Genomic DNA, 144,179 nt, shown 5'->3' with positions numbered 1-144,179 from the left:
CTGCTTTGGCTGCCTGGCAAGACTTTTGAACTTAAAACTGACCTGTTAAGCTGATCCATCTCTCAACCCTCCTCCCCATCTTCTCCTTCTCACCTGGTGCTAACTCCACCTCTCCCAGTTGCTCAGGAGAAGAGTCTTATGAGTCATTCGGAACTCCACCTTTTCTCTCCCAGTCCACATCAGCTGATTCAGTCCATTCTACTTCAGATACACCCAGCACTGTGTCTGACAGCACCTCACTACCTCCCTCCCTGGTCTGAGCGGCCACCATCAAGTCACTCACTAGGACTAAGGGCACCATCTCTGTAGCGGGTCTCCCTGCATCCACAATTCCCTCCTTAGAGTCTAGTCTTCCCAAAGCCCCAGACTGAAGTAAGGCTACCTACATCAGCCCTGGTCACTTCCATGGGCCACAAGATCCTAGAAAGTTTGGTTGTCCATTAGTCCCCTAAAGTACCCTCCTAGACTCCTAGTCACCCCAATGCCCTCCTTGAGCTCATAAAGCACAATAAGCATACTGCCATCCACAGTCCTCGTCCCTCACTCCCTGTGCCTGTAGCAGTGTCCCCCACAACATCCTCATCGCCTTTACTTTTTGCTTCAGGGCCATTTCTAAGGAGCTTCTACTAGTGTCAAATTCCAAACACATTCCTCTTGCCTGCTCACCGTTCTCCCTGACCTTGCTCTATGGTCACTTTGTTTTCCATAGCACACACCAACTTCTAACATACAATACTTTTTTCTATTCACTGTCAGTTTCCCACCACCATGCTGAAAACTTCACAGAAGCAAACATCTCCTTTTTCTGTGCTGTGGTAGTCTCCACACCCAGAAAAGTGGTTGATTCAAAGAAGGAGCTCAGCAAACACTTATTTGAGTAGATGAAGATTCAAAATTCTAATTTGCCAAATGTCCTCAAAAGATGAAAGACCTCTCCTAAAGGTGGTAAAAGGAATTCTTTCCATCTGAATGCAAATACAGAATACACAGGAAAACCAGCGCTGACTTGGGAATGGAAATCCTGCACTTGAGCTTAGATGCTGTTCTAATGGTGAACTCACGAGGAATTTCTTCAATTGCCCTGGTAATCAGACCTTTCTCCATAAAATCAGGATAATATTTCACTAAGTTTTTTGTTGTTGCTGTTTTTAAAACTAACATGATGATACATGTACAACTCTACATTCAAAAGGGCAAGAGAGCATGATAAGAAAGCCTACTTTTCCCTTCTGAACTGGGCCATTTATGATGTTGTCATTTTTCATAAAGTAAGTGATAAAAATACACCATAATTGTAATGTGCAGCTGCACTCAAAGACCTAAATAAATCTGATTAAGACACAGTTCCTTAAAGAGTGATGGTTCTTTGGGTTTTCCCATTCAAGCATAAAAATCTAACGATGCCCAGAGGGCAGCCCTAAACCAGGGATTACCTGGAGATGCCAAAAGAATCTGTGGAAAAAGCTTCAACCCACAGGTTGAAACAAGGACAAGAGCAGCTTGTCTTACAAAGAGAGATACCAGGGGGAGTGGTGAGCCGCACAGGCCCCCCATCTGACTTCCCAGGTTCACATTCTGGGTCACTCCCCTTTCCTGTAACTATCACCTTTGAAAAATGAGCATCTCCTCATCAATAAACAGAAACAGTCTAAGAAATTATTGTGAGAATTAAATTAATTGTCATCTATAAAGTGCTCAGAACATGGGTGTTCGACAGTATGTACTTAGAGCACCCAAGGGTGTGGAATTAGACAAAAGAAAGGCTTAGTGAGGCACCCAGTAGGTTCAAGTATCTTTCCTTCCAATTACATAAAGGCTCTGGAGGAAGGACAGTCCTTGAGCAAATTCTTGGTTCTTCTTGCTGAAGTGTCATTTCTATCTAAGACACTACAAAGTTTAGGTAGAGAAGCAAAGTGTCAAGGTAAGGAGAAGAGGAAACATTCATGACTCAAGGGCATTTTAAATTTTCTCTAAGGTCATGCACAGAGAGAGTGCTCTCTGACTCAGCAACTTCAGGACCCATTGACTCCTGCTCACCCCAAAATAAGGTCCCTTAACTGGGGTTCCAGCATGGCAGCATGCATGTCACCTGGCATCAGATTAGACACACATATTCTTTAGCCTCAGTCCAGACCTACTGAATTAAAAACCCTGGGCCTCAGGCCCAGCAACTTGAGTTTAAGCAAGCCCTCCATATCAGGAGAACATGCACCAAAGTCTGAGAACCACTGCCCCAAGCATCAATGCCCAAGAGATAGTAAAAGACACTGATGGAGAACTGAACTTGAGTTTTCATGGCTTTACCAAAGTTACGAGTTTATAAGGCTTGGCTGCAATAATATGTCTTTAGAAAACATTGAGTAAATTCAATATTCCTCAATATTCCTTAAGATACCCTATTGGTTTGGCTGGATATGAAATCTTCAGCTCAGCAATATCTATTCAGCATTAACCACACATAAGCCTCTCTGCTGGCACAGATAGAAAAAAATAAAAATGAAAAACCTGGATCTTACTCATGTTCTCTGAGAGTTTATAATATGATAAGGGCTCAGACCCAGGAAGAATGAGCAAAACCACAAAGCCAAATAAATCACCTGTTGTAACAATGAAGAAACTTGTCCATGTTCTGGAAAAGGGACCATGCAGAACAGTCAATAGCAGCTTGGCTGTTGTGGAGGGAGGAAGGGGGGTGACAGGGACACTGTGGGCATGGCATCTGGGTCTGTCCTGGGACCCGAGTGCCATTCCAAGAAGTGTGGCCTCCAGTGCAGAGTCATGCATGGTTTCAGAGAAAGGCTGGGTCTGTATCCAACAAACTCAGCCTAGGTAACAGTTTAGAAGCAGTAATATGAAACTAGAAGGCAGGCAAAGGTCCAGAAACGAGGGGTGATGGGAGGAAATGAGGTAACCGTAGGTAAACTGACGTACCCAAAGGGGCAGCAAGGGCGGGTTCTGCTGAATGAATGAATGAGAACATCAGATACGATCCCAGGACGGACATTAAAGAACGACAACAAAACTAAGCATCTCCCTTCAACAGGTGGTAGGTGATGCAATGCTACTGACTACTTGGCTGAATCTGAATGACATTTTAAAAATGTTCCCTTGGGCTGGAATGCACTTGAGTTTTACAGGTATGAGGAATAAAACCCACTTCACAGACACTTAGAACATCACAACCATAGGGAAACATGATTATGGAAATCCCTTTCATGGTAAATGATTGTTTATTCTCAAGTTTAATAAATTCTCCCCAGAACTTGTTGGAATGTTGTTCAAAGATGAATCAATGCTCAATATGTTGATTGTGAATGCACATTCTAAACTTTCCTCCATATTAGATATCAATGCTTGAAAACCATTACTATGCTACTGATATTAGATATAGATTCCTAAGTTTAAAAGATTATTCTAAATATTAAGGACATTGGTTTTCACACTGCGACTTTCTGTATTGTCAAATGATTAAGTCATATGTAAGAATACAGCTTTAACCATAGGCTTTTCTCATGGAGGAAATCCTCAGATAGAGCTTGGGATACCAAGAATGAGCCTCCAAATCAAGGTATGAAGTCCTCTCAAAGATATCTGCAGATTCATAGGCACTGGGGCACTGGTTTGTTGAGCAAGAGGAATCTGGCAATGTAGCAAGGGCACAGCAGTCAAGTGGGGCTGTGTCCTTGTAATCCATGGTAAATATGCTCTTCCCTGTGCACATGAGAGCCAGAGAGGTTGTGAGCAGGAGGCTAATATGATCTGATTACCCTGTGCCAATGAGTGTATACTTGTGTTCTAATGAGACATTCGAATCTTGTAGTCTGGACGCAGAATAATGTGATGCTCTCGACTCATAAGGGTTTCTGTGATCTTTGGGGTCAATAAGCAGAAGAGCTAATATACATTAAGTATGGGTTAACCTACTTAGTGTCATGTTTAATAAATCTGAGCTGAGCTACGAATGTGCATATTTGATCAGGGACTCCCTATGCTATTAAAGAAAAAATACCATCTCTCTGTAAGGGAAATTACGGCTGTCTGCTCTGTGATGTGCTTTAAGATAGTAGACGTGCATTTAGGAAAAGGGAGGATATTCAATGGAATGCATGGTATACGGTGATTTTAACACAGTCCTTCCAGCCAGGGTCCACCAGTGGCCGACAAGGTCCGTTCCTGGTCAGCACAATCCTGAGAGGATGGAGGGGACTTTTCAGATGGGAAATCTGTAAGTTGCTGGTCCCGTAGTAATATTTGCTTTAGGGGCTGGCAGCAAGTCTGAGCCTCCTTATGGCATGATTTGGGGTGTCTGGATTTATTCCCTCACAGTGACTGCGACAGAACAGAATTAAAGACAGCGTGGCTTCTACCCAGCTGCATGCTGCTTTGTAAAGTGACTTCATCGGGCATCTCTTGTGCAAGTTCTTCACTCTCCTTTTCCTCCAGTTTTAATTTGATCCTCCTTGTTACCGAGGCCTCTCTGGACCACAACACAAGACTCTGCGCAATTCACAACAAGCATAGGTGTCATGGTCGGTGCTGTTTCCTACCTCCACACAACAATGTCGATATACATGCACACAGAGAAATCCCCGGGATGTCAAAGATAAATTTCTAGTAGGAAGACATGGGGTGAAGTGAGGGAACCCAGGGTACAAAGCACCTCATGATCAATAAAATAATCCTATTTTCCTATTCTTCATAATCTTACCTAGAATGTGGCTCCACATGAAAACTGCAGCCAGTCTATATTGATCTGAAATCTTAGCATGGATGCACAGTCTTAGCACCAAAGCCCATCCACTCTTTTTATTTCTAGCTTAATCATAACATAACAAAAGTATGGAGAGCAAAAGTGAGAAGAATATTTACCATTTCAGAAGGTTTCTATATGCTTTCCCTAGGTTAAATGCTTTGTATGCATTATCTCATTGATTGGAAAAAACTCAGTGATGTAAGGTTGATGAAGCTCCAGTCACAAGGGTGTTGGGATCCTGCCTGACCCTAGGTTAATCCTCCAAACTGCTGCAATAGCTCTCCTCCAGGCCTGTGGCTCCATTCCTGTATGGAAGGAGTCTCCTCTTTCATTCAACAATGATGTCTCTTTCCCATGAGTGACCTAGGCAGTTCACTCCTGTGCCTATGTATCATACTTAACATGTGGTGCCTTACACTGCAATTGACATCATCTCTGAAGGAATCAAGTTCCATATGTAGACCTTCCTTCCTATGGTACAAGGTACAGAAAAACAACAACAACAAATACACTTAACACCACAACAGTAGTAATCAAACCGTCTTTCCATCAGTCACCAGATCAAATGATCACAAAATTATCATAGGAAGGATCAACACCTGGTATTATAAGAAAATAAGATCTTGCACGGTTTTGGTCTCCCTACACCTCCATACAGACCTGAGGGTTCCAGCAGTCTCCATCATACAGCCCAAGGGCCTTCTTTCAACAGAGCAAAGAGTCCATGCTTTTTCTAGCCACAGAGTTTCTGCACAAGCTTTCTCAGAACCTGCTCCTACTCTTAACTATGGTGACTGTGTCCCTCCATTAACCCTGCTTACGTACCTGTCAAGTATTCACCTCCCATCCAGCTCTCTCTCCCAACAACCTGCCTCTTCACACTTAGTTCTCAGCTGCAAACATTCATTTATTAATGTGCTACAATCTGTCTTTCCACAAAACTCTGAGCACCACAAGGGCCGACACCCCATCTATTTTGTATTCAGTACTCTACCCTTAATGCCTGCACTAACCACAGTCTAAGCACAGCATAGACCTACCAGAAATGAGTGGCTGATTTTCTTCCAATCTCTTATTTGTCATTTGTACAAGGAACCATCACCATACGAAAAAGATACGTAGTTTGAATTACTGGCATATCTTTATTCAACTGTCAATCACATTTGGATTTATCATATGAATCACAAGCAATCATATTAGAACTCAAGTACTTAAGGTTCAATTGCATTGTGTTATACTAAAAAATGTGAAAACTTGACAAATTTGCTGGGAAGTAAATTTGAAGAACAAAGTTACTAAGAAACTGGAATGTTCTTTGTAAGTTGTGGATTTCTAACCTACCAACAAATTCACTCTCCAAGAGGGAGAGGGAATCTGTCAGTAGTTCAGCACTTCCATTTCAATTTCCCATGAGAATAGAAATTACAGAAGTAGCAAGAATAAACAATTGCTAGATCTTGCAACCAGTTATTGTTTTAAAACATATTTTCTTAAGCAGGGTTCTCACTCCATTATACTTGCTCAGTCACACTAAAATTAACTAGAAAGTGATTTATGAAGTATTAAATATTATTATAATGTCTTTGAATCCTTACAGAATACAAATGCATAAGTGGTATTTATGATAAAACACAATGAAGTTTTAAAATAGGGATGTTTCACAACCAAGACTTATAGGCATATAATATTTTAAAGTCATATTCATTTCTTCTATTGGGGCATATTAAATATCCTAAATAAAACAGCATACACTGTCCTAAATACAATTGCTTTTTTTGTAGATTTATAGTTGTTCCAACTTCTAGGTAGTTGTATAATCACAATTGTTGGACATCCCCCTTCTTAGTAAACTTTAGAGTTCAGGTGTAAATGTTGTTGTTTTAATAATATTGTATTTTAGAACATTTCAATAGATCTATAATTTTTAACGGATCTGTAACCATTTCAGCAATTTCTTTTAATTGGGTTTCTTATAATTATAGCTGAAATCCTGTAATGTCCATATGAAGTGTTCCAATTACAAACTAGGAGGAAGTAGAAATAACTCACACGGACAGCTTCACTAGTTGCATCCTATGGAAATCAGAGGTCAACTGGTTGGTTGTTTTATACAAGTGCTATAATTTACCTACTAGATGTGTATAAACACACAAAACCAGGCAATTTAGATAGTAATTAGAACCCTTAATTTACTTTTATTCAAGCAATGACCTCAACTATAATTTAAGTACAATAGTTCCTAAAGATGACTGGCAAATTCCCATTACTCCAAGATCTCCTATAAAGTGCTCCAACCCCACAAGTATAATATAGAGAATCACAGAAAGTCTGATATCAACACAGTCCTACTTCAGTAGAATTTTTCTCTCAATAAAACACAATTTCTTCTTGTGTTGTGAAATGGTAAATAAAAATCATGTTTTTAGAAATTTACTACAAATCATTATTTCAAGTTTTTTAGATGATAGTGTTTTAAAAGGTATTAGGCTAGGGTGATGGCACATACTGAAATCTCAGCTATTTTGGGAGGCTAGGACAGGAGGATCACAAGTTCAAGATCAGCAATTTACAGAATCCATGTCTTAATATTAAATTAAATTAAATTAAAAAACAAGGTTGGGGATGGAGCTTAGTGCATGAGGCCCTTGGTTCAATGATCAGTACAACAGATAGATGGATATATGATAGACAGATACACACATACTTACATACATATATACGTAAGAGATGTATAGAGTCATATGTAGATAGAGGTCTATATTTATAATATATATATACGTATGTATATGAATAGTCTTCCTGTACTGATCTCTAAATTGCAAACTGTAGAAAATGACTTGAACAGAAATTAATACCCCACACACATGTTCTCACCAAGAGTCCACTTCTATTTCCATACAATGTGATAACCCAGTACATGTGTTCATGTTTTAGAGTTTCTCTGGCCCTGCATGCCTAGCTCCAGGTGTATACTCTGCTGCCTGCCGAGACATCTGATCAACCCCTGCAAAACAGCACAGCACAGTACAGTATGACAGAATGCCAGTAATATGAAAGTGGTCCACAGAACTCCCCAACTTCACAGGCTCCTCTATTCACGGATGGCAACTCTAGCCTTCCCTTTGCTGTGCCAAAAACTTGGAGTCATCTTTTATCCCTCCAGTCCTTGCACCCAATCCAATTTGTCAGCAAATCCTCTGCCCTTCAGAGCCTATCCAGCACCTGGTCACTTCCACCTTACCAACCTACACCATCTCTTGTTTGGATTCCTGCAAGAGCCTCCTAGCTGAGCTCTCTGACCCTCTCACCCCCTCTGACTTTAGAAGAGAAATCTGCAAAGTGCTTCTAAGTTGTGAACTGGGATTACTGAAATTAGAAGGATGCGGAGAAGTCTGCAAGGATGACATGCAGATTCAGGAAGAGTTTCATGTTTTAAAATTGTAAAGGTCAGTAGAGAGAAGGGAACAAGGAGAAGGAAAGGGGAAGTTCTTGGAAGTGATTTAGAACAAATTATATTTCATCCTTTATGATTATGTCAAAACAAATCCTGATGTTACCTTTAACTAAAAGGAACCAAGATAAAGTGTGAGCTGGATGATGTATGTCACTGCTCACAGCTTGGGCTCTGTGACTGAGGTCATGGCCAGGCTTCCTGCTACCTGCCTGACTCCTGGGCTACAGCCACAACCAGCACTTCAGGGACCCATGCTGCTGTTTCTCTGCTCTTCACAGTTAGCCACAAGGCTACTGTCCCCACCTTCCGCAAACTCTGTCTCCAAGGACACCTCTTCAGGGCAGCTTCCCTCACTACCAGGTTTAGAACTTCAAACACCACATCCTATCTCTGTGTAACTGTCCCGCTAGGGTTTTCCATCACAATTACCCTCCTCTAAAATACTCTACTCTCAAATTAGGGGAAGTGGAATTCAATGAAAACTAAAAGTCGGTATCTTCTTTCAGTTGCTGATTTAACCATATTTCCACAGTGGGATCATATGACCACGTACCGACTGTCATAAAACTTTCCTCAAAGTCTGACTACCCTGTTTTTTCCAATATAATCCTCATAATTTTTCACTGAGAATATGAAGGTATTTTCTAGAGTTACTGGTGTTTATTATCATAATTTCATGACACCAGGGTTCCCTTTAAAATCCTGGAAACTGTTCATGTATGCATGAACAACATGACCTTTTCCTATTTCAAATGTTCCATGGTTCAGGGGAAAAACAAAACAAAACAAAACAAACAAACAAATACAAAAAAAAAAACCTTTATATTCCATCTCTTCAAAGAGGTTACCCCCAAAAGGACACTTGGGAGTAAAGTATTAGGTAACAGAAAGATCTAACTCACTTCCTATTGGCAGTACCAAAGCAGATGTTTTAGTGCTTTACCTTATAATCCTAAAGTTGACATTTTGAAGAGTGACTCAAAAAAAAAAAAAAAAAAACACCCTGACACCATGGCCACGGTGCCTTCCTTCTCTCTTGCCAGCCCTCCCTTCCAAGGGGTCTTCTTTTCCTCCTCGGTATCCAAGCACTGCTTCTGGGTTAGACTCCAGCCTATTTCCTTTGACACATGAGCCAACTCTGCCATTCTTAGCCTCTCAAACTGCTTTACAGTTCTTGTAAATTCGTTTTGAATACATTTAAGGTGATATAAAAAAGAGCAATATTGAATTGAACATGAATGTACCAGTGTACATCATTTGAAGACATGAGTTAAAAATAAAAAGTCTTCTATTCTCCATTCAATAGGAAAATTAGGACTAATATAAGATACACTCAAGTTACACAGATCGGAATCAGATCAGAGGCGCTGTATCTCTTTCAGCTTTGTCCTTGTTAGTTTAGCAGTGAAGACTGGTCCCATCTATTTTCTCATATCCCATTTACCCCTTAAACTTATATGAACCTGTTCATAGGTTAAAATTAGGTCTTCCTAATGAAGCTGAAAGCTTTCACTTTAAGAAAATAAATCATATATGGTTATCATCTGCACTCTCCATAGCACCCAACACATTGTTATGCAAAAGATGCTCAATACTAAAACTATTGATTGCCAAACAATTGCTGTTTCCTATCATAAATGACATATCCTGGAAATTCTCTTTTCGAAGATGAGGGTTGTGAGTCTCAAAGGATTTCACTCAATGGGAATAAATCAAATTACAGGGCCAGAAATATCACACCAGGATCCCTTGCACAATAGCTTCCCTAGCTTAGGAGCCAAGTATTTCTGATTGGTGTAAGTATTACATGGACAGATGCTATGAGGACAATAAAATTATTAATAATTTCCTTCAGTAAATTCAATTACTAAGATAATAGGTCCTTCTATTTGTGCTACATGGGCAAAGCAAGAAGACAAAGGAGTTCTTCCTTTTTAAAGCTGATTTTTATGAAAATAATCAAATCTGAGCCCTGGAAGCCCAGCTTAACAATCGCTACACAGATATCAATGTATCCCAAGCACATAATCAGCATAACATTGCAATCACCATCCACGCTCTGCTCTTTCTACCAAAGCAACATTTCTGCCCAAGCTAAATTTAAGAATAACATAATCACATATTTTAAGCCAAAATCATAAATAGAAGATCATACATAATTAAGGATAGTATAAAACAGGGATTTCTGAGACTAAAGGATGGTTTCACATCCTCAAATTCTAGAATTCTCTTCAACATTGTCAGCGAAAGTGGGGTAGTGGCATTTGACACAGAAGAAGGACTTCTATGCTTACATCCTCTAAGTCCAACTTTATTTAGGGTCCACCTAGAAAAGAGCTCAGTTCTTTGGCCAGCTTAGGGCCTGTTCCACTCACCTACTGAAACCAGCTTATCAATGAACCAGGATCACAAACTGGATCACAAACATGATTTTTCACTGCATGCCCATGTCAGTATCCCACTTCCTAATTGTTCCTTGATGTGATTTGTCTCTACCACTTCCAGGAATACTCTCCCCTTAAAGGCAAGATTCCAAGAGCCAATCCAAGGGATGCCACCAGCAAGGGTGTTTATGAACTTTTCATTTCCAGAAAAGAAAAAAAAAGACTTTATTCACGGACAGTCAATTAAATTTGTCTGAAAAATGATGTTACTTTTCTTAGAAATTTCTATTGAAGTTATTTAGCAGAAATAATTATTCTATTACCAAGAAATAGGGAAGCCACATCAATTAGAAGAAAACATTTCATTCTATATATTTACAAATACTCAAAGCATGATTCATAAAAAGTAGATGCAATAATCTTATAACCAAGAAGAGGTGAGACTTTATCTCAAAGTTTCATCTCTCCTGTCTGGAAATACAGCTCAAGCTTACTGGTCTCAGCCCCCATGTGGCTGTGTGCAGATGTGGGGTTGGTATTCAGGTTGACTTTCAGGGATCGAGCACCTGGCTGCACAGTCCATCTCAGGGGACTACTAACATTGCAGGTGAGACCAGTCTTTGCTCTGGGGGCTTTGCACTGTCACCAGTGCCCCTGGACTCTACAACCCAAGGCCAGGAGCACTGCCACCTCTTCTCCCCCAGCTGTGATAAGCACAGTGCCTTGGTCAGGGCCAAGAGTCCCTGGGCCTCCCCAGTTCAGAATCACAGGTCTGCGGTCAATTACCAAACCTGCCCAGTCTTGGTTGTTTTTGTTGTTGTTCAAACTATAAAACAGGCTAATATAACATAAAAGAAGATATCTAGAAGCATCTGTGTAATAGTTCCCTTCGGGATGACTACTGTATTGTTCTAAAGCTCCTTTTTCAATTTTTGATAGCTCCTCTGTTTCTGAAAGGAAGAGATTTCTTCCCAAGACTGAGATGGGAGCCGGGCACAGTGGTGCCGACCTGTGATCCCAGCTGCTGTGGAGATGTAGGAAGGAGGATGGCAAGCCCAAGGCCAGCCTCAGTAACTTAGTGGGACCCTATGTCAAAATAAAATGAGCTGGTGAAGCGGCTCAGCTGTAGAGCACTTCCATCCTCAGTACTGCATAAGTAAGGAAATCAGAGAAAAGGGAAGAATTCATCAAAAATGGAAAAGTAAGAAAGAAGAGTAGGAAGGACTAATTGTCAACTTTTCCAGGCTTCAATAAATTCAGTAAACTTCTGATATAATCAAGATAAAAGGCCTTATTAATAGAAGTCATCAAAGGAGCATGCCTTTTCACTTCCAGGTTGCATAGATGCAGGAAGAAAAATGATGCCACCCAATTATGTCCACACTGTAATCCCTGACACTTGTGAACATGTGCAGCACACGCAAAAGGGAATGAAGGTCACAGAGAGCACCAAAGTGCTCATCCGCCGAGCTCAACATTAGGATGGCCAGGTGTCGTCACAAGCAGGCTGAGGAGTATACAGGGAGGCAGAAGAGTAGTTGAGAGGAAAATGGAATACAAGGTCCCAAACTGCAGTTCTGGGTTTGAAGAAGAGAAAGGACCAGGAGTCCCAGAAAGTGGCTGAAAAAGGAAAGAAATGGATCTCCCCTGGGGCTTCCAGAGGGAGCACAGCCCTGCTGACACCTCAGTTTTAGACAAGACAAGTCAAGTAATTCCAGAGAAGCATGAGCTTGCTCCAGGCTGCAGTGCTAATTTTATATCATGTTAATTCTAACCCAAATTGGGTTGCTAACCTACAGGGTTTAAGACAAGCAATTTTTTCAATGTATTGTTGGAAGCTGCTACATTTATGGTGACTTGTTACAGCAGCAACAGAAAACTAATACAGCCAGGGATGCCCCATGCAGCATGTGAGTATACAGGGCCTGGCAAGAGGGAAGTCTGAGCAAGGAACCATCAGGAATCAATAGAACCTGCCCAAATCTCATTGCTCAAATCTATGCAAGTATGGGTCAGTGTTACCAACAATGAAAATCAGGAAGTCCTTGCTGACACCTGTGATGTAAGAAATAAAAAGGAATCAATATCAGAGACCCACTGAGAGAATCTAAAGAGCTTCTGTTTGCAACGTGTGCAGCACTGCATCTGGCACATCCCAAGAGCTAAATAAAGGTTTATTGTGGATATCCTACTGCATTTTGCCTAGACAAACAGGAAAGGTTCTGCCCACTCCAACAGTCTTTCCTGGGATGGTCTAATCCCAAGCTACACTACTACTCATACAAAATGCAGAGCACAAAATCCTGTGCCATTAGGGCTCCCTCAGAATTCTCAGAATGATCAATAAAGACATGCTATTCTGTGTGGTCTCGATCAATACCTGATTCCAGTCATCATAGACTCACTGCGGGTTGCTGCCTTTCTGACACCTTATTGGGAGCCACAGATAAGCTGTAACCATTTTTTCTAGGTATCTATCATCATGAAAAATGAAAAATGCATGACTTGGCATTATACATTCTCCTCGCAGCCTGACTTTAACACCACCAGTCCATACATAATACGACATGACTCCGATCCAAGCTTGTGTTTGAACTCCCTCTGCATTGCCAAGGCATCATGACCTTGCCTGCAATGTCCAGCTGGTTGGCTGATGCAAAATGTGCTGAAGCCAGGGATGGTTTCAACAAGTTGAGTTACTCCAGAGAAGCATGAGCTTGCTCCAGGCTGCAGTGCTAATTCATGTTAATTCTAGGCAGGAAAATTACGCTTTGCTCAGACTTTGGACTGATTTCAGAAGAGAAAAGTCCAATAATTATTTGAAGCAAGAAATAATCGCTGTTTTTGTTTTTATTTGGGGTAAGAAAATACAAAATCACAGAAAATATTTTAAGCAAAGAAGAACATCTTAGATTATTATAATCAGTCGATCAGAACTTTAATGAGTGGCTTGAGATTCTCTCCCTTCCTTCCGTGGGGAGATGATGTTCTGTCTTTTTAGTAGGGTACTCAGTCACACAGGCAGTGTCATGTGAGGGGGTGTGGGGAAGGCACACACAGTATTTTTAAATTACTAATTCCTCAGTTAAGGAAAATGAAAATCATTAGCTTAAAATTGTCATTCTGTAAATCAGAGATGGTAGCATGTCAGGACTTCACATGGTCCTACATAATATTTTCAACAGCAACATGGTGAAGTGAGCCTGGGTGTATATTTTTCAAATTGGAAGAATGACAAATAAATGTCTTTTCAAGGCATGCAAAACACTTGTTGAACAAGTGAGGGAGGGTCTTCTTTCCAGTTCTCTCTAAAACTCAAAACACAAAAGCTAAAATAATTAAACACCATGAGAAATGTCAATAGTGCCACCAGAGAGGGTGAGGAGGGGCAAGGATGCCAACTTCCATCAAACCCCGAGGTGGCCATCCATTAGCACAAGCACCAATGGCACATACTCCCTGACCCCAAACTCCTCTCTAAGACCATGCTTCAAGAACTGATTGATTCAAAAGCTCCGATGTACAAATATGCAGTCAGTAAAGTGTTCCAAGAAAGAAACAGTTTAAATTACTGAGTGGACAGCCACAGTTGAAATACCAAAGGGAACCACCTTAAAACACACTTATGAAGTAAGAGGGATGTCCCCGATCTAATGACATATTTAATAACTTCATTCATTTTCAATGTGCAGGTTTTATATTTCAAATAAAATTCACTAAAGGCATAGTTAATTTAAATAAAACAGAGAATTCTGTAACAGTGGAGTCCAAACAAGAGAAATTAAATTTATAAAAGCAAATACCTCATATTATATTAACTTTGAGTTACAGACATTTTCTGTATAAGATGAAATAAAATAAACATAAAATTACTAAATTTCACTCTTGAAGTCACATAACTAGGTTCTGACATTTAATTATGTTGTAGTTACAAAAACAAACACAAAAAACCTGTATATCCCAAAACATTGACACTTAGTTTTTATAAAAGATATCCCAATGTTTTTAACATATATACATCAAGGCTTATCTAAAAATTTGGATATAATTTGGATAATTCTGTAGTTTTTTAAAAATAATTTACTTTCCTTTCAATTGACAATATTCCAAATCATACATGGTATCTTCAATTTCAATACCATGGGAAATATGTATTCAGATAGAAATTAAAACTAGTTTTGATAATTATGTATGCTAATTACTTGAAATTATGCCATTTTTCATCTATGTTTTCTTTTAAGTCTTGAAAAAATAGACTGAAAATTCTTATCTAAATCAATATTTCCATGTTTCATAGTCCACTACTTTTCTTTGAGATGATGGTTATCGAACCATGAAAATATAAACTTGGCACAGTTTTGTTCTTTGATCCTAAAAGTATGTTTAATATCATCCAGCAGCAAAATACCAGCAAATTTGTATTGCATTTACCTGAGATAATCTGTCTTTGAGAAACAGCTACTGAACGTGAGGATGGCAGGAAATGCATGGCAGCTAACTTACCAGGCAAAAGCACTCTGTTAGATCTGCAATGTGGAAATGCAGCAGCTCTGGCTAACTAATCATCATATTGATCTCTCATATCCATTGGATGATAGATTATCTGTCTTCTACCTTGTCTTCCCATTCCAACATACATCTCTGACAGCATTCAATGATGATCATATATTAAAAATGTATCCTCCATCAGGCATCTTCCTCCAAGTCAGGCATGCATATTCATGACCAAGAGTTCCTTCCTATTTGCACTATCTCAGTACAGAATCCACTTAAGTCATTTTAATGACCAGCCCTCAAGGAGGTTGCATTTCAAGGTAGAACACATGAAAACAACCTTGCAAACCAACTGACAATGACATGACTTTTAGTCCACAGACATGTTATGAAAGAGCTACAACCTCATTTTTCAGGACAGAAACAACTGTTTCAGCAGGATGATCAGGAGAGCCAAAAAGACAGTCAAGGAAGTGTCAGCTTAATAAATCAAGGTGATAGAAAAGGGAGATGATATCAAAGAGGAAGGGTTTGGACCTTTTTCTGTGGGTCACTGCTAGGGTCATAAGTAAAGGCAAGATGTAAGTGGATTGGAAGAAAGCTTCTGGCAGCTGAGCAAATGGTGAGCTGTGTGCAGAGTAAAGGCAGGTGCCCATCAAGAGCCTGCAAAAGTAATTCTGGTGAAACATGAGGCAAATGGATCAGCACCTTTAGAGTGAAGATAATAAGAAGTAGGTATCAGCCAAGATGAAAACCAGCCATGCAATTTTGAAAAATACATGCAAAAAATAACTTAGAGACCATAATAGAATAAAGACAAATGTGTACTTAGGTGTTCTATACAGCACATTGTTTGGCATCATCTTCTGTATTTAATCAATCAAACCGAAACATTTATAGTGAACTGAAGAATGATTCAAAATAGTTCAAAGAATGACCCACATTACTCACTGGAAATTCTCATTCATTGAAGAATAATTAAATAGTGAAATCTAAATCCACCATAGAGATTGGCTTTTCTTACAATTGGAGAATCTTCTCAGTTTTGTTCTGTGATCTCTGTTATGGACTACATGTCCCACACCCCCCCCCAAAAAAAAAAACAAATTCACATGATGAAGCCCTAACTTTTGGTATGGTGGCATTTGCAGATGGACCTTTTGATAAGTAATTATGGCTAGATGGATCTTGAAAGTTAGGCCATAATGGGATGAGTGGCCTTATAAGAAGGAGGACAGACAGAAATCTTTGAGAGGCCATGTGAGAATAATCTAGAAGGCAGCCATCTGCAAGCCAGGAAGATAGCCCTAAACAGTAACATAATCTGCCTACAATTTGACCTTAGACAGTCCAGATTCCAGAACCATGGAACACAAATGTGTTGGTTAAGCCACCCCTTCTGTGGCATCTTGTTACAGCAGCCTGAGCTGACTATCTTACACTGCTTTGATTTAGTGAAGCCCTCCCACATCCAGGTTCTACTATTACAACAGAGGTATATTTGACATGTTTTGCCTAACTTCTTGATATGGGGATAACCTACAGATAGGTTATCAAAATGTTCTACAATCTTCTGGAAATACTTGAAGAGCTTCACAAATTTTTCTGACATCATGGTTTTCTCTATAACATCACACATGTACATTGTAACACCTGCAATGTTTATTGTATCTATATACTTTGAAATTAGAAGGCATGCACAGCTTCACTTGTTGATAGGATGATGGTAAAGTTTTCCAAATGCCCACAGCAAAGTGTGTCATGGCACATATCTACCCCAAAATGACCTGCCTACCCCTAGTGTCCTCCTCAATGCCTCATAATGGATATAGAAGATGTCCTACCTATTGCCAAATGACCAGCAGCTTCTATCTTCAAAGATATGTCAACAGTAAATATATAAGTAATGGTGCTCTATTTCTGTGAAAACTACTCAGAAGGAAAAAATAAAATCTCTCCCACAGCATGTAGTCAACTATTTAGCATAAATCATGAGTCTTGATGACCAATAAACTACAGAAAATCATTAAAGTTTTCCCTCATTATCCATAGAGCAATTTACTTTAAAAACAAAGAAGGAAAGGTAATGAGCAACAAACATAACTGTTCAAACCTAAAGGACACAGAGAAACTGTGGAAACAGATTTCAGCACTAGACTATTTTCTTTGGGCCAGAGCTAAAAAAAACAAATAGAGCCACTCAATCCGGGACCACCCATCTCAATTAGTTACAATGATAAATAACTGCAAGAAACCGCATGCTGCTTGCAATCAGATGGATAGTCCCTCAGGGTATTCTGAGATTCACTGAATGCAACAAAAATTTATTGGTCCCAAAACTGGTTATTCTCACATTCAAGAGATAAAATATGAGCAAACACATGTAAAAGCTAATATGCTATAAAACTCAAAGAAAAAACTTTGCTTCCAGTTTCTTCCACATCCTATTCAACTCATGACAGTTCTTCTTGGGCTCAGTCACCTGTGTACCCACTTCCCACTTCACACCACCTGTCATTCTGCAGGAACAACTGAGCAGTTACAAAATACACAGTGTCTCAAGCCCTGAGTAAGCCACATAAACTCACCTCATTACATCAGGTATGAATAAGGATGGATGTTCAGGACTGAAAAATCTGGAGTCTGGGTAGCAGTGCACACAAGTCAAGAGGAGTGGCACACAGGGAAAGGAAGGATTTCAGAGAGGCCATGGGAGATACAGCTCAAGAGCCACCTGCACTTAAAATCTGAGTCTGAATAGGAGAGAAGTCACTCTGATTCAACTAGAAGAAAAAAATAAACTATTCAGAAGCGGGTAGTTGATCTGGTTCTGAAGAAACACAGTCAGAGCGTGCTGCATGCTCTTCTGTATAACTTCTTGCCTCCTCAGAACTTATGTTTTGCCCAGTTTGTGGGAGGAAGAGTGAAGCAATGAATTATCGAAAAACTCATCATAAAAATATACGTTGCCCAAAGTGACCCTCCCCACTACTTGAATTTCCTATACCTTTTGGAGGGTATTACCAAGCTCCAAGCCCCAGTTCAGAACTCACCAGGAAACACTGTCTTGTGTGCCACAGAAGTGTACAGAGGAAGAAGGGATGTCACCTGAGTGTTAATTCTCCCTCTCCCCCCCCCCCGCTATCTTATTGTCCCTTTCCTCTTATACTCTTTCTTGGGTCCACCAGGAAAACCGAAACATACCCCCCAAGAATTCCCCAAATTGTTCAAGCAGGAAGAAGGACATTGCTGTAAAAGTACCCCAGAGGTTGCTCTCGCCTGCAGACAGACTTCATTCTTTGATGATCAATTGATCAATTTGATCAATTGCTATAAACATTAAACCATGATTAGCATCATTTCTCAGATACTTGAAATCTTGCTATTCACTAAGTTACATCCTCAATGGAGAATTTTAACTACTCTTCAGTTCATCCTTCAAAGGTCGGAGAACAGGGAACGATTACATTTTTGTAATTTACACATGATTTTTTCCTATTGGTAGGCTATGATTGGAGCGATAAGAATTCTCAGCAATTTTGTCAAATTATTTAAGAAAATGTGTTCAAAAAATGGAAGCCAACTATGCTTCACACTTCTAAAACTGTTCTGATAAAGTCTCATAGGTGCCAGACTCAGCAGCCCACCAGAGGAGAAAATAATATTCTGAAGACAGCTCTACAGACTTCACTCTTGATGAACAAAAGGGCTTCAAGCTATGCCCTTCTTTAAAGTAGCAAATATCTATGCCAGAAGCAAAAGTTACAGGAAAATTTCTTGAGTCAATTTGGAATAACTTGTAAGTTTTGAAGTGCTTTAAAGAAATGACAAGAAGTACTTCCACTGTTGGGTAAAGGAGACAGGTGGGTTCCTTTGGAAATGACCAATGGGAAGGAATTCACAATGTCTTACAACCATCAGGAAACTGGACACTTTGTAACCATATTGGTAATGGAGTTTACAGATTCACTTTATAGGCAAGAAAATCTTTTGACTCCAACTCACACAAAAGGGGAAAAAAAAAACTATTTTTGAAGAACTTCAAAAGCTCCAATGAATATATTTTATACTTAAGTGTTTATTATGACTGTGTTTCCCATGGCATTTCCACATGAGTTATCTTACAGAATTCACAAAATCCCTGTGAATGTTGATTTAAGTGAGCAAATGACAAAAGAGGCATAGGTCAAAATTTGCAAGGAAAATCAAATGTCAAGGACAACTGAGATGTCAGAGTCTAGATTCCTAATTTGGTGCCTTCTAGAGGGCTCCAGGGTCCAGCACCCAAAATGAACCCAAAGCAAACAAATTGTGTTCATCAGATTTTTGTTACTGTGACCAAAATGTGTGACAAGAACGTCTTAGAGAAGGAAGTTGGTTTGGGCTCATGGACCATGGTTAGCTGAATCTACTGCCCTGGGCCCAAGGTGAGCATGCACAAGAAGAGTATGCTAGAGGAGTGCTGCTTCATTCCTGGAGGCCAGAAAACACAGAGAGAGGAAGGGCCACAGGAAAGGGGAATCATTCCAGGGCATGCTCCCAGGGAGCCACCTCTTCCAGCCACATCCCACCTGCCTCATGTTACAACCCAGTCAGTCCATCCAAAGTAGGATGGACTAATTAGGTCACAACTCTCATAATCTATCCAGGGACAGATCACATCTAAACCGTAACACAAGCAAACCTTGGTTTGTGATTCATTTTGACAATAAAAAAATAGTGTACCTACACCCCAAAATGGTCAATTCACCATTTACTGTATCAATTACTATGCTCAGATTACAGGCCAAATGATAAAAGATTATCAATATGGGGCAAGACTCGGGGGAAGCATAGTCCTATGTGATACAAAAGAAAGGGACATGTCTCTGGAAACAGGGCAGAATATTGAAAATAATGTATTTATCTGACTACTAAACAGGTTCCTTACTTACTCTTCCCAACACACTAAAATGTAAGCCACAGGACACCATGGAGAACACACGGAGAGTGTCTGTACCAGATGTGAAGCATTCACCTGTAAGCTCAGACTGCCACAAGCGCCTGGCCTTTTCACACAGAGGTCCCCTGAATCTGTACGGATGTCTAATTATACTTCATGTGAGAAAAGCAGAGGTAGATTCTGGAGGAATGATCTAACATGTTTTCACAGTCGCTAGTAACGTTTAAGTTCTTGTAACCAAGACACCAATACTCTGCTAAGTATTTTAAGTACACAGTCTTAATTTACAATCACAACCTGAACACCCAATAATTATTATTTCCCCTGTATCAACAATGACATTCAGTAGTAATCTACTCATTGGCTAAAAACACAGTACAGGAAGTAGGAGACCAACTCTTAAGCTGTCCCCCTACTGTCTATTCCACTGTCATATTTACTACTAAGACACAAAATCAGTGAGCAAAATAATGTTTCCTTAAAGAAAAATCCTTCCAGGAAAAGTGCATGAATTTAAGCTTGAACCTTAGAACTATGCTTCCTCCATGAAAAAAAAAAATTAAAATGAAATGAAATATCTACAGTTAAGACATGAAAAAGAATGAAGGAATTACTCTAGACAAACAACATAAATCAAAAGAAGGATCTAGATTAACTCAGAAAAATGCATTAGATATGAAAAGACAATTCTCAGAAGAAATAAAAGTGGACAACAAACTTGTGAAATATTTAAGCTTAGCACAGGTTAAATAGCAAATGAAATCACAGGAAAACATGATTTTTCCCTGGGTACCTGGAAAGTTTGGGCTTTTCTGCTTTCCTAATTATAATATCCAATGTTGTAAAAATCATGAGAAATTGGCATACTCCTGCCTTGCTGAGAGATACAGATTACATAACCTTTCTCCAGGATGCCTAGAAAAAGCTATCAACAATTGTGACAACATCCAGTCCTAGGGTACTTCTGAAGCAAATAAACCCACAGAAGAATCTAGCTATCAAAAATGTAATCCAAGCATCAAATATACTTCAAAAAAATGAAAACTCCATCAATCTTCAAAATTAGAGAGTTATTTATGTAAAAAAAATGTTACATAAAGGCATGGGAAACAGACACTAAAAATGAATACTAATTCTATGAGAGAAGCTGTCTTACATGCTAAAAGTTAACAAAATGAAATATGAGCAAGCTTATTTCAAAGTTAAAAAAGTATATGTGTTACCAAATCTGCCACAGTTAGGGCTATCCTTGTGGCTTGAAATCAGGTGTAAACTCTATTTTTAACACATATATTTAAAAATATTTACTGCACATGATCTATTTTTTAAAAATTAATGTCATTTGATAAGCAGAATAAAACATTTTACTAACTTGCTGTAGATTTCTGAAGGAGACACAAAATTGCTAAATCTACTCAATACATCTCAAATTTAAAATAGAATTAACAAAAGTATGACTGATTAGAGTAAGTGCAATATGAAGCTCATGAAGAATAAACCTTGTTAACTTAAGTCGTCTAATCTGCTAAATAAAGAAACATATCAGAGGAAATATGACTTTAAAAATATAAAAGCATGTTTTGCATAGAAATGTAATATATAATAAACCATATTTAGTAGTAAAGTAGTATATAAAGCAACACTCAAAACCATGCCATACACGCTGTGTTCTTGAATTTGTGTGGGTATGTGATTGGCTAGATGGGCTGGGTATCATATCAGCATAGGCTTTTTTTTCTTTTAGGGGTAGGAGGGTTGCCTTGATGAATATTCCCAATGTTTCTATTCTTTGAAAATGTAATTCATACCTACATGATATTTCTTTAGCTAGAGTGGCATCATATATTGATGTACCTACTATGAATTTTATGGCATTACTCTTTTCAAACCAACTCAATTCTCACAAACAACCTGGTCCATTTATTACCAGTGAAGCCTTTCTGCACAACCTGCCATGTCCTCTGTAAAAGTGATACGATTTGTTCTGCCTCTGAGCCTTTTTTGCATTTCTCCCTTATGCCTCATCCTCACCCAGTATCCGCATGACTCCAAGAACCATGCTCTCCACCAGTGAGAACTGTGTTAAAAATGGAGTCTGGATTTTGGCTCTTATATTTGGATAACTAAGTTTGCTGACAAGAAAATTGCTTTTCCTGAAAATTAAATTATTCTGTATTGCTTAAGGTAATGACTGCTATGTTACTCTAATATTTGAAAGTCCAAATAAAATATTTGATGGAGAAGAATAAAATGTATTTTAAGAAGTGGGCATTTTTAGGTTGAGTAGTCATGCTTAGAGTCAAATAAAGCATCATATCTATTTGGAAATACATTTTTTGTTTTTCTTAACTGTGTCTGTGATTGCTCCTATTAATACTGAAACATGAAATACCTACACTAATTATCTACACTGAGGTAGAATTCTAATTATCTACACTGAGGTAGAATATGCTATGGATAATAGCTAGCCTGGGTAATCATTTATAAATGGTCTAAGAAGTCAGATTCTGACACTGTCCTTTTTGTGCTCAATGCTCACCACTTACAAGGCAGTTAAAAAGTAACTTGGGAAGGAGGAAAAAACACTAAGGATAAGTTATTTTAAAGTTAGCTATACATAAATCAACTGAATTTCATGGATCATCCTTGCTATAAATCAGTCAGGGCATTAGATGCTTTCCTGATAATTCCTGATATAGTGTCAAAATATCATGAAATATTTAAAGAGCTCAAGTACTAAGTGAAGTCATGTTGAAGCTACTTTATCCAGAATTCTATCAACCAGAATTCTTTATAGACCCTGTCAATGGGGAACACTTCTTCCCTATTTCTGTTATTTCCTTTCAGGTAAAGGGAACTTAATTAATGAAACACTTCTGGCCTTTATCCAACCCATTACTTTCTCTGCCTCTGAAGAGTAACACAGCAGCTTGCCTTGCTTCTCCATTCTTCCTCCGGAGATCTCCTTGCCTGCAGAGAGAAAGGCTGGCCTCTACCAGCTCAGAGGGAGCTCTGTCCCTGTGGGGAAGGAGGAGGGGAAGAAGGCTAAGAACCTGGGATGCCATTCAGCAGCCACACCAAGTTATGTGTAATGAATGGTAACCATTCTGCTATCTTTTTTTCCTTCCAATAACTCAATTTTCTCAGAACCTGGGGCAGGGGTTGGAGGGTTGATATTTATCTGATTCCTTGAAGATATCAACAATTTATATTTCTGCACGTTTTATAATTTTTAAAGTAAATACATACATTTCTGTGGTTTATGTTGTTTAAATGAGAAGAGATATTACAATAAGTATTGCAAGATTACAAAGAGGGGAGGCTGGGGTTGTGGCTCAGTGGTAGAGCACTTACCTAGCATGTATGAAGCACTGGGTTCCATTTTCAGCACCACATATAAATAAATAAAATGAAGATCTATCAACAAATAAAAAACATTTTTAAAAAGAGTATAAAGAAGCTCCTAAAAAAAAGGATGAATTATATGTAACATGGACAAAATATATTTTAAGATTAATACATACCTTTTAAATCAAATTTCCAATGACAGTTGTGATATTCACATTAATAAACAACAACAACAAAAATGACTAATGAAAAACTTCCAGCCCTCACTTATGGGGAGTAAATGCATTTACTAATTTCAATAATAAAATTAATTGTTCTTCATTATCTAATGCTAAAATCTAACCACCCCTTTCAGTAACCATCATATTCATGTCATTCAAAACTTGTAGAATTTTTGATGCTTATATGTATTTAATCAAACATAATTGACTCACCTGCTTACTTTTATTAAAAAAAAAATTATTATTATAACATGTGTTTTACTCTGGTAACATAACCGGCAGTTCCCACAACAAAACATAAATTTGAATATAAATAACCACATTTATTGTCAAAATGTTTTTCTTATTGAAGATAAATTAGTCACCTGTTACACAGGTCATACTCTAAAACAAATTCTAAGATACATCAAAGTGTGATTAAACCAAAAATTATGTTGCTAAAGATCTATGTTTATATCCAATTCCTCTAAGCTTGAGAAGGACAGAGGACTAGGACATCTTTAACCTGGAGGAATCTGGCACCATTGTGTCTTCACTGCAGATTCAGAGGGTAAAGGACAAATAAAAACTCATAATTCATTTTTTTAAGAGTACCAATGTGAGAACTTGGTTCATTTTTTCCAAGGACTTGATTTTAATGGGGGGGGGGTGTCTTCTTTCAATGCACTAATTCTTTTTTCTGCACAAGTTTTCTTTTTACCCTGTTTCAATGATATTATGTTGGGATCTTTATTCTGTGATTCTAAACTGAGCAGATGTTTAACATTTGGCCTCACAGAGTGATGCTTATTAAACTATCTATAATATTCATTGTACAACATAAATCTTTGTAGAAAATTTGATCTTAATCAGATGAAAAATAGAACACTAACAAATAATATTATTAAAGTTTTGCAATCTTTTTTTAAATAATGGTGCTGGGAGATATAATTTACTTCTTGTCTAGCCTAACTATTATATATTTCAATATGTAAAGGAATCATATATTTTAGAGTAGAAAATGTGGTGTTTTATATGCAAATCTAGACAGTAAAACAATGTTAGAACAAACTAAGGAGACAACCTTCTTAACAACACAGATATGAAACAGTTATCTGTCCTAATATGTAGACATATGTCTTATGTTTACATAAATGTTTATCATTTACAAGAACTTATTCATGAACACTTGCTTTGTCATGATACCAATATTTTGAGATATTCTCTTTCTGTACCCTTTTACAACTGAAAAACTGAATTAAAAACTGAGAATGAAAAAAATAGTCAAGAAAACACAGTTAAAGAGAAAGAGCTGGGATCACTCAAAGTCAGTATTTACTCCACATCTTCTTACACACTGGAAGCAGAATCCAAAAGAGTATTGCACTACTGAAACTTATTTTTCTAATATTTGTCATTTCTGATCAGAAATATACTTTTAAAGAAAAAGCAGGGCTATGCCCCAAAACCTCTGTGCATGTTTATATTTATAAGAACTACTGAAGTATTTTAGAATATGTAATATCTGGGAACATGATATAAGTATCATTTTGCAGATAGCTTCAAGTCACATAGATGAATATGGAAAGCTTCTAGGGAGCATTGTTTCACTTATTTAGTCATGATTTCCAATTTGTCAAAAACTAATTGATACAAAGTATAACTTCAATATCCTAATATAGCTAAGACGTTTCCTACAAATCAATTAACCATGATATAAGGCTTGAAATTACACTGAGCTGTTATGTTATCAAAAGATAAACAACTGGAGGTGTCATAACTACACATTTTTTATGAGTCTCAATATTTAATGGACTAAAATGACAGTATGATAAAATATTTCTGTGAGTTTCCTGTGTTGGAGCTACTGTTTGTGAATATAATTGGATTCATTAAACCCAACCAGGCAGTTTATTAATCAGTAGGTTGGACTGGCAGACAATGTGAAAGAAACTATTTATCTATGACATGTTTAATATTTTATAGTACTATAAAAAGCTGTTGTTTTGGCATATAATCTGATAAACTTGAAGTGAGCAACAAGTATCATTAACTGTCCCCATTCAATTAACTTTCCACACATGACCACATAAGCCATTGCAAAGCTATCAAAGGACTGCATCCCTGGGAACACCTCTGGAATATGGCTGATGAAAACCTTCTGAGAAGCAAATGGAAGAATTGGACTTGAAAGTAGATTTCTGAATTCATAAACAAGACAGCAGAGACTCACTGTACCACACCTTCAATCAAAATACTGGACTTTAAAATATGGGCAGTCAATGGTTGGTTTTTGTTTATTACCTGTATTATGGCACCTGAGTTTATGTATTCATAACTATGTGGGAATCTTTAAAACTAAGACTCTGTTAGGAATAGTGATACTAGCATCACTGATCCTCTCTAAAGAAGTGAAAATAATGTGTATACAGAGAAACAATCAAAAAGGGATGTTTCCATCACCTGTGGATAATTAGGAGAGGAAAAGAAACAACTTTTGAAGTTCAAAATGTTCCAGTTTCCATTGACTTGTTACAACTTGATATTTTGATGCAGACATAATATATCATCTACCTTATAAACAAATTACATAAATTATTTCGAATGTAAATTTAATGCTTTCTTACAGAAGGATAACTGGACAAAATTTCTCTGTGAATCTTTTCAATAATTCCATGTAAATTAATGCCACATAAGAGAGAACTTTCATAAAGCACAACAGAAAATAATAAATTCTATAAGGTTTTCAGTAAGGGCACTATATATTTAACCATATGCCAAAAGTATAAATATAATGTTTAATATATAAAAATGAATCAAATAACTTCATTTTTAATTTTAGAGTCCATTTTGAAAGGAATGTCATATTTAGAAATTATTTGACAAAACTATGAATGGCACTTTCCAAGTAATATCATTTGAATTCATTTTTTTTCCTCCCTGATAAACCATTTCACTGGAAGAAAAAAAAAATTGGCTTCTCTTTATTGTGAAAGATGTGAAGTGGATAGAGATACTGTAATTTGACAGTGCTTGACTTTTATTACAAACAATGAAAACATTAGTGACATCTATGATGACTGGGTTATACAACTACACAACATACACCAAATTAAATAACTCCTTTCATAAGACTGCAACAATTTCATTAGAGCAACAACCTCCTGTACTTATTACAATTGCCATTCAATCAGGTACTATCATTTTCAACCCATAATATAACAAAAACATCATATAGACAATACATGGAGTTTTCCTCAAGCCCATCAGCAGCTCTCCGGATGCACACACAGGCACAGAGTAATACTGACTAGTCCTTTAAGGATCATCTTTTAAAACTGTAACACTAGACTCAAAAGAAAAAGGAAGGAGAAATGTATATCCACCTCATCTAATGCTTCTTTTGAAAGAAATTTGATATTAAAAAAATAAAGAGGGCATAATAGTGTGTCCAAAGTGCTCTTGGAAAGTTCTCTGGATGTTAATAATGTCAAACTAATGCAATATTAATAAAACTAATCACAGTGTTCAGTTAATATGAGCCATGGAGACCCTGCTAGTTCTTCGGCCTCACTGACTTGTTATTAGTATAATTACAGGCCTCCCAAATTTCGACATCTAACTCCAAACATAATCATCTTCATTCAAGCCCTGAAACCTTTTAACCCACAACCAGTAAGGATACCACTTAACATTTTTCCCAGCAACATTAACAATGGATCATGCATGTGGCAGAAAGAAGTCTCCAGGCTTAAAACATCCAGTCTATATGTGAGAATACTCGCTCCTATTTGTCATAGTTCTAATGGAGCAAACCTCCCCAAATCATGCACAGGTTCATCTCTGCAATTTGATACATGTCATATCAAACACTTCTCCATGGGCTTTTAGAAGCAGTGGGGCTCTGAAGCCATTTCATTATGTAGGTGAATGCCCACCAGCAGCGATCAACTCAACTGTCATCTGAAGAAGGATGCACAATGAGATAACTCCTGGGTAGTTTCAGCACCTCCCCATTTTCATGGAAGTCATTTCAGAAAATTCCCAGCCTCTTATATACTGGCACACAGTTCCTAAAAGTAAAAGTCTATGCCTGTCAGGTCTGATATTATGTTTATAACAAATCTCTGATCTAAGCCTGCACATTTGCTTGAGAACACTCAGCATACATGTTCATGATACCTTTCAGAGCTAAAGCACATCCGATCAGCTCAAATGAGGGAAACACAAACACCTTGAAAAGAACAACTGCCCCTCTTATTCTCATCTTATACACCCTTCATTAACCTGCATTTACTACAAAACACAACTTTGGGCATTTTAGAAGTAACTGTTCTTTGTGGAACCACACTCACGCACACCCCCCAAATCCAGAAATCTGTTATCTTACTACCCAAACCAAGGAGGCTACACCACCTTTCTAGTGACTTAATTCTGAGCACAGTGGCTCAAACCTGCTGAGTAGCAATCGATGAACACATTACACACCAGAAGAAGAGGAAGGTCGGGGATAAAGAGAAGCAGCTTTGCTTTCAGCTATTAATTACAAATCTCCCATGCCCATGCACAGCTTTCCAAACCTGTGTTTCAGGCGGCGCTTTCCAGAGCCTCGCTATCTATTGTCAGGACGCAGAAGCCCCCGAAACCTGTGAAAGGAACTGAAAATGCTTCCTCGGAAACCGCTAAATATAGACCAAAGGGTCCCTGGGTCTGGCAAGCAGCCGTAGACTGAAGAAACGGCCATGGACGCATATGACTAAGTCTTTCCATTTTGTTCTAGCCAAACATCGTAATGACATTGAACATAAGGGCAAAAGACTGGAGGGAAGTCCTCCCCACCCCCACCCCGTCTTCTCCCATATATTAGGGATGTCATAAACGCAATGGGTATGTTCTTGAGGGTGGTGGGTAGCAGCATTGTCGGTGTTGCCCTATATACGCCTCCTCCGGGGGAGATGGGTGGCGGGGAGGGGGAGCACGCAGAGAAGCCACTTGGTAACCGCTCCAAGAAAGGCACTAACCCTGGACCCCATTCTAGGCAGAGCGGTTTTCCAAGAGGGGACGTGGAGCAATCTCGATCCTCCCCCGGGCAGGCAGGACCACGCAGCACCCGCCGCCACCGCCAGGCGGCTGGGAGCCTAGGACCAACCCCCACCTGCGGCGAGGAGGAGGAGGGCGACCCCGAGGAGGAGGATGCGCCCAGCCCCAGCAGCCCAGCAAAAGCAACTCACCTAACGGCGCGGCGCCCGACTGCTTCCTGGCGAACAAGCACCCGCCACCAGCTACAGCTCCTCAGTCTGGGAAAAGGCGTGTGCGCCGCCGCCCGGCTTCAGGGCAAGGACCTTGCCCAACTGCAGCATCTTCCGCTTTTGTTGTCTGAGCGCGGCCGCCGGACGAGTGATGCTAGCCGGGAGCAGGGGCGAGCGCCGAGGGCGAGAGGCGGCTCCCGACGCGAGTGCTCAGCGCCCCGCACTGCGGCCCCTCCGAGCGCAACGATCGCAGCGCCCCCTGCCCGGATCCGCGGGCTCTGCGGGCTTCTCAGGGCTCTGGGCACCGCCACTGTCACCTCCACCGCCACTGAGGGCCGGCCTAGAAGAGCAGCAGCCGCGCCCGTGGCTCCACTCGGCTGGCTGCCTCGGCGCCCAGCGCCGAGCGCTCCCATGCTGCGCCCCGCGCGCGGCCCGCGCCACCTGTGTCGCCGCAGCAGCCGCCGCCGCCGCCGCCGCCGAGGGCGAGGCTCCTCCCGCGGCGCGCGGCAGCCTCAGCCTCCACCTATGCCTTGGCTGCCGGCTCTGGCGCCCGGCTAGTGAGGAAGCGACCGCCCCACCACAGAAACCTGCTTTGGGTGCCGAGCATGCCCAGTGCTGCCCTGAAAGCGAGGCGCTTCGCCAAGCGCATTCCACTTCTGGTTTTCGCGGCGGCAGCAGCAGCAGAGAGGGGAGGAGGCCGCGGGTTGGGAGAGGGCCAGGCATACTTGGGAATTGCACACCCTGGACCAGAGATGGGAGGATGCTGGGAAGCCAAGTGAAAGCTGGAAAAGATGAGGGAAGGATGGCACCCAGGGATGGAACGGTTCTCAAAGGGTCGGGTCCTTCATTCACGTGCAAGCTACTGACAGTGGATTCTGGAGGGGCAGATATCAGTCTGCAAAAGGCTGAGGGTGGAGGGGCGTCTAGAACAGCTTGTGAGTTGGGGGAGGGGTACCAGGATCGCTATTCATGCTGGTGGACTGAGGTGGATGCTCTTGTAGATCCTGTGGTTCTAGAGCAAAGAAGACGTGACATCAGTGAGATGTGTTTTTCACAGTGCCCGCCCGCCCCATCTTACCATCACCTCCAGTGTTCTGATTACGTGATTTTCATAGGTGGAGAGACTTTCTTTTTCTGCAACAAAGACACTTGTCTGGTCTGAAATTGATTACAGGTGATGAGTTCTCCTCCTCTCTTCTTGTGTCATCTTTTTTAGTCGTTTTCTTCTGCATTTTTGCCACCTTCCTTCCTCCTCTTCTTCCCCCTATTCAAACTAAAATGGAAAAGCTCAACTCTTCCTTCCCCCAGTCTTCCTATACAGGTTGCATTACATTCTTCATTTTTTTAGATGGGTTTTCCAAATCTCCTCATGGTCATACAGCTGATTAACCCCAGTGAGATTTCTCAGTGTGTCTCTTGCTGTGAAATTTAGCAAGTAGAGTCACCCTATTGAAAATCTTGCTGGCAAACAAGAGCCTTGTCATATGCCAATGAAGTCCTCAGCGCCTTAACCTGTGACCCTCTATTTCAGGAGTCATGTGGGGAGCATCCCTACCGCATTTTGAAGACATGACTACAGCAGACCAAGGTTGCACAGGAGCCAGGACAAATGCTGCCACCCTGCTATGGCTCAGCATCCCTGATACTGCAGATGGCAGACTGTGTGGAGTTGTGATCTTCTCCACTCCATCCCTCCCCAGAGCTGGTTCTGAAACACTGGTAAGCATGACAGAATACTGGAAATCATAATAAGAGGGATTTGGGGCTTATGAATCTCAATGTGCTTCTATTTTGTATTAGAAAAGATTATCCAACAAAGTTAAATAACTTGAATATATAATCAGTGTTAATCTCTAAATACTTGGGAGTAAGTCAGAATATAAGTTGAAGTAAGAGTAAAGTAGAAAATGTTTTAAACAGGTTAAATAGGTAAACATAAATTAATGGAGCAGCACATTATTGAAGGACTACTGACAACAGCACAAATACATTCTTATTACCTGTGTCTTGGGATGCACAAGCTTAAGTTGGCTTGTCTCACCTACAAAAAATAGTTATCCAGTGTGGCTCTAAGCTGTAAAGCTGGTCTGATATTAAAATAGTCTGATTCCTGTAAGGGAAGACATGCAAGGTCACATGTTTACCTCTATAATATTTTTATTTTTGCTCTGAGATAGGCAGGTTAATTACATTGAGTTCTTGGTACAAGAAAAATTAGCAGCATCTTTTGTATTAGACCAGATTATATTTTAAAAGATGCTCTTTATTTCCAACCTTAGTCTTGTCAATTTGTATTTATTTTTGTTTGTCTATTTGTTTGTTTTTCTCTTTACATCGTTTTTTAACTCAGGAAGTTGTGGGGAAGGAGGGAGAATGATGAGGGGAAATCAGGTTATTCTTTGGGTTAAAATTGAGGTAGCTGCATAAGTAATTTCCATAGAAAAGTTTGTGTGTATTTTATGCCCATAGAGATACAAGATGAGAAAATAATGTTCCAAACCATTTTTAGGGTTACTTTTACAATGAGCAATGATGAAAATCCTATTCACTAATTATGCACCTTGACAATGACCCATAGGCAGTCCCTAGATTTCACTGGGGATGGGTGAGAGGTACTTGAACAGAGTAGTGATACCCAGGATTACATTGACTTAATTTGCTCTGTGCCCCATTTTCATTGAAACATTTATGATTTCTATACTTCTAGAATAATTTATTACTCTAGATATTATTAAATTTTCAAGTAGATAATTTTGAAAAATAAAGTAAAATGATCATGTGTAGTGTTCGATCTTGGAATGACTCACTGCTGCCATCTTTTGCCTCCTGCTTCTGATAGTTCCTATAAAAAGGAACATTCTGAATTAACTAACTCACTATAATACCAGAAAAATTATCATTTTATTGTTTTCAAATGATAGTAATTATTAATAAGTGAAAATCTTTATTGTATTTTGTTCTGCAAATGCATTATTAGAGTTATGTAATATACAAATCACATCTAAATAAAAGTTTTACTTAATTTTTAGAAATAAGATCTAATGAAGTTTATGTGTTATATTTTGTAATTTAAAGTATGTCACTTTTGGGAAAATAACATCCTTTTGTGAGTAAAAGTTGTTTGATATAGTATTATACTTTGCTATTTAGGCTCAAATAGAAGATACTATTTATATAATTTTCAATGTATATTACCCATTGATAATCACACAGAAAGTTTGAAAATTGGAAAATAATATCATGAGAGTAGTTATTGTTGCTGCCCTGAATATAAGTAGAGTAAAAATACTTCTTTAAAATTCACAATCTAAACTTTAAATAATTTTTTTAGGAATAGTAACCAGTAGTGTAATCACAATGATACATATATATGTTTAGGAGCCTAATAAACACCACTATGTGTTGATCATTAAAGATGTGGCATTTGATACTTAAGCATATCACTGTTGTATTTAAAGACTTGAAAAGTGATTAAATATTTGCGTTGACCATTTTACTTAATATCAACCTGTGGACCACTTAGTGTTTGATTCAAAACTTCACACTTCATGCACACTGCCTTTCATTTTGGTTAAAGGCATTTGATGTATTTTCAGCAATGTTGACTAAGCATGTAGTGTGGTTCAGTCCTAGGCAAATTTGAAGAATTGATAGCAAATAATAGATTAAATAATTAATTCTCTATATTTATAGAATTTAACAGTAATATTGGACTTACTGAGTAAAAGAAAAAGACAGAACCCCAAGAAAGTAACCACAAAAGCCTAATATACTGAAATATCCTCATTTCTTTCTTTTCTTTTTTAAAATAATGAATTAGCATTTATTGATGGCCTTCTATCTACCACATTCTATCCTAACCCCTTTCAACCATTATTTCATTTCCTCTTTTAAAAAAAATTTAATTTATTCTAATTAGGTATATATAACAGCAGAATGCATTTTGATTTATTGTACACAATTGCAGCACAACTGTTCACTCCTCTAAGTGTACATGATGTAGTGTTGCACGATATGTGCATTCATACATGTATGTGGGATAATAATGTCCATCCCGTCCACCATCTTTCCTGTCCCTATTGCCCACCGCTCTCCTCACACCCCTGAGTCCAAAGTTCCTCCATTTTTTCCCATGCCCCCCATTATGGATCAGCATCCACTTATTAGAGAGATTCAGCCTTTGGGTTTGGGGGATTGGCTTACTTCACTTAGCATAATATTGTCCAACACCAGCCATTTACATGCAAATTGCATAATTTTATTCTCTTTTAATGCTGAGTAATATTAATTTGTGTATGTGTACCACAGTTTCTTTATCCATTCATCCTTTGAAGGACATCTAGGTTGTTTCCACAGATTAGCTATTGTGAATTGAGCTGCAATAAACATTGATATGGCTTTGTTAATATAGTATGCTGATTTTAAGTCCCTTGGTTATAAACCAAGGAGTGGGATAGCTGAGTCAAATGGTAATTCCAAGTATTCTAAGGAAATTCCACACTGCTTTCCAGATTGGTTGCACCACTTTGCAGTCCCACCAGCAATGTATGAGTATGCCTTTTCTCCCACATGCTTGCAAATACTTATTGTTGTTTTTGTATTCTTCATAACTGCCATTCTGACTGGCGTGAGATGAAATCTTAGAGTAGTTTTGATTTGCATTTCTCTAATTACTAGAGATGTTGAATATTTTTTCATATATTCATTGACTGATGGTTGGGACTTCAATTGAAATCACATTTGAATCTGTATAGTGCTTTGGGTAGTATGGCCATTTTGACAATATTAATTCCACCTATCCAAGAGCATGGGATATCTTCCTATTTGCCAAGGTCTTCTTCAATTTCCTTATTTAGTGTTCTGTAGCTTTCATTGTAGAGGTCTTTCACCTCTTTTGTTGATTCCAAAGTATTTTACTTTTCTTTTTTGAGGCTATGTTGAATGGGGTAGTTTTCCTAATTTCTCTTTCAGAGAATTCATCACTGGTGTATAGAAACACATTTGACTTATGGGTATTGATTTTATATTCTGCTACTTTGCTGAATTTATTGATTAACTCTAGAAGTTTTCTGGTGGAGGTTTATGGATCCTCTAAGTATAACATCATGTCATCAGCTAATAATGGTAGTTTTAGCTTTTTATTTCCTATTCATAGCCCTTTAATTTCTTTCTTCTGTCTAATTGCTCTGGCTAGAATTTCAAGCACTATGTTGAACATAAATGGTAAAAGAGGACAGCCCTGTCTTGTTCCAGTTTTTAGAGGGAATGCTTCCAATTTTTCTCCATTTAGAATGATGTTAGCCTTGGTTTTAGCATAGATAGCTTTTGCAATATTAAGTTATGATCTTACTATCCCTAGTTTTTATAGTGTTTTGATCATAAAAGGGTGTTGAACTTTGTCAAATGCTTTCTCTGCATCAATTGATATAATCATATGTTCTTATATTTAAGTTTATTAATGTGATGAATTATATTTATTGATTTTTATATGTTGAACCATCCTTGCATCCCTGGGATGAATCCCACTTGATCATGGTGCACTATGTTTTTAAATGTGATTTTGTATTTGATTTGCCAAAATTTTATTAAGAATTTTTGCATCAATGTTCACCAAGGATATTGATCTAAAATTTTCTTTCCTTGATGTGTCTCTGCCTGGTTTTGGTATCAGGATGATATTAGCTTCATAGAATGAGTTTGGAAGTCTTCCCTCCTTTTCTATGTCATAGAATACTTTGAGTATTGGTATTAATTCTTCTTTGTAGGTCTTGCAGAACCCAACTGTGAAGCCATCTGATCCTGGGCTTTTCTTGGTTGGTAGGCTTTTGATTCCATCTTCTATTTCCTTGCTTGAAATTGATCTGTTAAAATTGTGTGTGTCCTCTTGATTCAGTTTGGGTTGATCATATGCCTCTAGAAATTTGTCAGTATCTTCGAGGTTTTCTATTTTAGTAGAGTATAGATTTTCAAAATAGTTTCTAACTATCTTCTGAATTCCATTTTTTTTTTCTAACTGTGTGTGTGTGCTTTTGGGAGTTGGTTTACTTATTAAATTCCATTTCTTACAATGTTTTCTCACTATTTTTGCTTCTTCAAGAAATTTTGGTTTTTGTGTCAGGGCATAGGCATCAGCGTAGGGAAATAGGTTCTAAAGTTCTCAAGTAACAGCAGAAGAGGGTACATTTGGAAAGAGCTGTGTTTCCTGAAGGCACGAAGAAGCCAGAAGATTTGCTTTAGTGGAGGACTCAGAGATGTGAGGGGCTCCTGAAATCCCTACAGTTATCACAACCTGTACTAAAAACTCAGAATTCCATGTAGGCTAGTCAGACATAGTGAAGGAAAGTACTGTTCATCAGAAGTCTAGATAAACAGGATTTGATGAGTTACACATGCAGAAAGATCTCAGATACAGTGTGAGGCTGGGCCAAGAATCTCCATGACAGGAGAAAAAAACTTCATGCTGTGATTTATCTAATCAGCAGAACAGTGAAGATCTACTGTAGTGGGCACCTAGTGGATGAGGGAATGGACTCCCCACAGTGGCTGACTTGAAGAACACAGACAGGGAAAGGAAGGAGGAACTGCATAGAAGGGGACCCAAGGAATGGAAGAGGGAAGTTCTTTTTAAAGTTCATCCAGATGTTTTAGACACATTTCAAGGCAGAGTTGATCTAGTCTAAAAATTTCATCATCAAAATTTCCATTTTTCATGCCAAACTTCTAAGTTGATGATGGTCAGTGGTTTATTACTGCCCTCCAGGAGGTATTTTGGAACGTGTGAGAATGAATTTTCTGATTGTCCCTCACCTCCGTCACAAACTACAGTGCTGAGTATTTGTGACAACTCAAGAAAGGACTGCTCACATCCTTCCTGATTTTTGCAGTTCTGCTCACAAGTACCTAAGTCATTTTATTACATTTTTTTTGTACCAACAAGAAGCATTTTGCATCATTTTAATATATATTGAATTTAACAGGAATGTAATTAATGGGACGTTTTAATGTTATATTTTTAAGATATTGACCAAAGTTATTCCTATGTTTAAGAACTAATAGTACATACTTCAGAAAAAAATTCCTGTATCACTTTGTTTTTATAGCATTACATTTATATTGATGCTAATAGAGGTAAGAATCAGAATATTTGGTTAACTCTTTTAAGAATGTTGTAACCACATACTTATACAAAGAAAGACCTAATATTTTCTTTAAAATAACGTGGCTTTTATTTTCAATATTGCTGTTAGTATATTATGCCAATATTCAAAATCAGTTAATATCTAAGAATTCATTTTTAAGAAAAGTAGTGTGAAAATTATACAATATTTATTATAAATACATACAGGTTAGTTTCAATAGGTAATTGAATGAAATGCCCAAATATTTTTCTTAAGAAAATCAAGAATATATATTATGATCATACTCCTGTGGCTCCAGGAAGGAAAACTGGATTCATTGACAAAAATTTGAATCTCATCAATTTTTTCAATAAGGTAGTTTGTAATAATTGTGTTGAATGGTTAATCAAATATGCAACCATCAAAATCACTATACATGCAGAGGAAGAATCTTCAAATCAATGTTGATTTTTTTCAGCCTTACAACTTCAATATCAGCTTCTTCCCTTAGTTCTAAACAGTTCTCTACTTCACCATCTTATTGTGTCATTTTGTTGTAGAACTTTTGACTGATCTTTTCTCTTTTATCCTCTACTTTCTTGGTTGATTCTTCTGACCAAGCTCAAACCCAGTAATCACTGCTGCCTCTCTCCCCAATATCTGCCCTCCCTTCTGCCTTTCTAACAGGACCTAATTTTTTTTCAGTGTGCTGTGTGACCAGATACAAAGTGATACTTAATTTTAAACTTAAATTCAAATATTGATTCCAAAAGCAATAGAAAACCCCCAAAGGCTTACTTATATTCAATAAACTGAATCCAATATTTAAACTTCTCTGCAAAGAAATTCAGGCCAAGATGGCTTCAGTAGTGAATTCATCTTTCAAATAATTAGAGAAAAAAAATTTTCTTTCCTTATGCAAATTTTCCAGGGAAAAGAAAAAAGAGGGAGCATTTTTGAAACTTATTGGATGAGGCTACCATTAACTTCACATAAAGATCTAAGAACTTCACAGGAAAGTAAAAATATAAGTTTTATCTCATAATTATAAATGTAAATTCCTAAAAAATGCCTTCAAATTGAATTAACTAATAAAAAGTATAATACCTCATGACAATTGTATCTCCAGAAGGCAAGAACATTTTTTAACATTGGAATATGAGCTAACATAATTTATCACATTGACAGAATAAAAGAGAAAAAGCACAATATAATTTCATAAAGTCAGAGAAAAAGGCTTATTGAATTCCAGTACCTATTTAAAATAAAGAAAAAAATAGTGAATTAGGGGATTAGAAGAAAACTTCCTTAATCTGATAAAGGTTAAAAGAAACATGACCCAGAGCTTTTCCACCAAGATTTGGAAAATAGAATTATTCTACTTATCACCACTTCTGCTCAACAATTTGTTTGTGCTATGGGGCAGGGGTGGTGTTGCTGGGACTGAACCCAGGCGCACTTTGCAACTGAGCTACATCACCAGCCGCTTTGATTTTTTTTTTTTTTTAATTTTGAGACAGTCCCACTAAGTTGCTAAAGCTGGCCTCAAACCTGTTCTCCTCCTGTCTCAGACTCCTGAGTCCCTGGGATTACAGGCATGTGCCACTGTGTCCTGTCTGTTCAACATGCTACTCTAAATGTTAGTCAATGGAAGAAAGAACAGTCACAAAAAAAAAGAAAGTACATTGAGAATAATAATGGCCACCTAAGAATTTCCACATATTGACCGCTGCAACTTGTAAATATGCTTCTAAATGGCAAAATGGGTTTTACCTGTGTGATTGAATTTAAGGAACTGAGATCGATCAGGGAGATTCTCATGGTCTATACAAGTGGACTCAGCATAACTACAAGAGTCCTTGTTAGTGAAAGACGGAGGCTGGATGGTCAGAGTGAGAAGGAGATTTGCAGATGCTGTGCTGTGGACATTGGTGGTAGAGGAAGTGGCCATGAGCCAAGGAGAGAAAGTGGCCTCTGGAGGCTGGAAAGGCAGGACAGTGGATGCTTCCAGGTTATCTCCACAGTGAACGTCTTCCTGCCAACAGCATGGTTTTAGGCCAGTTGAAGCTGACCTCCAAAACTGTAAGCTAATGAACACTTGTTACTTGAAGCTCCAGAATTAGTGGTAATTTATTATGGCCGCAAGAGGACACTAATCCAGGGAGCATTGTTCACATACGTAATTAAGAGTGCAAAGATTCAATGTATCATTTTAGCAAGAATAGTGGGTTGAGTAGGGATGAATCAATTGTATTTCTATAAATTTGCAATAAACAATTGAAAAATAAACATATTTCTAAAGTACCCTCGTTTCTTCACTAGTTATATTCTTCTTTATGTATTTGAATTCATTGATTTAATTTTAAAATTGAATTCAAATATTGATTTTGGATTAGAAAGTTCAGTACTGTTTGGATATCAATTCTCTTCAAATTTATCTATATATTCAGTGAAAAAGCAACAAAAATCCTGGAATTTTAGAAATTGACATGTTGACTCTCTTATCTTTATGTAAGTAAAAATAATCAAGTCAATCTCGAATTTGAAGAATGAAGTTCCAGTATATTTACAACCAGATACAATATTTACTATAAATGTTTAGTAATTAATATTGTGATGTTTGCACATGGATAGATAAAAGGACAAAGGAATGAGACAGAATTCAGAAAGTCGTATATAGGGGTGGTCTCCTAACTCAGGCCAAAGGTATCATGGGTCCTCAGAGAATGATCACAGAGGCAGGATTTGGACCCAGTAAGTGAAGCAACAGTCCTTTGTGAAATTTGAGAAGGGGGACATTTCAAAACCTAGCAGGGAAGGATGCTTTTCCACCTTTGTCACAGATGTTATTGCCCATACAAATTTGAGGGAAAAAGCATACAGATGCCCTTTGACTTAGCGTAGGGTTATGTCCTGATAAATTCACCATAAATTGAAAATAGCATGTTGAAAATGCACGTAATGCACCTAAGCTATCAAACATCACGACTTGGCCACCTAGCACAGGTGATGCCCCTCACAGACTTGGAACTGCAGCTCACGGCTGATCCAGCTAATTGCTTCTTCCCAGAGCGGGAGGGAATATCCTTCCCCTGACCTGGGAAAGATCAAAACTCCAACATGGAAGAACAGATTGATTTATCATTTTTATGCCATCATAAAAGTTTTAAAAAACTCCAAAACTCAAACTGGTAGTGTATGCCTGTAATCCCAGTGACTTGATAGATTGAGGCAGGAAGATTGCAAGTTTAAGACCCTCAGTAACTTAGACCCTGTCTCAAAATAAAAACTAAAAAATAAAAAATTACTTTTAAGTTTATTGACCATACATGAAGCATACAATATTTGCAATTCATAAATAGAAATATATAAAACAAAAATAAAAATATGAAGCATATAATCATAGAGATAAATTATACTTATGGATATTAATCAAAGTGCTTTATGATGCCAATATACCCCTATTAGTTTTGCAAAATCTTCTTCACTTATGATAATCAATTCAGGTTAGAAGGGAGAAATACTGGTGAAATGCTCTTTATCTCTCTATTTCACAGCTGGTTTGTAATACATGTCAACATTCTGAATAGCATCCCAAAATTAGACTACTTTACGGAAAATTATTTTGAAGGACTCATTTTGTTTCTATTAAGGAGAGCATGAGAAAGACAGATCTTTTATTGGTAACTAAGAGCAGTAACATAGATGTTAATTTGCCATGCCACATTGTCCCAGGTGTCTTTATGATGCCTCTTGCCCCATACTAAATTACCCCAGTTGCTGACATTTAGCTGTCACCAAGCAAGAGCTTATCAATATAGGTTAAGTGGGTGTCTCTGTTTGCAGGCTACACACACACACACACACACACACACACTCACTCACACATGCACACCATTCCTATCTCCTACAGTAACAGAGGTCTTGTACTAGAAGAGATGGAAAGAGTTTCTTAAGAATTTTCTAGTTTTATTTTTGCAGGACATATTACAAAATATTTTGTAAAACAGACAAATAAGAATGAAAAAATACTAAGATACCATGCTGGGCATGTAAGAAAAGTCAAAGAATTGAATGATGACGTGAAGTCTCAAAGCATGTCAGGAAATGAGTGCAGTTGTCTAAAATTAAGAAAGTGAATTCACTGGAGAGAAATACAATACAAAATTTATCACTTAGGTCAAAATAAGGGCATGAGTAAGTTCAGGTGAGGATTCTGAACTGTGGTCCCACCTACCACAGCTAATCTGGCCACTTCCACTCCTACCAGTTCTGTTCAATCTGATCAGGGAGATTTCCCTTTAAACCCTTCAAAGAAAGATTAAATTTCCTAACTATGGCATGCTCCTGCTAATTCTATGCAGAGGTGAACATCATTGACACCAGTTAATGTAATTTTTCACTTGCCAGGAAAGCTGTTTTCATTCTAATGCTATTGGAAATGAAATTGAAGGCTTTCAGTCTACTGTGCCTCCCAGAAACCTGACTCCATGTAGAACCTCCTTTGCTTTTTACTAATTGTAAATTAGTAAAAATTCTGGCTTAAATATAAATTTAAGAAACCCTGAATTATTTCTTTATTGGTTTCAATTTTAATATTAAAATTTCATTTATTTGTGCAAATTACTGAGACTTTTCTTCAGGTAAAAATCTCTGTGTCAAATCTATGTTTCATAATTCTCACTCTTTACATATGATTTACCATCTTTCATTATTAAGCATAAATCACTCCTATTTACCTACATTGTTCAGTATATGAAAGTCTTGAGAAGGCATTGAGTATCAACTTTAATAGATAATTTACAGTAGTTGTTATTTTACATCAAGAATAGTCAACCAAATTGTGTTTAATTCAGTTCACTTTAACTAAAACGTAAGTCCATTCTTTGCTCTAGTTTCCACATATGAGAGAAAATATTCAACCTCTGACCTTCTGAGTCTGGTTTATTTCACTTAGCAAGATGTTCTCCAATTCTACCCATTTACCGACAAATGTCATAATTTCATTCTTCTTTATGGCTGAGTAAATCTTCATTTTGCATATATGTTATATTTTCTTCATCCAATCATCTACTGAGAGATATCTAGGGTAGTTCCATAACTTGGCTACTGGTGAATCCTGCTGCTATAAATATTGGTATGAATGTATAACTATAGGATGCTAATTTTAGTTCTTTTGAATAAATATCAAGGAATGGTATAGCTCGGTCATATGGTGGGCCCACTCCTAGTCTTTTGAGGGATCTCCATACATTTAAAAATTGGCATTACCAATCTGTAGTCCCACCAATGATGTTCAAGTGTACCTTTCCTCTCATATATTCACCAGCAATCATTTGTATCTGTAATGATTGCCATTCTATCTACAGTGAGATAGCTTTAATTTGTATTTCTCTGATTGCTAAGATGTTAACTTTTTTTTCATGTATTTGTTGGTTACTTGTATTTCTTCTTTTGAGAATTGTCTGTTCAGATTATTTTCCTGTTTATTGATTGAGTTATTTGCTTTGTTGGTGTTAAGTTTTTTGAGTTCTTTATAAATTTTGGTTATAAATAATCTGTCAAAAGAATAATGGGCTAATATTTTTCTCCCATTCTGAATATTCTTTCTTCATACACTTAATGACTTCCTTTGTTGTGCAAAAGCTTTTTAATTTGAGTCCATCCCACTTTCTAATTCTTGGTTTTGTTTCCTGATCTTAATGGATCTTACTAAGAAAGTTGGGGCTTGTGCCAATATATTGGAGTGTTGACTCTGTGTTTTCTTCTAGAAGTTGCAGTTTTTCTGATTTAATTCTTATATTTTTTGCTTCTTTGTGTTGATTTCTGTGCAGGTTGAGAATAAGATATCTAGTTTCATTTTTCTATATATGGATATCTAGTTTTCTAAGTAAAACTTGTTTAAAAGGCTATCTTTTCTTCAACATTTTTTTTAGCTTTTGTACAAAATTTTATTTATTATATTTTTATTTGTTCTTTTTAAATATACATGAAAGTAGAATGTATTTTGACATATTGTAGCTATATTGAATGCAAATTATTCTAATTAGAATAGCATTCTTGTGATTGTATACAATGTGGAGTTTCACGGGTCATGTATTCACATATAAACATAGGAAAGTTATGTCTGATTCATTTGTCTGTCTTTCCAAATCCCATCTCCCCTCTCTTCCCTTTATTCCCCTTTGTCTAATCCAATGAAATTCTACTCTTCTCTTCCCACCCCTTTATTATATGTTATCATCCATATATCAAAGAGACCATTTTTCCTTCTGTTTTTTGAGACTGGCTTATTTCACTTAACATGATAGTCTCTAGTTCCATCCATTTACCTGCAAATGTCACAATTTCATTCTTCTTTATGGTTGAGTTTTTTTTTAAAAAAATGTATATATATATATATATATATATATATATATATATATATATATATATGTATATGTGTGTGTGTGTGTGTGTGTGTGTGTGTGTTTTCACATTTTCTTTATCCACTCATTTGTTGAAGGCACCTAGGTTAGTTCCATAGCTTTGCTATTGTGAATTGAGCTGCCATAAACATTGATTTGACTGTCAATGTATTATGCTGATTTTAAGTCCTTTGTCCAATCTATGTTTTTGTCACTTTTTTTGAGTACTAGATGACTATGTCTTCTATGTGATTCCATTGGTCGCCATTTCTGATCATATGCCATTTCATGTTGTTTTTGTTACTACAGCTCTAGAATCATTGGAAATCAGGTATTCTGATGCTTCCAACATTGGGCTTATTGCTCCGTATTGTTTTGGTATTCTGGGTCTTTCATTCTTCCATAGAATTTTAGGACTTTTTATTCCCAGTTCAGTAAACAGGATCAACTCAATAGATGCATAAAAAAGCTTTTAGCAAAACCCAGCACTCATTTATGCTAAAAGCACTAAAAAAATAGGAATATAAGAAATGTTTCTCAACATCATAAATATATTTACAAGACAAACCCAAAGCCAATATCACACAGAATGGAGAAAATCTAAAAGCATTTCTTCTAAAATGTGAAACAAGGAAAAAAAATACGCCATCTTATGACTCCTATTCATTATAGTTCTTGAAACTCTAATCAGAGCAATCAAACAAGAAAAAAATTAAAGATTTGGTGAAGGCGATCCCCCACTCACTGTCTTGACAGGGTCACAGTGAGAAAAAGTGTTGGCAAAGCCGCTCTCCCACTGTCTTGACAGGGTCACAGTGAGGATGAATGCTGGCAAAGCCATGCTGGTTGTTGGGTAACCGAAACCATGAGACCCTTTTTTATGTAATTGGGACTTTGCATTTTCATGCTTATGTTTCTCACAGGAGGCATGAGTATGTTAAATGCCAAACAAATTAAATTTCAGATGGCTAGAACAGAACAGGTAGTTCATGCCTTGGAGGCCGTTCTACCCACCCCTCAGCATATCAAGGACAAAGTAAAAGGCTATTCTTCTATCTTAGTACATTGTGGACAAACCTAATAATGGACAACAATCATCCTCTGAAAAACAAATTCTTTGAGAACTAGTGCACCTTGACTGAGAAACAAACTCTTTGAGAACTAGTGTACCTTGACTGAGAAACAAAGAAACTCTTCGAGAAAGCAGCTCAACCAGTTTTATGAGAATAAATGTAGGAATCAATTAAAATAGGTTTATAAGACACAGTTTTAGAATAATGTTAAAAATATTATTTTATTTAGATTCTTAAGTTTAGAAATTCTTAAGTCTTTAAGTTGTATAGGTTTCTGATATGTTTTAAGGATGATTCACAAACTTTAAGATATTTTAAATATAAGATTTAAAGGGACTTTTTTAGATGGGAATTTTGAATTAGAAATAAAGTACAAGTGTACTTTAGGTTAATGATTGATTAGGAGACTTTGAGTCTGGTTACGTAGTTTGGCATTAGTTAATAAGGAAATAACATATCTTGGGAAAAATAGTAAATCTTGGGAAAATCTGAAGGATGTAAATTGGTGACATGTTTTATTGATGATTCTGTACTTTGATGATTGTATGGCTGGGGGTCATATCCTGGAAGAATGTAGATCGGTGTGCTCTCAATCATGGTTAAAGAAATGTCATGTCTTGGCAAAGTTTTAAATTATATAATCAATGACGTATTGTGAATCTATAATGATGAGAAAAATTGTAATAAAAAGGGGACCCAGAGAAAGCTGCTTTAGCTCTCTCTCTGGAGATTGCTCAAACGGAACGACTCCTGTCTCATCATTTCGCCGACGCCACTCCTCCTTCAGGACTCCCTGGACCCCACTGGGGCTGGACCCCGGCAAAGATTTACAAATAGAAAAACATGAAGTCAAATTATCCTTGTTTGTGGATGACATGAACCTATCATTGGAGATCCTAAAAAACTCTACCAGAAGATGTCTAGAGCTGGAAAACAAATTCAACAAAGTAAGATATAAGACATAAGAACAGCATGTAAAAATCAATTACTTTTCCATACTACAAAAACAATTCTGCTGAGGAAGAAATCAGGAAAACAATCCCATTCACAATAGTTTAATAAAGAATAAAAAAGACACTTGAGAATAAATCTAACAAAGAACATAAAAGACCTCTACAATGAAAATTATTGAACCCTGAAGGAAGAAATTTAAGAAGACCTTAGAAAATGGAAAGACCTTCCATGTTTTTGGGTCAGTCAAAATTAATATTTTTAAAATGTGCATATTACCAAAAGTAATCTTCAGATTCAATGCAATACTCATCAAAATAATAAAGTGTGCTATTTTCATGAAGTGTTCAGAAGACACATCTCTTAAGTAATTGGCAGATATAGATTTGAATCAGTGGGAGAGGAAGTTTAGGAATATCTAGGAGATGCAAATTCAGGCAGAAGTCACAGTGATGGCAAAAGTCTAGGTGGGACAGTTCTTTGCAAATACAAAGGATGGAAGAAAGCCAACCAGCACTCAGGCACCAGATGATGCTGAGTACTTGAGTCATGGGAAAACCTCTGCCTTGTATTAAGAGTGGTGTGAAGCTCATGGAAAGTTTCATTCAGGTGCATGGTAAGACCTGATTTAGGACTTATGTGGGGAGTTTCAGTTGCTGAAAAGTATGTGGTAGGATGCTCTAGGACACACCAGATAAAGATGAGACTGCTACTTGTAGACATAAGATTAGAAAGAGCTGTGAGATTCAGAATTTTCCAGTAAAAGCAAGCTCCATTTGGTGGCTTCTTTGCTCTTGTGGTGTAGCAATAAACTGGAATGTAAAACTCTTTCTTCTGCCAGGTAATAGCATAAACTGAACTGGCCCAATGGGGACAAAGGTAGCCAAATGTGGCAAGGAAGATGGGCCTTTGTTGGGTACCAGATGACTATATCTATTTTTCTGATTCCATTGGTCTCCATATCTGTCCCACAAAGGGATGCTACTTCAGCATCTTGTAGTGTTTCCAATCCCTTTCTCCTGCTGGTGGTAACATAGGGAGGTGTTGTTGCTGGGAAGCCATTCTCCATGAATCTTTACAGGTTTCTGCACAATTAGAGCTTTGTAAGAGAACATTACTGATAACTTGGGTTACAGAATAATTGAGTGCAAAACATGCCTTGGAGATAAGAAACAATGCATGCCCTGGGGCTTGTTTGCTTACTTTCTATCACAGAAAACTCTGTTACTAACTCCCCTGGGGCTATTGACTTGTATTAAAGGGTAGAGACCATCTCTTCCTCTCCTATGGGCCATCCCTGTCCAATATAACTGGTATCTTCATAGGGAGATATTAGAACACAGCCACACACAGAGAAATACTTCAGAAGAAACTGATCCTTGACCTAAGACTCTCAACTTCTAGGATTGTGAGAAAAATAAATATTGCTTAAAGCATCCAGTCTCTGATACTTAGATGTGACAACCCCAGCTAACTAATACAATGTGTATGAGAATACTTTGTACACAAGTCTGATCATATCATCTCTACTGTTGGTAACTAAACTGTGAAGAAGAGACAAGATCTCTGACCCTCATGAGCAGAGAATTTTTTGGAACTCTTGAAACAAGGTATGATATTGGTCTGAAGATGAAGTTTGTGATTTTCTTATTTGAGAAAGTTCTCAATGTGGACTATTCCCAAGCATTCTTATAATCTCATGTAATTAGGGTTTCTGTATGGAGTGGCATGGATGCTGCTTGGGTTCTGTCAAGTAGAATCCTGTTGTGGAGTGTTGGCTTCCCCCTGTGAATTGCAGTATTGGTAGAACAATGGTCCATAGTGAGAATATCGTTTGAACTGCTATTTGGGGCAAGAGACAGGGTAGAAACTGTTGAGAAGATTCAGTGAATGGCACACATAATTTTATAACTTAGGTAATGATTATTTCACTTTTACTTCAGAGAAAATGGCCTCATAGAATACACAAATGTTTACCTGACATACACAAAGTCAAAGTAATGGTGCAATTCAAAAGGAAATCTACATAGGAAAATGGAGGTTTGCCTACTAGATTATGTGTATAGGAGGAAAAGTAGAGAACTGAGAAAGGATTAGAATTAGAAAAACAAATATGACCAACAACCATGAATAAAATAAAATCCTTGCCAAATTCTCTCATAATTTAGAAGAGTTGATTGTAAGAATGTGTTTGAATCTTCTCAGTAGACAATGAAATAAACAACTCTACTATTAACACACAAAATAGACAAGTGCTGCCACAATTTGAAATCTTGTGCATTCTGTCTATTATTGTTAGTTTTAAAAATCTTATTGCTCTGGTTGTGAATTCCAGTTCAAAGTTTGAAAGAAGTGTTAATAGCAGACAGTATACACTGTGCCAGATCATAAGATTTCTAAAATTTTACCATAAGTTATGATGGTTGGTATGAAATTTTTTCTATGAGATTTCACATTACGGGGATCACAATTTTGGGTGTCCCTTTCCATGATTTTTTACTTTGTATAATGCTCCTTCCCAACTCACTCTCTCTTCTACCTGATTTGATTACTTGGGGCAACACAGTTTCTTTCAGATCTAGGCCAAATTTGTTGTTCTTTCTTTTTTTTTTCTTTTTTATTTTCCATTTGGCAATGTGTTTCTTTCTTTCTTTTTTTTTTTTTTTTTGGTGGTGCTGGGGATTGAACCCAGGGCTTTGTGCATGCAAGGCAAGCACTCTACCAACTGAGCTATATCCCTACCCCGGCAATGTGTTTCTTAATGTCTTTTAAAAAGTCCTTCACGTTGACACTTGCCAATCCTTGTGTGCCTTTCAATAGCTCAGGGTTTCTGTTATAAGCCCCATGGACTTATTACATTCATGATCCCTGTGTCTTGAAAAGTCCCAGAGTACAACAAACTGCTCACCTTCATTGTTGAGTGAGCAGTAAGGAATGTGTGCACAGCATTGCCCATCAGGAGTGAGAAATGGCAATGCATCGACTAACTAGGCTTGTGCTGAGTAGGCTTTCAACTTCTTGAGAGTAAAACTTAGAAACTTGAACTAGTGTTTTCTTTTGCATGGCTTCCTCCTTTGGACTTGGAAAATGAAATTCTGGATTTGTTGTAGTGGAAAAAGCAAAAGTCAGTCTGTGCATTCTCCAAAGACCACTAACTCATGTCATATTCTTTTCTATAAAATTGTTTAATGAATCCTCTTTTTCAATCACAGTCACATCCTGCCCCTATGAACACTTGTTGGGTAAGGTAATACTGCTGTGGAGTAGGATCAGACATTTGTGAGACCAACTGCTCAGAAGTCTACCGTGTAGACACATGGGTTCCATATTTTGTGGTGAGAAGGTTGGTTTGAAGGCCACCTCGGGAAGGGAAGCAATTCCTGTGAAGTCTTTGAACGCATCCCTAATATACCCTGTGACTGAGTTTTCTCACATTATTTTGAAGCTAGTTTCCGTGAATGAACATTGACAAAGCTACTGTTCCTAAGCAAAGGGGAGTATATTGATTACATCCAAATGCAGAGTTGTGCTAATACATGAGGAGGAAGTTGTAAGCCTCTTCTTTATCTTTGTAGAATTATTATTGGGATGCCTGACCTCACGTGTGGATGAAGTTTTTAACATCAGTTCTCTGTAATTTGCAGTATGACTTTTGCAGGTTTCATCAATATGAAATATGAGCACCCTGCCTTGAAAAAGGGTGCATCATACAGTAAACATCATATGGGTTACCAGGATGATTTAGAGGTACGAAGTCACGTTCCTCTTAAATCATCCTGCAAGTTACATTTTTCTTTTAGTTCACAAAATTCCCCAGTAAATTTGTCAAAACTGATAGTCCTAGATCCCCAAATTATCTTTTCTTAATTATCATTATATAATTATTAAATTATACATCAATAGAAAAAAGTATATTTGAATACATCTGACAAAATATTCATATCAACAATGTGTTAATAAAATCATATTTAAGGGATTTCTTAAATTTTTTCCTTTTCTTCTGGACTCTCACTGTTACAAACCTCCAACTACTGTAATGACCATGGTCAATTACTCCAGGTGGCAGAGTGACTTGGTTTACTGTGCTGAATAGTGTTTCTTCATGTTTGTCAGAGTTCTCCAGAGAAACAGAATCTATAGATATATGTTTATACAAATGTTCCTTGACTCGCAATAGGGTTACGTTCTAATAAACCCATTGTATGTTGAAAATATCATTAGGTTGAAAATACACTTAACACACCTTACCTTGGCTTGCTGACCTGAAATGTGCCCAGGACACTTTTAGTATCCTACTGTTAGGCAAAATTACATAACATAAAGCCCATTTAACCACAAAATGCTGAATATCCCATGTAATTTATTGACTTTTATACTACAAGTGAAAAACACAATGATTATATGGGTATGCTTTCACATCACTGTACAATTGGAAAACCATAAGTCAGAAACTATTTGTGTGTGCATGCATGTGCACAAGTGTATAAAACTTAAGATTGATTATAAGGAATTGACTCATGTGATATGGAGGCTGAGAAGTCCCACAGTGTGACAACTGCAAGATGAAGATGCAGGAAAGCTGGTGATGCAATTAAGGCTGAGTCTGAAGACCTGGTAACCAACAGATCTGAGGGTTTAAATCCCAGTCTGAGGGCAGGAGACACCCTCACCCACACACACCACACATGCTATCCGGAAATAGTGTCTCATCTGGGTACACCAAGTACAGTCATGTTGACACACAAAATTTCCCTTCACAATCCCTCAAAATTCTCATCCAGTAGCAGCTGCTGAAAGTGACCTTGTTTAGAGATAGGATCTTTGCAAATGTAGGTAAGGAAGTCAAGGTCTGGTCACATTGGATTAAGGTGGGCCCTAAATTCAATGACAGGTTTGTTTATAAGGAGAAGGGGCACAAATACTTACAAGGACAAAGCCCATATGTAAATGGAGCAAGAAACTAGTGGGATGCCTAGGACACTGCAGAGGGTAGAAGCCCTTAGAAGTTAGGAAAGAGAGAGGAGAGAGTCTTTCCTGGAGCCTTTAGCAGGAGCTAGGCTACACCTGGACTTTGATTGACACTAGACTCCAGAGCTGAGGGAGACTAAACTGGCATTGGTTCAAACCACTCAGTTTGTGGCAATTTGTACAGCCTCCTCAGAAAATGAGTTCACTCCTTTGCTTGCTCAAAAGATCCTGGGGACAGTGATGATGTGATGTGTCCCCTGGAGGAAGTGTTCTCCATTTGGGGACCAGGACATTCAGCATCACAGGAAAAGCAAACACACATCAAAAGAGATGGTTGGGCCAGTTTTTACCCTTTGATTCTTGAACTCATGTTCTCTTCTTCCCGGGGACACAAATGTATGTGTCTGTGACAGCATAAATATATATGCCCTTGACTCAGAGTGTATCCAGTCATCTCTTGGCATCCACAGGGGATTGGATCAAGAACACACACTACTGATAAAATCTGCAAACACATAGCTCCTTTATATAAATGGCATAATATTTGCATATAACCTATACCCATCCTTCCTTATGCTTTAAATCATCTCTAGATGACTTACAATACCCCATACAATGTAAATGCTATGTAAATAGTAGTTATACTGTTTTATTTAGAGAATCATGATGAGATAAAAGTCTGAGCATATACACATACACATTTTTAGAAATATTGTCCATCTTCAGTTGGTTGAACCCATGGATAGGAAGCTTATGCGAAAGTCCAGGGGAGATGGCAGTCATCCTAGCATCTCCCCTGGAACCCAGCTCTGCCCCTGTGCTTTGACTGAGCCATTTCATCACCATCTCTGTCCAGACACTTTGGGCCATCTGGAATGTGGTAACACAAGTTGATTCCACTGGATAGGGGCCTTTTCTTTCACCTCCTTTGCTACAAACAAGATGTTCTGGTTGCACCTCAGGTTATATGATATCCCAAAATGCTACAATGGTACTAGCTGAGGCTCAGTAAGAAGGGCAAGAAAAATAGAGCAAATAATCATTTTATTAAGATATTATTTTGTATCAACAATAATGGAAGTGAAACAATAATATTACCACTTTTGTGACCCACTATAAAAACTATCCACATTTGCCTTAGAATAATCATCATCTAAGAGTTTTATCTGATGATGATGAGTCAGGAACACACTATCCCATGCTTATAATATGAATTTTGCATTAATTAAATTTCATTTGTTAAGTAGTAATCATGTAGGAGAAGTACAGTCCATTTTAAATATTCTATCACTTAAGAAAATACTATAACTTGTATTATTATTCTATAGAGCAAATAGTGACAACATTTTGTGGCTTAAAATAAGTATAGTCAATTATGAGATAATTGCAATATTTATGTGAATGAGTTTGAACAGGAAACAGCAAGACAGCCTGTCTCTGCTCCCAAATAAAGATGTGAAGGAAGTCATGAAGTCTGGTGACCAGGCAAATTATGGCCTATTCACCTGTGGGTCTGGGTTTGATTGTGGCTGAAAGCTGAATGAAACCTTATGAGTCCCTATCAGGTGGGTTACCATCATCTGATCTCTCCATGTGCATTGGGCTTCCTCGCACTATGAGGGTTTATTCCCTGACAAAGTAAGAATGAGAGCACAAAAGATAGTCAGGAGGATATTGTATTCCAGGAATGACTTCACCTCAGAAGGTAAAGGGCTTCATTTCTAATGTAGCCCCTCCTTACCTGAAAGGGATACTCTCCAAGAACTTCAATGGGTGCCTAAAGTTGAGATCATTCATACTTATGACCAAGGTTAACTTACAAATTATGCACATTAAGAGATTAACAACAATGATATAATGGAACAATTATGATATTATACTATAGTAAAACTTACATCATACAAACTGCTTTTTTCTGGAATTTTCCTTTTCATATGTTCAGACAGTCATTGACATAAGGCAACTTAAATGAAAGAAAGTGAGCCTCTGGATAATAGGGGACTACTGTACCTGTTAGTCTGGAGAGGCACAGGCAGTGTCAGCAGGGAGAAATACAGACTGCCCTGTGTGCAGGACAAGTTCCACTGTAAGACACGTGGGATGGTGTGTCAGTGGGGTTTCAGCACTGAGACCAAAGTAACTGAAAAGAACAACTTTGAGGAGGAAAGTTTATTTTGGCCTATGGCTTCAGAGGTTCAGTCCAGGGCTGCTGCTTCCAAGGAAATGGAGGAAGAACAACATTAAAGAAGTGCCTGTGAGAGGAAGGCTACTCACCTCATGTTAGCCAGGAATCAGGGAGAGAAAGTGTGGGAGGAGCCAGGAACAGAGATGTAATCCCTAAGGAATGACCCCAGTGACGTGCTTCCTCCAGTTATGCCTGACCTGCCAACAGGTACCATTTAGTAGAGTAGTCCTTTCATATTATTAATGGATTAATCCACTTGTTAGGTTAAAGGCTCATAAATTAATCATCTCACCCATTGCTACATTGTCTCAGGAGCTTTTGGAGAATACCTCAAATTCAGACATAATAGACATATTATGGTGGCCACTGTTGGAACCTACTTGTGCTGCAGGAATGAACGAACCCACACTCTGTTTTTGTGCCCAATGCTGCACTGTGCAAAACACACTCCTTCCTGAATCCTTATAGCACCTTCATGAAGCAAGTGTTGAGAGATTCTTTTCTCCCCTCTGCTTTTAGGCAAAATTTTATGTATAAACATTACCTTCATTTAAAAATATCTGATGTGGCCAAGTATTTTGCTCTTCAAACCTTTTTCTCCAGGCTAATACTTAAGGGAGCCACTAGGGGCCTCACTCCTATGCATTTCCTGTTACACCATAGGGACATAGGGCTTCTAATTAATCATTAGGTTTTAATTTTAGGCTGCCATTTTTATTAAATTTAATATATGTGTATATGGTAATTGGATGTGACTGTTTATGATTTTTTTAAGGGAGAAGAAGGAATTTTGAAAATCACATTTCTTTTTTGGTAAGGATGCCACTAAACCAAAGAATTTTTTAGATGAGTCTGATTAAAATGCTTGTTGTCTAAGTGCTGGGGAAGGATATTGGTCAAATTATATTGTTATATTGTGTATTGTGTGCATATGTGAATATGTAACAAAAAATCCCATCAGTATATGCAACGAAAATGAACCAATCAACAATGTGGGAAAAAATGCTTGTTGACTGATGGAAATTAGTTTTTAATTTCATAGGATTATTATAGAGCCAGGCATGGTGGCACAGCATCCAGAGTCAGGACACTGAGGCAGAAGGATCACAAGTTTGAGACTACTTTCATAAACCTAGCAAAACCCTTAGCAATTCACTGAGACTATCGCCAAAAATATTAAATAATATTTTAAAAAGTATAGAGTCTCTTAATACTCCCTTAGGTTCAATATCCAGTACAAATATATATGTTAGGATTTTATCTAAAAACAATGTTGTAAATCATTTGAGTGAGCACCTTTATTTTGCCTCTCAAGCATAAAGAAAGTGGATTATTATAAATACAAATATGCTTAAAATAATTGCTATGTTGACATACTTCGTTTTACTTTGTAGACCTACTATTGGATATTGGGGGAACTTTTGAGTAACATTACCTAGTTAAAAATATTATACAAAATTTTTAAATATGATGAAAAAGCAGAAGGGTACTATGAAAATGATCATGGAATGCTGTTAATAATTTGGATTTCAGCATGAAATTTGATGCATCCAAATAGTATCAAGGATATCAGTGGAAGCTAATTCAGTGGTCTAAATTTGCTGAAAAATGGCATCACATATGTATACATTTCTGAACACTGGTGGCAACTTCATTAGGGCTAGTTTGTCTAAACAACAATCAATTGAGATGAAATCTCTGTATCAGAAATGTTTTATCTTTGCAAATGAGGTTATGCAGAAGACATAGAAATTGCTAGTGCTCATTTTTATTGTTCAAAGTAAAAAATAATGAAATAAAGAGTGACTACAATTCTGAAAAATGAGCTGCACATAAAGAATGAAATATGTATATATTTTATATATGAGAGTAATTACAGGTAATCAGGGATTTTTTTAAATTTTTTTTAAAGAGAGAGTGAGAGAGGAGAGAGAGAGAAAGATTTAATATTTATTTTTTAGTTATCGGCAGACACAATATCTTTGTACGTGGTGCTGAGAATCGAACCCGGGCCGCACGCATGCAAGGCGAGCACGCTACCACTTGAGCCACATCCACAGCCCCAATGAGGAATATTTTTAACAGTTTTATAAAATAGGAGTCTTGTGTAACTGACACATTTTTTGTGTTTTAAAATATCCAAAATTAATATTAGCCAAAGAAAGACCCTCCCAAACCTACTCAAACATATTTGATGTGGAATACAAAGTACGCAAAAAGATTTTCTTTTTCAAATTCATTAAATAATCTTACGATTCAATTCCAATTTATTTTGTTTTAATTAAACTATGAATAAAATACTGATTTAAAAAAATTGAATAAATTATAAGGAAATGCTAATGTTGGTTTATGAATATTAATGTATCAGCATGCATGGAAGTATCACTAATCAGACAACATGGTTAGAATGCATCTGCCATGTGTAGCTCTGACATTATGTAATCAATAAAGTCAAAACTCACTCCTTGAGTGTTATAGATTGAAATATGCCCACCCCTCAAATATTCCCATCTTGAGGCCTCGATACCCAATATGATAGTATTTGGAAAAAGAACCTCTGGAAAGGAAGTAGGATAAATAAGACAATAATCCAATGGGATGACATCCGTAAAAGAGAGGATAAATTAACAGAAAGCTTCCTCTGTCTCTGTCTTATATGCACAGAAGAAAGGCCATGTGTGGACACTATAAGAATGTATCCAACTGCAAGTCATGAAGAAATCCTCATTAGAAACTGACCCCATTTGATCTTAATCTTGGACTTCCAGTTTCCAGAACTGTGAGAAAATAAATTTCTGGTTATGGCAGCGGCTCAAAGATATTTTGTTAAGGAAGCCTGAGAAGTAACAGGTTTCTTTGGGGGGTAGTCAGGATAACTAAGCAATTGGTGTATTTTTCTCTCATGTATAAAATAAATATGCCAATTTTTGCAAGCATAATACTTTATTCTTAAAATTCATTAATTCCATTAAAATAATATGTAATAATAACTAGAAAGTATGAACTGTGATTGAGACACAGAAACAGAGTTCAAGTGGATAGTGAACAGAGACAGGACTCAGCAGTCCTCAGCAGAAAAAGGAAGATAAATTGAAAACATCGGTGAAAGGGTCATTAGGAAGATGATAGAATACAAAGTCTCAACTCTCATCCTCCCATAGAAACCTCAGTGTAACCATATGGACCAAACATTATTGGTCTAAATACTTTTATAGAGGTCAGAATCCCAGTTAAGAAATCATAGTATCCCAGATGAGCATGAAACTGAGAAAAGATGCACTGAGACAGGTCATAGCAATTTTACTTTACCACTGTCATGTCCTCCTCCAGGCCAATATGGCTCAGCACCAAGAGCTGTATTCTTGCCTCATAACTTCTCTCTCATGAGGAAAAAGAATGGATGGTACCTTGAAATTCCTGGCCTTTTATTTCACTGCTTAAGGGTCCAGATTCTTTCTCATTTTCCCAATGTCACTGACAGGAGTGGCACAGCTCTGATTCCTGGGGACTGTAGGGACAACAGCAACCAGGAGGGAGGCACCTGCGGCTTGTGGGGCACTGTGAGATTGCTGGAAGCACACAACCAAGACTTCTCTTTAGGGAGGGATGAAGAAAAGAAGACTGTGCTTCCCTTATTCCTGGGTTTTACTGCTCTTTTCCAAGAGGTGGTTTTTGACTCATAGAACATAGAGCTCTCTGGGAACTGGCATAGTTTGATGGTATCAACTATGTGAAATGGAAAGGGGCAGGTGACTTTCTGTATATAAGAAACTCTGCTGCAAGATAGGGAGAAGGAGACATCTCCACAGGGAGTAAGGGATAGACATAGAGCATGCTGCATATGTCCCAGTTTGTCCCAGCAGTCAGACAACAGAAGGAGCAAGGGATTAGATGCCCCTGGTAAACAAAACTGGAACAAACCCTCTCCTCAGTGAAGCTCTATATTTAGAATTTACACACACCAACCAAGAGAAGAGAAGGTGCATTAGTAGAAAAGCTCTTACCCAGGCTGGCTGATAAAGGTCTGACCCTGTCAAAACTAGTTTGTAAAGGTAACAGTTTCTTCAAATGCACAGTCATTAACAAAAAGCTACACAAAATGAATTATCAGGAAAAAAATGACACAATCAAAGCAACAAAATTGATCTTCAGCAATTTTAGGGAATAAAAGGTTATTTAGTGGCTAACAGTTTCAGAGGTGTCAGTCCACAGATAGCAGGCTCCATTCCTTGGGATTCCAGTTAAGGCACGACATCACAGCAGAACAGTGTGGAAGAGTGAACCAGCTCACATGATGATAAATCAGCAGAGAGAGAGAGAGAAACTCCACTCTCAGGATACAAAATATAGACCCCACAGCCACGTCCTCAACAAACCACTTTCTCAACCCAAATCCCACCTACCTCCAGCCACCACTCAGAAAATCCCATCAAGGAATAATTCACTGATTAGCTTAAGACTGTAACCCAATTCTGCAGCAACTACTGCCACTGAAGTCCCAAGCAACCAAGATACTTGGCTACAATATACATGCTGACTTTGTCCTTGAAATAAATACTGCCAAGAATACAAGCTATGTGAAAACCTTTCTAGATAAGTTCTTATTATTTTTTAAAAAATGGTTATGTGGTTTCCAATTATCCCCTGATATTTTGCCATATCGTGTCAACTTAAAGTCTCAGAATCAAATATCTCTTTGAGGACATCAAGTTTTGTATTAGTTCAAGAGATTTATTGATCAGTTCTTATATTAGATAGTGTAATTATTCTAGGGGCTTCTCATAGTTTACATTAATATTACATTACTATTATTCTCCTTCATTCTTTCTTGCAGTTTGTTTGGAATGTTTATACTGATTCCTCACATGGCATCTAAACAGTGTTAACCCATTGCATTTATTCACTACCACTACATATTTAGTAGTATATAGAGTATTTTAACTTGGCTACTATAAATTTGCATGAAATAAGCTGACATAAATGATATAAATAAAAACAACATATATTTTAAAGTGTAAACATTTTATACTCCAGGAAACATTTGTCAATATATGAAAGTAATATAAAATAATATACATCAAAACTATTATATAAATGCTATATTCACATCCATTTTAAGTAATTTTTTTCATAAAGCTTGTACAAATCATGGCTTTTACATCGATGACATTTAGTCTCTGGGACTCTCTTACTTACCTATCCTCTCAGCCTTAGTGTCCCCATTCCAAGAAAGAAATGATTACTTCTTTCTCTTTATTTTCTCTTTCATCATGATGAAAATGGTTGAATAATTCAGACACAATATATTATTATTGTTGTTGTTATTATATCTCTAACTAACAAACCAAAGTATAATTTTTTTTAATCTCTCCCCACTAACCCCTTCAAATTTTATTCACCTTCATTCACATTCCAAAGTATTTCATTTTTGTTTTGAAATCCTTTTGTTAACTTAATTAGGTTGGAGAATGATGTGTTAAAATCAGCCATATATAGGTTAAAATCCATGAAATATTAATTATGTGTTGCACAAATGATATTTATTATTATATAATTTATTAATTGATGAGACGTATATGAAATAATTACCTAGTAGATAATACCATACTGTGGTAGGATTGTAGAAAGAAATACAACAAGTCCTTGCTTCAATAGTCTTTATACCTAGTGAACACAACAGGGATGTGAGCAGGATATTGCCACATAGTCCATGTTATATAAGAGGTTGGTTCAGGAACTTAACATGTTTGTTGAGGTTTTTTTTAGTGGTGACTACATATGCTGAAATTTCTCCTTCACACATCTGACTAGCTTAATTCCTTTAACATTGTTTTCCCTCTAATTTCAAGTTGGCTTATTTTCAAGTGAATTGTCCTGTTCCTGCCTGCATTTATACACTCTCTCACAAACTGTGTTAGTTAGCTTTCTGTCAGGGTTACAAAACACCTGAGAAAAACAACCTAAGGAACGAAAGGTTTATACATTGTTTCTGGATCTGTGTTGAATAAGAGCATCATGGTGAAAGGTGGAGCAAAGCTGCTTACCTCAGGCAGCCAGAAAGAAAGGAAGGAAGGGTGGGGGGAGAAAGAATGAGCACATAAGAGAACACATAAGAAGGAGGGTCTTGATACAAAATGTATCATTCAAAAGCCTTCCCCAGTGAATTACTTCCTCCAATTAGGCCCCACTAATTGCAAAAATCAATAAATCCTAAAGGTTGTTCCACCTCCTTATAGGACCATAGGTTGGCAAACAAGCCTTTAGCACATGGCCTTTGCACAAAATTTCATATCTAACTCTTAACAGGGCTAATCAAAACTATATCACTTTGTATCCTGTATGAGTGTCCTCCTTTTTATTCATGGCATTTTTCAGACTACTGCCTCCATCTCACAGTGTGGGGCAACCTCTAAATTCCCATATCCCTCGCAAACCCAAGCATACTTTTATCTTAACATTTGTAACAAATTGTGAAAAATGAATACAGAAGCACTAACTCATGTACCCAAAGAAAAAACAAGTATTTAACAGTTGAAGGTAGTAAATAAAGCCTGATGCCCAGAAGTTTCTCCATCTAAAAATGTAGAATTGCTATATCCAAATCGTTCTCCTTTGTAGGAATGGGCAATGTGAAACTAAACTCATTGCTGTCAGATATGTTGAGCAATTTATAGATAATACTGACCACAGGTCACATCTGGTTTCTTTCCCTTGGCTTTCTTAACAGCTTAATCTCACTGAAGAATAATTGTGCACATGAGTTTAGTTTCACTATTACTTTGATCCCTGGATTACAACCTCAAGTTAGAGTTCTTTGAGGTAAACATCAATTTTGTTGGTGCTCTAAGGGAGTCATGGTTGGGTTTTGGTGGTGCTCAAGGAAAAAGGCAGAGTTGTTAATCACCCTAAGGAGTAAAAATCTGCTGCTATAATAGAGCTTTCATATGTTTAGTACCTTGTTAACATATTGGCAATATGAAAGAACAGGCTTGCTCCAGAGAGCAGTAGACCACTAACTTTTCTAATTACTTCACAGATGACTTAAGCCATAAATTAAAACCCTTGGGTGAGGCAGAAAGAGCGTTTATTTTGAATTTGAAAAAAAAAACAGAATGTAACGAAAGATGTTTTGAATATGATGAAAAAAATCAATGCCTGGGTTTTACACTGCTACATGACCCAGACAGAAGAACTCAAATACTCCAGAGACCAAGCGTCTCTCAAGGAGTACTTCCCCATCTAGGTGGTTAATGAAGCCTTGCTGAACATCTACCAGGAATTGTGGTGACCTTCCTTTGAGCAAGTGATAAATATTTATGTTTGGAATAAAATTGTTACACTTTACACTGTGAAGGGTAAAGCTAATGGAGAAGTGTTGTGACAGTTCTGCTTGTACCGCTATCCAAGTTTCTGAGGATCATATTGCTGGAAAGGACTTAAGGGATTGGATTCAGCTACTACACAGTTAAGACTTCTCCCTTCCACATTTCCCATGAGTGATTCTTAGTGGAGGTGTTAAAAATGCAGGCTCTGAAGCCAGAATGTCCTGGTTTCATCATTTCTGGGCAAGTAGCTTAGTTTTTCTGTGCTTCAGTTTTCTTAACTATATTATAGATCTGATAAAATGGAAATTCTTGTCGCATATTCTTTGCAGGGTTATTGCAAAAATCAAGTTGACCAGTTACCTCCAAAGCATTTAGAAGACTTCCCAGGATATAACAAGAGGTTTTACATATATTGGGGACTGCCATCATCTATTGTGTGATCCACATTTGTTGAATTTAAAATTAACCCCAGAGATGTTTATTATTTGGATAATCTGTTTGCCAGTGCTCTTAAATCTATGACCAATCCCTTCAGTATAGCTAGGAGGTGGCACAAAAATAGTAGTAATAGCAAAATATTTGTAGTCAATTAAACTTGAGTTTGAATGCTTGAATGACATAAACTTATTGACACTGTTTGCTTCTAGTAGAGAACTGATAATCCCTTTACAGAGTTGATTGTCATTAAAGACAACGTATGCAAATTACGCAGCCCAGCTGTCAATCACTGATTAGAATTTCTGTAACATGTGCAAATGGACTCCATCATTTTTCATCTAAAACACAAAGGTTTTTGATCTCATTATCCCTAGTTGAATTTATAAAACAAAGCCAAGATGTCACAATTACTAATTCACTTTACTAAATATACCAAAGAAAATTGTAGCATCACTTTTATTCACTAACATGTAACTTTGTAGTCCACTGACTGGAAGGGGCTGGGTACATGAGCCATCCAGTTGGCAAGCACAGGTGTTCTTTTGTGTCCAGATAATCCCACAGCTTTATGAATTAGGACTCAATAAAAAAGGCAGGAAGTGAAGTGCAGTTGAACTTAAAAGCTCCATTATGCTGCTACTTAGAACAATAAAGTGTCTGACAAAATAGCCACAATTACACTTAAGATTCTAGACTGCTGTTTAAATAGTAAATACTGCTGCAGAGCTTAAGAAAGGCACATCATTTTTGTTTTTGTTTTCCCAAAGCAAACTAAATCTAGCTCCAGATCCTCATCCCCAGACTTTTCAGTAAGTGCCATATCACTGTTTACAAATCCACTTTTTTAAATAAAATCTATACAAAGCTTGTAATTGAGGCAATAATTTTGCCATGTGCCTTTTTGTAGTCTGTATTGGAACATTTACAAGATCTCCTGAAAATCTTTGTGCTCCAGGACCTAGATGTCTCCAGTATGGTAGCCACATGTGGGTGTTGAGCCCTCAATATGAGGCTGGAACAGCTGAAGAACTGAATTGAAATATATATATATATATATATATATATATATATATATATATATATATATATTTGAATTATACTAATATATTTTATATTATATATAATTGAATTATACTTATATATATTATATACCTGAATCATACTAACATATATATATATATATATATATATATATATATATATATATATATATAATTGAATTATACTAATATATTAGAATAATTCAGTTTTCAGCACCACATATTAAAAACATAAATAAAATAAAAAGATTCATCTACAATTATAAAAAAGATTCTTAAAAAACTGACTTCAATTATTTTTTTGAAGTTTTAAAACTGTAGTTAGCAGAAAATTAAAGTTATACACATTTATCTCATATTTCTATTTGACAGTACTATTCTAGAGTTAACGAGATGAAAACTTTATCTAACTTATTTCTTTCTGACTTAGGTCCAGGCTGATGTTAGATGATAGCCTGTGTACAACTAATAAGTTGCAAGTAATTTCTAGGCATAACTAAAATGCAAACCAACAAGTTTCAATTGTATGGTTCTGTAGGGTATTATATAGTTTTGTAGCTAAATTTGTAGATATTATTCATGTTTTAAATTCCTAACAATTTAACTAAATTATCTGATGGTTGTACTAAGCAGAATTTTGTTATAAGTCAAAATTTTGATTACTTATTCTCTTCCAGTTTTCTAGCTTATACTGGAAAGAATAATTAGTTCTACCCCAAGCCTGGTGGTTCACACCTGTAATCCCAGCAATTTGGAAGACTGAGACAGGAGAATCACAAATTCGAGGCCATTCTCAGAAATTTAGTGAGGCTCTATCTCAAAACAAAATATAAAAAGTGCTGGGGATGTGGCTTAGTACAAAAAAAAATTAATCCTACTGATCAAATTATACAATTAATGTAAACTGAAGTGTTACTCTGTGAACTATTTATGTGTGTATCTGGAAATAAGTTTCATTGAATTGTCTTGCCTTGCTTCCCTAAAATCACAGTTTCAGGAACTGAAAGTACTGATGATGAGTAAAAACTGTTTTCTTTTTACATTATCTGCTCATGTGTTTATGTTAATAAAGGCAAAGGAACTGTAATATTTTTTAAAATTCCATCCCTAAAGAAAACTTTGCAAAGGTCCTCATACCAGTGCTGACCCCAGACTTGCCTTACTGTGGACAATGTGATATATTGTTCTCTCTACCACATTGTCTAAGGAAGAGTCTTGCATGTTTTATTTGTAATATTTTATGAGCTAAAACAAACAAACAAACAAACAAACCTGAAGCCATTTTATAGATGTGTTACGATTTCCAGGTATGCAGAACTCCATATTTGTAGTCTTCTGGAACACTTGCTTTGCTAACTTTCCCTTCCTCTTTTGTACTATACTGGGGATTGAACCTAGGGACCCTCAATAACTAAGTTATATCCCCAGTTCTTTTAATTTTTACTGTGAAACAAGGTCTTGCCAAGTTGCTGAGGCTGGCCTGGCACTTGCAATTCTCCTGCCTCAGCCTCCTGATTTTGTATCTTTTATTAAAATCTAAATTCCATTTCAGCACACAACAATTTTGGCATAGTTGACAAATAGAACATAAAGTAAGTTCAGGCTGTGTGTGTGTGTGTGTGTGTGCGCGCACGTGCACGCACGCAAGCGCACATGTATGCAGACTGGGATTAAACCCAGGGGCACTCTACAACTGAACAAACCTTTTATTTTATAATGTGAGACAGGGACTTCTTAAGTCACAAAGGCTGAACTCAAACTTGTAGTCTTCCTGCCTCAGTCTCCTGAGTAACTGAATTTAATGCCATGTGCTTCCTGACCAGCTAGGCATCTTTTGTAGGGGTGGGTACTGTTCTTTTCATTTTTGTATTCACTTGTCTAGAGAAATATTTAAGTGAATATTTACTTCATGATACATTTCCATTTATTCCAGTAATTATCTGAAGCATGGACTAGGCTCAATAGCAAATACTCTCATTTATTTAGAGGAAATGAATAATTCCAAAAATATTTTGGAGATATATTTAACAACAAACATATGTCCTCAAAAGGGACTTGCATACATTAAGCTGCTTCCCTGGGCTCAGCTGGCACCCCATGTCCCCACTTTAGCATCTCACACTCACCTACTAGCACTCGCTTGGGGCTGGTATAGGCCTCCTGGGCATGCATATGCATGGTCCATGGCTGTTACTCTATTTTGGGCTATTGAAGAAGGCAACACATTATGGCTTCTTAAATTTCAACACATTTGACATTGATAAATACAAACACTATAAAATAGCAAAAAATTGAGATTTAAAATGGAAAATATCAGACCACCTTCTGCAGAATTTATGCAAGATACACAACATTCTCCTGATAGTAAGACTCAAAATGTTGCTATAGGTATTTTCTTAGTAAAAGGATATATGTTGCTAAACTCTTTGATCACCATGGTTTTTTCCTTGTGGATGATAGCACCCCAATGGATGCCATTGTAAAATAACTTCTGGGTATGTATGAAAATGTGGAAGGTGCCATTTCCATGCACTGTAAAGTCTGCTTTGATTTAATGTCCACTCAAATAGGCCACATCATAAAGCATTATGGGAGGAGAGCAGCTGAGACTATTTCCTGAGTCCAAATCTCTAGACCCAGCTCAGAGATCAGGCCTCAGCAGAAGGATTTGATCATGAAACAAACCAGTGTCTGGCTGGATAGGGACCATATTCAGCAAAAGATAGGGAGGCAGAAGAATGGAGCGCACTAAGCAGCATCAATCTTCAACAAGACTTCTCTTAGGTGGTATTTCAACAAGCAGTGTGGAAAATCAAGACAATCAGAAACCTGAACAAGGTAGTGATGGTGACATAATAAATGGAGTTCCACAAGGTGATAGAATTGGGGCCTTGAAAAGCTGAATACCATCAAAATCTAACATTATATCACCCATAGTAATTCTTCATTACACACTTCACAGTTTTAAACATTTGAATGTAACTTTATTAAAACAACCAAGTAATCTGCTTTGAGGAAAAAGCAGTTTTAGCAGTCCTTCTTTAACAAGGACTAATATTTTTGCATGAAATAAAAAGTTGGGATCAGAACTGAAGAAAGAATCTGGGAATAGAAAACTCTGAAAAGATTTAGAAAATTTTCTTTCAGAACTGCCGCAGTCTGGCTGGACAAGAATAACCGAGCAGCCACAAAGCCGTATAGGTTCAAACAGCAACTACTTTATTTCAACTCTCACTGGCACTGCACTCACGTTTTTTCTGCCAACGCCACCCACGCAGCCTTTCCAGAAACCCCCCACACCAGAAATCCTGCCTCCAGCACTTCCCCAACCAATGGGAACTCTCCTGGAATCCCCACGAGAACTCCAAAGTAGCCGGTGCCCCGAGGCATCAAGAGCCGCCCCATTGCCCAATGGTAAAGGTCAAATATACAATAGAATCAAGCCAGCATCACAGCAATTATATATAGCTTAACTCAAATCATCATCTAAATTGTTCGCTGGCATCACCTTTAAAACATTCCCTCAGGCAAATGCTAGGCGTCATTGTGACCTGGCTCTCAACACAGAACAAAACAAAATTTCAGATGCTTTAGTTGCTTTCCCCCTTAGAAATGTATCTGAACAAGAAAAGATCCACTAGAGTTTCAGTAACTCAGAGTCTGAGGTTTGAGCAGTGACATGAAGGGCCTGATTCACTTTTGTCTGAATTAAACTACAAAAACACTGTTATCAACTTACTTTCAGGTGAAAGTAGCACACATTTCACCATCCGGAGTGTTGCCCAGTCTGTGTGGTGCATTTTGTCCTTCTGCTGATAATTATATTCACTGATGGCCCTCAGAAGTGTATCTAATGAGAGATTTTGATGTTCTTATTTTTTATTTACACTGTGACCCCAGCAGATGCTCCTGCCATGGATCTTTCCAAATGGGATACTATTCAATTTAACCATTCTGCCTTTTCTCTTTGAAATATTGTTGTGAATTTCACTATATGAAGTACTCAACTGATTTCCTTTCAAAAAAGCATGATTTACAAGAGAGAACCTTTGAAAATGACATTTAAACACTGTTTCATATTGTAACACCAAGTAGTACATTGCCAGGGAACTTTTATGGATACTTTAGAAAACTTAGGAGGCAGAACTGGTTTCTAAATTGGAAGATGATTGCTACTGCTTACTCAGGGTTGTTTTCCACTTAGTTTTTGTGCATACTAGTCTCAGTGGCATTCCCAGTGTTCCCATGTAGCCCTATTGCCTGCTTTGGGGGCTTGATGCAGACATGCAGGCCACACAGACTATAAATTTTCTGGAAGCCTTGTGCCAAGGAACTTCCTTTTTGATATTACTTAGGGACCAAAGTATCAGAAGGCTATGCATTACTGAGTATCCCAGTCAGTAAAATTAATATTTTGTTTTCTTCCATGTATGAACAAACACACACACACACACACACACACACACACACACACACACACATACACACACACACTCACACTTACACACTCACACATACACACTCACTGTTGGACTTTGTCTCTGCAAAGAGCAATCCCACATTATGGTGGCTTTAAAAAGAAATAATATCAATAGTTTTCATGGTCTTCCTGTACCAATTTGGATTATTATTTCTGTGTAATCACACTGAAGACATTCCAGTGAAAGTCGTTAATTTTGAGCTACAGTTATTGGCAGTGACAGCACTTAATTGTTAAGTGCCTTCTTCCTTAACCTTCCTGGAACACAGCCAGGTGTGTGATGCACAATTGTCAGAGAAATTATTCATATGCTGCTAAAAAAAAACTGGTTTTTGTAATTAAAGAATATTTTGCAACCACATTGGTTACTTCCCTAAGAAGTGAACACTATCCATCCATCGTAACCATGCTGTCCTCTCCTAGTCTGAATCCTGGACAGAGGTCCTTTTGGAAGGCAACACCAGGCCATGCTTTTTTTTATTATTTATTTATTTATTTATTTATTTTTTTTATTGTTGGTTGTTCAAAACATTACATAGTTCTTGAAAAATCATATTTCACACTTTGATTCAAGTGGGATATGAACTCCCATTTTTACCCCGTATACAGATTGCAGAATCACATCAGTTACACATCCATTGATTTACATATTGCCATACTCGTGTCTGTTGTATTCTGCTGCCTTTCCTATCATCTACTATCTAGGGGGTAGAGAGAGAAGAGGGGAGGGGAGGGGGGAGGGGGGATAGCAGGCAATGCTTTTCTTCAAAGACAAGGTGAATGTCTGAGGAAGACTGAATGCACAGAGCTGCCTTTTTTCAAAGTTGTAGCAAGACAGGATAAATTGTCCTTGGATTGAAACATGACATAAATGGGAACTAAGGAACAAGTCAGATGGCCATATCTTTATGGGCAATTATTTCTGCAGTAGACTCTGAGCGGGCAGGATCTTGCCAGTTTCTTAAACCTGGGGACTAGATCAAGGAAAGCAGTGTATTCTTGTCCCTGAGGCAAAAAAGGCTAAGAGCTGGGTGGAAGGAGGACCATTCCATGTACTGTTTTATGCTGAGAAAATGCTAAACACTTGAGCTGTGCCCAGGACTTAACTGCTGTGACTCAGGGTGAAACTTGTAAAGGCCAAGTCCTCCATAACTAATCTCAGTGGATGCCAATCCATATGCCCATCTGCAGCAGATGGTTATGTCCTACAGCAGAATGAGTAGATGTTCTTTACACCTTGGCTCATGCCATATTCTGGCCCCTTGTAGTGCACAGCCATCTGGGGACTTGGTCAAAATTTTTGGTAACCACAGTGCTTTTCTCTAAGTTGCTTTTTTGGGTTGACTTCTCAACTTTCCAGCTAAAATCACTGTCATAATCACTGTATGTAAGTAGTTCACTAAATTAGTCAGAGGACACTTTGGATTTGTTGAAGGCACATTCCTTCAGATTCCCAGATGACTAGTGCTATTACATCAAAAGAATTTTATAGCAACAAGATTAAGCTTACTGGGGACATGCTTATGAACCAGAAAATTTCTGGGTCTGACACATGGAAAGTTCCTTCTGCAACAAATAAGTGCAAACTCCATCCAACAGGAAACCACAAAATACACAAATTTTCAAGGATTGTAACTTGGAGTCCAGTTGGAGACCTTCCTTCTATAGAAAATGAAGGAGTACATTTCAGGTAGAGTGATTCTGCTAACTTATGGGCCTGAAATACCTTAAAATACACACCAAAAGCACTTCCACTAGGATTAAAATTAGAAATAAATATTCATAGGTGCACTTCACTCAAATCATCAACCATCAGGAAGAGTCCCAGAGCTGAGTGTCTAAAAAGTATGCTCCTCTAGCATAGAGAAAATCATGGTGTATAAAAGACACTAGAACACTGTTCTCAACAACAGAGAGGGTTGATGGTAAGCCATGCTTCATTCACAGGCACCCTTGCCTGTGCTAAGTGGTGGCTTTAATTTTCTGTAGAATTTTCCAGTTATAAGCTTGAGCCTTTCAACTCCCCCATTTGCCCCAAACTCACCTTGCTACTGCTTACTAAGGGTTGTTTTCCACTTAGCTTTTGTGCAGACTAATCTCAGAAGCATTCCCAGTGTTCCCATGAAGTCCTATTGTCTACTTTGGGGGATTGAAGCAGACATGCAGGCAACACAGACTGTAAATTTTCTGGAAGCCTTGTGCCAAGAGTACCTTGAGTCTTTGCTTTTATTGAATTGCCATCCATGACAGATGAGCAGTGCACTCTTTTGGTGTTTTCTAGAAGGAACCACCTGCTTCTTTTCTTTTTCTTATTTTTATAGCATTTAAAAAGTAATGATTACCAAACTTCCCCCACCCCCCCAAAAAAAACACAATTAATGAATAGTTCTTGTCAACTAAAATGTTCTAGTGAAGCTCACTGCTGCTCTTCCATTTCTTCTTAATTTGAATGAAAAATATCTCTACGTGCAATTACTATGGGGGGTGTTTAAAACATGGGACAATTTGCCCATACTCTGAAGGAAGTTACCTCCTTATCACATGGAAGAACTGTCATAGAAGAGTAATGCAGTATTATATTAATAATTTGCAGACTTTTATCTAATCTACAATCATGAACAGATTATTAGTTTTAAAAAATAAATGGTTAATCAGTCTTTGATCATTGTTTTGATCTTTTTTTGTTGCTGTTGTTTAAATGTTTCTTATCATACTTTTAAAGCTGACAGAACTGATTGAATGTTGATTATCTTGAAAGTATTTTGAAGATAGATTTACAATGGCCTGTAAATTGTGCATATATATGTAGATTGATACATATTCTTGATTTGAAAATATGGTATATTATTACTGGTTTTATACAAAATACTGAATAGTAAAATTGTATAATTACATAATTAAAAGTATTACGCCCCACAATGGGAGTGGCATAAGTTGAGGAGTCTTCTGAAATGTTATTCAAAAACATAACCTGATTTTATTTTAAATAATACTCATTCATTTGTTATAATTATTCAGAAAATTTTTTACCTTTTCTCTCTGCAAAAAATTTCCATTCCTTCTTAAAAAGTAAATTTTCATTTTTATAGTTTTTATACCTTCCATTATTATTGGGTAGTGATAAATAATTTATTCCCTGCTCCACTGAATATTCTAGGGTTTGATGAGAATACATTCTTGAAAGAAATGAAAATCTCAAGTTATTTCACTTACTACACTGTGATGAATATGCTCCACAAATATATGAAATTTTACCAAGCTGGGGAAAATAGCCATAAGCAGTATGAAACAATTTCTGATAAATTAGAAAAGTGAGGAGAAAAACATATCATATGTTAGAACATTAATTAAAATAGTCAAGAAAAACATTTATATTCAAAATTTTAAAATTCCTCAAGAAAAAAAAAATTGGATATGACCAAGAAAAATAAATGAGTCATTTGTATAGATACTTCTATTTGGTTAAAAGTTAAATTCTTATCAGATGTTTTCCAGAAGGAAATTGGAGGCAAACACACATAATATCACCAAGACCCTGAAACTTGGCTCATCACCTCTCAGCAAAATTCACTGTAGTCTAACATTTTTGGAATAGTTAAAGAAATTTGCCTACAGTGAAAAATTTGCTAAAATGTAAAATTTGTTTAATGCAACTACAGACTTGTTATTCCCATGTCACTAGTGTTCTCTTTGATTCACGTGCTTACATTAACAAGAAAAAATGAAGTTTTAAAACTCATTTAAAACAGTATATTCTGTCTGGGTATGGTGGTGCATACCTGTAATCCCAACAGCTTGGGAGGCTGAGACAGGAGGATCACAAATTCAAAGCCAGCCTCAGCAAAAGTGAGGTGCTAAGAAACTCAGTGAGACCCTCTCTCTAAAAAAAATACAAAACCAATATATTCCATCTTACTCCATTTTTTTCTCATTATTAAGAAAGTGGATATTGCATTTTGATATAACTCAGGATATTTATGAAAATTACTAGATATTTTACTTGTGTTGTTTCACCCAGTACATTTGTGAAAACTGCAATTTAAGAATAAACATTGAGGGCTGGAGATGTGGCTCAAGCGGTAGCGCGCTTAAGCGTGTGGCCCGGGTTCGATCCTTAGCACCACATACAAATAAAGATGTTATGTCTGCTGAAAAATAAAAAATAAATATTAGAAAATTCTCTCTCTCTCTCTCTCTCTCTCTCTCTCTCTCTCTCTCTCTCTTTAAAAAAAAAGAATAAACATTGATGTTCAATTTTCTAAAGCTATCTTAAAACAAAGAGTATTGTGCCGATAGAAGTATGAGAATTTTCTCAGGGTTCATGGAGAGACTTACTAGGCAAGATATATTAGCTTTCTGATCTGCAAAAGACCCCAGGATTCATCAAAATTAATTTCAGTCAGCCACACTGGTTCCTGTCTGCAATTGCAATAACTCTGGGTTGAGGCATGACTATTGCAAGTTCAAAGCAATGTTCAGCAACTTATTGCGGCTCTGAGCAACTTAGAAAGACCGTGTACCCAAATAAAAATTAAAAAATGGGCTGAATATGTGGTTCAGTGCCTAAGTGTCCCTGGGTTCAATGCCTGTTACCAAAAAAAAAATCAGTTTAAAACTACCCTTAAGACACAACTATCTTCATCATTTCATCATAATTAGTTTCTTATCAAATAAACCTAACAAGTGATAACTATTTTTATTGTCCCACAGGAAATACTTTGCAGGAATTCTTCGGGAAAGAAAGGTCCTTATAAATGTTGCAAGAAATCCTTTGATACAACATAGTTCCCCTCATAGAAGACAGGTAGAATTGTTTTATGTGTGACCAGAAAGCAATTGTTGAAGTGTCCCTTCCCACAATATACATTATAGAAAGAAAAAAATTTAAATGGTTAAAAACACCCTGTTGAAACTTTCTTTCTGTTATACAGCTCACTTAATGTTTTTCAAGCTTTAAATATGAATAGGAGAAATCTTTTTTTGTGTGTCCTGCATTTTATAAGAAATTCTTTTAATACGATAATAATCTTACTTTATGGAAGGTAAAAATGTAATCGAAGACATCAAACATATCTCTACTTTCTTCACTGAAGTGTATAAACAAAAAAAAAATAGGGGGTGACAGATTCAATCTGATGTAAGGCATAGTTCACTATGCCTTGCATCTGGCACTTGTAAGTGTTTCTGTTTTACTATTATTGTAATTGTCTCTGGATATCTTTATTATTGTCACCAAAATAAAACAAATAAATAAAAACAAAAACCCATAATACACTCCCACATACACACACAAAGACAAAAAAATTACCAAAAGTTCTAATAAATTTAGGAAAGAAGTTGGATCAGAATAAACCAAAAGGTGAATGAAAGGAGAAAACCATAAAATAAGCAGAAGACTGGGGGTAGGACGTGACAGGGTAAGATTGGGAAAGAGACATAAATGTGCACTTAAGACACCTAAATGTCAATACCTGCTAAAACTGGGGTTCCAAATATGGGCTCTCTGTGCTTCTGAAAAGAACATGCATTGCTACTTGGTGAAGGAGCAGAGCCTAAAGTTCTCTGTAGAAACTACTCAGTCCTGATTGAGTGGTACAACAGCAGGCAGAAACAATAAATGAAATAAGGAGCAGGACTTGTTCCAGAAGAAGTTCATTTTCAAACAGAGGCTTCATTTCCACACTGGCTGGACCTGCAAGCAGCAGCATGGCAACCCAATCCACATTTTTAGTAGTTCTATAATTGTTCACTCTAGAACTCCCTCAGCTTCTCTGTACATTTTAACATTTACATGATAAAAGTTGGAAAAATATGTCTTTGAATTATCCAACAATTTTAACTATTATGCAAAGTTCAAATACTAAAAGGTCATACATTTTAAAAGAAATTCATATTCTTGAATATGGTGAAGACAGATACCTACTGAGAACAGAAACCACCAAGCACTGGCCCATGGCTTCCCAAGTTTCTGAACTCTCTCACTTTCTGTACTCACTTGCCTGGGGATCAACAGTTCAACAGAGTGTGGGCAGTCCATGGACAGTGCTTTGAGCTGTGTTTATACTGTTTTTTTTCCTAATGTCTGTGATATTATGAGATTAATATTTTTTAGAGGATAAAATTATATTTGTAGTGTATGCTATATGTGTATGTCCAAGGCCCTGTGTTAAATCTCTGTCATCAAAAATGTAAAATAAAAACAGAAGAGAGATGGGCATGGTGGCACACACCTGTCATACCAGCATCTAAGAGGCTGAGGCAGGAGGATCATGAGTTCAAGGCCAGCCTCAGAAACTTATCGAGGCCCTAACCAATTTAGTGAGACCCTGTTCTGAATAAAATATTAAAAATGGCTGTGGATGAATCCTGAAATCTGGAAGTCACAAAGTTAATCTGCAGAAATGCTAAACCCAGGAGCTAAATGTTTGTAGACTATGTAACTCAGGAGGTACCTGAGGACCCAAGGCAGATCTGATAGGGATCCATGCCAGGGCTTAGGACAGGGAGTAGGACATTGTGCTGCTTCCAAGGAGCTTTCAGTTAGTGCAGAGTGCTTCAGCCCTGGCACTATTGATATTCTGGGCTGTCCCAGCTGTAAGGCATGGCGTGTGCATTGAAGGAGGTTTAGCAGTGTCCCTGTTATCTACTCACTTGATGTTAGTAGCACCTCTGCATAATTGTGACAAGCAAAACATTGCCATGTGTCTCCCCACAGACAAATCAACTCTATCATGAATGACTGTCATAAGACAAAATATTGATAGTCACTATTAACAAGAACTATAATATGCCAAGTAGTGAGGAACTTTAAAATTCTCATGGAAAGATAACATCCATGGAAATTTCTATATCCTGACAGGCACAGTGGTTTACACCTGTATTCCCAGCAGTTTGGGAGTCTGAGGGAGGATGATTGAAAGTTTGAAGCCAGCCTCATCAACTTAGTAAGACCCTAAGCAATTTAGCAATACCCTGTCTCTAAATAAAATATATAAAAGGACTGGAGATGTGGATCAGTGGATAAATTGCCCCCTGGGTTCATTTCCTGGTACAAAAAAAAAATAACTTGTGTTTCTTGCTGGTCACAGTGGCACATACCTATAATCTTAGCATCTTGAGAGACTGAGGCAAGAGGGTGACATATTTCAGGCCAGCCTCAACAACTTGGGAAAACCCTGTCTCAAAGTAATAATAATAAGAAGAAGAATAAGAAGAAGGAGAATCAGAATAGGCTGGGGATGCATCTCAGTGGTAGAGCACTTGCCTAGCATATGCAAGGCCCTGGGTTCCATCCTCAATACTGAAAAAAAATTACATATCCTAGGTGATACTTATAATCAGAAGGAAAATGATAAGCGATATCTATACTGTTCCATGACTGTGAAACTGCTCCCAATTGTATTGGGATTCAAAGATGACCAAAATCTATCCAGCAGGATATTTTATTGAATGCTCACAATATTCTTCCAAATAATTATTACAGTATGTACTGAGTGGAAAATAAACCAGAATACCCAGAAACATTATTCCTTTCAATATTAGGATGCTGAGGTTGATGCTTAATGTCTCCAAGGCTCACGTCACCATCACAACCACCCACATCCACCAAAATAATACTATCTATGCAGGGGACACACATATGTATCAACTACCTACTGTTCTAAGGTCATCAAATTATTTAATGCTCATAAATCCCTATGATATCATTCCATTTTACAGAAGGATAAGAGAAATTGGAGATTTAGCCGAAGCTAAAGTGTTATAAATTGGTAGGTGAGGGATTTTTCACTGCATCATTGTTTCCTCTTTCCAGCTGCACACACAGGGAGAGAGACATTCAATCCTCATTATTAATAGTTTCTATCTGTGCAAATTTTCCTACCCACCAGATTTAATTTGTAACCTCAAAAATCAATGCTCTTGACACTTTCATGGTTCTTTATGAATTCACACAGAACCATGAAAACTTTTAGCCACCAAGTGTGCATGTACCCACCTATATCATGCCCCACCTTCTAATTATTTCATGGTCACTATCAACATCAAGCAGCATTGATGGTGCAGGACTGAGTTATGCAAAAGACATAAGACAGGCTACAATTGGGGGCATGCGAGATGACCATCAATTGATAAAGCTGCCTGGGCATCACTGATGTGAGGCTAAAATACTGACATGACAGTCACGTTACCAAGAGTGAGAAAGATGTCAAACCCTTTCCAGCAGCTCTTTTTTTTTTTTTTTTTTTTGGAGGGACCAGGGTAACCCGGGATTGAACTCAGGGGCACTTTACCACTGAGCCACATCCTCAGCACTATTTTGTATTTTTTTAGAGACAGGGTCTCACTGGGATGCTTGGCACCTCACTAAGTTTCTGAGGTTGGCTTTGAACTTGTGATCCTCCTGCTTCAGCCTCCTGAGATGGTGGGATGACAGGCATGCACCACTGTGCCTGGTCTACCCTGTACACTTCAGGGTAAGAAACTGTCACAGGTGAATCTGTAGGCAGCTGTGCACCCTTCAGAGGTGCAATAGCTCTACCCTTTGCTCCAGGCCACTATAACAGTCCACCATTAGGTAGAGATAAGCCCTGGACACCACTGCCTTTTTCTTCCTGACCATGTCCATCCTCCATAGTGTATGCCAGATGGATAACACAACCCAGATTGATGTGGCAGAAATATCTACAGTGATCCCACTGAGAGAACAAAATATCAACAAAGAATGTGTCCTACATTGCAGCGTCCTGATGGTTCACAGTGAGAAGAAATGCCATTTCTTTGCCTAGAATGACCAAAGGGAAAAACAATCTTCAAATTAAGACATTTTTATTTTAAAGGCACTGATCTACATTATTTGGTGACAAAAGGAGCACTCCTATGAAGAAGAGGGCCCTAGGGGGTAGCTTGAAAAATAACTCAAAAGTGTACAGTTGGGGTGGAGTATGAGTGTCTGAGTGATGGAGGGGGCTGGGAATGTGCTGGGGGGGTGGTGCATACCTGTAATTCCAGCAGCTCAGGGGGCTGAGGGAGGAAGATGTCAACTTCAAGGCTAGTATCAGCAATATAGTGAGGCTTTAGGCAACTCAGCGAGTCCCTATCTCAAAATAAAATACAAGAAAAGGGCTGGGGATGTGGCTCAGTTGTTAAACACCATTGGGTTCAATCCCTGGTACAAGAATAAAATAAAATAAAATGGCTAGTATAGTGTAAAAAATGTGATAAAGGCAAGTGTTTGGTTCCTCAGAAGTCCACAGTGGCTGATTCCAGGGAGAAAATTAGCCATAAGGTAACACTTAAATATGCTTTTGGAGGCCCTTGTAGACTCCTGTATGAAGAGAGTGATGTATGCTTGGCACAGTCTGGGGAAAGAGGGATGCCTGTGGGAGAGAAGACACAGCCAGGAGGAGTGTGTGGCTTTAAAGGGGTAATTCTGGACACTCAAAGGGAGTAAGGAACCTATTTCCCTGACCTACAGCTGCACCTGCTTGCAAATGGGACAGAGCAAGTCGATTTAGTCAAGTTTAGCTCTGATTTAGACTGTACTCTTCTGTGACTTTTTCTAACTTAAGGAAACTTCAGATTAGCAATTTTGAAATTTTGCTGAGAGGTGACAGTATAGTTTTGAGTCCACAGCATGAACCCTGAAGCCAGGCTGTGTGGGTCCCCGTGGAAATTCTGTCACTAACAACTCATGTAACCTTGGGCTAGCTTCTTGAACTCTATGAACTTCAGTTTTCTCCTTTCAAAAGAGGTTCTATGCCAGGCATGGTGACACACCAGTAATCCCAGCAACTCTGGAGGCTTAGGCAGGAAGACTGCAAGTTCAAACCAGCTCAGCAACTTAGCAAGGCCCTAAGCAACTTACTTATCAAGACTCTGTCTTTAAATAAAATATAAAAAAGAGCTGGGGATATGGCTCTGGTTATAAAAAAAGAGCTGGGGATGTGGCTCTGTAGTTAAGTTCCCCAGGGTTTAGTCCCTGGTACCAAAAAAAAGTTACAGTGATGTTTAAATGAACAAATATACCTAAACCACTTAGCACAGTACCCATCACACAAGGGTTATTAATTAGTTGTGTGAGTTTATAAGTTTGTACTGGCTCCAAAGAGTCATATGCTAACATGTCTACCCAATTCCAAACTGAGTGTTATCAGTCATTACAGCAATAATTTGTTATACGTTTATCAGCATATGGCACATCAAGAATTTTAATATGTAACTAACACAGACTAGTTTATGTCAATTCTTTGCTTTTCTATAGATGACATAAACATTTAGAGGTTGTCCCCTAATCCTCAACCCACTAACCAATTCATGCTTTTCAATCTACAATAAAAGGATGCCCACAGGAAGTTAAAAACATTGTATTAAAATGCATTCAAAACACTTAACCCACCAAATATCAAATTTCAGCCTAGCTTGCCTTAAACAAACTCCAGTGGTGTGAGTCTGCTGCAGAGCAAAATCACTGATGCCATACCTCTTTTTGTTGCGAGGGGGTACTGGAGATTGAACTCAGGGGTGCTCAACCACTGAGGCACATCTCATCCCTATTTTGTATTTTATTTAGAGACAGAGTTGTGCTGAGTTGCTTAGGGCCTCGCCAAATTGGTAAAGCTGAACTAGAACTTGTGATACTCTGGCTTCAGCCTCCCAAACTGCTGGGATTACAGGTGCAGGCCTGCACCCCTGTGCCCAGCACAGAGCTCAATTTATAACACAGTGTTGTAAGGCTCATGGAATTCACTGAATATTGAACTCAAAGTGAAAAAAAAAAAAACAGAGTGGTTGCCAAGATCTGCTCTCACATCACTGTAAAGTTGAAATATTTTAAGTCAACCCATCATTAGGTGGGGGCCATCTCTATTTATGGAGTGCTATCAATCTGTCTAGCACAGACTCGCTCATTATGGGGTACAGAAATATCCTGAAGGTCCAAATAACAATCTCCCTAACCTATTTCACAAAGATAAAGCCATGAGGAAGAATCAAACTCACGCCCACTCCCTGCCCATCAACCTCTGCTCATCTCTTAGCTTAAAGGAAGAGCAAGCAGGAATCTGTCACTAGCTGGGGAGCATTGCTTTTTCTGGAATCATGCTTAGTACCACCAAGCTTTATCAGCTACTGTTTGTTTCCTCCCCCAGGAACCTCAGGTCTTTTCTCAGATAATGTGGATAAATACAGCCTGGCCCTGAGGCTGTATCATCTGCTGCTCTATCTGTACTCCTACTATATACAAACCTAGCAAAACCATCATGGACCATAGGAGGGGCACACAGAACCCCATTCACGATCTGAGTAAGAATGTATCAGGACTCCAGAGTAAAAATGTATCAGGACTCCAGAATATTTCAAATTGCTTTTTCTACCACTTTCTACCACTGGGGGATATTCATTTCACCCTTTTTAGCTGTATCTTATGATGTAAGCTACTTGAAATTGTGCATGATACATTAATCACAATATCTAAGGATTATAGAGAATATATTCTTCTAAGCACTTTTTCTAACTCCTCTTTGCAACCCTGTGAAGTATGTTGGTAATACTCCACTTGATAGGAGGAAAATCTGAGCTTTAATACATTAATTTGTGGGCTGGCATTGTGGCTCAGTGGTAGAGTGCTTGCCTAGCACAAGTGAGGCACTGGGGTTCAATCCTCAGCACCGCATAAAAATACATAAACCAGATAATGATATTGAGTTCATCTCTAACTTAAAAACTATTTTAAAAAATGTCTCTAGTAAGACTCTAACTCACACAAATATGCACATCAAATGTCTCTGTGACTTAAAACTGCTTCCTAGCTGGGCATGCCTGTAATCCCAGCAGCTCAGGAGGCTGAGGAAGGAAGTTGGCAAGTTCAAAGCCAGCCTCAATAACTTAGCAAGGCCCTAAGCAAGTCAGGGAAAACCTGTCTCAAAATAAAATTAAAAAGGGACGGGGCTGGGATGTGGCTCAGTAGTTGAGTGCCACTGAGTTCAATCCCAGGTACAAAAAAAAAAAAAAAGAAAGAAAGAAAAAGGAAAAAAAAGAAAAAGAAAAAAGCTGTTTTCCAACTCCCTTCCTCTTATGTAGTGAAAAATTCCACATGTATTATAGATAACTTTTTTTCCACTTGAAAAGTGGCTGCAGCATCCTTCAGAGCAAAAGTACTTCACCTCCCCAAAAATGTGCAGGCATAAACTAGATTCACTAGGAATCTGTGCCTCAATGAAACCTGAGGGGGGATGTGATCATACTTTCCAATTCACAAAATGTTTTTTATGTCATCTGCACAGTCAAATGCAAAGAAAAAAACTGAGGATTATCCACACAACGGGCAGCAGGCTTTAGTGTGAAAATCTCAGCTCCTATCCCTGCCCCTCCCCCAATAAAAATTGATGGCAAGAACTTACATCAGAAACTGCAAGATTCTTGCTGAAACTGTATATGCTAACCATGGACAAACTGTGAAAAGTGATGACATGTCTAACCATTTGCTTAAAAAGTCACCAATCTTGTTTGTGTTTACCAGTGGCTAATCTGCAGGTTACATCAGTTGAGGTCACATTGACTTTATACACCCATGTGTAGAAGTGGAATTAAAAAGTTACATTTAGCTGGGTTCAGTGGTGCACCCCTGTAATCTCAGCAGCTCTGAAGGCTGAGGTAAGTGGATTGCAAGTTCAAAGCCAGCCTCAGCAACTTAGTGAGATCCTGTCTCTAAATAAAATAGAAAAAGGGATGGGGATATAGCTCAGTGGTTAACTGCCCTTGGGTTCAATTTCAGGTATAAAACAAAACAGAAAAAAAAAACTTGTTTAAATATGTGGATTGATAAAATAAAAACAACAATCATTCCTCATCTTTGAAGATGGGAGAATCCTTGTAAAAATGCTAAGCAGAGTGTTTGTGAGGGGTGAATAAGAGGGGATTTTCTGGCTTATCAGACCACAGTACAATTCTGCTCAGAAATTCATTTTACCAATTAATTAAGAGATGCTCAGATATTGTGAAAACAATTTCCTAGAAATGGATATCAGAGAAAACAGGTTTGTAGCTGTAACTCCACTCCACTTCTTTGAGGCACAAACTTCTGGTACATTTTCTCCAGGACAAGCACTACCTAGCATTCTAGCTTTTAACAAAATGATTCCAATTCTATTTATGACTATGGAATTATAGAAGAAGGGAATCAATAAATCTTAAGTAATATGCCAACAGGTCATGATCAAATATAATAAGTTCCTGTCTTCTATTTCAGTCTCAATTTATGTTAGGTTCTGAAAAAGTGTTTACAAATATTTGTTTCCAAGCCAAAGGGACATGACATAAGCCCCCCACCCCCAGCTCCATCTGTTGGTGGTAGACAGAGTCTTAGTTCTGTGGCAGGCTTGAAAGTTTCTTTCTTTATAGGATTCATGATATTCTGATTGATATATTTCATTCAGGGTACCCTCCCCTTGCATCCCTTCAACTCTCCCTCTTACCCCTTTGTCTATGCTACAGTTATGGTATATGCAGTTTCAAATATACCACAACAAAACCCACTATTCTATATAATTATCATACTCAAAAAATCCCCCCTTTACAGGGGATTGAACCCAGGGACACTTAACCACTGACCCACATTCCCAGCCCTTTTTCATATTTTATTTAGCATCAGGGTCTCACTGAGTTGCTTAGGGCCTTGCTTTTGCTGAGGCTGGCTTTGAACTTGCAATCCTTCTGCCTCAGCCTTTAGAGCCCCTAGGATTACAGGTATGCACAACCACGCCTGACTCGGAACTATAGTTTTTAGGAGAGGGGTCAAGGTACTAGAGTGCATGTTACAAGAGCAGCCCCTTGTTCTTCTTTTGCTGACATACTTCAGTGTGCTCTCATTTCTAGCAGCCCTTACTTCCAAGGCTTTATGGAATCAGCCAGGGTTTGAAGAAGCCATTACCTAAAGTCACCACCAAAAGGGAAAGGAAAACAAATTCCAGTGTACTCTTTGCATTCCCAGGATTATCCCTTGCTCTGTTCCATGTGTTCTCTGGCTGAAAGGCTGCCCACAGAGCAACCTGCTTTATAATTCAGAGACTGGGGAGGCTTCAAGTTGCAAGTCACATATTAACAAAGAGGATTCATCTCATCACTGCAGCCCAACAGATGCACACAAACTTCATACTTACTGCAGATTCTATAAGTGTGCTCCCAATTTGCTTTTTTGCTATTGGTGCCTAATAGAGAGTAGAAATAATGCCACTAATATTCTAGGGTCACACTACCTAAGGATTCAAGCAGGTTGCTGGGCTCCATCTTCAATGATAAAAGGATGGGAAATAAGGAGGAGAGAAACATTCTGAGCCTGTGCTGTCTGATCTCTGCCACAAAACTTCAACCCTGCCATCAGCTGCAAACACGTATGGGCACTGGAGATCCAGTGAGATACTGTGATATTCATTTACTTGTGTGTGGGAAGGGTGGATGAAAAGTTACACATATTTGGAGTTTCAACAATAATTTAAAAAGTGGCATGACATCCTTGGAAAAAGAACTCCTTGCCTCTAAACTTAAAAGACATGGGAAGACACTTGCTTAGAATAAATCAATTTGGATGGATACAGCCACTCTGGAAAGCAATATGGAGATTCCTCAGAAATCTTGGAATGCAATCACCATTTGACCCAATTAAACCACATGGTATCTCATCAAATAGTGTGCCCCCAGGTCTTCCCAACCCCCATCAGGATCAGCAAGCTCTCTCTTCCCTTCTATGGCACTTACTGGATTAGGCCATGATGAAGTTCTATGGGACTCCCCCCAAACATACCCATGTACTTGAGCTTAAACACAGGGACACTCTATGAGCTGCATTCCCAGTCCCTTTTCAAACTTTATTTACATACAAGTTCTTACTACATTGCAAGGGCTGGCATTCAATTTGTAATACTGCTGCCTCAGCCTCCTGAGTGATTTGGAAGACAAGTGCCAGGGCTCCTTGCTGGTGGCTAGGGGCTTCTGTCCTCTACTGAAAGAAGCTTCCGGAGGATGAGAATCAAGATTTCCCACAGGGTATCATCCTTCTCTGCATCTACTTATGACATTACCATATTCCTTGTCCACTAGATCTTCTGGGAGGCACCAGCTGAGAAGAAGATCGAGTGTACTGAGAAAGGGAAGAGCAACCATGTGGATGCTCAGGCACTGCTGGCCTCCTGGGCCTCACAGGGCACTGTTCCCTGGAGTACTGTCATTTGAGGGCAGACCTCTCTTTAGCCTCGGCACTAGTGGCCCTCACCTAGGGGTCTCACTGACTGAAACTAGGGGTTTCAACTGCATCTGCTTCCTGCAGCCTTACAACACCTCCCACCTGTATGTCTGTGGTACCTACGCCTTTTAGCCCAAGTGCACCTACATTGTGAGTGCTGCCCCACCCTGGCTGCCTGCCACCCTGGCCTCCAGTATGGGGTCCTGCCCTCATGCTCATCCTCCTGACTGGCTCCCTCTGCCTCTAGAACATGCTCACCTTCACTTTGGAGCATGAAGATTTTGATGATGGGAAGGGGAATTGTCCCTATAACCCAGCTAAGGGCCACACTGGCCTTCTTGTAGGTGAGTGGATGTGCCTGTTTTGGGTGAGTCCCTTGGAACTTGACACACTCTGGGGTGTCTACACCTTGTTTATGGCCTGACTATCCTTCCATTTCCCACAGATGGTGAGTTGTACTCAGCCACCCTCAATAACTTCCTGGGCACCCAGCCTGTCATCCTCCAGAACATGGGGCCCTATCACCCCATGAAGGCAGAGTACAAGGCCTCATGGCTCAACAGTGAGCAGGGAGAAGGACTGGGGAAGCCCAGGGTGGGAAACCTGTGAGGTCCTTGTCACCTCATGACTGAACCTCCTTGCCTTGCTGCAGGGCCCCACTTCATTGCCTCTGCCTATGTCCCTGAGAGTGTCGGGAGCATCACAGGGGATGACGACAAGGTGTACTTCTTCAGTGAAAGGGTGGTGGAATATGACTGCTGTACCAAGCAGCTGCTGGCCCAAGTTGCCCATGTCTGCAAGATATTGAGCCCCCAGCATGAGCCCTGGGAACCCTGTGGGCTGGGCAGCAGCTGACCCACTGCATCCCCTTGATATATGCCAGAGTGACGTAGCCGGTGCACACACACTGCAGAAGAAGTGGACCAAATTCCTGAAGTCACAGCTGGGGTGCTCAGTGCCCAACCAGCAGCTCTATTTCAACCAGCTGCAGGCTGTGCATACCCTGCAGGGTGCCTCCTGGAACAAGACCACCTTCTTTGGTGTATTTCATATGTGATGGTGAGTTGGCCAGGAATGCTGGGGTGGGGATGAGCATGTGTTCAGGTCAAGGGCAGTATGTGGGTGGGAGGGCCTGAACCATGCTGTCCTATAGGGACATCCAAGTGGTCAGTGTCTGGAACACTGAGTACTTGCCCCTTTTAAAGGCCCCTGGGGAAAGAAGGCAAGGCCCTGCCTGGTGGCACCTTAGATCTGCCTGCTGGTATATTCTGCCCATGAGCATTTTCTGCTGATCCCTACATTCCTGCAATCTCTGGAGCTGGGGTGAGATGTTAAGGTGGGCATCGGACCTGACCCTTGAGATCCCTCTCTCATTGCAACAGGGGTAATGTGGACCTTTCCTCAGTCTGTGAGTACCAGTTGGAAGAGATCCAGTGGGTGTTCCAAGGTACCTACAAGGAGAGGGACATGGTGGGGAATCAGCAGGTCAGGCCCAAAGCACCACTGGGGACTAGGCAGAAACCAACCCTGAGTTGTTTGAGGAAGTGCAGAAGTGGGGTAAATACACTGACCCAGTACCCAGCCCCCAGCCTGGTTCAGTGAGTCCTTTGGGCAGGAAGTGTTCCCTGTCAGTTCCAGTGGCCTCCCACCAGCTGATAGCTCCCCTGTCCATACCCCTACCCCCACAAGTGCATCAACAAATGGCACCATCACCATGGTCACACCAGTTCTCTGGAGCTGGCTGACAGAACCCTCATCTTCATCAAGAAGCACCCACTGATGGACAAGCAGGTAGAGCCTTCATGGGGCCAGCCCCTGCTCATGAAAACACCAACTTCACCCACCTGGTGGCTGACCAATTTACAGGATTTGACAAAGCCACCTATACACTGCTGTTCACTGGCACAGGTAGGTAAGCTCTTGGGTGTGTCTGGGGCTGGGAGACACCCAAGAGCCTCATTCCCTGTCATTGACACTCCCTTCTCCAGACTTTTCCAGGAGATGGCTGGCTGCTCAAGGCTGTGATCCTGAGGGCTGAAGTCCACCTGATTGAGGAACTGCAAGTGTTTGATAAGGAAACTGTGGAAAGCCTTGTGCTGTCACCAAGCAAGGTAGCTAATTAGACTCCATTCACTGCCATTGCACCCATTCCACCATCCCCAAATCAGGTTGGCATGGTTGGCCAGTTCAGCACACCTAAGTAAGCTCAGGGCAAGCCTGGGAAGTCAGGGAGTGTGCGGACAGGATTGGCACTCCACAGGAGCATTATGTATACCCTGGTCCCTGCATGGCTGCATTCCCAGAATTAGTCCTGGAGAAAACTCATGTTTTTTTTTTAGACACCTCTATGTGGATCCAGGACTCTGCTTACAGCCTCCTCTCTGATCCTCTCCATACCCGCCAGACTTCCCCAGCTTTGACATGTTTATGGTGCCTTCCCAGCGTTGGTTTCTGCCTAGTCCCCAGTGGTGCTCTGGGCCTGACCCGCTGATTCCCCACCATGTCCCCTGAAGTGTTGTCTTTTTCCTTAACCCTCATACACATTTGCAGCATCCTCTGGATCATGATTTGTTTGCCTTTTGCAGCTATTATCACTTAAAATTTTTTCCCAGCACATGGAGTAATAGCAGAAAGAATATGGGGTTGTGTAAACACTCAGATTGGCAGTTACCATTCAAACAGAGAACACCTTATGCTGTGCTGGTGCTATTGTGAGAGCCAAGGGCACTGAAGGAAAATGTTTCATGTCTTCTGTGTGTATTGCCTCCCTGTTTTCTTGAGACTTGCACCTTCCTTTGCAGTGCTGTCTTCTGCCTCTTCTTCATATGGACACCTCTCATGCTTGTGCTCCTTGGAGTCTGAGCAGCCCTGGGATGCATGTGGCCCTACCAACCCTCTCACTCCTCTTCTCCCACAGAAGCTGCTCTTTGCTGGCTCCTGCTCTCAGTTGGTCCAGCTGCCCCTGGCAGACTCTGTGAAGTACCACATCTGTGCAGACTGTGTCCTTGCGCAGGACGCCTACTCTGCCTGGAGCATCAACACTAGTCACCATTTGTCTGTGGCCAGCTACTCTGGGTGAGCTGGGTTCTGCAAGGGCTGGGACCAGGAAGGTGTGTGGATACGGTGGTTGGAACCACGCCTCTGATACCCCTTTCCTCTGCCAGATCTCTACTTGTTCAGAACATGGGGATCTCAGATACCATAGGCTTTTGTGACCTTCATGGAACTAAGAAAGGTAAGCTTTTTTGTGTTCCCCTTCCCCTCCAAATGGACTGTGGTCCGCAGGTGGATTTTCCACATCACACCTCCCTGGCCCTTGGTCTCTTGCACTGACTCTGCTACCTTCCCTCTCTGTTGCTACAGTCAGGTGAATGCTGAAAAACATCACAATGGTAGTGGGCACAGACTTGGTACTTCCCTGTCCCTCTCCTCCAAGTTGGCCTATGCCCGCTGGATCTTTGAGGGCCAGGACCTACCTGCAGACCAGCCAGGCTCCATCCACTATGATGCCCGTCTCCAAGCCCTGGTGGTGATGACTGCCCAATATCACCATGCTGGCGCCTACAACTGCTTTTCAGAGGAGTAGGGGACATGGCTGGCTGTTGAGGGGTATCTTGTGGCTGTGATAGTGGGCCCCTCAGTGACCTGGAGGTTCAGGCCCCCATGGAATACCTATGGCTTATGTGGCTGGCTGTGCTTGCCCTGGGGGCTCTGTGCCTGGTGTTACTGGTTTTTCTGGTTTGGTCACTTTGCCAGCGGCTTCAGGAAAATCTGGAAAAAGATATCAAGGCAGCAGAGAGGACCCTGTTGTACCCACTGGAGTTGCTCAAACATCACATCAGTCCCGTTTCCAGCTCAGAAACAGAAGAGTAATTTTGAGATCCTGTTGGATATAGTAATCGGATGGTCCCCTCTAGATTGTGCCTGGACACGCTGGGGCCAGCTTGGAGTTGGGTCCCTATCTGCACCTCCTGGCAACCCAGGCCTGCCCCTGCCTTCTTGAACACCTCTTTCTAGGGCCATCAGGAGTGGGCCTAAGGGCCTGTGATATTGTTTAGAGACACTTTTGGTTGTTAAAATGGCAGGTGTTGTCTACATCCTTTCATGCCCAGGTCAGCTCCCACCCTAAGGACTGTTCTGCCTCAGAAGTTCAGTTGTGCTGATGTTGAGAAAGAAAACTTGCCCTGTCCAAAGCAGGGCCCTTCCCCTCCAGGTTGCTCTGACACACCTCTCATCTTGCTCTCCTCAGAACACTGTTGTCACCTGACTCCATTTTGTTTCTTTGTTTATGTATTTTCTAATTCCACAATGATAAAGATCTTTTTCAATTGTATTGTGTGAATTATTCCTCCTTCAAATGATACCTTTTCTCTGGGGTCATTTTGCTTTATTCAGATGTATTATTTTTTGTACTGGGGACTGAATCCAGGGCTGCCACATCCCAAGCCCTTTTTTTATATTTTACTTACAGACAGCATCTCCCTGAATTCCTTAAAGCCTCACTAAGTTGCTGAAATAGTCCTTGAACTTGTGATCCTCTGCTATCAGCCTCCAGAGCTGCTTGGATTACTGGTGTGCACCAACATATGTGGTTTAATTGTTTAATAACAGCTTAATAGTTTTTCTTTCAGGGAGAAAGCTGTCCTTTCCTGCCCCTACTCTAGTTATAGTTTAACTAGTCATAAATCTCTAGAATGACAGGTTGTTGTTGTTGTTCAGTCCTTTGCAAATCTGTTTTATCTGCTTGTGTCTGCAGCAGTTGTTAAATCTTCTGTTAATCTGATTATTGATCTTTGATGCACAATGTTCTTTTGGGTTTCTTTTAGATGTTCTCTTTTTTATTTATATTTTAATTATTGTTATTTTATTTTTGGTTTTTGGTACTGGGGATTGAACCCAGGGACACTCTAACCCTGAGCTACATTTCCAGAATTTTTATTTTTTATATGGAGTCAGGTTCTCACTAGGTTGGTTAGGGCCTTACTAAGCTGCTGAAGCAGGCTTTGATCTCCAGATCTTCTTGCCTCACTCTGAGTCATTGGGATTACAGGCATTCACCACCACACTCAACTTAGATTATAACTTTTAAAAATTAGTATATTGTAAATATTCATAATCATAGGATTCATTATGCCACATCTGTGCATGCCCATAATTTGGTCAATCTTGTATATAATATTCTTAACTTGGGATTTTTTTCTCCCTGGGTTTAATGTAGATTTCAGTCCTATAACTCCAAGTTGATAAGTCAGTGTATCTGATTTTGTGAGGGAGTTTCTGCTGCTTTTATTGTCTTTGTACATCTATTCAAATGGTCCCTTTTCTCACTTTTATGTTTTGTTCATTTGTTACCTTATCAGGGAGGCCATCCCTGCCCACTGCATTATAGCCCTTCACTGACTTCAGAGCACCTAGCACCACCATAATTATACATACACAAATACAGTTTATGCACACAGATATATTTCAGACTAAGCATATATTTATGTATAAGATACACACATATGCATTATTCTTACCTTTCCATAAGCTCCATGTAAGCTCCATATAGTATCATGCTGGCCTGTAATCTCAGTGACACCAGAGTCTCAGTGGGAAGATTGCATGCTCCAAGACAACTTGGACAATTTAGTGAGGCCCTGTCTCACAAAACAAAAAGGGCTGAGGAGTAGTTCAGTAGAAGCACACCCCTGAGTTTATTACATTAAACAAGTTTCTTTAATTTTTCAAATTATTATTTGCCAAAATCTACGAGTTGGAGGTAAATATTGATATTTAGTATTTTATACTCATTTGGGAAGATAATTCTTGACTCTTATAAGTCAGAAGAAAGAAACCAAGCTAGCTTTTCAAAAATTGGTTACCCTGACAAAAATAAAATTCTAAACTTGCACTTGCTTCCATTCCCTGAATAATATAAAAGAATTGATTTTACAAGAACTACAAGAAACCTGAAATTCCTTGAAGCACCAGTTTAACAAATTTATCCCCACAATAATTCTGAAAATCTTAATTTAATTAAGGCAAATAATTGTGTCTTGTCAAATGGGAATATTGGATCTCTGTTTGTTTATTGTTTTATATTCCAAGGGGCTTCCCAGAAATGTACCAATTTAAAATCTTGTTAATTAGCCATTATTTAATGAGATTAACTATCATTATTTTTGAATACTAAGTATAGTGAAAATAATAGCTAAAGAATATAACTATGCTAAGCAATCAATAACTTGGTTTATTTATCCTAACAACAATGCAAATTTTATAAAGAAAGACAAGAATTTAAAAAAAAAAACAATGTTTGTCTGTTTGTTTTCCACAGATACATCACCATGTATCTATGGAACACAATACTGGTTAGTGTTCAAAACATTTATTGAATGATTGATTGATGGATATAAAAACAATCTAATCATATGGATGACCTATTTCCTCAACATTATTGTTAATTTCCTCCAGGTTCCATTGGGAACATAGGTGCTGCTCATTATTCCTAAAGAAATTGAGATAGAGAACTGGTTAGAAGAAGATATTCATATCTTCTGAATTTACTGCAAAATAGTTTCACTGATTTACAATAGCTATATAGTGGATGAATAAAGGTATGGAAAGAAATGTTACTTGCTGAGAATGAATAACTCAAGGTGCCTTTCTTTGTTTGGGGCCAAGCTCCAGATAAGACATTTACTTTCCTCAACTAAAAGTACCATGAGGTTTTTTCCAAAAATATAATTTATGAAGTGAATAACTTAAAATTTATCAGAGTTCATATTTATCTTAAATATGTATTCAAATTTACTTCAGTCCAATCAGTATGAAACAACTAAAACTTCCACTAATTATGTGCAGATAAAATAGCCAACTAGTTGATATTTTTAATCAATAAACTCCTTGGGGATAGTTACCTATTCTTTGTAAATTTTTATTTCAATGAAAAAATTATTTCAAATAATAATTTCAATAAAATAATTTACCAAAAAAGTACATACAGATCCGCAATCACTTATACTAAATAAACATTGGAAACAAGATATACTCCATAACTTTGTGTCAAAACACAAGTGATACCAAATTGACCTGAAGCAATTTACAGTTCTTATATAACTCATTTTCAACCCCCAGCCTTATGTTGCAGCTCTGCCTACCGGAGTGTGTCTTCCCCACCACACTGGGCAGGAGCTAGTGCTGACAGTTAGGGCACCATCATATTTGCAGAATGCTTTATACCTGATCTGCCTCCACTCATGTGTTTCATGCCTTTTCCCTGTCCCCACAGAAACTGCAGGTCAAGAAAGAGTATAGAGCCACCTTCAGTGAGATCAGTAAATCAGGGTACTGGCTGCTGTCAGAGATGGAACTGCAGGTGTTACTCATCATTACCAAGTGCTTTGAGGACATGAAGGTGGCTGCTTAAACTGTGGATACCAAGAATGTGGGTGCCTGAGTAGGCCAATGAATGGGCACTGTGGGAATCTCCCAAACTAGGTAGGGCCTTGCCCCTGACTGCCCACCCACTGTTCCTTCCCCCAGGACACCCAGATTCTCATAGAGGTGCATAAGTCAGGTTATGCCCGCCCTGGTGATGTGGAATTTGAGAACTTCAGCCAGCCTGTGATCTGTGCACACTCAGAAAATGGCCTGGACACCTGCTCAGATGGAGAGCCTAAGTTCCAGGGCCCTGGCCATAGTTGTGCCAAGCGCTGGCCTTTTGGCAAGAAGAGCAAGGTGGGGGCCCAGAATGTTGTGTGAGAAGACACTGAGTGGGGACAGCTGAGGCCCTAATGAGTTGAGTTCAGCCACAGGAATGCTGAGACCTGGGCCATACTTTTCCTCTTTGTTACATTCCTGGGCTGGAGGGAAGGAAGGCAAGTCAGCAGCACATTGGCCTGGGAGTCCCCTGAGACTGAGGAGGGCAGGATGTTGTCCTGTGGCATCTGTCTGCTGATGCTTGGGATGCTGAGAGAAGATCTGCTGGTGGAATTCGTGCTGGACTGACAGTTTGTGTTCCTGTCTTTTAGGAGTGCCGCTAACCCCAGATCTCTATCCATCTGATGGATCCTTATGCTCTATAGTTTTGGTATTTTTTGTTTGTTTGTGTGTTTTCAGAATCAGATGTAAACCCTAACACCACCGGTTTATATCTTGGACAGCTCCTGACTCCCTAGTATGCCTTAGACACCTCCCACTGACACCAGCCATTCTGGTCTTTAGCCCTCTCCTCCTAAGCTGTAACCCCTGACCTTTCCTGCCTTCCACAGCCCTCTATGAGTAGCATGCCACTTTGGCCTGTGTCTGAAGACTTTCTTCACACAAATGCCTCTTGTACCTCCTTCTAAACTGAGTCCAGAAAGCCCAGTGGACTATAGCAACCCTGTTCCTGCCCCTAGACCTAATAATCAAGGGATGTAGGAGATGGGGTAGAGAGAGGTGTGACCTCTTTCTCTGAGTCTAATGTCCTCCTTGTTACCTATCAGATTTTGTGTTGCCCTTACATGTATTTTCTGTGTGATTATGCATCTTGATTTGGGATATTATTACTATTTTTTATTTCTTTTTTGCTTTTGCTTCTCTGCATCCATACTTATGTTCATCCTTCTGTCCATCTTCATTTTCTGCCCTTGCCTCCTCCTTGCCTGTCCCCTCCTGGACCCAGCTGGTAGTCACGCCCCCGCAACCCTCTTCCCCCTAGAGGGTGTCATGTCCTTGGCCTTGCCTAATGGGTTTCCTTACCAGCTATGTCTATGATCCCTTGGTCTTATTGAGTGAGATCAGTAAGTCGGTCAATCTGTGGCTATCATCCTTCCATATCCTTCCAGAAGGCCATGGGGATAAGTGAGGACTGTGGGAGGAGGGATGGCACTGGCCCTCCCATCAGCAAGGTGGTGGACTGTAGGCTTGCTTCCTGCAGCCAGCTGGGTCCCACTCCTTCTTCACTCTGTCTATGACCTTGCTCCCAAGATATTTGGAAGGGGAGGAAGGTGGACTTGAATCTTCAGGAGTGTGCAGCGCCTGGAAGCTTTAGCTTCAGAATCCCAGACTCAACCCTCTCTTTCCTTTGCAGACTGTGGCTTCAGAGGATTTTAGCCACTTGCCCCAGGAACAGCAGAGAAAGAGGCTCCAGTATCAGTTAGAAGAACAAAACCAGGAGCTGAAGAAGAGGTGAATCAGAGGTAGGGCCTGGCAGAGGGGCCAGGCAGGGGACTGAAAAGTGCCATTGGGTCATATTTAAAAGAATGTTGTGCTCATCAGTAGAGTGCTTGCCTAGCAGACAAAAAGTAACCATAAAATATTTACACTCAAATGCACCCCAAAATGTCACAGAGACACAAGCAGGGAGGTTTTATAGGTGATTCTTCATACGCCTGGAGGGAACTGTTGCTTTCGCTCCCATGCAAGGATTTCTAGCAAACAGAGTGAAAGCTGACAGCTTATTTAGAAGGCTGGGAAACCTGGGTTCCCAAATCAGTGAGCAAGAATTCAAGTCAATGAAATTATGGTCTCATTTTTCCTCACTTCTGGTTTTAGATACAAAATCCTGACAAGAAATTTTAATGATGTACTACAAAACAATACATGGCATGGTGGTGTTAGTTGGGTGCCACAGAACTGTATGCTTCATAGTAATCACAAGAGGAAATTTTGTGTTATGTCTCCTTCACCAGAATAGGAAAAGGTTATTTTTTAAAGAAAAAAATACATAATCAATTGGGCATTATCCCAACAATGCAAACATGGTTCAATATCAAGAAGCCTTACAGTCTAATCCATCACATTAGAGAGCTAAAAGGAAATAAAAGCATATGGCTAACTATTTAATAATTCAAACATTTAAATATTAAAAATAAAAATCTGCCAGGTTAAAAAGAAAATCTATTTTGGATATTGAAAAACTATCTATTTAGATAGAAAACTATCTATTTTGGATATTGATTATATCAGTATAATTTCAAGGACTATAACACACACACACTCATAACAAATATTAATATATTATTAGTGGCCCAGAATGTTAACTTGAGGCAGCTCTGCTCATGTGGGGCAAGGAGTATATAAAAAGTCTCTGTAACTTCCCTCAATTTTTCTATAAATCTAATTTTTCTCTTAAAATTAAAAAAGAGAGATCCATATATCTCAAGACATAAAATAAATAATATCTACATCTTGCTCAGAAAATCTTTAAATATATGAATACTCTAAATTTATGTATGCAAAATTAATACTTAAATGAACATTTAGATCATTGAATTATTCTAACTATAAATGAAGTTAAATGTAATATATCTTTTGTTCCAGTTATTTTACTCATAGATTTAAGTTTAGAGCAATTCTTGAAAAAGTTTGGAAAAAACACAGACATGTTTGCTTTATTTTGGCATTGTTCACAGAAATACCAGAATTAGAGATAATCAGGAGAAGTTGGAGACAATGTTAAGATAGTTATACTGGATTTGTACAATTTCAAATGTATAAAATTGAATTATAGCTATATGAATTAAGCACAGAAAACTTATTTAGTGAGACATATTTATATTTATCCAAGTACATACATAAAACTCATTAGAAATCTGCATAAACAGAGAAGTGGGCATTAGGGATGAAGGATAAGAAAAAGGTGAGTTAGGAGAATAGCATGAGACAAAATGCAGAAATTCATGAGATGACCCCTGTGCACCTGAGATAAACACAAAAGAGAAACAACTGAAAATTTATTTACCTAAATAAAAATCATTTCACCATTTATTAATCATTTTATCCTATTAGGAAAATAAAGTATATACATTTATTTGTTTATTATTATTGTTGTACTTAAGCTGGAGAAAGAAAAGAATGAAAAGACTCTTTCTCATGGTGACTCAGAGAGTGGAAAAGCATAAATAAAGCAATGATCATGGATGACTTCTTGAGTAATGGTTCATCACCATTTTCTCTCATTAGAGTAAATACAAGAGGGAAAATGTTAGGAAATTAAGAAAAGTATAAAATCACCCCAGAGGAATAATACACAGTGAAAATAATTCTTCTATTTATCTCTAGTGACAAATGTCAAGGAATTATTTTACAAAAAAGCAAAAAGGAGGATAAATATCTGAATTTTCTTTGAAGGATTTCTTTTTCTATTTTAACTTGATTATGCAGCAGAAATGGATTTCTCATTTTGAAACCAACAAAGGGTGGCATTTTGGCCTTCTCACTCTGACCTTGTGTGGATTTTCTATTTGCATATTCCATCTCAAGTGCAGTATTTCTCAGTATCAAGGACTAGATACACAGCAGAGCTGTGCTGCTTAATGTATCATCTGTTCACAATGGTTTTGCATAATGGCTCTATGTTGCTTGGAGATGTGCACTTAATTGCAGCAATCCAGACAATACTCTGTAATGCTCCACACCTTAATTAGCTCTTCCACATATTAAGGGGATGCAAAGAGAGGGAAAATTCATCTAGATGTTAAAGGAGAATTCACATAGTTTTTCCTCAACTGATATGTCATAAAATATTAAATGACATTTCCTTTACTCTTAAGAACTTTTTGAAGAGTAAAGTATGAATAAATTCTACACATCTTTTGCCACAGTGGGAGGGGAATAGTTTATTTAAAACAAGGGCAAACTGAGGAAAAATTATCCTATCCTAATGTCAAATTTAATGCATGTGCTCTTTACCTTGGCTTTCAAAATCGAAAATTAGCATAGATATCTGGACATACTATCTTAATAAGAACATCATTAATTATAATATTCTTTAAAGATCACTGTAGAGCCACAGTTGGTTTTAATTTCATATTTAGAAATATCAATTTTAGCTGTTTAATTTGATAAGGTAAAACATATAGAGAAAAAAACTATGATGATAACACAGAAATTTTTATTAAAAATTTCAAATTTATTAAAATTTGTCTATGCTCAATCTTTGTCAGTGCTAGATATTTTTCTATTTTATAAAAATAAATTTTAAAACATATTTCTGATAGGATTTAAAATGCAAACAAGTAATATTAAAGATACACCAAGATATTATTGACATATAGTGTTAGCATCTCTTTGAGGCACTATATATTCTAAATAATTTTTTTATTTTATCTAAGTCTCAAAACTTTATGATGTAAATATTTTTAAGCAAAATTCATAGAAGGAATCTATGGCCTCAAAAAGGTTAAGAAACTTGATAGGGCATAAATACTAAATGTCACAAATACTAAATCTGGCACTGACAAAGACTGAGCAGAGATATTTAGTTTGATTCTGAGTACTGAAAGGAGAATAGCAATATGGATGGTCAGAATCGAGAAGGATATAGATAAGTTTATATAACTTCCTGTTTTACACTAAAGTGCATACTTCAAGTGAACTTCTCAAGTACATTTAGTTTGAAATATATGTTAGAACTTCATACATGTCCATTGATAAATGAAATTTGCCGCAGTCCGGCTACAGCAGAATAACCGGGGGGTGACAAATAACTTGTGTATGTTGATGCAGCAGGAGTGGAAGCCATTTATTGTAGGATCTGAGCGATATTTATACATTTTACACAGCTTATCTAATTAGCATAAAATAGATACAGCAGTCAACCAATAAGGAATCTCCACACTTAATGGCTCGCTTTTGTTACTTCACAAACCACTCCCTCTGGCATTTGGCCAGGCGCTATCCAGACTTGTTTACAGACTTTAACATTTCTCTGGCAAAATAACAGGTGCCAATCTGACTTGTTTACAGACCTTAACATTTCCCCCTTTTGTTTAATTTAAATAATGACCATAGTGTTTTTTACAGAAACACCATAAATAACCTGCTAGAAACAGAAAGGGAGGATACAAAATGCTACGATACCAAGCTAATTGATGGCTCCATGCAAGAAGCCCTTGGAAAAATTATACCAGCAATGACACCATTAGCAAAGATATTGAGTTACAATTTGTTGTAGATTACGGTTTGTTATCTCAGTCCAGGTAAAGCAGTGTCTCAATAGATTAACTCACAGTCCAGGTAAATCACAGTCCAGGTAAGTTCTGCAGGCAGCTAGCTTAAGTTGTAGCAGCAGAAACAGCAACAGCTCCGAAGTCTTGTCCATTTCTCAGCCGAAGTTTTTTTCAGTTCTCAGCAGAAGTTTCCTCCAGTTCTCAGCAACACTGTAAATTTTTTCACCTTTGTTTTCACCCGCACTGGGATGAAGGCAGGAACTCCGGATGACTAAAGAAAATCCTGTAGCATTTCACTAAGAAAAGAACCTTCTGAAAAATTTAGTACATTATCTCAAGGTTTTTTACATTTGAAATAAGCCTTAATAGTACTCATTACTCATCAGCCTCCAGGTATGGGATACCCATTGTAGTTACTGGTCTTGGAAATGATCAAACTTCAGGGACGCCAGTAGCGTCTTCTGCCAGCTGTAGCATCCCGGGCAGCCCCAGATGGCCCTGGGGAAGAGTTCCAGAATCAAACTGCTTCCAGGCAGAGGGAGCAAAAGCCTGCGAGACTGTGCCTCCAGGTCAGGCCTAGATTTGGACTCACAGTGATGATTTGCTCCCCTGGGCGGGGGGGGGGGGGGGGGGGGGGGGGAGGGGGGGCGGGGAAGAGCCCGCAACTGCAGCTTGGAAAATTCTTGCTGCGCCAAGATCGGCTTGGGCAGGTGGCAGCCGCCTTGTGGTTTCTCGCACCCTCCGGTATCGAAAAGTGTTCAGTAATAGCTTTTTGCTGCAACTTTTTTCTTGAAAATCCTTCTTCTTCTGATCTTTCTTTTTCTTTCTGACTAGAGTTTCTGGGCTTTTATCAACACATGCCCTAACTATTCTTGGTTTCACTGGGGTGCCTTTTTTCCCTTATCAATTTACTTCTCACCCCTTCCATATTTTCATCACAACGACAATACAACATTTCAAGACAAAACAAGACACAAACATACTGCATCAATCTTCTCCATTTTCTCGAAATGGCCATTTTTCCTCTCGCCCTATCTGCCTAGGGACGAGCAGATTGCTCCCGTCCTATCTATGGATGGGCAGCTTTTTTCGTCACTTACCCCCGAGTGTCCCGGGGCTCCTCGTACGGGCCACCATCTGCTGCAGTCTGGCTGCAGCAGAATAATGGGGGGGGGGCTTCCACTCCTGCTGCATCAACATATACAAGTTATTCATCACCCCCCGGTTATTCTGCTGCAGCCGGACTGCGGCAGAAATTGATAATTGAATTATAACATAATGAAAGGTTCAGAAAAAATGGAAAAAATAGCAGAAAAGAAGTATTCAGACCATTCTTTTAGTTATTTTCCTGACATCAAATTTCTTTGTATATCATGAAGTTATGATATGATTATGATAAAATTATGATATGATTCAATCTGTTATACTAACCAAGATATAATTGCATGGATTTTATGACCTATATAAAAAAGAATTAAACTTTAATCATTTATTTCATCATGACAACAATCTTTATTATAACTTATAAAAATAGAATAAATATACTTTTGGTTCATAAGTGTGATGATTATTGGGTGTTCATGTGGCTGGTGTGAGAGATGTGCCTTGCTCTACATCTTGTCTCTACATCTGCACATTACTTATCTGTTGTCAAAAAAGGCTAAGGAAGGTATTTTATTAGGTAAATTTAAACTCCTTCCTTCTCTCTTGAGTTCTTATTTCTTTTTAATAAGTGATATAATTCCACCTTACTCAGATCTCTCCTCCTGGGGCCCATGAGCCACCCTAGAAATTCTCTAAAAAGAACAAAATTACCTTCCAATACATATCACATACTATTCACATACTGTCCTGTTCAATTTTCAATTTAACATACTGTCTTGTTCAATTTTCAATTTTTTTATTTTTCATTTTTTTTACAATTCTATACCAACTAAAGGATGAAGTCTAACTCTATATAATGACAGATCTGAACTTTCTTGATCTCTTTACCCTCTTCACATAATTCCAGTATATTATATTTTCACTTCCCTGAACACAGTTGCTTCAAAATATGTTCAGGCCTCATCTCCTGGATGAAAATTTACAGAATAGCCCTGAAAAACTACCCTAAATTGTTTAATTATTGTATTTTGCACATAAAAGTGAACACAAATTTTTCATTATGTGGATTCACCATTTTCAGAATGTTAATAGTATTTGTATGAATGTCAATGTTAATTTTTTCTTACAAGCATAAATTCAAAAGAAATTGATGAAAAATTCTTTAAAATTATTAAGGTACCAACTAATTATAACAAAACTAATGTTTCATTTACACTATTTTTATTAAACAGATGGAAGTCTGATGGCTTTGACAAATAACATAGAAATCAAGATTCAGTGAGGGAAGGAGAGAAAGAGAGAAGCACACAGGCAACTTCACATTAAAAGTAGCTTTGAGGGCTGGGATTTGCTCTCCTAGTGTGGGTGGGACCTGGGTTTGATCCTCAGCACCACATAAAAATAAAGGCATTGTGTTCTGTCAATGTACACCTAAAAAGTATATATTAAAAAAAGTACCTTTGAGTACTAAAAGGTTAATTTTTAACCAATAAATCTCTAAGACAACATGGATCTGAAAGTTTTTATAATTCTTACACTTTTTTAAAAAATTCTAAGTCAAGAACTTTCACACACACAAAAAGAATTCTGAGCTAGAACAACCACAAAAAAAAAAACCTTAAAAAAATGTTTAGGAAAACTGAGAGCTACCAAAGGTTTATATTGCACCAGAGCCAGTACAAATGTGTTTAGGACAGCAAATATTTTAGTATATGAGAAGATAAATCTATACACAACATACAGAATGAACTTCAGTTTCACATAATTCACATATTGTTATTGTTTGTTGTGAAGCTTTTAAGAAATACAAATATCTTAAAAGAAACAACTGAACCTTGCCAATATAGTAAGAATTCTTGCCAAAAATGAACATATGTAGTTCTAACTCTTTAAGTATATTCTTTGCCAAAAAGAAAAGATGTATACTAAATAAGATTTATTTAAGTTTTCAAAAGTTAAATAGCAAAATGCAATTGAATAAGTGATATTCTAAAATTGTTGGCTCTTGAAATATGCATCTTTTTTTAACAAATTGAATTAGGAATGATGAGATTTTAGAAAAATCTTATCAATTTTAAGGAAGCTCGCTACTTTAATTTAAGTACCTTTTAACTCAAAACTTGGCAACTCAGAGATGTCACATGACTCAATTATATGCATGTTTAAGAACTGTATCAATTCAACACACACTCATTCATATGCACATTTTACTGAGCACTATACCAATATCAATGGAGGTCATAAAAGCATTAAAATACTGTTGCTATCATGGAGGATTTTATAGTCTAGTTGGAAATTCAAGACCCTAGAAATAACAGCAAACAAAAGGAAGTGCATAAAAATGTAGCTTAAAAGAGAGTCACAATAATGGTGGGTGCTTAAACAACATTTTTGGCTATGAATTAGCTTGAGTATGGCTTCATTATTGCATTAGCATTCTTCAAATATAATACCATGCATAAAAAGAGCATAATTTCATTTGGAAAAACAACAACAATAACAAAATAATGGAAAATAACTTTATTCCCAGAGAGTGTTGTTAAAGTCAAAACACTGAATAAATGAATCTATACAAAGTATTCTTTCATGTAAATGCTAAAATTAATTAAAACAAAATAGTCATGTTTAGTAAGGGGAAAGACGAATAAGTTGTAAAAACATTAAAACTAACATGAATAGAGAAAATTATCAAAGAGCAGCATTTGTTTTCATAAAAAAATACAGTTTCTCCAATTAATAATTATTTTGAGTTTTGGTGAGTGGGAAAAAGTTCCAAATATCAGAGCTAAGGAGGAACTTTTTGAAAGTGTCATCATTAGAGAGAAATGAGGAAATCACAATATGCGACTCTTTCATTAGAAAGGCCTGGGGACTCATCCAACCTGAAGGCAATGGAGGAGCCTCTGCCCTGCTAAATGAAACTCTCACAGCATTCAGATCTCACAGATCTTCTCTTTTCATTTTCATCCATTTTTCATCTTCTTTTTCTTTCTAATCTCATTTCTACTAGAATTTTAGCTTCTCCAATGAATTGTCTTACTCTTTCCATCTTACAAATATGGTTTGGTTTCTTCACTGGAATTTTGGTTTTGCTTTTATTCTAAGATGCATTTCACTCAAATTTATTTCTTAGCTCTAAATACTACTCTCAGATTTTAAGCGCAGTTGAGCTAATTTTCTTTTTCTTTTTTCGCTTTTGATTTCTATATCTCCTATCAATATATTTCTTCTGAATTTAAGGTCAGAAAAGTTAGGGGGTAGCCTCCATTCTGCTTAGTCTGAAATATTGACATTTCCTCTTGCAAGCTTGTGTTTTGCTAGTGATCAATACAAAAGAGAAAAAAAAAACAGCAGAAATAATAAATTGATAACTCATTGCTATAAAATTTAAGTTCAGTCTTAAAACCAGTTCCAAAATAAAAATATAGTGACATAAATATGTAGAAAAGATTTGATTTTATTATCATATTTTAACTGACTCGTGTTTTCATCTAAAATATTTTGAGAGTTCTCCAAAAAAATCAATCAAAGTATACATTTATATTAACATCAGAAAACTCTTTCTCTCTATTTAAAAAGATGTCATCCACTCAAACTCATTTCTACCTCTAGTGTGGTGCCTTAAGACCATCATATTCTATAGTCCTAAGAGTAAATTTGGGATGCTTTCTTGGGAACTTTTAAATACTAGAGATATATAGAAATAATTTTGTCTTTGAGCAAAGAAGCCTATCCTTTATTTTACTTTTTAGATAGTACAATTAGTCTACATTGCTTTTCCCCTAGGATACTATAATTTTGGCAACTTTTCCATTCATTGTTCTTGCCCAGGTACACGTGGGCCACAGACTTTGAAATAGAAACACATGCTCCATTTGAAGGACAAAGGTTTGTCCTAGTCTAGCCTCAGTGAAACTTACAAATGTGGGGGCTGCATCAAGAAAATTGGGCAAAAAACTTGAAAGAAAATAAAAACCATTCTCAGCTCACTAATGGAATGAAGAAATATATTTTTGTGTTTTATTTTTAAAATGGGGACTATCTCATAATCTCTGAAAACCAGCACAATGTCAGAAAAAAATTATTGCTTAATAAAACCACAGCAAAAATCACAGCTTACCAACAATAACTCTGAGGTTTATTTTTGCCCTTCTCTAATCCAAAGAGTCTCTCTTATTTTTGGAGCATAGTGCTGTCTCTGGCTAATACAAGTTTCCCTAGCCAGTGTCTCTAACAGGCAGGTAATCTAAGAATGGCAGAAGGCATGAAGACTGTCATTGTAGGTACTTTGCATGGCTTCCCATTATACAGGAAAGTACCTCTTATCTTCTCTAGGACTCATTTTTTTCTCCTCTTAAATTACAATAATAATTAAACTTACTTTCTAGGGTTTCTTGGGAAATTAAAATAAGTAATAGAAAGAGTGATCCATGCACTTGTTAAATTAGTTTTCTTACTTCCCTCTATTCTCTCTGTATTAGTCAAGGTTCATTAGAAAAACAGATTCAATAGATTGTTTGCATGTGTGTGTGTGTGTGTGTGTGTGTGTGTGTGTGTGTGTGTGTGTGTGTGTGTTTGTGTGTGTGTGAGAGAGAGAGAGAGAAGAAGAAGAAGGAGGAGGAGGAGGAGGAAGAGGAGGAGAAGGAGGAGGAGGAGGAGGAGAGGAGGGGTAGCGGGAGGAGAGGGGATACAGCTTTAGTTTTAGGCATTTGCTGAGATTGATAATTCTAAAATCTGCAGAGCACTCCTGTGGGCTAGAAAAGAGATGATGATGTAGTTTCAGTCTAAAGGAAGTCTGGCAGCTGATTCATGCTTCTTTAGAAGAACTCAGTCTTTTCTCATAAAGCCTTCAGATGATTGGATCAAATTATGACAGGTATTTTGTCTTACTGAGAATCTATTTAAATATCAGCCACATCTAAAGAAATCTTCATAGCAACCTCTGTAAGGGAATTTCATCAAAATTTTGAGACTTATTCAAGCCAAGTTGACACATAATGTTAAGCATCACACTTCAATGTAGCAAGCAGTAACCACATTTCAAGGCAAATGCAATCCATATATTCTATACTCTTGTATAGCAGAAAGTCTATTCCATTTTATCAAAAGTAGGTGGGAAAATTCAAATCATAGGATAATGAAACCACCTTATCTTAATGTAACTAAATTTGATTAAACATTTTTATTGAACATTTTGGTAGATATCCCCCTCCTAAAGTTAATTGGTGCATCCTTTATTACCAGAAAAAAGGAGGAAGTATGTGTTACAATAGTTTTCCTTATTTCTGTAATAAGCTTTCTTTATCTTAACAGAACCAGAAAAAGTTTAGGAAGTCAGGAAATGTCTCATTCAGAAGATCCTATTTAAGATTGGGAATCACAAAGGGCTATATGTTCATTACACTTTGGAGGTGGGTTGACAGAAACTAATATCCTAGTAAAGGAAAAGCTTATACATAGAATCTGAGGCAATTGTGAGCCAGCAGGAGATGGGGATAAAGAGAAAAAAAAGAGCCTTTCCACCACTCCAATATTAAGAAAAGGAGTCAGAGCAGTGGGAGGTGCTCTGGGAAAAGCTACCAAAACCTGGATTTTCATGAGGTTTCCTTCTTTGAGGAACCAAATGTCTTTTAGGACCTGTCTGCTTTGAGCACCACTTCAGTGACTTCAGATCATTACCCCTGCCCCAGGGTTTACAATTGTTACCTGCAGATAATATCATTACTAGAATTACAATGAACAACATTCCTTTTTTTTTTTGAGAGAGAGAGAGAGAGAGAGAATTGAGATTATTTTTAATATTTATTTTGAGATTTTGGTGGACATAACATCTTTATTTTATTTTTATGTGGTGCTGAGGATCAAACCCAGCACCCTGTGCATGCCAGGGGAGTGCTCTACCACTTGAGCCACATCCTCAGCCCACCAATATTCTTTTTTTACATTTTTAAATATAAAATGTTTAAATAATTGGAAAAGTAGGAATTATATGTTTACAAATACCTGTGTTCCTGCTTCTTGGCATTTAGGATCTTAAAATTTAGGACAACATTGCTTCTAAGCCCTTTCATTAGGCAGAACAAGGAAATACATTTGAAAAGTCATGAATTCTTAGAATGTCAATTCAAATTTATTTTTTTTATAATTTATTTTGTCTCTAACAATGAAATCTGGGTTTCTAATAACAATAACATGTAACATGATATATTCCAACAGGTTTGACTTTGATTCTGTTTCTTTAAATTTATTCTCTGTTCCATTATAGGTAATAGTTTATATTTATTTTGTTTTTTATCATTACTTCTTTTTTAATATGAGTATAATATACATGCATCCCTACTTACTTTTCCTTTTTTAAAAAAATGTTAAAATACAGCTGTGGCCCCTGCTTGTAAATATAATTATGGATATTTTCAAAATATGGAGATAAAAGTCATCCCTGCACATCATTGAAAATGACTTACTTATTGCTGCTTATACAATTTAGTATTTACCTTTGGTCTAACAATTTAAGACAAAATTACTTGTTAAGAATTTGTTTGCTCACTTATATTAAAAGTAGTTATCATGATTGTAAGATTTATAATTTTATGGTTCTACTTTTAAATTATGCATTGTTTATCGGTCTTTTAAAAATTTTACAGATTGTAAATACAGGTTGCTTCTGGATTATTATTAAACGAAGCGAATTGGACTATCCATAATGAAATACTGCAGTGAAATACTTTTATAACAGCATGTGTCTAGATACAGAAATAAAGCCATGCATACTGGAAGAGGGGCAGTTATATTCTATTTGTGCTTTATTCACTGTGTCTTGGAACACTACTCACAATGTAGAATACTTTGTCACCTAAGGTGTTAGGATTTTCAGCACAAGGTAGAAGATAGCCATACAAAGACTGGTTGTGTAAGATCAATGTTGGGAAATTGGAAATGGCAAAACATCCAAATCCAGGCATTAGAGTCATAGTCTAAGATATTGGAATGAGAGAATTATTTTAAAACCTCAGCCGGTGTAGACACTTCAGCAGAGGGCTTGGAGTTTTCAGTCTAGTGCTGACACCTCCCTTTTAGTTGCTTTAGACTTAGGCCCAATGCATGCTTCTGTATTTTGCTTACAACATGTTATGGCGTTCCTCTTTTTGACTTCTTGCAATATCAGTGCCCATTGTCCACTGTGTGATGCCACAACCAGCATAGCCAAACTAGTAGGTTCCAGTGAGGGACAAAGAGGGATGAGAAAAATAAACACACACACACACACACACACACACACACACACACACACACATGATTTTTAGGCTTTGGATTATCTGTTGAGTATGATGATCCTGTGTTTCAGTCAGGATGTTGAGGAATGTCACTTAAGTGGAAGTGGTTCCCCTTAAGAGAAGCTGCAAGTATTTATTCATTCAGCCCCTTTTCTAGGTTTCATTCCATTGTCAAATGTGGGAATGTTTTGCATAACCATAGGTTCTAAAGATTTCCTCATTTACTTTAGTTTTGTTTTTATAAATGTCATGGTTTGGGTCTAGAATGTCCCCCAAAGCTCAGGTGGCAGTACTGAAGTTTTAAGAGGTGAAAAGTCTGGATTACAAGGGCCCTGACTTCCATCAGTGGGTTAACCATTCTAATAGATTAATAATTTGAATGGAGCAGGCTTGTAGGCTCATAGTAGAACACCTGCACAGCATGTGTGAAGTCTTGGTTTCCAGCTCCAGTACCAACAATAAAACAAATTAATGACTTGAGTGGAAGTAATGGGAGGTGTTGAAAAAGAGAAGCACATCAGGTTGTCTGTAGAAAGTGGGTCCCAGGCTGTGACCTGGAGGACTGTAAGGTCCCTTACTGTCCGTCTCTCTCTCTCTCTCTGCCTGCTTTCTGGAGGCCAAGAGCTGATCACCTTTCCTCTTTCATGCCCATTCACCAGGAGGTTTCTGCAGTAGAGTTGGCTGACCATACTCTGCCACCATGAGTCAAAATAAACCCTTGTTCCTCAGAGTTGCCCTCCTCAGGTATTTTGGTCACAGTGATGAAGAGCTGACCAACACCCTGTGCATCTGTGTTGTGTTTTCTCTCAGGTCCATGGCCCACTTTAATATTTGTATAGGGATCGTGACTTAGCTCATTTCCTTTTTGCTAGTGAATGATACCTGTTGCCCCTGATACCCATTGTGGACCAAGCTGCCTTTCCTTCACTGAATTGCTCTCTTGGCTTTGTGCAAAGTTGTCTGGCACATTTCTCTGGCTCTCCTGGTGCTCTTTTTCAGTCTATTGACCCTGTGTCTCTATCTCTGTCATTGGTTATAGTTGGTCTTTATGCCTGTGGAGATGGGATGAGTCTGGAAGTCTGGTGGACCAACTCCTCAGCTTATTTTTGGTTTTAAACTATTTTAGCTGTTGTCATTCTTTTGCCTTAACAATACAAAGTTGGTAGTGATGTTGTTTTTGTCCAAAAAGTCTTGATGTTATTTTGATAGGGATTTCTTTGCTCCATGTTTCCTGGTCCTAAGTTTTTTCCTACATCAAATGGTGTTGTGGCTTTTGCCTTAATCATCAAACCAGAGTTATAAGACCTGTTGAGAGGAGTGCCTGTTATGTCAACATACACTTCTGTTTGTTAGGTGCTTTCTTCCTGCTAGTTCCTTCTCTCATCAGTCCTTTCTGGACAGAAACTTCTTCTGACTCTTCCATGGAGCAGGTTTGCTGGTGACAAGTCATCTGTTTGCCCTCACTGGAAAATGTCTCCCTTATCTCTTTATTCTGAAGAGTATTGTCAATGGATGGGGAATTATGAGAGCTCTTATCTTTTTGAAATTGAAAAATGTTTGCCAGTTTCCTTTGGTATTCATCTTTGTAATGAAAAGTTCATTGTCATTCAAAGGAGTGGTAGTGTAGAAAATAGTTTTCCTGTGAAGAGGACTAGAAAAATTGGGCCATATGTGGAGAGGACCATTCCATCATGTCAAGCCTGTGTTGTTTTATTCTAGGATAGGAGAGGTTTGGTGCCATGAGCAGACTGCAGGTTCCACACTCCCTAGCCTTAACTTAGAGACCCAGGAGAAATGTTGAAGCACTTGGCATTGTGAATGGTGACCATGACTGGAATCCCAGCAGTTCAGAAGGCAGGAGGAATACAAACCCCAGGACAGCCTGAGCAACTTAGGGAGACCCCATTTCAAAATCAATTTTAGGACACAAACCTTTGAAGTAATGAGTGAATTTCTTACTTGTTTTTACTCCTTCCTGGTAGGATTCAGGCCTGGAGGAGACGCTGGTTCATCCTGAGGAACAGCCAGGAAAGCAGTGACCCAGCTGTCCTGGAACACTACAAGCATGACCAGTCCAAGAAGCCCTTGTGGATCATCAACCTGGACCTCTGTGAACAGGTGCATGCATATGTGACCTTTCATGAGAAGGGGCTACCAGGTGGCTTTGTGTTAGACATCCAGACCAGGGATCGAACCTTTTACCTTGTGGCACAGACAAATATGGACATGCATAAGTGGGTGCAGAGCATCTGCCAGGTCTGTGACTTCCAGCGGCTGGTGCAGAGCAAAGGTACAGAGAAATTGAACTTCTCTGGAGTCTGAGATGGCTCTTATGTTCCCAGAAATTGAATTCAGGTTCACTGGGCCACTGAGCCATATGCCCAGCCCTATTTTGTATTTTATTTAGAGACAGGGTTGCACTTAATTCCTTAGGCCTTGCTTTTCCAGAGGCTGGCTTTGAAATTGCAAACCTCCTGCCTCAGCCTTCTGAGCCAATGGGATTACAGGGTGTGCCACCATGCCCATCTTCTCTGTGATTATTATAGTTGAAGAAACCTGGGGTGCTCCACATCCACCTTGGAGAAGACAGGTGAGGGAGGAATGGTAATTTACTTTTGGATTTTGATGACAAGTTTCTTTTTGAAGTGGTCAGCCAGTTTGGACATTGTAGTGACATATAAACAGTTGTATGAATGTACTAAAAATAACATCATTTTATATTTTGAAATAGTGGCATTTATGACATGTGAATTACATATAATTTTTTTAAAGAATTTCTTCAGGCTACTGAACACCAACCTTTTCAGGACTTGGGACCTGCTGGCTGGACTGTGCCCTGAGCAGGAAGATCTTCAACTCTGCAAAAATGCAGAGTTACGTAGTGAAGAAGTACAAGGGCTGCAGTCACACCAGCCCTTCTTGCTGTAGTACTGAGGTCCTGTGAGTTTTGAAAAGAGGAAATTGTGTTTTCATATTACACCAGGCCTTAGAAAGTGGGTGGGCAGGTGGGCCTGGGGTCAAGTGCTGCTGTGGAGCTCTGATTCTCATCTTCCATGGGGAAGCATCATGAGCCTATTTCTTCTATCATTTCATGAAGAGTATCTCAGCTTTTCATTCAGTTTTAAATTACCTTGTGTGATCTGTGTGGTGGGAAGCTCCTTGGTTCTCCATGCATGTCTTCCACCACGTTGTATCTGATGCTGCTGCACATCTGCTCAGCTGACTCCAAAGTTAGTTGATTTGGGGACAGCTTGGTGTAGGGACAGATGTCAAGCCAAACAGTGTTTGTTAGTTCATTGCCAGGGCAGGGACACTGGCTTGGGTACCAAGGGCTCAGTGAGGTGAGGTTTTACACAATCAAGAAGATTGGAACGATTGAGTAGTTGGTCAGTATCATTGTCTTCTACAGAGTGTATTCCCTTGGGCCCTTGGATTCGTGTTCATGAGGGGATGTTCTGTTAGCTAGCTGCAGGTTCAGTTACTACATGGAGGACATTAGTGGCATGTGAGAACTTCAGAATTCTGAGGTGTTTCCAGAAGAGAGCAGGTGATATGTCCTCCTTCTCAGAGTAGAGTCTAGAATGTTTCCCTTTAGCAGCTTCTTTTTGTGATGCTGGGGATTGAACCCAGAGCCTTGTGGATGTGAGGCAAGTAATCTATCAACTGAGCTATATCCCCAGCCCAGCAACTTTCTTAAAAAGTGAACAGTGGCTACAAAACCCTCCACCTTGTCACCACTCATGTTTCCCAGCTAAGCTGGGAGTTCTGAAGGAGTAAGGAGTCAGCATCTGACCTCTGTTCATGGAAGAGCCTATTTTCTTAATGTTTCTGACACAAGTTTCTGGTTTTCTATTAAGGTAACTGTACTTATTCACTGTCTTACTCTGAACCTTTGCAGAGCTGAAGATCTTTCTATTGGCCTGAGCTGTGTTTTCATAGGTACTCCACTTTCTTTGCCTCAAACTCACTTGAGAAGCCCCCTTGCCTGGCTTGGCCTTTGGAGAGCTTTCCAACATCTTTTCTCTGGATCCACCCCTGTGGTTGGTGAGGAGAAGCCTACACTCACACCATCCCTCCACAGTCACAGAAGGATGTGAGAGCAGCCCTGCCTGGAGCTTCTCCCTGAAACCAGAGACATAATATAAATCTAACTAACAAATTTTAGAGCTAGCCAGGACTGACTCCAGGACATATAGCTGGGTGACAGTGGAATTCTGCCTCAGCCAGCTATGATTTTAAGTTGTGATACCTGGCCTCTTTGAACCTGACCTCTGCCTGAGTGCATCAGCCCCTTTGTACTGGAAGCTCCCCCTGAAACCTTCCACTAGGTCCTGCCCTGACCCTGGCTCCCTCCTCACTGACCCATTTGGCTCAGCATACTGAGGTGAACCTGCTGAAAATCACATCACCTCCCGGAGAATATGAGCAAGTCTTTGACAGAGGTTCTGACTATTTCTGTAAATTGGATCAAATACTCTCTGCTCTCACCCAGTGCTTCAGGCATGCATCATGGGGTCTTTAGAGAGCTAGAGTTGGTATTCCTGTAAGATGGTTCTGTGGAGGAAGAGATCCTGCATCTCTCAATCCCATGAGACACTTCCTGCAAGGTCCCAGCAGACACACCCTGGTATCATTAATTTCTTAAGGGATGCACAAGGACCCACCACAATACTTGTTTCACTGAAAAGATTTTTTGTGGCATTTGGGATCTTTTTTGTTCACAAAACATTTGTCTTGGGCCTGGAGTTATAGCTCAGTGGTAGAGCACTTGCCTAGCATGTGTGAGGCCCTGGGTTCAATTCTTAGCACTTCACATAAATAAATGTATAGACTAAAGACCCATCAACATCTAAAAAAAATTAAACAATTTGTCAATTCTATTTTTGAGATGGTCTCTTTAGGTTTTACCTAGGCTGGACTGAGCTTCTGGACTTCAGCCTTCTTTCCACCTTAGCCTCTTGAGTGCTAAGACAAGAAGATGTTCCTCCTCACTCAGTCACCTCTTTTTAAGCCTTTGAGCCAAAACTGTATTTTTATTTCCTTTGCCACTTTCCAGTTGCTCATATAACCCACAAAAAACACCCAAGATAAAGCCTGAAGGATCAAGATGAGATTGGGAAGGACACAGTTTGAGTTCAGGTAGCAGGAAACAATTTCCTGACAGCTCTTCCCTTTGTAAAGAGTCTGGGAATGATGCTCACAAAGGAGAAACAGTTACCATAACAAATATGAAGATTCTATATCACATGTGGGGTTTGTTTCTGGGATTGTTTTGGAGAGTGCTTTTCTGTCCCTGGGGTATTGCAGGGATAGGCAGGAGAGACCTAGATCACATACACAGCAGGGTACATTCTGTGACCTGGTTGAGGAGGCTTATTAAGCATAGCTGGTATCAATATGGGAGTCCTCCCTGCCTAAGGCTGACCACACACCTTGGGGCTACTTCAGAGCAGAAAGAGATACATGACCAAAGAATTATCATGCTTGCATGGAGGGCAGGAATATGTAAGGTGCAAAGGTGTGCCTTGGTGTCACCATGATACTTAATATCTGTCCTTCTGAGGACCCACTTTAGGACATGGCCACCTTTTCAACTGTCCTTATTTTTTTTTGGTACTGGGGATTGAACCCAGGGTCACTCTACCACTGACTCATATCCCCAGTCCTATTTTGTATTTTATTTATATACAGGGTCTCACTGAACTGCTTAGCACCTATAGGTTTCTGAGGCTGACTTTGATATCTTGCTCCTCCTGTCTCAGACTCCAAAGTCACTGGATTACAGGGGTATGCCACTGTGCTTGGCCCCATCTGTCCTTACTTTTTATCCACAGACTCCCTGACAAATGATTCCTCAGCCTGTCAGCACTCCATTCCATCAAAACCTCAGCTGAACTGCTCATGTCAGCAGCACCTCCAAGAAAATAGACGCTCCAGAATGGGAAGAGCTAATGCAAGGCTTTCCCAGGACCATCAAGTAGTCCATGACAGATCAGTCCTGCATCCTGCTGTCCTCAGGCTGTACCCCCTCCCATTAATCACCAAGGAGTGGAGAGTTCCAGGTTTTAAAATCACATTTCTATACAAGCTACTTAACATTTATGCCTTGAAACTAATGTTCATGTCATGCCCCTGAGGATTTGTTGGATGCTCCTTTTGATGCAGGCAGTTGGGGGTCCTGAGACCCACCTTCCTGGGAGTGACAGACATCACTGTTAAGCTTGCTGCAGATTACACCTAGTACAGAAATGCCAACACAATGTTGGAACTGCACTATTCACTCTTGAAACCCTGCTCATGGGTCATAGGGCAGATGTGCCAGTGTCCCTGCTGGAGCAGGAAGTCAGGGCCCTCTATGTGTCTGCTTCTTCTGTAAACCTCTGTTAATCTTTCCAGCTGGAATTCACCTCCTCTATGGATTACCCTAGCCAGATTTTTTGAGACAATAGTGAACAAACCCAAGGTCTTGTGCATGCTATGCGAGCATTCTACTGCTGAGCCACACCCCAAGACTTTTTAAAATTTTATTTAGAGAGAGGGTGTCACACAGTTGCTCAGGCTGGCCTTGAATTTGAGATCTTTCTTCCCCAACTCCTCCAGTAGCATGGAATACTGGTGTGGCCCCTACTCTAGCCAGTTTTGATGATCTTTCAGAGAAATTGAAACTTTCTACCTGGTATTATGGATTTTATGTTACTGTTACAGCTCTGGGAAGATAGGAACTCAGGAGAGATGATAGATGAATGATAGAAATATGGTCCAAGCCATAGAAGGAGTGTGGCATAGGACCTGTACCTACACAGAGCTGGGGGCAGCATTGCTGGGCCCAAGGACTCAGTCTTTCAGGATTATCAGATGCACTAGCAAACTAGATATTAAAAAGAGAGTCTTCTAGGATATAGAGTTAAGATAACACACAAGTAGATGGTTGGTTGGGAAGTTATCTCAGTTTTCAAAACTGTGTGAACAGTAGAGACACCAGGATGCCCAATCTTTAAAGCTGGGCTATGATTCATCCTTCTCCAGAACCTAGTGAGGAATCATCCCTGATGGCAGGGGGCAGATTGCAGATGGCAAGGGACACACCTACATGCATGATAGCCACTAAATACAGTCACCTCCTCTTTGAGTGAAATGACACAACCTGTGGTGAGACTTCAGGTGGTGAACCATGTGTCACAAGGGAAGACCCATGAAGAGTGCAGTGTGACCTAAAACAAGCTACATGTGTAGGAGCAGCAGGAGGCTGTCCCCTGCCTGCCATATGAATGTTCCTGTTTATGCTACCCTGGGCTCTGTCTCCTGTTGCTGCCTTCCTTATGCTCTAGCATAACCATGCAGAGTCTTGTTCTTGACATGATTGTGATTTTTCTCTGATTCTTCTCTTTGAGAGCAAAACAGCCCCCAGGGTCCATTACCAAGCCATACAGCAAAGTCTGGGACAAAGATTAACTGGAACACCCAGGCAAGACAGATACCAGACACTCTCCTGCAGAAAGAAAAATGTCCATTCTCCAAAGAATTATGACAACCCAGAGTCCACACAGCATGCCAAACACAGGATTCAGGACAGAATGCAGACTTTCCCAAGATACAGAGATGCAGTGGTATGAAAATAGTTCTTAAAGGAAGGGTCAGAGGCCAACCAGACTCCAGTTGTCAGATGCTCACTCTAAAGCCCTGTTTAACAGCACTCCACATGAGAAAGGAAAACACTCCTGAGATTAATGGAAAGATGGAGAAACCCCCCAAAGTCTGTTCTGTGAGAGGACCCTTAAGGTATGTAAAAACAAAGATATTCCGAGGAGAAAGAGAGGTGAGAGAGATTCCAGGAGATCTGCCTTGAGGGCATGATCAGGGTACTCTTCAGGCAGAAGCAGGGGATCAGAAGGAAAGGTAGCCCCAGGAGTGTTCATGACATAAGACGGAGAGAGCCCACCTCCTCTAAGTCCTCCAATTCATTTAACCCATTGTTTTGCATACAGGACACCAAATGAAAAGTGAGCAACATATGCATCATTGATGGTCACTTTGAAATAAACACTGTATTCTTAGAGTTCTCTTCTATTGATAAAAGTAATAGGAGAATGGTGGCAGCATTTGAATATATATATATATATATATATATATATATATATATATATATATATATATATATATATATATATATTCTTTTTCCATGTATTTGGAAAATAGATATAAAAGGTATATATCACTAGCATGTGATTGTAATGCACCTGTGTTCATTTCATTGAAATATTCACAAGACTGAAAATCTAGGGGACTTAATGGATTAAAACATGTATGGAAAGCAAAATTTATAAATTATTGTGTGAGGCTTCCTCTGGTTTCCTTTCTTCTTGGCTCCCTCACCTTCTGCAGCCACATGAGGCCCCTGTGACACATTGTCCATTTATTTCATGTAACTTCATGTCATGTTCATTTTTTCAGTTCTGGCAATTGAATCCAAAGGAGCTTGACCACTGAGTTATACCAAGCCCCTCTTTTATCATTTTTTATTTGTTCTTTTTAGTTATACATTATAGTAGAATGTATTTATATATATATATATATATATATATATATATATATATATATATATATATATATATATATATATAAAAGAACTTCTCATTCTTCTGGTTGTATATGATGTATGATTACATTGGTTATATAATCATGTATGCATATAGGACACCCCTTCTGCATAAATTTTGAGACAGTCTCACTATATTGCTGAGGCTGCATTCAGCTTGCAATCCTCATGCCTAAGCCACCTGAATGCTGGGTTTACAAGTAAGACCACCATGCTTCAGCTTGGGGATCTTTATTTTATGAGAGATTCTATTGGCTTCAAATTTCAAAACTAATTTTCTTTTGGCATGAAAAGAGTTCCATTCTACAGCCTCCTGTCCCCAGTTGATTCTGATGGGCAATCAACATTATTTTTGTTCTTAATTCTTTCTCCTTCTGAATTACTTTAACTTCTTTATAAAAAATAACCTTTGAAAGGCTGCTGTTGTGGCTAAGTGGTCAAATGCTCACCTAGCATGGGTGAAGGATTGGATTCAATCCCCAGCACTACATAAAAATAAGTAAATAAAAGTAATGGTAATGTGTCCACCTACAACTAAAAACAATATTAAAAAGTGAACTGTGAAAAACATAAAATAAGGTTGACTATCGTAATCAGTCACAGATGTTGATGTGTGCCTGGGACATAAGGAATGCAGAGGCCTAGGGAGGCCAGTGAATCCTGGGAACAGAAGTGGAGCTTCCAACCATCAAGGGCTCATGTTGACAGAAGACAGCACTGGCCTGCACGCCTGCCTGTCTTCTTACACACTGGTGGCTACTTCTCTATGTGACCTGAGAACTGAGGAGTTTCCACTAGGCAGATATTCTGTGGGTAGGCCTGAGAGGCCCTGGCCCTCTAGAAACAGCTGCACCTTGGTATGTTTCTGAGATCTCAGGTGCATCAAGACCCTTGAGGCCTCCAAAAGCTGAGAGATGCTATTGTGAATATTGACTTTTTTTCACACAAACAAAATCCTATTAAGAATCCCAACATAAAGGATGAAAAAAGAGACCTGGAAATCAGAATCTTATGTTCCAGTTCCCCAAACCCATATTGAAACAAAATTCTTGTGAAGCAGAATAAATTATGTAGGGGAAGGAACAAGGTTCCCAGAGGGTGCTGCCCAGGAGAAGGACTGGATAATGTGGAACCTGACAGAGTCTTGTGTATTTGTTCTTCTTTACCACTTGAGTTTAAAAAACAGTGATCCACACCTTTTCTAACCTAAATACAGTTCCCAAATGGGAAACTTTGCTTTAGATTTTTACATTTTATGGAGAGGTATTTATCCCTCTGAATGCCTCTTCATAGACTGTAACTCATGATAGAAAACAGATCTGTGGCTTGGTTCAGACATCTTCTAGTGTACTGAATTCTAGCCTGTGAGCTGGATCCTGTGAACACTTAGAGGTGGCAGTGCTTGCTGGATGCTCTCTGACACCATATCAGGTTGCTTTCAACCTCTCAATATTTGCCTTCCAATGTGTCTCCTCCATGTGGTCTAACAGAGCAACCAGGTAGTGTGAGTGGCTAGGGAAAACCTGCTATGGTGCAGGAAAGAGTGATCCACAGTGAGCAATCTTGCAGTGTGAGGGTTGTGTGGACACCCTTCTGGAGTGCAAAGATGACAGTGTGAGGGGTGTTTCTAAACCTGCTGGGGAGTAGAGAAGGATGATGCACAGTGAGCAAGAAGACAGTGTGTCTAGACCTACTGGGTCTAGACACATCCCACACACTGCCTGCTTGTGAGAAAGCAGTCAGTGTGAGGGGTGTGTCTAGACCTGTAGGGGTGCAGGAAAGACAGCCACAGTCAGCAATCAGATAGTGTGAGAGTTGTGTCTAAACCTGCTGAGGTGCAGGGAAGACTGATACTCAGTAGCAAGAAGGCAGTTTGAAGGTTGTGTGGACACCCTTCTGGGGTGCAAGGGTGTCAGGAAGTGTGAGGGGTGTGTCTAGAACTGCTGGGGTGCAGAAAAGGCTGATGCACAGTGAGCAAGCAGGCAGTGTGAAGGTGTGTCTAGACCTGCTGGGGTGCAGGGAAGACAGCCACAGTGAGCAAGCAGGCAGTGTGAGGGGTGTGTCTAGTCCTGCTGGGGTGCAGGGAACATTGAGCCACAGTGAGCAAGCAGGCAATATGAGGGGGGTGTTCAGACCTGCTGGGGTGCAGGGAAGACAGCCATAGTGAGCAAGCAGTGTGTGTGGGATGTGTCTAGACCTGCTGGGGTACAGGGAACACTGAGCCACAGTTAGCAAGCAGGCAATTTGAGGGATGTGTCTAGATCTGCTGGGGTTCTGGGAAGACACCCACATTTACCAAGCAGGCAGTATGAGGGGTGTCTACTCCTGGTGAGGTGCAGGGAATACTGAGCCACAGTGAGAAAGCAGGCAATGTGAGGGGTGTTTCTAGACCTGCTAGTGTACAGGGAAGACAAGCACAGTGTGCAAGCAGACAGTGTGAGGGGTGTGTCTAGACCTGATGGGGTGCAGGGAAGACAGCCACAGTAAGCAGGCAGGCAATTTTAGGGATGTGTCTAGACCTGCTGGGGTTCAGGGAAGACAGCCACATTTACCAAGCAGGCAGTGTGAGGGGTGTCTACTCCTGGTGGGGTGCAGGGAATACTGAGCCACTGTGTGCAAGCAGGCAGTGTGACGGGTGTTTCTAGACCTGCTGGAGTACAGGGAAGACAAGCACAGTGTGCAGGCAGACAATGTGAGTGGTGTGTCTAGACCTGCTGGGGTGCTGGGAAGACAGCCACAGTGAGCAAGCGGGCAGTATGAGGGGTGTGTCTAGACCTGATAGGTGCAGGGAAGAAAGCCACAGTGAGCAACCAGGCGTGTCTAGACCTGATGGGGTGCAGGAAGACTGACACTTAGTGAGTAAACTGGCAGTGTGAGGGGTTTCTAAACCTGTTTGGGTGCAGAGAAGACAGCCACAGTGAGCAAGCAGGCAGTGTGAGCGGTGTATCTAGACATTCTGAGGTGCAGGAAAGACAGCCACAGTGCACAAGCAGACAGTGTGGAGGTGTGTCTAGACATTTTGGGATGCAGGGAAGACAGCCACAGTGACAAAGCAGGAAATGTGTGGGATATGTCTAGACCCGCTAGGGTGCAGGGAACACTGAGCCACAGTGAGAAAGCAGGCAATGTGAGGGGTGTGTCTAAACCTGCTGAGGTGCAGGGAGGACTGAGCCACAGTGACCAAGAAGGCAGTGTGAGGGATGTGTCTAAACATACTGTGGTGATGGGAAGACAGCCACAGTGAGCAAGCAGGCAGTGTGAGGGTTGTGTCTAAACCTGCTGAGGTGCAGGGAAGACTGACCCACAGTGACCAAGCAGGCAGTGTGTGGGATGTGTGTAGACTTGCTGTGGTGCTGGGAAGACAGACACAGTGAGCAAGCAGGCAGTGTGAGGGATGTGTCTAGACCTGCTGTGGTGCAGGGAAAACAGCCACAGTGAGCAAGCAGGCAGTATGAGGGGTGTGTCTAGACCTCCTGGGGTGCTGCAAGGAAGACTGACCCTTAGTGAACAAACAGGCAATGTTAGGTATGTGTCTAGACCTACTGGGGTTCAGGGAAGACAGTGACAGTGAGCAAGCATGCAGTGTGTAGGGTGTGTCTAGATCTGCTGGGGTGCATGGTACACTGAGCCACAGTGAGAAAGCAGGCAATGTGAGGGGTGTGTCTAGGCCTGCTTGGTTGCAGGGAAGACAGACGCAGTGAGCAAGCAGGCAGTTTGATGGGTGTGTCTAAACCTGCTGTGGTGCTGGGAACACTGAGCCACCATGATCAAGCAGGCAGTGTGACTGGGGTGTCGAGACCTGTTGGGGTGCATGGAAGGCAGCCACATTGAACAAGCAGGCAGTGTGTGGGGTGTGTCTAAACCTGCTGAGGTACACAGAAGACTGATCCTCATTGACCAAATAGGCAGTGTGAGGGTTGTGTCTAAACCTGCTGGGGTGCAGGGAAGACAGCCACAGTGATGAAGCAAGCAGTGTGAGGGGTCTTTATAGACCTGCTGGGGTGCAGAGAAGACTGTTATGAGCAAGCAGGCAGTGTGACGGGTGGGTCTAGAACTCATGGGGTGCAGAGAAGACAAACACAGTGACCAAGCAGTCATTGTGAGGTTTGTGTCTAGACTTGCTGGAGTGCAGGGAACACCGAGCCACAGCTACCAAGCAAGCAGTGTGAAGGGGGTGTCTAAACCTGCTGGGATTCAGGGAAGACAGCCACAGTGAGCAATCTGGCAGTGTGAGTGGTGTGGCTAGACCTGCTGGTTTGCAGGGAATACAGCCACAGTGAGCAAGTAGGCAGTATGAGATGAATGTGGATATCCTTTGGGGGTGCAGTGAAGACTGACCCTCTGTCAGCAAACAGGCAGTGTGAGGGGCATAGAGACACCTGCTGGGATGCAGAGTAGGCTGACCCAGCTTAACAAAGGTTCATGGGATGGTGAGGCAAACACTGGCTGAGTGTCCAGCTAGTGGATGCACTGGAGTGCAATTCAGGAGAAACATTCCACATGTTTTGAATCATGGGTTTGCAGTTGTATCCTAGGTTGAGAGAAAGTCACAGATGAGCAATACATGTCCCAGGTAGACTTCAGAGCTGCCAGGCCTCAGCCAGCTTCCTCCAGTCTAATGGGGTGAATGGGGCTTTGACAACCCCTGATTCCTTTTTGGAGTCAGTTCTGACCTTCCTTTCTTCCTTTTTCAGGAGTGACAGCTTCTCTCAAAACTCAAGGACTTCATTCCAAATGAGGAGTGACATGGCCAGCCAGAAGCTTTCCCAGGGCAGTGGGCACTTTGTTAGCTGGATCTGTGGTTATGTCCAAGACCTCTGTATCCAGTCCAAGCCTCAGAGGCACAGCCTGGACTTCAGATGTCTCAGTGGCAGTTTCTCCCAGTACCTGACCTCCAACAGCCAGACCACAGGCATTCTCACATGTCCTGAGAGACATAGGGAGGATTCATCCTGCTGCACAGCACTCAGAATCACACCACTCTCAGCCTTCCAGATCCTTAAGAAATTCATGATGGATGGATGCCACAGCACCATGGCAGCAGCTGCTTCAGGCAATAATGTCATGGCTACCCCATGCCAATCCCACAACACAAGCCAGGTAGAAACACCTCAGCAGAGCTGTCCTTCGCAGGACCCTGTGGTCAGGAAGAAGGATAGATCATTGTCTTTTGCTGCCACCATACCCAGACACAGAGACTTCCCTGCAGTGGACAGCAGCTTCCTTCCACAAGGTCAGTGTCAACCCTAGCTAGGTCAGGGGAGTGGGAGGAAGGGCAGGGTACTCACAGTTTGCTGGCCTTCAGCACCCAGGCCCCAGGCAGACTTTAATCCACCTGTGGTCACTGACATTTGGGATGCAGGCCTTCCATGCCACCCCAGCTGTTTCTAGGAGAAGTTCCTGCTCACTGAAGAAAACAGGCCCTCCTGGTTAACCACAGAGCAGTGTGTCACAGGCTTCATTGTGGCTCAAATCATAGCATTTCATTCACTTATAAATCAAACCAAAGACTCAAAAGAAAATCTACCTCAGGCAAGATTGCAGCCAAACCTAGAAGTACTCATACAACAACATGAGAAATTAAGGGTAATTTCTGAGACACTTACCTCTCTATGGTTAAGTCTGAATTTCTCTTTGAGGTCCTTCCTTCCACTGCCACTGGTTTTCCCTGTGTGTATTCCAGGTCTGTGTGCTCCTCATCTTCTTGATGCAGGAACAGTATCGGGTCCTCCCATTGGCACTCCACCTGAGAACCTGCGAACCTGCACAGCCTTCTTTCTTCAAACCTGCTGCTTAGGAGAGTTGGGCAGGACAGAGCTTCATCTCCCCTTCATATGAGGCCTGAGATTAGGACACATATTTAGCATCCTCAGAGGCAGAGATGACTCATCTGGTTTGGAGCTCTGTGCTCATGCCCCTGGCCTGGAACTAAGGCAGAGGTTTTTGAAAACAAGCTCCTGCCCCACCCCACCCCCACCCCCACCCCAGAATTCACCTCCAGCAGGGAAGATAAAACACACATATATAAACCTGTGCCCATGTTTTTAGTATGGCTTGTGGGGGCTGCACAGGCCTCAAACTGATGTTGCCCACTGTGCTGGTCAAGCTGGTTAAGCAGGATTGTAGAGTAAAAGGGGGAAGTGAATGAGAGAAGGCAGAAATCAAGAGGTCTCTGTAGATTTCAACTGGGGCAATCCCTGTATTTAGGAGCGACTTCCAAACTCTCAGTGCTGCGGCAGAATGTGTAAGAGGTGAATCATGTGCTAGAGGATCAGAGCCTGTGTCCTCTGGAGGACTAATAAGACCCAGAGTGACTGAAGGGCATGCAGATGGTCCATGCAGAACCAGCTGGGGCCACGTTGGTCTGATTTCCTCTGTCACAGATACCTTCCCTGAGGCCTGCAAGCACTTTCTATGGGGCATGGAGAGAGCAAGACCCTCTGCTGAGTCCAGGAGCCTTGGAGCTAGCATTCACCAGGTGAGTGGGTTTTGAATGTCTCTGCAAACTGTTTGGACAGGTGTAAGTCGACACCCCAAGAGCTGTCAGTACATCCCCACTGCTGGGAGCTCCCTCAAAGGATCCTGTCTGGGCTCATACCTCAAGTCAGGGCCCTGGTCAGTGCACAGTCCCTAGTCTGGAAGGACTGAGGCACTGGCACCTTGACTCATCTGATGGTCAGAGCAGGAAAGCCTGGGTGGTGCTACTCCCTGCAACAGCCTCATTCACAGAGTTTCAACTAGAATAGGAATGGTGCAGCAGAGGATGAGTCAGGTGGAAGGCTCAGATGTGTACCAAGGTGACAACAAGCCAATTGGTGGACTGAGTACTGTGAAATGCCTGCTTGTATGGCCAGGGCTGAGAAGGCAGCTGAGCTGTTCACCTCCACTGTAGCTTGTGACCTGTGCTGAAAGCTTCTGGGCATGCACCATGGCCCAGAGCCCACCTTTCAGGGACAGGACTGTCCACATGATAATTCCCCTGATCAGCTCTGGGAGGCTGGCAGGGCGTGGTGAGGCCAGAGGCACATATATCCCATGCAGTCTGCAGCCAGGGCTGCCCATGCCCAATGGACCTCAGGGCTGGGTGCACCCAGCCACTAGGAGCATTTTACAGGAGACTTACCCCAGATATTGGATCCAGGAAAGCTGAAAGAGACTTAGACAATTCCCCTATTTCCATTCCCACTTGTCTTCCTGCCTGGTCTCCACATGCTCCACAACACAGTGGTGGCTATATTGACTTGAATACAGATTTTAACCTCCTCCTTGTTTCTTCTGGTCAGTAAAGGCTGTTTCTTACACTGTCTTCTCTTCAGCCAGCAGGAGTGGATGTGGGTCATCTGAATCATGCTGCATCTGAAGATAACTACCTGCCCAGGAGCACAGAACCCTTCACACTGCAGGCCATGCAGAGAACAGGTGGGAATTCCCATAATGTCCGTAATCCCAGGAACCCAGAGAGCCCTCATTTTGGCTCTTATAGCTGCTCATATGAAGCGCTTCCATCACACAAAAGTCTTGTAAGCTATAGTGAGATCCCACCACCCTATGTTGAGTATAGCCTCAAGCTAGGCTGGCAAGGTAAGTCCAGTCTTTCCCTGTCCCATATCTGGAAAATACGCAGGCTCTGTTGCTTTATTAGGTACCATATGGATCCTGGACTTGGGGTTTGGACATTGGATAAATCACTGAACCTCAGTCGTGTTTCTTATCTGTGAAATAGGGAACATGCCTGCCCCTAGATTTGTGGAAGGAGAACCCCAGTACAGGAACTGGGGCACTGCAGTCAGATATGGCCACTGCATGAGCCAGGAGGAAGGGATCCAAGCCCCAGGTCTGCAGTTCCTTGTTCTGTAGGCCAAGGACTACTGACATGGGTCCAGGGGAGGAACAGGAGCAAGAGCACCAGCAGAAAGAGCCACGAGTCTGGCCAGCAGCCACTTAGTCCCAATGTGTGGAGCTCAAGCTGCAGGGCCTGTGGAGCCACCTTCCTCCAGAGTTGGTTAGCCAGCCTGCCCAGGAGGGTGGGGAGTGGTATCAGTGACCAGTCCACTTCAGATGCAGCCTCTTGATTAGTTTTATAAAATTATAAGCCTGGGAAGAAAAAAAAACCTGTGGTTAAACCATGTGTCTCATTTTGGATCTGGACATGTGGGTACCATAGAAAGTAAGAAAAACATATTTGGTGAGAGACAGTGAAGTGGTTTGGACCAAAAAAGATGGCAGTGGTCCTTGCAGAAGGAGTTATCTGGGCAACATCTCTGGCCATAGCTGTTGTCTGGCTGACAGGGGTTTGTGTGAAGTAAGGCAGGGGTGAACCTGAGCTAGAGCCTGGCCCTGTTTGGCCTTCACACCACCTCATGGTGGGACAGGTCCAGCCTGTGGTTTCCACAATGCCCCTGGATTCTAAGCACTGCATAAGCAGGACCTTAAAACCCTTGTCAATGTCCAATCCCACATGAGATCTAAGCTACACTTTGTACCGTGGGCCTGCAGAAAGGAGCACGGGAACTCAGCCCCTAAACCAAACTCTATGTTATGTCAATTTCCTTCCCTGCCAGGTCCCACTGATGAATGGCTCAAGTAACTGGAACTTGGATCAGGACAGACCTTGGGGCCTCATCCCCTTCAGGCAGATCATAGGGTTCCCCTGCCTGGCTCACCACCCTCAACTGTGTTTCTGCCCATCCCATTCTGGACCAACTTAGCCCATTCCACATCTGCTCATCATACACTACTTCTGGGCTCTGGTCATGTTGGCCTCCAAAATCTAGGAAATACATGCTTCTTGAATGCTGTGCTACAGTGCTTGAGCAGCACTCGGCCTCTTGGAGACTTCTGTCTACGAAGAGACTTCCGTCAAGAGGTGCCCGAAATGGGCCAGGACCAAGAACTTACTGAAGCCTTTGCAGATGTGATTGGTGCCCTCTGGCACCCTAATTCCTGTGAAGCTGTGGATCCTACTGAATTCCAAGCTGTCTTCCAGAAATACATTCCCTTCTTCTCTGGAAACAACCAGCAGGATGCCCAAGAGTTCCTGAGACTCCTCATGGAAAGACTACACCTTGAACTCAACAGACAAGGTTGCCGGGCTCCACCAATCTTGGCCAATGATCCAGCTCCTTCTCCACCTCTCAGAGGAGAGACTCTGCTCAAAGAACCTGAGTTAAGTGATGATGATTGAGGCAACCTAATGTGGAAGCATTACCTAGAACGAGAGGATAGCAAGATTGTGGACCTGTTTGTGGGCCAGTTGAAAAGTTGTTGCATGTGCCAGGCCTGTGGGTATCGCTCCATGACCTTTGAGGGTTTTTTTGATCTGTCCCTGCCAATCCCCAAGGAAGGGCTTTCTGGGGAGAAGGTCTCTCTGTGGGATTGTTTCAACCTTTTCACCAAGGAAGAAGAGATAGAGTTGGAGAATGCCCCATTGTGTGACCGATGTTGCCAGAAAACACAAAGTACCAAAAAGTTGACAATACAAAGATTCCCCTCAATCCTCATTCTCCATCTGAACCAATTCTCCACCTCCCAAGGCACCATCACGAAAATTTCAGTAGATGTAGACTTCCCACTGCAGCAAATGAGCCTAGGGGACTTTACCAGTGACAAAACTGTGAGCCCTGTTTATGAGCTTTATGCCCTTTGCAACCACTCAGGCAGTGTCCACTCTGGCCACTACACAGCCCTGTGCCAAAGCCAGACTGGTTGGCATGTCTATGATGACTCTTGTGTCTCCCCTATAAGTGAAAATCAAGTGGCATCCAGTGAAGGCTATGTGGTGTTCTACCAACTAATGTAGGGGCCCTCCCAGTACTTAGGACAGCTCCTGTAAGTCCTGCCATCTGTGAAACCCTTAAAACACCCTTAAGTCCAAGGGTCCCCATTGACCTGAGCTATCTCTTTTTCTGTATTTTTATTTGGGGAGCAAGGTGGAGTGGATATAGTTCCCATTTTTAATTTTTTTTTACTAAAAGTACCTTTCCATCTGGAGGCTCCCTTTTCACTCAGCCCTGTGTACAGAGCTTTCCAGACTTCTGCCCATGTACAGCCCCTATAAACTCTGAAACTTAACTTTTTGTGAATAAATTAAGAAAAAAAAATATTTGGGAACCCAAAGAACAATGTGAGGCCATGCCTCCGTTTCCCCATGTGAGGCTGGAGTGGCCATGAAGGCCTCCATGAACATATTGTGTATCCGCCTTTGTGTGCTGTTGCTATTACTGGTCACTGATTTCCTGCTCATGTTCTAGCAAATCCAACTGACCTGGATTTGTGTGACAGCATCCCCAGCCAGCCATTCTCTCAGTCACCCAGGGTCATGAGAGCATCCATGTTTGGAGGGTTGGTGGGGAGTGACATGGTGGGGCTGTGGCTTACCTGAAGGTCAGGAAGGCTGGACATGAACCACAGCTGCTGTTGGCTGAAACACCTCCTGAGGCTGGGAAACCTGGTCTGTGAAAGGGACAGTTATGTCCCAGATCAGATCTTGATCTGGAATGGATGTTGTCCTTCCACAACAGCTGCACTAAGGTCTTCATTTCTTCTCAGGACATGTGCCCCCCCTCCACACACACACACAGAGGATCACCAGTCTGCACCCAAGAGACAGCAGTGGAATGCTCATCCTTGCTGTGAGCCCCATAGGGCCCAGTCCCGGTGGTTCTGCTCCCTGGCCTTAGCCCAGGCTCCCCATCCACTTTGGGGTAGAGTCTGGCTGCAAGTCCTTCCTGAGCACAGAGCACCATCATAGGCTGTGGAATCTTTATTCTAGGATGCAAATGATTACTCAGAAAGGTATTTATCCTTTTCAGTGTTCTTAGAGAAAGGCTGGCTGGGGATTCTGTCACAAAAATCCAGGTCAAAGAGAATGGGGTAATGCTAACATTAATGAGATTTATTTCTTACCCTGAGTGGAAGAACTTTGTGCACTCTATTTAAGGTACAATAAATCATAACTTTTTCCTCCATAATAGGTGAATCAGGGTACAATTACTAAACCTGTGTGAGTGCTGGACACTTTGATCTCTCATCATTCTGATTTTTTCCCAAATTATTTATACATATCTACTGATCAAATTCAAAATTGAGGGAGACCCCCAACATGGTTCCAGTATGTCTCTATGCATAAGTTCCCACACTTCTTAACCTATGTGCTGCAAATTCTAGTCATTTTCTTCCTCTGCAATCTAAGCCCCAGATCCTCAATCCGAGAGTCAGCCTGGTCCCTCAATGTTCATTGTACAAACTGATGGCCTGGGAACTTTGAATGAACTGAGTAGATCATAAGGCTTCCTTCTTTTCTGTACCATGTCTTAGGAATTAATCTTTTGTTTCCTGCTACCCATTGACTTGAAAATTATTGTTTCCTCTATCTCTCCATACTCCCATTTTAAGTGACAAGATAAATCTAGTTTGTTACCCTATATTGAACATAATTTGAAGATAGGGTTAGTTTTTCACTGTCTTCATTGAAGATGGATTCAAGATTGTCAATTTTATTGACATCTTTTATGAGGGAACAATATAAAAGATTATCATATTTAACACATATGACTGATGACTGAGATTATGTACAAATTATTTGACATAGACATGCTTCCATCTCTCTTGGGTAAAACTTCATGTGTGATACAAGAACGTAAATACTTCAGAGTAACATAAACTATGTATTTTTCATTTTTGCATCCCACACATGATTTTCCAAAGCACATTGATCATATTCTGTGCCAAAGACTGTGTCAATTCCTCAAGTTTCTTTTCATACATGTCATGCATTATAAAATTCTTCCAAACACTTTGAATAAAAAATCAATAACAATATATTCAAACATTTAAAATTAGCTGTCTTTTTTCATAGGTATTTTAAAAGTAACAGTTTGAAATTTTAGCAAAAGTGAGGTGCTATGTAACTCAGTGAGATGCTGTCTGAAAAGAAAATATAAAATAGGACTGGGGATGTGGCTCAGTGATTGAGTGCCCTTGAGTTCAAACCCTTTGTATCTCCCCAAAATGTAAAATGCTGTTTTCATATAAGTGGACTCTCCTAGTTCCAAAGCTTCTAAAATATTCAGGAGAGAATTTGTTATCTAAATACTAAGTGATTTTCTATAATAAACCTTATTTACTTTTAAAATATTTATTGAATTTCCTAAATAAATATTGCTCAACATTAATATAAAGTTAAAAAATGTACAATCAAACAAATGTTGATGATTTTAGTATTATATTTTCCTTGGATCAATATTTTAAACACGCAGTTCTTTCAACATTGTGTTAATGTATTTTCTCTCAATATTTTTATGTATATTATGGATGTATGATTTTTTTTCTTTCAAAATTAGTCAGTTGTACAGTGGGATGATAGTATCAACTTCCTCATTATATGATTAGGAGTAAAAATTGAGAGAATTCCTGCCAGGCTACCAAAAAATGATAGTGATGGTGATGATGTTATCATTGTGGTTATTTTGATAACAATTGTGTATTATATTTGTGTGTGTGTGTGTTTGTGTGTGTATGTGTGTGTGTGTTACTGGGGCCATGAATATGCTAGGTGAGTACTATATTACTGGGCTAAGTCCCCAGTCTTTTTTTTAACGTATTTTGAGATGGCCTTGCTAAGTTGCCTAGACTGGCCTCAAACTTGTTATCTTCTTGCCTCAACCTCCTGCAGAGGTGGCATTATAGACCTGCACCATCATGCCTGTTTGGTATTACAGCTTTTAAAAGTTTTCATTTACTATCATGAACACTAAGTCAGAGATCTATATGACCTTGAAAATATGATTTTGGGTTATTATGTCATATCCCATATTATATACTATAATTGAATCTTTAATTTTTTTTTTTCAAGTTAAAAGCGAAAAAGGAATGTTGGGTTTTTCCATCCTCAGATGATTTGTAAATCAGAATAAAACATTGACATTTTTAAGGAACACAATGATCCTTTACTGAACTACCTGCTCTTGTCTCCACACTGTCCTCCAGTTATAGAATACATAATTTCTATAATTTATTCTGAACTTTATTTGAAACTGCTAAGAACTATAAGTGCTTTAAGTGATTAGCCACAAACTGTGAAATGTTTTTAATTTTAAAAGAGCAAGGATCATCCCTTAATAGAAGTTATAATGAATAATGATTTAAACTATAAGGAAAATTTGCTTGTTGTCAGCCATCCTAGAATTCCCCTCCTCTCGCTAACTTTTTTAACTCTGAAAAAGTCATGTTAAAGAGAACTTTTAGTTTTTTAAATTGTTAGGATTTTATGTAAATATCAATAACTATTCTAAGCCTGAAAATTTTCATGACCAAACAAGAAATACATGAAAAGTAGAAAAGTCTGAATAAGGTTCATTACTGCATTAATTTAGAAAGTATGTGGAAGACAGGAAAAATTTTGGTATTAAATAATTAAAACTGAATATTGCTTTTCTTTCCTACAGAGGGACACAGTCTTGTGGCACCCTCTTCTCACAGCTGATTCCTTTGTTGGGTTTTCCAAGGGCCTGTGCATCTTTCCAGCTGGCAGGATTCTGCGAAGGGACCTCTCCATTGCAGGACTCAGGTCCTGCAGTACTCAGGTCCTCTAGTGCCCCTAGCCAGGTGAGTCTCCCAGGACCCTGCCAACTGCTGGTATCCAGGTGGGAAAGGAACGCCGTCAGGGGAGGCAACCCTCCAAATCCTCTACCCTCCTCAGTGTGCTTCCACTCCTGGTCTAGCATGCCTGTCTGGAGCTGGAATGGAGGGCCAAGTGAGGGGATGGGGCCTCCTTCAGAGGGGGCAGGGGGCGGAAGGGGCGAGGTGAGCAGGAGTTGAAGGGCGGGGACCTTGGAGGGGGCTGTGTCTCTAAGCGGGGCAGAAGCTTGTCTGCAGGAAGCAGTGCTTGCGCTGAGGCCTGTGCTGGCGGACCCACCCACCAACAGACACGTGGAGAGAGACCTTAGGACCCGGTCAGGCTCTGGCTGAGTGGCAGGAGTCCCTGTGGAAGGGACAGCAAGGAGGTTTCTGGAGCCAGACCCAGGGAGGTGGGGAGGCTAGCAGCGGGCTCGAGGTGCATCCAGGCTGAGCCACTTCTCCTGGTTGGAGAGCTGCGCTTTCCATGGAGTACCTGGTAGAACATAAAAACTGTGTAACTCTAGGTTTGGCTGCAGCTGAGGCTTGATGAAGTCTGTTGCATCTTTTCCTAGAGGCCGGTCTTCTGCATACCCATGGACATTTAAATTTCTTTTTGTTTTAATTAGCTATACATGACAATAGAATGCATTTATGCACTTTGATATATCCCATGGATATTTTTGCAACAAGACTGGCATTAAATTGGGCCTAGATCACATTCAGCCAAAAAAGGTCCTAGATTGCTGTTTATAATTCCATGTGGAAATAGTCTAGGAGATTTAGTGTGGCTCCATGTCTTCCATGTACACATTATTCCTCTGTGGCTCTTGTACACCAATGGTATTGTGAAATTAACCTTCATTTGCAATTTATTTATTATTTAGATACTGAAAGCCTTGCTAAGAGAATTATTTTGTAATTAACAGAGAATCCCAACCAATCACAGCAGAGAGGTTTGTACTGACCAAATGAGGCAAACACCATTTGCAACCTGCAAAACTGACTTTGTACCTTGGTATAACTCATGCTTTATGTGACATAAAAACTATTAGACAATGTAAGTTCTAGAGGAAAAAACAATCTTTTTTTTCAATCTTTATTAAAAAACTCTTTTTCAAAGTATGAGCCAGAGAAAACTAAAATCACGTATATACCTAAATACTCTGAAATTAAATTAGAAGAATGAATTAATTTACTTTAACGTGAGATATTATTATAAGAATTCTCTAGGGTAGATTCAGCAAAGCATTTGGATACAAAATAGACATTCGCTGAATTTGAATCTTTCAGTGTGGTACATTTAATAATAGTACTTGATTTTCTAGAGTTCCTAGAAGAATGCAAATGAATATGCTCCTATAGATGAAAGAATATACTCTTTTCTTCCAGGTTGTGAGTGAAAAAAAGAATAAGAATTTTTTATTTTACTACTGTTCCTATTTTATCAGCAGAGACACTGCACATAATTTAATTGATTGAGGGTAAATGAGGAGGAGCCAAGAAATAAATATATTAGCCAGATCAGACTCCCTTACTGTAACAAAAATACTTGAGATAACAAACTTAAAAAGAGGAAAGATTGATTCTGGCTGGAAGATTTGGAGGTTTCTGTCTGTGGTCAGTTGGCCCATTGCTTATGGGTCTGTGGTAGTAGCACATCACAGTGGGGAGCACATGGTGCAGAAAACTGCTCACCTCATAGCAGCTGAGGAGAAAAGGAGAAAGGGGAGAGGCCAGAGATTCAATATCCCTCTCTAGGGCACACCCCATGTGACCGGAAGACTTCCAGATCTTAAAGTGCTACCACCTCCCATTAGCATGATGTTGGGGATCAAGCCTTTAACACATGGGGGACACTTTCCCAAACCATGCCAATGAGCCAGAATCAACCCTCCTGTGTTTTCTGCTCTTTAAGGTTGGGAGTCACTTTTGAAGTGTATTTTGAATGAAAGGAGAAAGTCTATGTGACTCCCCAGGCCTGGCACATAAATAGGTATTTAATAAATACTGAAGGAAGGATGGAGGGAAGAAGGGAGGCGTGGGGGAGCCAAGAGCGGAGACAGGAAGGAGGGCAGAAAGACAGGGCTGTTGAACTTGACAACACTAGAGGAGGCCAATACGGAAACTATTCCACCAAGTCCTGTGTCCTGGTGAACTTAGGAGGCAGACAAATTAGAAACCCCAGGCCCTGTGCCTGGAATGGGGACTAGTTTCTGGGGAAAGGGAAGAGATGCAGAGCAGGACAGGGGAGGAGGGAAAAGAAGATATCCAAAGAAAGCAAAAGAGGAGAAGGTAGAGGTTGACCCTGGAGAATATGCACAGGGTCTGTTGAAGGCCGGCCGCTTCCTCACTATGGGGCTCTCGCCTCCACCTGGCTCAACAGCCCCTCCTTGCTCAAGGTGCCCACTCCCCTCGGTTCCATCCTAAGTTGGCCTCCAGGAAGTGGTGACATCCTCATGGACAATGAAACACTGACCTCTCTGACAGCATTACCAAGACACTTGTGTTTTAGCCAATCTGGGCTACAGGGAAGGCTTTGTAATGACGGAATTTCCATGACCAGCCAGGGACTGGCCAAGTTTGGCTCAATCTCATCAAGTGACTAGTCTCTTCCTGCTTCATTCCCAAATGTTCTTCCTCATTCTACTTTCTGACTCATCCTCCCCCATACACCTGGGCATGACTTGCTGTCCATCTGTTTGGCTTCCTCCACTTACTACTTGACTGTGAAACTAAGCATTAAGAAATTCTCATCTCATACACACAGAGAAGGAATTGTGCTCTCCATTCATGCAGAATGTGAGGGTTTCCTCCTCCCAGGGTCAACGGGGCCGCTCTTAGGTGAGTGAAGTGTGCTGGGGCCCAGGGTGGCATGTCTTCCCTCCTTGTGCTTCATGCTTATCAATAACAGAGGCCAACCTGAGATATGAGAAGGAAGCTTAGGTCTGAAGGGCAAGAGAGGGAAATATGGGGCTAGATGGAGGCAGGTGGGATCAGAAGAAAATAAAACGAATGGGGTGATTACAGGTCCACCTGACCACAGCGGTTAGATGCCACTTGCAGATGCTTTCCAGGGGCAGTGTTGCCTGCAGGATCCACCCTGTGATTGTCTGGGATTATTCTACCATGTGAGTAATTTGAATTCTACAGAATACGATCATGGAGTGGAGAGTGCCAAGGTAAGACTTGTAGTTTAAAGGCACAAATGAACTATGATGTGCACTGGAAATTGGTGAGGGGCAAGAAACTATGACATTGAAAAATGAAAAAGAAAAATAAAGATCCTCTTCTGTTCCAACATGGCTAATGCTCCTCCTGGGGTGTGGATGGGGTTCCTGTGCTGGAAACTGGGTGCCTAGTGAGGCAGTGTGGAGCTGATGGGCCCTTGACAACATGGAGGGAGTCTTGGGGGGGGAACTGGATCATGGGGGCACCACCCTCATGAATGATTAATGATGTCCTCCAGAGTTCTAGCTCTTGTGGGCTAGATTAGGACTACAAGAGTGAGTTGTTATACAGACGACTCCATGTCTTGGCCCGTACAGATGTGGCTGGTTCCTTTGTGTTTCTCCACCATGTATTTTTTTTAAGTTTATTTATTTTAATGAGGTATCTATGACAGCAGAATGCATTTTGATTCATTGTACACAATTGCAGCACAATTTTTCATTTCTCTGGTTGTACACCATGTAGCAGCACACCATGTGTCCAGTCATACATGTACCTAGGGTAATGATGTCCATCTCATTCCACCACTTTCCTGCCCCCATGTCCCCACCCCACCTCTCCCTCCCCTTTGCCAATCACAGTTCCTCCATTCCTTCCCCGCCCCATTGTGGATCAGCATCCACTTATCAGAGAGAACATTCAGCCTTTGGTTTTTTCGGATTAGTTTACTTCGCTTAGCATGATATTCTCTAACTCCATCCATTTACCTGCAAATGCCATGATTTCATTCTCTTTTATTGCTGAATAACATTCCATTGTATACATATACCACAGTTTCTTTATCCATTCATCTATTAGAGGGCACCTAGGTTGGTTCCACAATTTATCTATTGTGAATTGAGCTCCATAAACATTGATGTGGCTGAATTACTATAGTATGTTGATTTTAAGTCCTGTGGGTATAGACCAAGGAGTGGGATAGCTGGGTCAATTGGTGGTTCCATTCCAAGATTTCTAAGGAATCTCCATTCTGTTTTCCATATTGGTTGCACCAATTTGCAGTCCCACCAGCAACTTATGAATGTGCCTTTTCCCCCACATCTTCGCCAACACTTATTGTTGCTTGTATTTTTGATAACTGGCATTCTGAGTGGAGAGAGATGAAATCTTAAGAGTACTTTTGATTTGAATCTCTCTCTGTGTCTCTTTTTTTTCTTTTTTTCTTTTTTAGTTGTTGATGGGCCTTTATTTTATTTATTTATATGCAGTGCTGAGAATTGAACCCAGTGCCTCACACATGCCAGGCAAGTATGTTACCTCTGATCTACAACCCCAGTCCTGATTTGCATTTCTCTAATTACCATGCTCTTGGATAGGCAAAATTAATATTGTCAAAATGGCCGTACTACCCAAAGCACTCTACAGATTCAATGAAATTCCAGTTAAAATCCCAAAGTCATTCTTTATAGAAATAGAAAAAGCAATCATGAAATTCATTTGGAAAAATAAGAGAATTAGAATCAACAAAGCAATCCTTAGCAAGAAGAGTGAAAAGGGAGGCATCACAATACTAGACCTTAAATTATACTACAGAGCCATAGTAACAAAAACAGCATGGTATCGGCACCAAAATAAGCATGGAGACCCATGCTACAGAATAGAAGACACAGAGACAAGCCCATATAAATGCAGTTATCTTATAGTAGACAAAGGTGCCAAAAACATACATTGGAGAAAAGATAGCCTCTTCAACAAATGGTGCTGGGAAAACTGGAAATCCATATGCAACGAGATGAGATTAAACCCCTATCTCTCACCATGCACAAAACTCAATTCCAAGTGGATCTAAGACCTAGGAATTAGACCATAGACCATGTGCCTAATACTGGAAAAAGGAGGCACAAATCTCCATCACTTTGGATTAGGCCCTCACTTTCTTAACAAGATTCCTAAAGCACAAGAAATAAAAATCAAGAATCAATAAATGAAATAGATTCAAACTAAAAATCTTCTTCTCAGCAAAAGAAACAATCAATGAGGTGAAGAGAGAGCCTACATTTTGGGACCAAATTTTTGCCACATGCATGTCAGATAGAGCACTAATCTCCAGGATATATAAAGAACTCAAAAAAACTTAACACCAAATAAAACCCCACAAACAAATAACTCAATCAATAAATGGACTAAGGAGCTGAACAGACACTTCTCAGAAGAAGATATACAATAAACCAACAAATAAATGAAAAAAATGTTCCACCATGTTTTAATGCAGCCAGAGAGCCTTCACCAGAGTTAGCAAATGAGGCCACTTGATCTTGAGATTCCTGTCTCTAAAACTGAGCTCACTAAACCTCTTTTCTTTCAAAATACCAGTCTCAGGCATTTTGTTATAGCAATACAAAGCAGATTAAGACAGCTTCTCTACACATCTGGACCAGACTCTTTAAGGGCACATACTTCAACTCTTGGTCCTTCAGTTTCCCTTCTAAATGAGCATTACATAATTTATCACTGTGATTTTGTTTGGCCTTGTCCACCATTAAGCACAAACAATTCAAATCTATGCCTTCATAAAATAGAAAATTACTTTGAGTAATAGTCCTCCTGAGTCAAAAAAGCATATTTTTTTCCTTTTTTTTATTAGTTGTTCAAAACATTACATAGCTCTTGACATATCATATTTCATACCTTTGAAAAAAAGCAAATATTAAACCTGTAAATGCTAAGGCTCCGCCTTGTATGGAAGTAAAATCCAGAGGGAGGTGGTTTGGTGGGGGTTCCCACACAATTCTGGTCCCATTAATGCTCTGAGCTGCTGTGTTTTGAGATAAAGGGACCAGGGCTCTAAAGTGAAATGCGAGTCTATTTGAGCATCCTCCTTTCTTAAGCTGAAGCTGTGAGTGCACCATGGAGACTGTTGGACCAGCTGCTGTGGTCTCTTCTCCCAGGACAGGGAGAGGCAGCTGCAGCCTGAGCCTCAGCTGGCTCTGGGTGAGAAGCTTGGGTCGGGATTTTTGCAGAAGAAGTAGATGAGAGGAACCCAGCACAGATGCTTGTGAGCCAGGAGAGGTTCTCACATCTGCTAAGTTGATGGAGAGCCCTGGATTGCTGCATGTTGCAGGGGGGAGAAGGGGACCCAGGCCCCACCAGGAAAGCGGCTGTACTTCCTCTCTGGTTATATTCCCGTTAGCAGGTCAGATAAAGAAGAGGGTGGAGGGGAGAAGAAGGTCAATTGTTTTTCACATTTATTGATTGCCTTCCATGAATTACAGTGGTAATGGAATGGGAGGGAGAGGAGGTGAAAGGGTCAACCTCAAAGGGCAGGTGAGAAGCCATCCGGGGGGCAGTGGGAGTTCCATGAGGCCACGGAGGTCGAGCCTGCCCCTGTGGCCCTGAGAGGGTATGGAGGGAACAAGGCTCAAGGCTCCCCAGCTTGGTGGGGAGGGGCCAGAGGGCTGAGTCGCACAGAGAGGCATCAGAACTATTTTCCTCCCAGTTTTCACCTATTTTAGAAAACAATGCATGTCTAAATTACTCATGGTGGAAATGAGTAATATATTAGAAAAATATATAATTTCACTAGAGTTTTGCAACCATTCCAATCACTGATTTCTAAATATGGTTTGTGGGATGATATAATATCTTGCTTCTTTTCCTTATCAACAAAGCACATTTTCCATATTATTTTAAGTTCTTCCGAGCATCTTTTAAGCAAGATTTTTTTTTTGGTATAAAATAACAAATCATCATTATAAAAAACATTGGGAAAATAAAACCAATGAGTATAAAAAAGGAAGTAAAAATATTCAGAATTTATCCCCTAGAAATGAAACTCCTGTTGATATTTTAGTGTACGTCATTGTTACGGTTTGGATGTGAGGTGTCCCCTGAAAGTTCACCTGTGAGACAAAGCAAGAAGGTCTGGAGGGTTATAGTCTTAGCCTAATCACAGCGTTGATCCCTGATGGGGTTAACTGAAGTGGTGGCGTGTGGTGGGAGGGGGTGGGAATTGGGGCGTGGCTTTGGGTATATATTTCTATCTGGAGAGTGGAGTTTCTCTCTGCTTCCTGGTGTGAGCTGCCACACTCTCCCACACTCTGCCACACTCTGCCACACTCCCCTGCCATGATGTTCAGCCTCACCTCGAGCCCCGAGCAATGGAGCCGGCCTTCTGTGGACTAAGACCTCTGGAAGTGTGAGCCCTCAAGTTACCTTTTCCTCCTTACATCTGTTCTGCTCAGATCCTTTAGTCACACAGTGAGAAAGCTGACTAAAACAGTCATTCTAGCTTTTTTTCTAAGCAAAGTGTATGTGCATGTACATAGATCATGGATTATTGTTCCAGGAAATTTCAATAATGAAATATATATAATTTGGGGTTCTGCTTTTTCCACTTATTTGATGAAATAATTTTTAAAAACATTATTTTTAATGCTGTCTAATAGATCCCACTGGTCTGTGTTCACCAATTTGCTATTAACCACACACTCCTCTGCCATGAGGTTTTGCTCACCTTGGGCCCAGACCAGTGGAGCTGGCTATCAATGGCCTATGACCTCTGGAATCATTAGCCAAATAAGCTTTTCCCCCTCAAAAATGGTTTTTGTCAGGTCTTTTGGCCACAGTGGTGAAAAGCTGACTGAACAGACCTGAATGGTGATGAGCCTCAGAGGAGAGAACGCAGCAGTTAGATCACCTCTCCAGGTGGGGACGGCTCAGTTGAAAGAAGGAGTGGGTATCGTTCCCACAGTCACTGGTCTACGAGAGTTGACCCTCCCCCTCAGCACAGGGGAGGGTAGAATTCCTCTCAGTATGTCCCAGCAGGTTTGACAGCACCATTGACCTAGCTAGCCCACTCCTAGGTTTACACCCAAAGGTCTTAAAATCAGCACACTACAATGATGTAGCCACATCGATGTTTATAACAACTCAACTCACAATAGCTAAACTATGGAAACAACCTAGGTGTCCTTCAACAGATGAATGGATAAAGAAAATGTGGAATATTACTCAGCCTTAAAGAAGAATAAAATATAATATTTAGTGCTGTCTGGCGAGTGAGACTATCAGACATCACTTCCCTTCATGGAGAACATTCTCAGTGTCAACAGACTCTGACCGTGAGTGGCAGGCAGGTCAGGATAGGGAGAATTGGCACTTCAAGGGAGACCAGGTATTATGGGGTAAGTGACTTAAATACACCAGGGCATTGAGAAAGACAGAGTCTGGGACACACTACAAATGACACTAGTAAAAACCACAGCTCGAAACCGTTGATTCACATTTCAACCATAGTATCAGCATCCAGGATCAAACTGCTTTGTTCCAAACAAACGATACCAGCCAGGTACATAGAGAGGCCTCAGGGCTTCAGTGATGTTGGGAGACAGTCTGGTGGCCAAAGAAGTTCTCCCTCCAGCGTGGTCTTTGTCTTAGAGGAATATTCTAGACCCCCTTCCAAAACCCCTCATTCTTTTCTACTCTTCCTAGAAGACATTAGCCCAGAGGAGGGAGAAAGTGGAGTTCTTTCACCCAGGAAGGAGGACGTGGGGTAGGCATCTCGGCTCTCTAGGCCTCTGGTCAGCAGTGGACCCCTAGTTCTGTAAGAGCAAAAGCAAAGGCCAAGTTTGTTCTGCTTAGTGACCAATCCCTGTGGGCACAGGGCAGGTGCTCCCTAATTTTTGTTGAATAAATAATCAGCAATGATTTTACAGCTCTAATTCATCTGGCCTTACCCGGCCCAAACATACCCTCAAATGTCAAATGTCTTTTAGGGAAGATGACATTTGGAACCAGACACAGCTTTGCTTCATATTCTTTCTCAATATTCTAATTTTTACTATATGATATTTAATATATACAAAACGTATGTAGTGTCTGTATAGTAGAGTAGTAAAGCATGATGATGAACTGCACCACTTGAATTAAGAATTAAAGTTTTACCAATATGCTACCTGTATTCTCCCTACAAATCTTTATGGATCAGCAAGGCCCACTATTTTGATTTTTTTTATAAAAAAAAATTCTGAAGTTTGTGGTTATCATGTCATCAATTATTTTTTGTTCTAATTAGTTATACCTGACACTAGAATGCACTTTGACACATCATATGTAAATGGAGTACAATTTCTCATTCTTCTGGTTGTACATGATGTAGAATCACACCAGTTGTGTAATAATATATGCATACAGGGTCATAATGTCAGATTTATTCTCCTACCTTCCTACCCCCATATCCACTTACCTCCCTTCACTACCCTCTATCTAATCCAAAGTAACTCTATTCTTTCCTAGCCACCCCACAAATCCATTGTGAATTAGCACCCACATATCAGAGAAAACATTCAGCCTTTGGTTTGGGGGGATTGGCTTGTTTCACTTAGCATGATGTTCTCCAGCTCCATCCATTTACCTGAAAATGCCATAATTTCATTCTTCTTTAAGGCTGAGTAACAGTCCATCATGTATATATGCCACATTTTCTTTATCCATTCATCTGTTGAAGGACACCTAGATTGTTTCCATAGTTTAGCTATTGTGAATTGAGCTGTTATAAACATCGATGTGGCTATGTCACTGTAGTGTGCTGATTTTAAGACCTTTGGGTGTAAACCTAGGAGTGGGAGAGCTAGGTCAAATGGTGGTTCCATTTCAAGTTTTCTGAGGAATCTCCATATTGCCTTCCATAACAGTTGCACCAATTTGGAATCCCACCAGCATTTCATGGATTTTTAGAAGATGGTTTCACTTCCTCATTTCTGTGAATCAAACAATATGTTGATTGATTTATTCTGCTTGCTTTTGAGTTTCTAAAAGATATATTAATGATTGTTCTTCAAGACTCATTTTTTTTATTCAACGTTACATTTCTAAGATAATCCTTGTAACTGTGTGTAGTGGTATTACATTCATTTTCATTGCTGTCTAATATTCCAGTGTGTGAATATACCAGAATTTGTATATTTGCTTTTTCTGTTGGTGGACATTGGGGTTGTTTCATAGTTTTGAGAACATTATAGCTGGGAATGTATGTATTTTTCCTGGTACACACAGGTATGAATTTCTCTACTGTGTATACCTAGAGTAACATCATATGGCCTGTGGTAGGTGCAGTTTTAGCTTTCAAGATGTTTTAATTGTATTTTCTGAAATAACTGAATTAGCCTACTCCCCTGAAACAGAGCTCCTACTGCTGCATCCCCCAAATCCCTCTTGTTATTCTCAGATTTCTTCTTCTCTGTTAGGTTGGTGAGTGCATCTTGTGTCTCTCTCGGCTTGTAACATACATTCTAATTACTTAACCGACCGTCTTTTCACATTTTTTTCCATATTTCCTCTTCAGTGACATCCCTTTTCATGTCTTTGCTCTGTGTTTTAGACACCAATCCTTTGCTGATTATACATCCTTTCAATGTTTTCTCCCAGTTTCTACTTACTTATTTTACTTATTTAATGATATCTTTTGAGAACTCAAATTTCTTTTTTATTTTTGGACAGAAATTCTTGATTTTAGAGTGGTCCACATTTGTCAGTCTTGTGTGTGTGTGTGTGTGTGTGTGTGTGTGTGTGAATCTCTTTCTTATCTTGATCTTACAAAATGCTCCCCTATTCCATCTTGCGAATGTTTTCATGTTTGCATTTCCTACTAAGTCTTCAGTGCACGTGGAATTAATTTTTATGCGAGACCAGATTTAGGAATTCACACATTCCCCTCCTTCTCCCCATCCTTTCATGGCTAGCCAATAGTCTTGGGACCGTTTACTGTAAACTCATCTCTTCCTCAGAGACCTGAAATGCCCCTTCAGCTTCCAGGATTTGGCTCTACATAGTGAATCTTGATATCTGCTGAGGCAAACGCCCTCCTTCCTTCTTCTTAAGGAAGATCTTTCTTCCGTTCTTGAGAATCCGCAGTAAAAATGGTGGCGCTGGCGCCCTAGACCCTGAATCCCCGGGATGTACAATGTTGACAATTTGTGTGTGAAGCTTGCTTATGAAGCCTGCATCAAGCACACAATGCCAAAATCATCTGTCGGGGATGGTGAAGTTCCCTTTTCAGTGTGGAAAATTCTGAATGTCTTTTAGCCTTGGGCTGTACTTTCAATATCTTTCTAAGTCCTGAATTTCTAAGACACAGGATCCATCTGACACAAATGTTAGAGTTTACCCAAGGACACGAAAAATGCCAACGTTTGGCTTGTAAACCAGAAGCAGTGGACGTGACAGTCCCCGGAGAGACTCAGCCTGGTCTCAGGATGACTTGCAGACCGTGGTGCTGTGCTGTCACACATTAGGAGGAGAAAATGAGGCAGAAAAATAGCCACTGCCGGAGACAGTCTCAGCAAAGTGCTTTTCCATCAAAGCTTCCGCCTCTTGACAAACTGTCTCTGAAATGCATCTGGGGAATATCTCTGATGTAGAAAATCTAAAATCAAAGGATCATCAGATATGGGGAGAATCTATTGATTCATCCATATGCTAGCTATTTACTGAGCACCTACTATGTGCCAGGCATTATTCTGGGACCCAGGGAATACATCCCTGAGCAAGACAGACAGCTGACATTCTAGTGGTGGCAGGGTGGTGGAGGGGAATAAATATCATCACAAGTGATCAAGATGATCTTACATATGAATCACGCTAATCTAGAAAGAAATTCGTGTTGCTCACTAGAGGTTTCCATGAGGAAAGATGAATGACAGGGATAGAAAGCCTGGGGAGTGTTGGAATATTAATGCTCTAGTTGGGGACAGTAAGTGAACAACTTGAGGTGCTTTGGGGGACAGGGAGAACCTCTCTGAGGCTGGGGTATAAGGATCAGGCAGTACCATGTGACGTTGAGAAGGCAGGCATCAGCCAGGTCCCATGGTGACGTACGTGCCATGGTCAGGAGTTCAGGTTTTCCTTTGATGGGACAGGAAGGAACTGGAGGGTATTCATTAGGAAGTAAGGTGCTCTGGCTGAGAATAAGAAAGGGATAGTCTTGTTCAAAAGGTGAGGAACAAGTTCTGTAAGACAAGGAAGAAGTTCTGTGGGGACTGTGCTATGGATTGGATGTGAGGTGTCCCCACAAAAGCTCATGTTTGGGACAATGCAAGAAGATTTAGAGGTGAAATGATCGGGTTAGACCCCATCAGTGAACTCGTCCCCTGGCAGGATTAGCTGAGTGGCCACTGAGGGCAGGTGGGGTGTGGCAGGAGGTGGGTCACTGGGGATGTGCTGTTGGCGTGTGTTTGTAGGATGGAGTTTCTCTGCTGCCTGATCTCCTGGGAGCTGATTCACTCTGCCACACTCTTCCCCTGACATTCTGCCTTGAGGAACGGAGCCGGCTGCCCATGAACTCAGACCTCTGAAACCGTGACCACCTACTATGTGCTTTTCCTCCTGAGAATTGTTTCTGTCAGGTCTCTTGGTCACATGGTGAAGGACCAAACGGAGGCCACTCAGCTGAGCAGCAGCAGCACCACACGTGGCCCCCAGCCCAGTGCTTGGCCTGTGCTTCAGGATCCTTCTCTTGGCTGTCAGTCTGTCCTTCTCCTGGGTATTGGTCAGCTGTCTGTCACTGTGGCAAAATACCTGACAAAGTGAACTTAAATGGAGGGTTGTTTGGACTCATGGCTTCGGGGGTTTCAGTTCACAGTCACTGGGCCCAGTTCTTCGGCCCTGTGGCGGTCCATTATATCATGGCGGCAGGAGAGCATGGTTCAGGAAGACGTCACCTCAGGGCAGCCAGGAAGCAGAGGGAAGAGAAGGGGTCTGTTGTGGATATCCCAATGGGTCCTTCAAGGGCACTCACTCCCCCAGTGACCTATCTTCTTTCACTAGGTCCCACTTCCTAAAGATTCCACTACCACCTAATAACCCCATGGGCTGGTGACAAAGCCTGTTCCACATGAGACTGCCAGGGGTCATTTCTGGTCCAGACTCTGACAGCCTGGCTCAGGGCTGACGCTCTGAGTGGTGCTGACTGTCTGTCAGCGAGGGTTTGGGGCCACGGCCCTGAGCGCTTCAGGTGCAGGTGGACCTGGGTCTGCCTGCACTCCTTCATACCTAGCTTTCACCGATGGTATTGGAATCAGCTGGGAAATGTATCAGAGAAGGGTCAATTTTGTAGCGAACCTGGGGTGTTGTTTCCTGCAGGGCTGCTCATCCCTGACTATCCTCCTCCAACATTGGGGCCATCCCTCCAGGACCTCGGATTTTCCCAGCCATTGAGGTTTCTGCCTTTCTCCTGGATGCGGTCATACAGCAGCTGATGACAAAGCCTGTACCACCCAGTCCATCAACACGGGCCGGTCAAAGGAGCAGCTGGGCCCAGATGGGAGCCCCTCTGTGCTCTCGTCCTGGGGAGGCCTGGCATTTCTTCTACACTCGTGCAGGTGGCCTTTCACTCTCTAGCTGCCTCACACCTTGTCTCCGCATCCAACACCCTCCTCTGGACTGTGATGGCTTCCTTAGAGAGTGTCCACTCCTTTTTGGACACTGTGTTCTTCTAGAAGCAGCCCCTTAGCATGAGCCACAGGTCTCATGCTCTTTGCTATCCCGCCAACCTGGCCTTCCCTGTTTGGCCATGGTGCACCAGGCTCTCTCCAGCCCTGGGCCTGCCCTTGACCCATCTGTGATGCAAAGAGCCTGGGACACAGAGTCCTGTGTCCTCACTGCAACTTGACATGTGATCCTGGTGAAGATCATCCAGATGTGCACCCACAAGAGTCAACGATTGCACAGGGAGCCTCATACTGTTCTGTGGGACCCAGGTCTTTCCTCTCTTCCAGTTATTTAGATTCTATTCAAAAACTTTTTTGTCGATGAAGTAGAAAAGCATAGCTCCAATGAGTTATATGCCAAATATCAACATATTAAAACCCAACATGCCAATTTTTTTTGTTTGCTAAGGGAACTCATTTTTTATCCAGATCTTAGAACAAAGCTCTATCTACCATCTGTGTAGATATGTGTATGTGTATGTTTCTTTCCGTGTGTGTATGTATAAACTATTCATTAACATGCCATTGATTTGGAAGGATGTAGCCCTGCACTTATTTAGCAGGCCTCCATTCCAAGAAATAGTACCAGCAAGTGCATTAGTGTAAAACACACACCCTCTCTGAGCAATTAACCACCAGGCGAGGCTCAGATGTATGTGTTCCTGGCATCCATAATCATCAGTTTCACAGGGCCTAGGGAACATGTAATATGCTGCTTTGTGTTCCTGCAGTCTGGGCCTGCCTGTTTCTACATAAACACTTTATTTGGAAATAATTTTGGATTTACAGAAAAGCTGCCAAGATAGTACAGAAAATTCCCATCTACCCTCCCTCCAGCATCCCTAATCCTCCTACATACCCAACATGCTGTTGTCAGAACAGGGAAATTAACACTAGTACAATTACATTACCCAGAGTAGAGACTTTATTCAGATTTTCTGGCTTTTCTACTGGCATCCTTTTCTGTCTTAGGACCCACTCCAGGGTCCCGCATGACATATAGTTGTCAAGTTTTCTGAGTTGTCCCTTTCGAAGAGTACTGGTCACATCATTGGTGGAATCAGCTCAACTTGGGAGTGTCTGATGTTTTCTTCTGATTAGGTTGGGGTTATGGGATTTGGGGATGCAAACCACGTGGACCCACTGTGTTTGTGCACAGGGATCTTGCCCCCTAGTAGCCACGGCCTGGTCAGTGTTTGGGGACACAACCAATCAGGTTAGCATTTCTTCCTCTTGAACAAGATCAAGGGGGGATGAAATTAGGCACCCAAACCTTGATGTTATGCTTTCATTTCCCAAAATATAGAAAAAGGATGGGGTGGCGGAACATTCTAGTAAGAATCACTGGGGTACTGAGCATTGTTGCTGTTGAAAGCGTGGTGATAGAGGAAGGCATGAGTAACAGCTTGTAATGATGTCTCTTGGCCAAGTTCCCAGGGGAAATGGAAAAATCCTATCTTTTGATTCACTGAAAAAATTGGTAAGAGTTGGATAAGAAGTTACTCATCTTAATAATTTGATACTAATGGAAATGGAAATAAGTCTGTTAGAGGGAGAGTCTTGATGTATATGTGATTGTGCACATGAGTATATGTGTGAGTGTTTGCATGACTGTGTGCATGTGTTACATGAGTGTCTTAGTGGGTGAGTGGGCATATGCATGTGAGTGTATTAGTGTGAGAGTGTGTATATGGGTGTATAACTGTGTGAGTGTGGGAGTGTGACTACAGGACAGATAGTGGGTTGGAGTTGTGTCCTAAGCTTGGTTTATTCAGTGATTCTGCCTCTCAATTTCTCAGTCCATAACCTGAGTGGCTCCAGTCCCACATGGTCACTGCAGGAGGAAATAAATATGAACATGCTTTGGGAAAATGTAAAGTGGTGTGCACACGCAGGGTGGAGTCACCCTCAAGGCAAGTAGAGGAGTAGGAGCTGGAGTTACTGGTCAGAGAGGGGAGAGAACCAGACCTGAGAAGAGAATGGGGATCTAGAGTCACAGTCCTGCCTAGAAACTCAAGACTCAATTTTGTACGTGGGTGAGGGCTTTGAATCCCAAGGTCAGGCTCGCCTTCTGCGTAGATCTGAGGAGCTGTGGACTCGGTGTTCTTGCTGCCCGTCTTCCCTCTTGCTGGCCTGATTTCCATTTCTAACCATGGCTCTTGCGGCGGAGGTACAGTATATTATAGACTAATTAAGGCTGTTAATGATAATGGCAATCCAGTAAGTAATCTGCAATATTATCCTGACCTATCTCTGTCACTTCCTTTCATCAGGCCATTAAGGTGACAAGCTTCATAGAGCACAGTATGTCCTCTCTGCCAGCTTGCTTAGTGTTTTTCTCCCAGGAAAAGTAAGAAGTGTCTTGGGCTGAGTCATGTGAGGAGGTAGCCAAGGGATCGGACTGACCCAGCTCCTTCCACACTCACGGATCCCAGGCACATGGGAAGTTTTCTACGTCTTCCCTGTTAGGGGTTAAGTGTTTGTGTGCCCCTCAGAATCCACCTATCAAAGCCTTAACCTCCAGCGAGGTGGAATTTTGAGGTAGGTCCTCTAGGAGTTAATTTGGTTTAGATGAAGTCACGACAGTGAGGTCCCACGATGAAATTAATGATCTTACAAGGACAGGAAAAGACACCAAAACTCTCAATCCACTATGGGAGGATGCAGCAAGAAGGGAGCCATCTGCACCCCAGGAAGTGGACCCTCACTAGGAACCAAATCTATGGACACTTTGATCTTAGACTTCTCACCCTCTGGAACTGTGTCATTGAAGCCACCCAGTTTATGGGATTCTGTGACCGCATCCCAAGCATCCTAAGATACTCTGCTAGAATTTGTACAGAGGGGGACATGAAACAACAGGAAAGGAAGCAACTGCTTTGAGATCTGGTGCCTGGTCCTGATGGGGGTCCCTTATGAGCTTCCTTAGCTCAAAGCTCATGAGCTTCCCCACTCAGTTCTGCAAGCCAGGCCACACATGGCTGAGAGAATGTTGCATAGACCACAGAGGATTTAATATGGAAGGCATTCAGTGTGGTCAACAAGGAGGATCTAGTGGTCCCCCAGATTCTCAGGCTCTTTGCTGCTATGCCCACCTCTTCTTCCCTGTGTCCTGGGTGGGCATGCAGGGTTGGCAGCTGGTCTGGGAAGTGTGAGAGGGAGGGAAGTGAGTTTGGGGATTTTTTTTCAGGTGAAGAGACTCGAAATCAACCCTTACTCTCGTTCAAAGACTGAAACTGGGAGGCAGGGGGAGGAGAGTCACATGGCCCAAAGTCCCAGTAGGAAGCCCGCCTGCCCCTCAGATGTTGATTTGTCATCTTTAATTTTGGGTGGGACATGCATAGCGTATATTCTTTCAAGCCACAGATGCACAGCCACCTTCTTCTTCATCATCTTCCTCTTTCGATCTGTCATGAAGGAATCAGAGTGATGGGGGACCACCTATGTCCCTGGCACTGATGCTAAAAGGGAGCCAGGATAACAAATGTCCTTCTAGAGAAAAGTGACATTCTCTGCTGAGTTGAGATGTGCCTCTGTGGCCACACACCCCTGTTGGTGGAGTAGAGGCAGGAAGCCGTGGAGCCCATTGCTGCCTGGGCAGCGATGGTAGGAGGCCAAGGAACAGCAGCTAGTCAGGGGATAGCAGAGGCAACCGGGATGGTGGCCCTTGCTCAGAACACAAGCCACTGGGTGCTCTGTGGTCTGCATGGGGGTCAAGGAGCTTGAGTGAGCTCAAGGGAGTGTTCTGTGGTTGAGACAGTGTTAGTGCCCATTTCTCAAGTTTTGGGTCAAGCTGCTAACATCCACCCATGGGATACACATGGCCACCGTCTCTGTTTTGCCAAGCTGGGAGGTTAAGTGACTCACCAGGGAGGACAAATCAGAGAGGTAGCATTTGAACCCAACTGGCTTGACTCCAGGGTCTTTTCCTTCTTTCTCTGAACCACTGGTTTTCCAACACTTCTGGCTACAACCCAGAGTGAAAAATTATATTTTATCCTTATTAATGTGATGCACTCTGATTTTAATAAAATTCCATTCTCTTTTAAAAAGGCTACTTGGACCCACTAAATTGATCTCATGACTCACTAATGGATTGTGAGTTCTCAGTTTGTGGATCCTTCTCTGGGTGCCTCTTGAGAGTTGTTTTACCCAAAAAAAACCCCAATTCTGAGAAGGGCATGTGTCTCTGGCTCTGAGTCTGGGCAGATATAACTGGAGCTATCCCTGAGCTCCCCAGGCTGCGTTTGTCTTTGGGGCAGACTCCAGAGGTTGACTTGTGGTAGGGAGATGAGCCAGCAAGTCTGGCAGATGGAATTAAGACACCCCTTGCTATTTGCTTAGTCTAGCATGTGCTGGGTACTGTGGGGATTCTGAACTTGCACCTGAAGGTTCCTGCCCTTGAGGAGTTTATGATCTTTCTCAACAACATCCCCATGTGAAATACCAGAAGAATGGTATTTGGCAGGCGCAGACCTGAGGGAACGTGGAGGACCTCCAGTGCTATTTGTCCAGATAAAACTCTTTCCCCAAAGAGCCACAGCCCCGGATGAAGTGCCCTTACTCCTAGCCCAGCCCCCCAGCTCCGCTACCTCCTGGCCCCCTCTTTTCCTTCTTCCTTTTGTTCTCTTCCTTTTTCCTTCCTCCTTCTAATAGGCAGTAAATTGGCAAGATTTCAGACTTAAATGACTCCAAAGGTCTGACCACTGAAATTGTCCCTCCTGCCCCCCGTCCCTAGCCACCTGATGTCTCTCTCTGGAGGTAACCCAGTTTTCTAGTTTCCTAGGTATCATCCCAGAAATAGCCAAATAAATATAAGCAAATATAAACCTTTTTTTTTTCCTTTTGGAAAAAAAAATACATTAAAAAACTCGTCTTGCATCTAGCACTGAATATACACTGATTTTATCCTGGAGATTATTTCATAACCCCAGGGAGAGAGTTCAAAGTTCCTTTTTCAGAAACTTTCTAGGAATTATCTTTTGGTTGGATCCAAAGTTTATTTACCAGTCTCTTATTGACAAAAGAGTTAGATAATTCATAAATCTTTTGCTATTACAGTAAATGAAGCAATGAATGACTTCCCCATACTCCATGATGTGTCCCATCATGGCCCAAGAGACCAAGCAGACCTCCTCCTGCATCCCACACTGCATCCTGACCTGTCCTTCTGATCCCACCCTCAGCATCAAGTTTTTAGTCTCCTCCTCCTCCTTGGCCTCTGTGCATGCTGTTCCTTCTAGAATGTTCTTCCCTGCCTGCCTTTCCTGGTCTCAGCTTGAGAGTCCTTTCTCAGAAGGGTTCCCTTCCCCTTCACAGCACTTTGTAGGCTTGGAACCAATCAGCACTGTACAGGGAGGCCCTAAGTCCGCAAGCAGCTTGGGATTTTGGTAACTTTACTCCTATACATTATACTAACAATCTGATTAAACAGAATTTAATCATAATGTACTCTATTTAATTATAGAAATGTTGGCTTTTGACATATCCAGCATCATTTGAGATACACTGGGATATAAGCATTCTATATAGCAAAAGGTTTATTACCTAGAAAATTAAAGAAAGAAATTACAGTACATAAATCATTAAAATTTTCTTCGAAATCTTGATTAAATTTTTTTTCTGTTGCGTTTTGCAAAGTGTGTATATATTATATAGAAATGAATTTATTAAAAACTCAAAATGCACAGTAACTACATTGATATCCTAATCAAATTTATTTTACCACATTGTATATAACACTTGCCACTCTTTTTCATATTTAGAAGCATTTCTGACCTTACACTATGGGCTGGGTGGCAGTCCCAGCTGCTGCTGCTACTGCTACTGTCTAAGCAGCCACTGTCTCGGTCATCTTCATCCACATTGTCATCCTTTCAATAGGTTAGGTACCTGGTTGACATTATATGTGTGAGGTATAATTTGTATTTAAAATACCTTCAAAATGGTGTCACTCTGGTTGAAACAAAAAATTCACGCGTACAGGAAGGAATAGCTGAGCATGAATTTTTCTGTTTCTTGGGGGGCAGCAGAGTACCAGGGATTGAACTTCTGAGGGCACTTGACCACTAAGCCATAACCCCAGCCTCGTTTTGTATTTTATCTAGAGATAGGGTCTTACTGAGTTGCTTGGAGCTTTGCTTTTGTTGAGGCTGGCTTTGAACTCACAATCCTCCAGACTCAGTCTCCTGAGCCGTGAACCACTGTGCCCAGCACTGAGTGTCCATTTGACGTTAGCAAGCAAAGCAAATTTTCATTTTAAAGTCAACATTACTTCAATATTTTCTTGTAAAGTAGCAATAAAATGTTTTACCAGGACTGCTCTGAAAAGAATTCTGTCCCAGGACTAATGTCCTTATAAGAAGACAAATAGACACAAAGGATGTGCATCTCAGAGGAAAGGCCACCTAAGGACACAGCAAGACAGTGATGATCTAGAAGATAGGAGGGAGTCCTCAGCAGCAACTGAACTGTCCTCGCCTGTCCTTGAACTTTCAGCCTCCAGAATTGTGAAAACATAAGGCTCTGTTGTTGATGCCACTCAGGCTGTGACATTTTATTAGGAGCCTTAGCTGCCAGTCAGTTGTATGAGGACCACATCTTTTTTTGGTCACACTATAGTTTGGGTCTTGAATATCCCCCAAAGACCTGTATGTTAAGGTCTTGGTCCTGGATCTGTGCTATTGGGAAGTGATGGGACTTTTAAAAGTGAGGCCTAGTGAAGAGGCCTTTAGGTCATTGGGGGAAGGTTCTTGAAGAGGATTGAAGGACCACAGACTCTTCCTTTCTCTTTGTTCTCTCACTTGTGATATAAGTGATTTTGCTCTACCACGCACTCCTGCATGATGTGCACCTCAACACGGGCCTAAAAGCAATGGGTTTACCCAATCATGAGCTAAAATCTCTGAAACTGTAAGTTCAAATGAACCTTTTCTCTTTATAAATTAATTATCTCAGGTATTTTATTATAGT

General features: G+C 40.0%; 3 pseudogenes; all 3 read left to right on the top strand.

The window, feature by feature from the left end:
* The first annotated feature begins 29,429 nt into the window (after nt 1-29,429).
* On the top strand, nt 29,430-84,047 carry LOC143637800 (semaphorin-4C-like; annotated as a pseudogene).
* Nucleotides 84,048-94,505: 10,458 nt separating this feature from the next.
* Nucleotides 94,506-94,614, top strand: LOC143641297 (small nucleolar RNA U13; annotated as a pseudogene).
* Nucleotides 94,615-118,331: 23,717 nt separating this feature from the next.
* Nucleotides 118,332-119,737, top strand: LOC143641295 (ubiquitin carboxyl-terminal hydrolase 21 pseudogene; annotated as a pseudogene).
* Nucleotides 119,738-144,179: the final 24,442 nt, after the last annotated feature.

Source organism: Callospermophilus lateralis, unplaced genomic scaffold (assembly GCF_048772815.1).
Source record: "Callospermophilus lateralis isolate mCalLat2 unplaced genomic scaffold, mCalLat2.hap1 Scaffold_94, whole genome shotgun sequence".
In the NCBI taxonomy this organism is placed as follows: Eukaryota; Metazoa; Chordata; class Mammalia; order Rodentia; family Sciuridae; genus Callospermophilus; species Callospermophilus lateralis.
Note: the sequence above shows the minus strand (reverse complement) of the source record. Positions and strands in the feature narration are given on the sequence as shown.